At 45.3% G+C, this 137,507-nt stretch overlaps 13 protein-coding genes across 36 annotated transcripts in view; 7 read left to right on the forward strand and 6 right to left on the reverse strand.

Moving 5' to 3' along the window:
* Positions 1–4,690: 4,690 nt before the first annotated feature.
* Positions 4,691–6,489, reverse strand: fam221a (family with sequence similarity 221 member A). The gene is made up of 7 exons (XM_047019708.1): positions 6,425–6,489; positions 5,949–6,122; positions 5,569–5,759; positions 5,387–5,460; positions 5,145–5,277; positions 4,976–5,068; positions 4,691–4,803 (listed from the first exon to the last, which is right to left on the reverse strand). Exons 1-7 carry the CDS (start codon positions 6,487–6,489, stop codon positions 4,691–4,693), a joined length of 843 nt encoding a protein of 280 aa, XP_046875664.1.
* Positions 6,490–7,211: 722 nt separating this feature from the next.
* Positions 7,212–10,490, forward strand: ccdc126 (coiled-coil domain containing 126). Of its 2 annotated transcripts, XM_047019153.1 has the most exons (4): positions 7,212–7,570; positions 9,344–9,511; positions 9,663–9,924; positions 10,075–10,490. In XM_047019153.1, exons 3-4 carry the CDS (start codon positions 9,687–9,689, stop codon positions 10,317–10,319), a joined length of 483 nt encoding a protein of 160 aa, XP_046875109.1. In that variant the 5' UTR covers positions 7,212–7,570; positions 9,344–9,511; positions 9,663–9,686; the 3' UTR covers positions 10,320–10,490. The 2 variants fall into 2 exon arrangements, with proteins under 2 accessions (XP_046875109.1, XP_046875108.1); XM_047019152.1 differs by having other exon boundaries at positions 9,344–9,924.
* Positions 10,491–11,665: 1,175 nt separating this feature from the next.
* Positions 11,666–17,142, forward strand: tra2a (transformer 2 alpha homolog). Of its 3 annotated transcripts, none has more exons than XM_047019149.1 (9): positions 11,666–11,756; positions 13,727–13,860; positions 13,972–14,137; positions 14,829–14,888; positions 15,279–15,467; positions 15,767–15,882; positions 16,036–16,245; positions 16,354–16,424; positions 16,538–17,142. In XM_047019149.1, the coding sequence occupies exons 1-9, from the start codon at positions 11,721–11,723 to the stop codon at positions 16,546–16,548; spliced, it is 993 nt and encodes a 330-aa protein (XP_046875105.1). In that variant the 5' UTR covers positions 11,666–11,720; the 3' UTR covers positions 16,549–17,142. The 3 variants fall into 3 exon arrangements, with proteins under 3 accessions (XP_046875105.1, XP_046875106.1, XP_046875107.1); XM_047019150.1 differs by having other exon boundaries at positions 16,360–16,424; XM_047019151.1 differs by lacking the exon at positions 11,666–11,756 and adding an exon at positions 13,272–13,363.
* A 5,341-nt stretch (positions 17,143–22,483) lies between these two features.
* igf2bp3 (insulin-like growth factor 2 mRNA binding protein 3) lies at positions 22,484–39,287 on the forward strand. 7 transcript variants are annotated; one of them, XM_047019372.1, is made up of 16 exons: positions 22,484–23,278; positions 24,077–24,137; positions 29,228–29,276; positions 30,868–30,937; positions 31,775–31,838; positions 32,433–32,711; positions 32,932–33,066; positions 33,186–33,308; positions 33,418–33,553; positions 33,711–33,842; positions 34,099–34,170; positions 35,031–35,150; positions 35,386–35,460; positions 35,560–35,691; positions 35,800–35,913; positions 36,210–39,287. In XM_047019372.1, exons 1-16 carry the CDS (start codon positions 23,104–23,106, stop codon positions 36,309–36,311), a joined length of 1,839 nt encoding a protein of 612 aa, XP_046875328.1. In that variant the 5' UTR covers positions 22,484–23,103; the 3' UTR covers positions 36,312–39,287. The 7 variants fall into 7 exon arrangements, with proteins under 7 accessions (XP_046875328.1, XP_046875327.1, XP_046875329.1 ...); XM_047019371.1 differs by having other exon boundaries at positions 22,485–23,278; positions 35,028–35,150; XM_047019373.1 differs by having other exon boundaries at positions 22,485–23,278; positions 30,886–30,937; positions 35,028–35,150.
* Positions 39,288–39,631: 344 nt separating this feature from the next.
* gpnmb (glycoprotein (transmembrane) nmb) lies at positions 39,632–44,514 on the reverse strand. Of its 2 annotated transcripts, none has more exons than XM_047019364.1 (12): positions 44,286–44,514; positions 43,343–43,480; positions 43,073–43,216; positions 42,608–42,781; positions 42,331–42,492; positions 41,911–42,228; positions 41,759–41,818; positions 41,458–41,670; positions 41,204–41,309; positions 40,842–41,059; positions 40,552–40,642; positions 39,632–40,405 (listed from the first exon to the last, which is right to left on the reverse strand). In XM_047019364.1, exons 1-12 carry the CDS (start codon positions 44,353–44,355, stop codon positions 40,252–40,254), a joined length of 1,848 nt encoding a protein of 615 aa, XP_046875320.1. In that variant the 5' UTR covers positions 44,356–44,514; the 3' UTR covers positions 39,632–40,251. The 2 variants fall into 2 exon arrangements, with proteins under 2 accessions (XP_046875320.1, XP_046875319.1); XM_047019363.1 differs by having other exon boundaries at positions 43,058–43,216.
* Positions 44,515–45,780: 1,266 nt separating this feature from the next.
* On the forward strand, positions 45,781–51,495 carry LOC124467274 (polypeptide N-acetylgalactosaminyltransferase 15-like). Of its 4 annotated transcripts, none has more exons than XM_047019499.1 (12): positions 45,781–45,933; positions 46,244–46,945; positions 47,114–47,934; positions 48,043–48,209; positions 48,316–48,520; positions 48,636–48,815; positions 48,931–49,048; positions 49,420–49,614; positions 49,770–49,901; positions 50,233–50,334; positions 50,692–50,832; positions 51,052–51,495. In XM_047019499.1, exons 3-12 carry the CDS (start codon positions 47,402–47,404, stop codon positions 51,220–51,222), a joined length of 1,944 nt encoding a protein of 647 aa, XP_046875455.1. In that variant the 5' UTR covers positions 45,781–45,933; positions 46,244–46,945; positions 47,114–47,401; the 3' UTR covers positions 51,223–51,495. The 4 variants fall into 4 exon arrangements, with proteins under 4 accessions (XP_046875455.1, XP_046875457.1, XP_046875454.1 ...); XM_047019501.1 differs by having other exon boundaries at positions 46,244–46,867; XM_047019498.1 differs by having other exon boundaries at positions 46,244–46,385; positions 46,607–47,934.
* A 70-nt stretch (positions 51,496–51,565) lies between these two features.
* Positions 51,566–56,590, forward strand: oxnad1 (oxidoreductase NAD-binding domain containing 1). 2 transcript variants are annotated; one of them, XM_047019502.1, is made up of 7 exons: positions 51,566–52,041; positions 52,349–52,412; positions 52,546–52,649; positions 54,115–54,256; positions 55,181–55,426; positions 55,532–55,682; positions 55,802–56,587. In XM_047019502.1, exons 1-7 carry the CDS (start codon positions 51,935–51,937, stop codon positions 55,957–55,959), a joined length of 972 nt encoding a protein of 323 aa, XP_046875458.1. In that variant the 5' UTR covers positions 51,566–51,934; the 3' UTR covers positions 55,960–56,587. The 2 variants fall into 2 exon arrangements, with proteins under 2 accessions (XP_046875458.1, XP_046875459.1); XM_047019503.1 differs by lacking the exon at positions 51,566–52,041 and adding an exon at positions 52,057–52,221 and having other exon boundaries at positions 55,802–56,590.
* Positions 56,591–56,973: 383 nt separating this feature from the next.
* Positions 56,974–72,498, reverse strand: rftn1a (raftlin, lipid raft linker 1a). The gene is made up of 11 exons (XM_047019545.1): positions 72,388–72,498; positions 68,344–68,496; positions 63,042–63,225; positions 61,665–61,785; positions 59,691–60,540; positions 59,394–59,534; positions 59,093–59,296; positions 58,721–58,830; positions 58,542–58,645; positions 58,353–58,428; positions 56,974–58,009 (listed from the first exon to the last, which is right to left on the reverse strand). Exons 2-11 carry the CDS (start codon positions 68,486–68,488, stop codon positions 57,554–57,556), a joined length of 2,391 nt encoding a protein of 796 aa, XP_046875501.1. The 5' UTR covers positions 68,489–68,496; positions 72,388–72,498; the 3' UTR covers positions 56,974–57,553.
* An 893-nt stretch (positions 72,499–73,391) lies between these two features.
* On the reverse strand, positions 73,392–78,249 carry dazl (deleted in azoospermia-like). Of its 5 annotated transcripts, none has more exons than XM_047019911.1 (10): positions 78,103–78,249; positions 76,728–76,850; positions 76,531–76,622; positions 76,396–76,447; positions 76,254–76,320; positions 75,910–76,049; positions 75,597–75,689; positions 75,444–75,494; positions 74,970–75,081; positions 73,392–74,772 (listed from the first exon to the last, which is right to left on the reverse strand). In XM_047019911.1, the coding sequence occupies exons 2-9, from the start codon at positions 76,767–76,769 to the stop codon at positions 75,061–75,063; spliced, it is 558 nt and encodes a 185-aa protein (XP_046875867.1). In that variant the 5' UTR covers positions 76,770–76,850; positions 78,103–78,249; the 3' UTR covers positions 73,392–74,772; positions 74,970–75,060. The 5 variants fall into 5 exon arrangements, with proteins under 5 accessions (XP_046875867.1, XP_046875866.1, XP_046875865.1 ...); XM_047019910.1 differs by having other exon boundaries at positions 78,075–78,249; XM_047019909.1 differs by having other exon boundaries at positions 77,842–78,249.
* A 1,104-nt stretch (positions 78,250–79,353) lies between these two features.
* Positions 79,354–96,052, forward strand: LOC124467584 (inactive phospholipase C-like protein 2). The gene is made up of 12 exons (XM_047019900.1): positions 79,354–80,279; positions 85,977–86,078; positions 86,400–86,549; positions 86,690–86,850; positions 87,026–87,491; positions 87,592–88,812; positions 89,028–89,277; positions 89,418–89,704; positions 90,476–90,679; positions 92,558–92,633; positions 94,849–94,958; positions 95,047–96,052. Exons 1-12 carry the CDS (start codon positions 80,031–80,033, stop codon positions 95,212–95,214), a joined length of 3,444 nt encoding a protein of 1,147 aa, XP_046875856.1. The 5' UTR covers positions 79,354–80,030; the 3' UTR covers positions 95,215–96,052.
* A 127-nt stretch (positions 96,053–96,179) lies between these two features.
* tbc1d5 (TBC1 domain family, member 5) lies at positions 96,180–108,574 on the reverse strand. 6 transcript variants are annotated; one of them, XM_047019903.1, is made up of 24 exons: positions 105,013–105,436; positions 104,789–104,865; positions 104,468–104,504; positions 104,232–104,349; positions 103,531–103,582; positions 103,220–103,328; positions 103,038–103,127; positions 102,880–102,954; positions 102,669–102,736; positions 102,457–102,559; positions 102,060–102,148; positions 101,908–101,958; positions 101,706–101,775; positions 101,300–101,472; positions 101,020–101,162; positions 100,687–100,793; positions 100,158–100,243; positions 99,777–100,054; positions 99,397–99,459; positions 98,699–98,904; positions 98,398–98,497; positions 98,063–98,142; positions 97,708–97,983; positions 96,180–97,526 (listed from the first exon to the last, which is right to left on the reverse strand). In XM_047019903.1, the coding sequence occupies exons 4-24, from the start codon at positions 104,326–104,328 to the stop codon at positions 97,272–97,274; spliced, it is 2,571 nt and encodes an 856-aa protein (XP_046875859.1). In that variant the 5' UTR covers positions 104,329–104,349; positions 104,468–104,504; positions 104,789–104,865; positions 105,013–105,436; the 3' UTR covers positions 96,180–97,271. The 6 variants fall into 6 exon arrangements, with proteins under 6 accessions (XP_046875859.1, XP_046875857.1, XP_046875858.1 ...); XM_047019901.1 differs by lacking the exons at positions 104,789–104,865; positions 105,013–105,436 and adding an exon at positions 108,475–108,574; XM_047019902.1 differs by having other exon boundaries at positions 104,789–105,436.
* A 2,024-nt stretch (positions 108,575–110,598) lies between these two features.
* Positions 110,599–120,807, reverse strand: satb1a (SATB homeobox 1a). Its single transcript, XM_047019810.1, is given in 13 exon segments — positions 110,599–112,395; positions 112,581–112,778; positions 113,823–113,972; positions 114,173–114,244; positions 114,494–114,688; positions 115,700–115,829; positions 115,831–116,215; positions 116,422–116,533; positions 117,541–117,664; positions 117,985–118,111; positions 118,302–118,478; positions 118,657–118,910; positions 120,670–120,807. Coding segments are annotated over 12 exon segments (2,709 nt in total). The 5' UTR covers positions 118,874–118,910; positions 120,670–120,807; the 3' UTR covers positions 110,599–111,573.
* Positions 120,808–125,208: 4,401 nt separating this feature from the next.
* kcnh8 (potassium voltage-gated channel, subfamily H (eag-related), member 8) overlaps positions 125,209–137,507 on the forward strand; it is a 31,538-nt gene continuing 19,239 nt past the window's right edge. Inside the window, exons 1-3 of the mRNA XM_047019709.1 lie at positions 125,209–125,284; positions 134,453–134,686; positions 136,231–136,365. Of these exons, the coding sequence (XP_046875665.1) occupies positions 125,209–125,284; positions 134,453–134,686; positions 136,231–136,365 (445 nt within the window). The remainder of the gene's footprint in view (positions 125,285–134,452; positions 134,687–136,230; positions 136,366–137,507) is intronic.

Consider the following 137,507-nt stretch of genomic DNA (forward strand, 5'->3'; position numbering starts at 1 on the left):
CACATTATTTGTCTCCTGTTAATTAAGAGGCAGTTAGTCACTGCTGCTGCAAAGGGAAGTGAACCCATCAGTTCTTCTGCATGTTGTCAGTCTGTTGTTGACCGTCTCATCGTCACTCTGTCTGACTGCGTGTCATTCATACAACAAGCATCCTACTTTGACAGACTGATTTGAAGAATGACGGCAAAGTCGTGTCATGTGTCCAGTGCAGTTGTGACCTCAGGTCAGTATTCACTGCCTGCACTGTCATGAAAATTAATAACACCTCCAATAAAAGGTGTGGACCAATAAAAACACCCACAATCAATCACCGTTAAACCAATAAACTGTCAAAGTGCATATCACTATTCCAGTCACATGAACAGTGAATGATGATTGTGTGTGTGACAGTGAGGTAGTTCAACTTGTCTGGTCACCTTTCATACAGTCCCTCAGTCAGTTTGGATGGGTAACGTGCATGTGTGCATCCCAGACAGAAAACTATCAACAGTCTAGCCTAGACTATCATTTATGTTTGACTTTCTTTAAGTAATTTATTGAAGTTCCAACTACTTGGTTGAGCATTGCTGCCTGACATGGGATTGGGCACTTAATAAAGCATAATTTAAGCAACCCTTATTAAGATTTCATCGTAAGCATTAAAAAGCACTTTGCTATAGTTGTTTGTCAGTAGAATGAGCAGCTTTTTAAAGCCATTTCCTTCTACTTCAACATTAGGGTTTGATAGTTTTATCAGTAGAAGTGAGTGTCCTAGAGCTAATGTTCGTGTGATGTTACGTTGAGTTCCTGCACACCCCACACTGCTCAGACACAGGCATGCACAGAGAACAGCGTTCAGTTTTAATCATCTAGTACTTGGTATTATTCTACTTCGCTGCACACAAAACCCACTGACTCACTTCTTTATCAATTTCTCTCTCTCTCACCGTCTCTCTCTCTCTTCCTGTCTCTCTTTCTCTCTCTCTCTTCCTGTCTCTCTCTCTCTCTCTCTCTGACTTTAAAAGAAACTCGGTCAGTTCCTGTCCCTATCTGTCTCTTGCTTGTTCTATTTCCTTCACCATTCTTCTCACGATTCAAGGGGTCTTAAGAGGGTGTTATGGGGAGAGAAAGCTTAAAGGGCGATGAGGAAGAGAACGAACAGATAACAGCAAATCAACAGGGTCCTTATCAACAGGCTCAGACGCCTCCTTAAGAAAAGTAATGTCTTTCGACCTTTCTTCCTCTCTACTTCTGGCATCGCAGCCTTTCTTCACCTCTAAATGTTACTCCTCACTCACTCTCTCTTGCTCACCCTTACTTTTTTACCCTCTATGTAAGTCTTTGTCTATCCTCTTCAGTCAAATCGTTTGTTTTCTTTTCTGTTCTGCCAGCCTGCATCTTTCTGTCTCTCACTCACTTTTCCTCTTGTTATGTTTCGTCATGAAGTATCACATCCTTTGATTTTGCCTTGAGTGTCTCACCCAATCAGGGGTCCCTCGATGACTGCAAATAGTTCACTTTGAAAAGACAATCAGAGACCTGGAAAGAGTTCCGTTCTCAATTTTGGTTTCTGCTTTCCTTTGAATCCTCTTGATTGTCTGAGTAGGATGGAAAGTTTGTGTGCGTGTGTTCTAGCATGTGTGTGTGTGTTTGTGTGTGAAGAGTTTTAAATATAGGGATCGAAATCATCTTTGATAGCCAAGCTTTGTTATTGATTTTTTCACAACTGCACAACATTGCCTTCTATTTGCCATTTGAACGCTTGTAGAATAAAGAAAATGCTCCTTCCCTCATTCCTTCACTTGTCCCTTCCCCTCATCCTAACATCCTTCAAAGATCCTAGCAACATAGGAGGCCATCGAAGTGGAAAAACAAACGGGCTCCATGAAATCACAGCATTTTCGATTTCCAACAATTTAAAAAAAAAATACAAAGACAAAAGAAAAGCTTTGATGTTGTTTTGTTTAGGCTTTGATTCCAGTGGTTCTGATGTATTTTCTGCCTGTGGCATGAAAGTAAAACAAATTGAACGATGTTGTTGGGAAGAGGATACTGGCTGTTCTCTACTCCCCTCTTTTCTATCATACTGAGACTCAAGGAGAACAGCGGCCAAGATCCATTTAAGAAAAAAACCTCACAATCTTTTCAAACATATACAACCAAATCAAGTTTTTCATCTTAAATATTTTAAAGATGGTTCTGGCACCAATATCTTAAGATACTTACTTCCTGAGTCCTGTCTTTGATTCTTTGTCTCTTTCCTTTCTCCTATTTTAGTCAGATTAGAAAAAAATTGCTCTCCTTCAATTTAGCTGATCTGTCCTCACACTACAAGGTACTACAGTAATGAAGTGTTTGCGCACAACATAATTGCCCTCCTAATCTCTGTTCTTCTCTCATTCTCGGTGAAGCACCCTGTCAAAAAAATGGGTGTGGTTCCCATGGCAATGCTGCAATTGAGGTAGTAATTTTCTTGATCAGATTCCCAAAGTTAATTACATTTCAGGCCAAAACTGGGTTGCTATGGTGAAGCAATTATGCACAACAAGCTAATGGTGCCAGACTATTTTCTCTGGTTTTTTCTTACAGAACGACTTTTTCTCTTATCCCTGTCTCTGAGACTGATGTGCAAAGTTCTAGAACTTTACACAATATAAAATCAATAAGTAGACACATAGAGGTTACAAATGTCCTAATATCTGGATGCTTGGTTCTAGAAGAGTCTGGCGTCTCTCAGTGTGTAGTACTGTGTACATGCGAGTGTTGATGCCATAGTGGCAGATATTCCCGTCATCACACACACACTGAATGTGAAGTGTCAGCCTTCAGACAAGATCCATTCCACTGGCTTCCCTCTCCTACCCTCGGCTGGAGGGACGCAGCTGCACGGTTACCACCTCTGCAGCCCATCTCCTGTCTCTCTCCCTTTAGACCACCTGTTCAGCACACACTCACAAGATCAAAAACGGTTCCCCAGGTGTCCGCTGTGTGACGACACAGGTGATGGGACTACGGCATGTTCACTGATGCAGTCCCTACAGCAGCGTGAGGATGATCCACTGTGACCTGACATGTGGGGAACATTTGTGTGGGAGTTTATGTTTACATCCTGTCTACTATGATTCATTTAAGAAACTTAAAAGTGTACTTCCCAAGAAAGAACATTGCATGTTCTATTATTTTTCATCCCATTCCTGAGGATTAACACAGTTCTCATCAACACTGATCTGCCATGAAGAATTGGATTAATCAATCCAGACAGTACACTGATCTCCATATTGAAACCATCAGATTTTCTTTATCATCATGTAATCCGTTGTACCATATTTTGTAAACAACATACATTTGTTGAGACACACCGAGCATATAAGATACATGCTTTCATCTTTTATGTAGCTTTTCCCTTATGAGATCAAACAAACAGGCTATATACATTTCTTATATATATATATATATATATACACTTAACTTCTCATTATCTAGTTTAGTTTGGTTTCCAGAATCCAAGTCACTGACGCTGCTTTGAATATGGTACCAGGTTATTCTCCTCCATAGTGTGTCATACAGATTCATTAAATGTATTGGGTAATTCTAGAAGCAATTCGAAAGAAGTGCCAAAAATATCAAGGAGGTAAACAAGCTAGTTCCTGTACTAAATTGTTTTAGTTGGACAACCACTTGGACAAGAGCCCCACTGGGCATTCACATGAAAAAAAGGAATATGATGAATGATTTGTGATTAATGGTTGAGATTGTCAAATAATCTTCTATTGAAATAAAGGGAAGCTCACAATACCCCCTAGTGGACAATATAATGGCAGGTCACTATAAATGACTCTTCCTTCGATGTATGCTGTACCCCGACCCACTACAGTTCTCAAGTGCAGCCTGCAGTTATGCCTGCTGTGTGTTCATCTTTGGCTTTTCGCTGATTGGACTAAGTCACTGATTGGCTGGAGGTTGACTGGCCTCTTCAAGTATTCCTCAGTTGTTGATTACATTGAGGTCACATTGGTTGTAAACATAGGCAAGTCCCTGTTAGTATAGATACATTGCATGTTGTACTGGGCCAATGATTTGATGTCAAACACAATAACGTGCAGAAAAGTGTATATTGCTGTTCAATAACAGGCCCAATTTGATATTAAAGTAGATCGCAATTAAATAAAATCAAGAAGTTACAAAAAGGCTAACTTTTCAAAACGAGTGGGCATTATTCTATTCAATGACGGCATTTCATTTTTGGATTATATTACATTTGGACGCTTTGAGTGGGAAATGTTCCAAGTGTCTTTGACTTGTAGCTATTTAGATAGTTGCTTGCAGGGTTATTTGGGAAGGCGCTTGATGGGTGAAGTGGCAGGTGGTTTAGTGGACAATGATGATGTGCTACCTCTTGTTGACGAGATCTTCTCTCTGGCAGCCAGTCTCTCCACCTTCAGCTGAAACAATGGATAATTACACTATTTATCTATGAATGATACTGCAGCTTTAGAAATCACTCATGCCTTGTACATTTCAGATGCTATAAAAACACAATAGAACAGCAGTAAAATCTTTTCATGTAGAAACAGTTAAGAGTTTTGGCATGATTGTAAAGCCGTTGGCACACTATTCCTCTGCCGATTCCTGCATTTGACCAACCATAAGAGTACCGCCGTATGCCTATCTGAGCATAACTGAACAGCGGTCGATTGCTCTGCACTGCCCTCTAGTGCCACTGAACATTCCTCACCCTCTCCTGGTAGCGCCTCTCCAAGTACGCCATATCTTCCTCCTCCTTCATCCTCAAGTTCGACAACGCCTGGGTCATTGACGACTCAGCTGTAAATATCAGAAAACAATCAATGTGTTGTCTTGATGCTAACTTGAGTTCCTTAAAGATGTTTTGTACAATACCTCAAAGGGTATTGTTTATTCAGTTCACCATAGAGTGCCCCCAGCTAAATTGTAAGAAGAGAAGTGAAGGGCACCTTACAGCCCACTGTGTTCTGACCTGTAGGTCCAGAGGTTGGACCATAGGCCTTCTCAAACACATGCTGTAACGCCCCTGATGGCCCAGAGGTCAAGGTGTCGAGGGGAGGAGCACCTACACATACAAACGCACAGATATTTAGAACTTTTCATTGGAATCCACATGGAAAACATCTGTGGAGATGTCTCACCTATACCGCTGTCATCGAGTCTCAGGTACCCCTCAGCCAAAGAGCTGAACCCAGTGAGTCCTCCCATTGCAGCATAAGGAACACACAGACCAACAGGGTGTCCCCGGGCCTCCCGTTCCTCTCTTGTCTCAACCTGCAGGAGGAGAGTGATGCACTAGACAGTGATGCTCAATATCAGGTTTCTATCGGGTACTGCTGAATCCTTGGTCTAGTTCAGACTGAAACTTTGACCTGAATCTCACTTGAGTCTGGTGGTCTGAGCTGGGCTCACCACACCCACAGGTGAAGGGGCTCCGGAACCCAGTACAGGATGTACCTGAGGAACAGGAGACAAGAAGTTCCAAATGGAAGAAAAAAACACACATGGATGAGGGTTCTTCGGTACACCTCGCCACCTCTTATTGGGGATGTCAGCCAAACTCACATTTCCTACACAGGTGTTTGGAGGCTGCATTGTGATCGTGGGCAGAGTGTTTGCACCTGCAGCGGATAGGCTGCGACCCGTTCAGAGGAACGTACTCATAACTGGCACATGGACATCCTGGGACCAGACATTGGAGAGCTAGAGGCCGCTCAGAAGGAACAACCTCAAAGTCTGTCTGGTGCTGCTTGTACCTGGAGAATTAAACACAAAACAGCTGTGACTATACTCAGGTATATACGCCATATTGAACCGAGCCGAGCACTTAATGTACACCAAAGTTCTGTTTTCTTCCTCTACGGGTAACAGTTACAGCGTAGGCCTATTTTACAGAATAACTACTCAAAGTTTCCCATATTACAGCATAGTTGACTGTACTGTACCCATGTTTGCAGAAACATGCTGTCTCTGGGCCTATGAGCTTGCAGTCTTTACCCCATGGCACTCCAAAGCTCACATACAGCCTGTTCTTGAATCTCTGAGGGAGGACCTTCTTCTTGTATTCTTCATATTCTTCTGGGGAAAATAGCCTGCCTCCATCGTACTCACCAACAATTCTTGGGAGAGAAACATAGAAATGGGATACGGCTACAGTAGTGCTTAATGTGTAAAGAAACGTTACCTACTGTAATGGTTAACTGACATAAAATAATTCCATAATGTTAGCTACAACAACGGATTACATCCAGGTGCTTACAAACTCTGAACCTGTCTATTGAGTTAGCAGTCTGGGTCGTGTTATCAGCGAGCTTTGGCTAGGCTACACTCCCTAGCTCGACTATTAGTTAACGCTAGTTATTTCTTTTTTTGAAACGCTTAGGCTACTTTAACCCTGAAAACAGTCAACCCTTAGTCAAACCTTCTGTATTCCAGATAGTCATCTACTGCTGTTAAAGCAGTCTTATCGAGACACAGTCTTTCCATAATGAAACCCTCGTATTAAATAGAAACTAAACAACTACTAGCTACTAGTAGTATCGAGTTAAAGCTACTCCTGCGGACCAGTGTTCACGTTGCTAAGTGATGGGCCAGGAAACCTTGATGTGTATGCCTGATCTGTTGTAGGCTTCTATGTTCTCATCCCCCCACTCCTCTCTCCTCTTCACTGTGTATGTGGGGAAAAAGTTTCGATAGGTAACAAATTGTTAATAAATAAAAATGCACAAAAATAATTGCAAGGTGTGATGTTCTCACACTCTTCTCAAAGTTTCTTACTCATCCTTATAAGACTTGAGCGTTTCATATGTGTGTGAATGTGTTTCACATGCGAGCATTTCTTATGTAGACTGTAAATGTTCAGTTGTATATGCGTGTGTGAACATTTCACATGTGAATGAGTTTCATGTGTCGATGCAAGCATTTAACGTATGTGGATTACTTGTATGAATGCGTGCATGAACATTTTACATTCATGTGAATGGGTTTCGTGTCTATGCGAGGATTTTACATGTGGTGGATGTGAGTTTTCAGTAGTATGAATGTGTGTGAACGTTTCATATGTGAATGTGTATGTGTTTCATATGTGTTTGTGTAAGGACAGTCTGAATTATTTCCTAAATGGACCCTCTTAAGTATGCATTGCATTGCAAGGTCAGACTGGACAAAATACATTTCCCAGAAGCCGCGCAGTCCGAACGATGATGACGCAGTAGTATATACAGTAGACATCATTTACTATCGACTTCTGACAGTTCGCCACTGAGTTCTTGGGGAAGGCTGTTTTTCAAAAATATTCTGAGCAAAGAAAACGACAGACTGTGCTTTTTGTGAATGTCAACCTGACAAGTTATCATGCAATATAATTGCAGCTACTTGTAACGTGAACTTGTTTTATAAGCAACATCTGGCAGCGGGCTAGCACTAGCATGGTGGTGTGGTGATGGTGTTTATACACCACGACCCTCATCGGTTGAGCTTTCTAGTTTTTGCACGCTTACAGCTCCATCTTATTTGGAATGGGAAACCAGTCTGACATCTGAAACACCACGGACTCAAAGTAACAAAGGTACGTTTTATGGAGGGGTTTCCCTTTAATCCAAATATGTCAAACTTTTTCAGGTGAAAGACGCTTTTCAACGTTTGTATCACGAGAGCTATTAACAACCGTTAGCTGCTGTCTTGAAAACTTGTTAGCTAACGCTAGCTCGCTAGCTACGCTAGTTCCCGACTACCGCTGAGATAGATTCATGCTATGCTGCAAGCTAGGAACGTTAGCTAGTTGAGGTGTTCCAAGTTGTACATTTGTTATGACTATCGTTCACAAACAGGTCTCTTCTAGCTCTAGTGAGGTTGAATAGTTAACATGACCTCAAACGTCTTGTTTTATCATTCCTGTGTTGTAAATGAGGGGTCAGGGTTTCAACGCAATCTGTCCATCTGTGTTTTAGCCAAAGCAACACTGGCCAGATTACAGAGTTGGATAAAGGTTTGACTGTGGTGTTTTCAATTCGTGACTAACAACTGTGTTGTGGAGATATGCTGCAGGGATATCCATGGATATCGCATCAATCTGCTATATACACCCTCTTCTTTTTTTTATTACACCAATTTGAGTCATGCTCGCACCACATATGTTGAGCTCATGCAGGTTTGTTGACAGTGGTGTTTTAGTGTGTGAGTCATTTCAATTCATGCTGCTGATTATTTATAATGCCCCTGAGTTGAACATATTGTTGGCACTCCAAAAGTCTTTTAGACATGCATGTGCTTCTTACACTACCAGTTCAATTTGTAACATTGACATTGCTACTTTGGTTCTCAGACAACAAAATGACCCCCAAAAAAGCATTAAAAGAAAGCTGAACAACTGTTTGGAAGAAGAGACTATGTTGCAAGAGAGTGAGGCAACTGTTGAAAACTTTCAGGAAGCAACATTTGATCAACTGTTTTCACTCTTACACCACTCTTTTTCCCATCCAGTTGTTTGCCTGGTTTATTGTTCAGTAGGAGCAAAGTAGTGACAGGTCACAGTAAGTGTGTGTGTGCGTACAGAAGAGGTGGGGGTGCATCCGTCTGGATTTTGTTACTCTTCTTTACATAATTGATTTCCCTCAGTCATTGTCCCTTATTTGACCTCCATAAGATGTGCCCACACCCATAGGACTGCAGAGAAAGAACCCAATGACAGACTGACGAAAGCAATAATATATTCAGTGAGCCTCAGCATTGTACAGTTTTTATCTAGTCTAGATTGAATTGTATCATGTTATACGATTAAGGCCCAGGTTCATGCTGGTACATGAACAACCTAGCCTATATTGTTCTGTGCTATTTAAATTGGTAGCTAATAGGGGTGTAACAATATATTACAATACAACATTTTAACAATATGTATAGTAAAGTTATGGTAATATTTTTACAATATGACGTCCATTTGATCCTATTGGTTGAGCTACCACCGCGCGACCTACTTTGCACCTGCGTCATGCATGCATGCATTCATTGTATTCACAGAAATCGCTTAATCGCAGAGTTAACTAAATTGTATGTACAACAAATACATTTTTTGAAATTCTTTAATGTTTTGGAAATAAATCTGTGAATTGAATTTCAGTTTCATATTTTTCTTTATTTATATATTTTTAAAATATTGTGATAAATATTGTATCATACACCCTGTATCGTGAGATGTGTATTGTTACACCCCTGGTAGCTAATTGTGTGTCTGTGCTAAGCAGATAAAGCACTCTAAAAGTATTTGTTTCCTGAAGCCATATTTGATGATTCTTTGACTTCAACTCATCTGTTTATATTATACTGTGTTTGTGTTTGTCTCCAGGTCTTATCTGACATCCTGAATAAAGGATGTTAGATAAGGGATGTGTTCCTGTGGTTTGATGCCAGGCTTCCTGCTCCTTCAACTTCTCGTGCTCCAGCCCTTACCCCTTACCCCTTAACTCTGTGTGCCGTAAAGACGTTCCCAGTTCACAAGGCTTCTCAGAACAAGGTCCGAAGCCACCTCCAGGCCAATCCAACAGACTCCCAGCTTCCCGCCTCAGACCGACTCGCTGTCCACCTCTTTACATACAACCCTAGCAAGCTTGCTCACCTCCTGCCTGAAACTTGAGTCCTTCTCCCTTCTTTCCTCTCACTCCCAGACCTCCAGCCCCAGTCCCTGTACCATGCTGGGTGCACTGCTGCGGAGGAACATGTCCCAGAAGCTGAGCATGCTATTGCTGGTGTTTGGGCTGGTGTGGGGACTAATGTTGTTGCGCTACACAGTGCAGCAACCACAGCACCAGAGCAGTGCCGAGCTTAGGCAGCAGATTCTTGAGCTAAGCCGACGCTACGTCAAAGTGCTCACCGAAGAGAACCAGAATTCACCTGGTGGCCCACAGGGCACCTCTATGGCAGGATATGGTAAGGGTTCAATTTAGTTGCATTTACATTGTCACTTATTAGACACTCTTATCCAGAGCGACTTACAGTCGCTTTTCTATCTTAATTGTTTGTTCAGTCTTGGTAACTTCCCTCCCTACTTGTCTCTTTCTGTTTCTTGCTCACCTCTAGCTGATCTGAAGAGGACCATTGCTGTGTTGCTGGATGATATTATGACACGGCTGGTTAAATTGGAGGGGAAGGTCGATCTGGTAGCAAACTCCTCCGCCACTAACACCTCCCATCCTGCAGGGGGTGCCCTTTCCTCCGCTCCTGCTGCCTTACATAAAGCCACCAAACAGGGGACACCTGACAGTCACCTGGAAACACCACAGCTGCCTGCACATACACCTAATAGAGCCCACCAAGGGGTATAGTGCAAGAGACTACCTGCTCTTCCCTAGTAAAGTAGTTTAGGTCTATTTTTTTATGAGGACATTTCTGCACATTTTTATATTTTCCATCATTGACTCTTTAAGGCTTCTATTCTAGCTGAGTGCTTTGGAATCTATAACGTTTTGACAACAAATAAAATGGACAAACTGAAACTTCATCCAATGGGATTTACCTCTGACAAGACAGCCAACAACACAAGAGTGGGCCAATGAATTAGCAATACTGCTTTGCCATATAAAAATTCTGAACTAATTCATGCAGTCATGGTAGATTGGAAATTGTGTCATGTAGCCTTGGTTTTCTGCAGCTCCGGTGCTTACATAAGGGGACGCGCTTTCTTGATAATATATGTGAAGAGAGCAATTAAGCTGTAGACTTTAGATAGAGATAATCCAAAGAATGATATTTGCACTCTCTTTGAAAGCTTGACGAATCTTATTTTTACCAAAAGATTATTTTAAGAGGACTAAATAACGTGTGGGGGGTGCTGTATGTCATTGTTATGGCTCAATTCTAGATTGATCTCTCATGACCTTACCTTGGGTTGAACTCTGTTGATCATCCTTGCAGATTCTGAGTTTGAATATGTCTTGAGTTGAACCCAATTGGTCACTTTCACATTTTCTGTAATGGTTTACATCACAGATTGATTAGTAGGGTCCTAATATCCCTTGCCAAAATGTACATCATTATCACTTGAGTGTGGTAGTTAATCGTTTGTACTCGAGCCTACAGGTCAGCCATTACATCAAGAAACGTTGGTTGGTAGAAGGTTATTTCATATTTTAGACACACTGATTGATGCAATGTCAGGGAAGTGTATGAAAAGTCAGACTGATTATATATACAGTACGTGGATATACATTGGAGAGGAACTTAGAAAGGCAATTGAAATGTAGCTAGTGATTTGTGATGACTATTGTGTGTCTCATATGGTCATCCGACCCCACACCCACCAACAACAAAAAAATACAATCATTCTTATGACATACTGTGTCTCCTTTGGGCCCTGTACATCTAATACACTGGTCTATCGGAACTTGTATTGTGCCTTGTCTAATGCTTTATTAACTGCTATGTGATTGATTCGATGCGACTTTATTCATATTTTTGGTATTTACCTGTACCTCTAACATGTTTTGGTTTAAGAGACAGAGCGTGGAATAACGTATCCGGTCGCAAGCATTCGCATATGACGTCAACAGAAATTCTGCAGCGACAACCTCTGCCTTGCTTCATCCGCCATCTTGCCAGAACTACCGCACTTGTCTTGGCCAGCACAAAAGAAGGCAGAGAAACAGCTGCTGCCTGCCAGCAAATATCGTTACTTCAAAGAGCCGTTGCTATCGTGGTAGTCCTACGTACCAAAATCGTAATACAAAATGAGTGACATTGAGGATGGAAACTTTGACGGACCAGTAAGTATTGATGGTGTTAGCTAATTTAGCTATCTAGCTAGCTAGCTAAATCGTCTTTCCATTTCTATTCTCCCGAGTCCTTGCTAACAAGAATTGTTAGCTTGTAGAGCTAGCTCGATTAGCTAGCCTATGTGTTGGAAGGTACTAAGGTAGCCTAGCCAGCTAGCACTAAAACATTTAGCACTTTATTGTAGCTAGCTCTAGCTGTCTGAGATTGGCCTGTCCAGCGTCGGTAACGTGTCCATATAAATATAATGTTTCAGATGGGTACATGGGTAGCTAGCTTGTTATTCGTTGACATTAATCAATTGTTAACGGGCGACACAAACGTTTAAGTAGGCTACAATAGCACAGTACGTAGCTAGCCTACTACTACTACTACTAGGCTTCAGCTAACTACTAATGTAAATAAGGATAGCTGGTCATTCACAAGTGTTTGCCTATAAACGTTAGCTGGAGCTAATGAACTCAATTTGCAATTTGCTGAATCAAAACTACTTGGCGAAACCTAATCCATACGAGGGCCATTTTAAACGTTATTTATACCAGCCTGTTTGCCTGTACGTGGTACTATAATAGCGTTGCTCATGCGTCCACCTAGCTAAACAAAAGATTGATGGCTCCCTTTTAATTAACTTGAATTCCATAAAACGTATGCTACGTTTTATTCGATATCCTGTTATGTTATCTAAATGTTTCTTGAAACGTGGATCCAATTGGGATTCGAATTAGCCAGCTGGTAATGTACGTCGTCTAACGTACATTTAGGCTAAAACGACACTAACTACTATTACCACCAAATGTTACTGTGACCTACTATTAGCTACATAAAGTCACATCACATTGAATGAACGATTGTATTAGTTTGGATCTCCCCATTTTATACTGCAAGGCCATTCTGGTAAATAGTAGAGAGTAGACATAGATGGTATTGATAGGTCAAAAAGTCCACTATCTTCTAGTTCTAACATGGGTAACGCGAGCCAGTGTAGTAGGGAAGCTATGTTTAATTTTCTTTAAAACTGCTCCTCCTTTCCTGCTTCCAAAGCTCTGTCATGCTCTGAAACTATGTAACACACAGTGCAGCTTTATCCTGCTTTATACAAAGCCACAGTAGATAAATGTTTCTCATTTGAGTAATTATAACTTTAAATCAGTAAGTTAGCCCTTTGTCAGTCAACCATTGTAATTGTTCACCTGTAGAAATAGTTAATTTCACATTATATTTTTTTTAAACCCATGATCTTAATTATTTTGAATGTTCTTTTTTCATTAAGGTTATTGATCGTGAAGGATTTGAAGAGTTTTATCCAAGAATGTGGAAGAAACTATCCAAGATTAAAGAAGGCTAATGAAAACATTTACAGAGCAGAACATAGAAGTGGGAAGGGAGAAAAAGAACGGAAGATGGGTCAGATATAGAAGCACTTGCATTGTTATGGCTAAAAATCAGAACTGGTTTCAATTTGGGGAAGAGAGAAAAAAAAACCCGGAATCAGAAAATGAAAAACTGAAAAAAGAAGAACGAAGAACAGTAGAATTCCTGAGAGAAGGGAGTAGCGTTAACAGAATCTGGACGAATGAATGTATCCATAGGTTAAGTAAATGTACGGTTTATGTTCCAAACGTATCTTTATACTGCTATGCTCTCTGTCTCTGTATGTGCATGTTAACTGCAGCTTGTTTCCTTGGTGGCCCAGTTGGGGGACAGGAGAGACATGTTGAATAACACGGGGGTTCTGAATGTTAAGAACACCACCCTAGGCCATACATTAATATTATGTTCTCTATGTTTGCGCAATTTGAGCACTGACTCTTTCCTCCACAGTTTGAGCTGTTTTGATGAGGTGTTGTATGAGGATTTGTTTACATAAGTTGCGTTTGTGTTACCTGCAATATGTGTGTGTGTGTGCTTGTTATGAACTGTGTTGTGGTGTGAGAACCTCACTGACAAGCTTCTATGCTACTAGGATTCTCGCTCCCCATCCAAATCGGACCGTGGCAGTCCAGTTGGAGTCAAGTCTGAAAGCCCTTCCCACTCCCCCAGCCTATCCCGAGTTTCCAAACACTCAGAGTCTCGATCCCGTTCACGCTCAAAGTCCAGGTTCGCTGAACACATCAGTTGCCGTATCCAACCATACCCACCCACACACTAATTTATTGACATGTATCATTTTCTGCGTGCATTCATGGGCAACATCTCCACCGACTTCAGGTCTCCCTCTCGGAGGCACTCCAACCGCCGGTACAGCCGTTCCCCGTCTCGCTCCCCGTCGGACCAGAAGAAGTCCCACTCTCGCTCCTTCAGCCCGGAGTACCGTCGGAAAAAGAGCGAGAGCACCTCGCCCATGTCCAGCCGCCGCCGCAACACCGGCAGCAGAGTGAGTCTGGGTTTACATTTACATGACATTTATTCATTTAGCAGATGCTTTTATCCAAAGCGACTTCAAAGACAGAGCTTTACAAAAAGTGCATAGGTCAGTGATCATAAACAACGAGATGGCCCCAAACATTGCGGGTTTAGGAGTTCAAAAGCCACCCTGTAGAAAAACACTCACCATAGACGCTAATATAGATTATATGATAAGATTGCACGTTTTGAGAGACTCATGCACCACTTGTTTGTCATTGAATTCATGCATTGTAAACAATCACTCAATCACGGTCTGTAGGGCATGTCACATTCATGTATATAATGAGTTGGCACATTGGCACCAAATACTGCCTGTGACAGTTTGAAGAACATTTAACTTTTTGTATCAATATCTGTACATTTTGGTCAAAGTAAATCTTGTTGCATATAAACAATAGGAACATGCATATCTTTCAAACGATAAGACTAGGTGTTTCCATACTTTTGACTGGCACTGTATCATGTATAGATCATTGAATGTAAGTCGATATAGTTTAATTTACAATTAGACTGGGTAGCTTGTTTTTTTTACTGTGTAATTCCTTGTTCATACCAGCTCCCTCAAATGTAGGTAAGCCACTTGGTGGTGGTGATGATGATGACGTTTTTATTAACCCCTCTTATGACCCCTCCTCCCCTCCCTCTCATTACACCAACAGAGCCATGACTTCAAAAAAGAAACATTCAGTCATGATGCAAGTGATGGGGGTGAAGCCAGGGTATGTGGACCTTCTTACCTACAACAATCAAGAGAGTATCTAAGTGAAATAGGGCCAAACTAAGCCGGGTAATGTGTGTGAGGCCTTTAAGCTTATTGAATGGAAGGAGTAAGAGGTCCTTGAGAAGTTTAGTCTCAAAACTGTATGTGCAAACATTGTAGACCCTGTGACGTTCTTTGAAAATCTGCACAAGAAGGGGTTATTAAAAACTGTCATACAGTTACCCATAGAATACATTTGAAGAATTGTATTATGAAAGGATATTCAGGAAATACTTCATGAGTGGGGCGGTATGGATGAGTACGTTGTGGCCAGTGTGTTAATGACTCAGGGGATCTGAAACCTGTGCTTACACCACACGGTCGCTAACGGTGACCATAACTTCCCCAGGCTAACCCTGACCCCAACACATGCCTGGGGGTATTTGGCCTGAGCTTGTACACCACAGAGCGGGACATCAGGGAGGTGTTCTCACGCTACGGGCCGCTGGCGGGGGTCAACGTGGTGTACGATCAACGCACAGGCCGCTCCCGAGGCTTCGCTTTCGTCTACTTTGAGAGAATTGATGATTCCAAAGAGGTAAACAAAGAATTTAATTGGTTTGTGTTAGACTGTGCACATGAAAATTACATATTTGTCTTGACTAGCAAGGACAAATGAAAGTGAAACATTTTATGTATTTGTTTCGTGTGTTTACACTCTATCACCACTAGGTGTCAGTCTTTCCAAGCACTTAGAATCCCATGTCTCAACTACTTTTTAAGTAGTTGACAAGTAGAATGATGCTAAATGGAGCTAAATGGTTTTATATAGATAAGCTACAGATACCGGATCATTTTATGTAGTTATGACTGATTTTGAACTCTTGTGCCCTGAAGGCAATGGAGCGTGCCAATGGAATGGAACTGGATGGGAGGCGCATCAGAGTGGACTATTCCATTACCAAACGCGCCCATACCCCTACGCCAGGCATTTACATGGGACGACCGACATAGTAAGACAAGCAAGATTAACGCTGTAGATGTTGCATGTATCCAATCGGTTCAACAACCTTTTGATTGGGTAGAAGAATGCACTTTTGGCATGATTTATGTGCCCCTAGAAATACAGGTAGTTGTTCACCAACATTTTTATATCGTGTCTTCAGTAATGGAGGTGGTGGAGGTGGAGGTGGCGGGAGCGGGAGCGGCGGTAGCAGCAGTGGAGGCAGAAGGGGGGGTCGGGACTACGACCGCAGCTACGACCGCAGCTACGACCACGGCAATGATCGCGGCTACGACCGCGGCTACGACCGCGGCTACGACCGCGGCTACGACCGTGGCTATGACCGATATGATGACTACGATACCAAATACAGGTGAGTTGAACGTTTAGCCGGGACAACCAATCTCTGTTTATCATGGGCACGTCTGTGGATGAGGAAATCTAAACGGTGACCCTTGGGCCTCTTGCTCTCCTTTACCAGTCGCAGGCGCTCTCCTTCACCATACTACAGCCGATACAGGTCTCGTTCTAGGTCCCGGTCCTATAGCCCAAGTAAGTACACACACTTACACTGAGCTCTCATCCTTTCCACCCACTACAGTGTGATTCTTCGTGGCCATTTGAATAGACATGAAGCTTTACTGCAAATTCTTGTGTTCTTGTAGGACGATACTGAGAAGCTCATATCAACGTGTCGTCATTTCTTCATGGAGGTTGGATCGTAGGGGACCATCTCTCAAGGTGGGAAAGGGGACACATTGTCAAGCTAACACAAGTGTATATCAACAATAGCCTGAACTCTTCTATGACTTGTCTTCTTATAAATATGAGTTAAGAGGGAGTCATTTGTTTATGTGCTGTAGATGTCTTAATTTCTAAATATTTGGATGCATCCATGTGTGGATTGAACTGCCAGACTGTTCTGAAACATAAATGCTCCCTTCTGCTGATCTTTTGCTTTGGCTGACCCTACTGATTTTTATTTTATTTTTATCGATCTGTTATTTACTGGCCAGGTGAGGGTGTGTAGGTCACCTACCTCCAACCCAGTATAAGTGATTCTGTCGAGGATGCATCGCAGTGTGATTTTTTTGGATTTTTGTTTGGGGGAGGTTGGGGTTGCGATTAAAACAGTAGGCCTATAGTTGATATGAAATGGTATTTGGGTCTTTATTCAAACCCTTGAGTCTTGGGAGTATAATTTGAATACTTCCAGAGAATTTTTAATGTATTTTCTGTTTGTTTTTGACAATAAAAAGAAAATCTCCGATGTGTATTGTTTATTTGTTTTTAACAATGGATTGCGCTCTTGAGATACACTTGGATACATTTTGACTGAGCAGTGCCTTATAACACAAGACTGTCAACCTTTATCTGCAGCCGACCTTCCACTGTCTATTTAATCCCAGCATTCCTAGTTCCAGATAGCCCACTAACAATGCATTCACCGGAATGGGTGTGATGTGATTATATGCAAAGATTTACATTCCACTAACTATACTGATTAGCATGGCAGAGGTGAGATGCATGTAAAGTGGCTAGCACCTCAGGCTGCCTGGCTGACCAAAAGAATGACATCTATCAAGCAAAGAGATAATAGTCCTAAAAATAACACTTCAGGACCAAGGTAATGGGTGTGCTCAAAGTCCTGATGTTGGAAGACAGAAGAGTGGCACATTCACATGCCAGATGGTTCTACAGATTCCTTAGGAACCGTTAACGACAAGGGACAAGGGTTAACGCGTGGTCTATCAGCAGAGCATTTTATAGTCACATGCTTTCTGTTCATAGTCTACTTATCTGACTTTGTGATACAAATACCATCCTGGAAGAGGAATGAGCTGAACATTTTGAGAAGGGAACAGTGAGGCTGCACATGTAAGTCATGACAGTCTCCATGTCATCTTGTTTAAGTCTTCTAACCTGGGTAACATCTAGACATAGACGTCTTCTCCAAAATGGCCGCGTAGAAACATTTTGGAGATGTACTGTAGTTTTTTCATGAAAAGTTGACCAGTGGGAGCTTAAGAACAAAATCACATGATCAGACGATGAATAATTGTGTGTGTATTTTATCCCAGAAACAATCCAAGATGCAGGTGTTGAAATATATACATTTAAAACACAGAAAAAACCACTCCAGTCAAACTTTAGAGTTTGAGAAGAATCAACGAACACATGAGCCACTGTAACATCCAGTTAAAGTGCCTAATACAGCCTGACACAAAGTGACATAAATAATGAATATAAAGATGAGTATTGGAAATAGGAGGTGTTAGAAAAACATGGGACTACCAGTGATGCCATGGGTACCCTTTGATCTTAAAATGGTGAAGATAGTTCAGACATGTATGGCTACCACTGGCTCACTTCACTGAGGGTGTAACTAACTTCAAACTAAAAGATCAAACGTAAAGCCTCTAAAGTTTGGATTAAAGTGGTGAAGTCAAAGTCAAACGGCAGGGCATCACTAAGGAAGAACCCTAGCCTTTGGTAGCATCAACGCATGGCAGACCGCAGGCTGCTAAAAGTAAAGATCACAAATGTACTAAACATGGCTACCTCAAGGAATAAACTGTAAATGTGTCTAAATATTTAGCAGCTTCAAATGGAGCCGACTACAAAAAAAGATGTAAGGAGAAAAACAAAGATGCTTTAGATGACCCTCAGTCTTCGTCTGATAGTCGACATGGCAGATATTTTACTGTTTAAAATTCCAGGCTGAAAAAACACAGAGCCAAAACACAGATGTCATTGTTCATATAAACTTTAATACTGATAAAACCAGTATGGTTAAATGGACTTTGTTACAGAAAGTATTGGTAGTCTAGCGATTACAAAAAGGTTGGAATGACATTTTTGTACCTACACCGCTGGACAGTAAACTGTTAACTGAAGTGGTAAACTGCTATATAAAGAGATGCATCATGCTGCTCCATCATGAGTAACTATACGGCTGCACCCAACTGAAAATACTTCTGATGTGTGGCTAAACAATCAACCAGAACGAACACATGACTGCCACTAGGCATTAAAGTGCTTAATATGTGCACATTCCTGTTACTTCACAATAATATATTACAAGCAGAGCAATAACTTTATTTAGAATCATGGTGAATTACCTCTTTGATGCATTAAATTATTCATTGATTTCATGCTATTACCTATTCCCAATCCCTCTGCAGATATCAAAAACACATCAGACACATTCCATCTGAAAGAATTCCAAGAAATATATGACTAGAGCTATAGTAATGGTTTGACATAACATATTAAAGACATGTCATTCAACTTAAATGTATTCTTATGAATGAAAGCCAAGATTGGAAATTACATTGGAAAGATCCTTTTCTATTTTTACAACACTGAATCTTGATTTGACAACTTACTTAGGTGGAGCTATTTATTTTCATTAAATGCAGCCCAGATAATGTGATCAAAAGACACTCTGCTATTCGTGTCTGTCTGTGTGTGTGTGTGTGTGTGTGTGTGGGGGGGGGGGTTGTAAATTAGTAATAAGTGATCATACTGAATACTTTTTCATTCATTCATACTCCCTAAACTGTTTGCATCTGCTGTAAGTCGAAATGCTATAAATATTATTATCAAATACCTTTTCATCCAGTCAGCAAATTCTGCTCACATTAAACGTTCTCTCCTCGAAAAGAAACAAAACAAGAAACTTTCACATGAACATTAATGCAGTAATGTACCAAACATGACTCGTTTTACTAACTTTGTCATTGAGGAAACACATAACCAACTTCTACATCCATTTAAATCCAATCATTATAAAAAAAACGTTTTTTTTTGGGGGGGGGGGAGTTGCTTCAACAAGTATAATAAATATACATTCAAAAAAAAGTACATGTTATCTGGTCTGAAGTAAACTACCGCCATGTTCTGATATATGGAGACTGGAACGTCTATAGGAGAAATAAGTAGCAAGAATGTTTTTCAATTTGCCTACTTTTGAAAAAAAGTAAACCTAAATGTACACTGATATCTGTTTGACTCGATATGTAGCCTATGCTGTTAGATAGTTACACGGTAGTTATTAAATTCAATAGTTTCGTTTAATCTTTATCTTGTATATAGCTTACAAACAACATTTTCCTCAACATGGCGTGCACGACGAAATGTTCCATACATTCTAACTAGCTCGCAGCTCTAAGCCAATGAAATGTACACAAAACCTAGGAAGAATGAGACGAAGCGAAATGTTTGAATTTAGGCTAGTAGAAGGAAAGAAATAAGGGTATCTCACCCGAACATTATTGGATTTCTTGATTCGTTGAACGGCCCAAACTAATAATGTTAAGTTTCCTTCCAAAGATAACGACTGGACAAAGTTACATCAAATATAGCCTATGCATTAAAAGTTCTATATTTTACATCACAGATCACTTGGAAACAAACGAATCTCAACGATTTCAGGCTATCTATATTCTTTACATTAGACCCACAGATATAAAGACATCGTTTCGTTTTACTTTATTTAAGTCAGTTTACCCCCTATATGGAATGTGGCCAAACCAGTCTATTCGTCCTATAAGAATGGGGGCGGAGACAATTTCTGTACATTCCCCAGCGATTTCTCCCCACTCTCAAGGTATTTGGTCAATTTGTAAGCAACAAACTTGGAATGGGTGAAGAGGATTCGGATTGTAGGCTACACATAGCTGCTATACTTTATGCTTTGATTTTTTTATAATAACAAACAAGGCTAAATTTGGACGATACCTTTTCACGAACAGCAACTGTATGAATGGTGAATAACTTAAGAAATAAGAGCACTATTTGCCTGTACTATTTCGTTACTATGTATTTTATGATTAAGATATATCTAATAGACAACATTTTATTGGCTTGCTTATAGTGAGGTCATTTTTTTCAAACAACGAAAATGTATAAAGTGTAAAATACAAGACAGGGCACTGTTCTAATATTGACCATGTGTGGTCGCTTAGACAGAATTCATTCTGACCGCTAATTGTAAATAAACCTTTCACTAAATTATTTAAAATAGCCTATAGACACGTTTTATAGATATGCTATTCCCTTGAGATTTAGACCATTATTAGGCGATTCTAACATACAATTGACAACTTTTAACGTAATCCAAGACTGTACAACTTCTCAAAACGTGTTATTTCGAACATATTAATGGACCAGCTGCAATTTTATATTTTGATTGACTGCGGGGATTTATTTACCCATATAATATAGAAGGTTTCTTCGCGCGCTGTTTCATAAAGTATAGCGGCGTAAGAGAGCCAATGAATGAACACGCTGAAGCCGAGCCAGCAGAAACAGGACGTAGAAAGACGAAGCAATCTAATTGGATACTTTGCTAAACCAATGAGAGTATGCTTCTCTGTGTTTTCCCAGAAAAGTGGCAGTGCATGAGGTTTTGTATTTGGCTGTGACTAAATCATGTTGTATATTTTAATGCATGTGACAAATGTATAACTAAAGTCTTTTAACCACTTTGTGAAAATTGTGAACTTGTTATTAAGTTGTAATAAATTACTCAATAAAAACAGTGAAGCCATTGTAGGTGTGTAATGCCTAAATTTGAATTATTATAATACATATTTAAATGCTTGGTGGACATTTCTTGACATCACATGGACAGCTGTAAGCCTATTTTACTCAGACTTGACACGTTTTAAACAGAGTCTTGGGAATGTTTTAATCTTGGACTTAAGTTGACGTATCTTACACAGTAAATTTTCCCCAAAACACATAGCTATTGGGCAAGGCCTCCCACAAATCAACAGTGACCTGAACACAAAAGACAAACTACATACATTGTGTCCAAGCTGCGTGTCTAATATGCGCCCATTTAAGTTTTTTAAATCTAGATTTTAGAACGGCATCCGGGTAGTGCCTTTTGACTTTACAATATTGGCAGTATGATTATGTATTAGGCTATTGGTGCAAAAATAACATTTTAAACTTGCTAGTTACAATGCAAAGTATCTGCAGTGCCAGGCTCCCACCTTCTCTGCATTCATATGCATTGCCTCCCCACGGCGGAGACACAAGAGTGATTCATTCGCCATATCACTAGTCAGCATGCAACATGGCAGGCCCAATTTAAGGCCGAATTATTACAATATGTATGCCGTACTACGGAACAGGATCTATATCGCACCATGGCACTCTCTGCCCTTCTTAGCTGTTCCGCGTGTTCATGGACTTTGTAGTGTGTGAGGATCCGGGAGGGAGGAACTTCTATCTTGCTGGAGAAGATGGATGCCGCCATGTGGATGAATTTCGTGATATCACCATGTAGACCGTGGGCCTAAAACAGACGTATAACTCTCCCCCCTATATCCCAATTCTTCTAAATGAACATAAACATACAATTAGAATGATAAACTACAACAGTGTGATATAATTTATGAATGGCCCCACCCCCTGTTCTTTCTCTATACTGATCCATACACTCATCCGCCACAAATTCACGTGCGCGCAAGCCCCCGCTTGCTGTCCCCCTGCTGTGGATGTGCGTGAGCGCGCTTCCGTTTTACTATTTCTTCAGTGACCAATGAGAATCGACGCTTTGCAGAGAAAGACACACGAATGTGATTCTAGTAAAAGATACACTTGGTTCTCACGGCATCCCTTTACGCGCAAAGCTAGCCAGGTTTTTCCCTAACACCAATCCACTCTTCCGCTCCTTTTTTCTCGACTCTCCACCTCTGTCCCCACCCCAGATTCCCGTTCCATTTTCCCAATCACTTAATTGAGCAACTGGGATTCCTCACGTGCGGGGTTGATTTGTAGTTTGAACACGTGGCTCATTCAGAAAAGCCGGAATAGCAAAGGTTTTTTTTTTTTTTTTGCTTCCCCTTCTTCTTGGTTTTATTGAGGCGGGCGAGAGAGCCTTACCGTCTGTGACATTATCCTTCTCTTTGCTAAGGGGTTTGGTGTAAAACAAAAAGTACTTTGCCCCTTTTTTTTCACCCAGCCCGTCATCGTGTGGAGAGACGAATTAATAATTCAAATTTATATTTTTTTGCGCGATAAAAGGGGCGAGGGAGCGCAAACGCGACGAGGTTGCCCGTCAAGTATATCTGTGGCTTGAACGACAGGGGAACCACGCCACAGTCACTCCGTTTGATAGTAAAGCGATTTATGCAGGCAATTCCGAACCTTGTACACCCGAGAGAGCGAATAACGGTTTCCTCTTGCGTAAAGATTGTCCATTTCAGCGTAGAACATGAATAAGCTATACATTGGTAACGTGAGTGAAGAGGCGAGCGCGGAAGACTTGGAAACTATCTTTGAGCAGTGGAAGATTCCGCACAGTGGTCCATTTCTTATAAAAACTGGTTATGCGTTCGTGGATTGCCCAGACGAAAAGGTTGCAATGAAGGCCATTGATATTCTTTCAGGTGAGATCATGGGTAACAACCACTGCTTAAGCAATATGTAATTCTAGAGCTTGTTAGTGTTTTACCGTACCATTTTCGTAAATGCATATGGCCCTGTAGGGTGGGGGTGTATCCAGGCATTTCTTCTTTCACTCTCACAACCTTTACTTGGCCTCTGACACCGTGGTTGCACACGTCTCATCTAGGTGTACATGGTAATGTGCAATAGCTTTACATTTGTTAGAATATGCGACAGTATTCACCCATTAAGGATAAAGAGAGTTGGACTAGCCTACTTGTAACGCTACTCTTTAGTAATTGGGCGCAGTCTGTGGAACTCTAAAGCAGTGGCGTGTAACGAGCATCAAAATAACTTATGGTGCTAGGCTACTTTGTAACTACATGAACCTGCAACCGAGTTTGGAGTACAACACAGGTCCATCCTAGTGCCCCAACTTATCAGTAGCCTACGTGTGCCCATTCAGACACACCAGGTGGTTAATAGTGTAGCCTATGCCAACGACTTAAGACCTTGTATATGTTAGCATTGAGGTATTGTAACGTGTCAGTAACCATTTTCTTGTTTACTAAAACTTGTGGAAATATTGCAGTAACACACCCACATATTTCTCGTTTGCTACCCCGTTGATCTCATTTAATTTGTCCAATAAAGGCCTAGGGTAAGGTAGAGGTCTGTCTTACTTTGTTTGTTTTTTTACCAACAGTATCAACGGTCCATTTGCCTACTATTGGTTCTAAACTGTTGGGATACAATTAGTCGACTAGTGGGCCTAATATCGTATTTGTTCTTTCCAATAGGTAAAGTTGAACTTCATGGGAAACTTCTAGAGGTGGAGCATTCGGTCCCTAAACGCCAAAGGTAAATTATGACCAACCGTCTGCAATTGCGTAGCTATGGATATGGAAGGGGCCTCCTAGAATCTTCTTTAAAAAAATCTACAATAAAAATGGATGCTATGAGGTCGTTCCGTAGCCTGTATGCACAGGTCTGATTATGTTACCTCAGTAGCCATATTAGATACTTTTTGACCTAGCTGGGGATTTCTAAAACGTTGTGTTGCGTTAAGCAACTCAATATTAAGATCTTATGTGTTTTTATGTATTTAAATAAGGGTGTGTGGTAGGCTACCTTCCAAATCACGTCTATAGCGACACACACAAAAAAAAACATTCTCCACTCAGTTCATAGCTCCTTTATTTTTTTCACTGGTGTCATCTGTTGCCTAATGACTCGTATCACGCATAGGCCTACTAAATCTATATTATACATTTGCCATCATTCTCTCATTACTAGTGTTGAGTATGTGGGACAGTGAATGTAGGCATGTATGAAGGCTTAAATTTAGGCGTAGGCCTCAGAAGGCGTCCATTTGAGAAGGATCTGCCCGTCATTCTCCCTGCCTGCCCCACGCTTCCGCCCTCCTCACTCACATTGTGGTGGTGCACGAGATGGACTCCCAAACGCGATTGGAATGGGCGGTTTGGGGCCGGAAAAGCCTTGGTTTACACAAGACCCTGAAGCACCGTGTTGTCTCTGTACTAACTTAATGTAACGAGTTGTTTCAATAGATCTATTAGTTTATCGTCATTACGCCAAATGTTAATTTGGAGTAGTCTAAATGGGCTACGCAATATATCTGAAATAAGACGTTAGAATCTTTAATAATACAGTTTAGGAATTTTATTAAAACTCAATATAGTAGATTAATTGGCAGACATTAATAAAAGACGGATCAGGCTCTGGGAACTTCACGTTTTTATGTTTAGACAATTAACGATATAATGTGCTTAATACAGACTTAAAATAGTAGTTGGTTATCATATTATTTACACGTAATTAAAACGCGGATAAGTCATGAAATGTAGGCCTATTTCTGCGGTTGTAAATAGATTAAACTGAACGAGATGACACGTATCAGTCTCCTCCCTCGGAGCATATTTTGGTTAAATCAGTTATAGATTTAAGGAGCCTAATTTAATGTTTTCAAGTAATTTAAATCCATTCAAATAATGGGTAAAGTGATCTTTAAAAAGGTAGTCTACTGATGACGGTCTTAGTGCACAAATCAAAGACTAATCTACTATTTTAAAATAAGGAATAAATACCCATATTTTTGCAAATGATAGGGTTAAAGTGATTTGGAACAATTGAACCCATGGACACATGGACACACAGGGCCCCGAATGAGCACATTCTGGTTCCAGTCCATCAGCTGGAGGCTCAGCCAATCACCATGGCTTAACCTTTGAACCTTCAGAAAGGGGAACGGAAGTGTGAACAGGCCAAGGTAGTATTATGGGACAGAGGATGTGCTGCAAGGTAGTAAAGGAGACAAAAATTAATTATTCAATTCATTATTGTGAACTTGTAATTCTTTTTTTGATCTGTCTGCTTGCCATTACCTTACAGGTGTGGTACTAGCATCTCAGATTTCATTCATTTTAATGTTATCATGAAAGGGATTTTGCATTGCAAAAGGGGGTGGAGGAAATTGCTTTTTTGATATGTTTTGTAGGTCCACCTTAGCCATTAATTATTTGATCATTAAAAAAAAAAACATGAATTTCCTCCTGAAAATAGTATTCAACTATCATTGCCCATAAACTTATTTAGTGACTAAAGTGCACAGATAACTACAGGTCATAATTTGACCCATGAGTTTACTCTAAAACCCATGGTTTAGGTGGTTAATGGAGGGTTGTTTAGGAGTGTCCTTAAGATTCATTCTCCTGGATGGGGGAGAGAGAATATCTGGAAAAATTAAAATTATATCATTTGTGAAGCTGTCCTTAAGTGAGCCAGACTATAATTTAACAAGTGGCTGTGTTGCTTCAGAGAGGCCCGTGACCATTGGGATAATCTAGTGTGTGTGTGTATGTGTCTGAGCTGTGAAGGGCTTAAATAAGAGTTGCTAATGCTAGGTGTAAATCGGGCCTATGTTGGTTTTTGTGGTTGAGCTTGTTCCCTGTTTTAAAATCTAGATATACATGGCTATGATAAACATAAAAAAAAAAAGTGATTACAAGCTAACCTTTGTACAGATTTCACCTTGTGTCATCGTGGCTCATGTTTGTAAAGTAGCTCCTGGCTCTTAATAAAGAATTTGGGGTCAAAGGGTCTTGGTGGGGCCCCACCTGTAAATAAGCGAGGGAAGCACTGGGGTGTCTAAAATTCTGAATGTGTCTCCTTGTCATTCTACTAGTAGGGCAGAGGTGCTTCAGATCTCCCTCTGCACACTGATGACAAACTCGGTGGGTTTGTGTGGGTGCACCATTTTAAGAGTCACTGTCAATGTTTTTTAAAATCTGTGGAAAATAAGCATTTTTGTAACTTTGAAACACACCGTGGCGAGGGAGTGTAGTTAAAACTTCAAGAGGCCAGTGGAAACCAAACAGTGTGAAGCCATTCAGAACTTTGCATTCTGAATAGTCAATGAAGGCACAAGCAAGGAGCAGTGTGTGTGTGTTCTAACATGGCTGAGGTTTGCCGTGTGGATGTTCATTTGTGTTGAGTATGGACTGCAAGAGCTGTAGTATAGGCTATGCAGATAATGAATGGAGATACAATTGAAATGAATATGGATGTGGCGCAGTCCCATGTTGCTTTTCATAGGATTTCGTCTGTGGGTTTGCACACACACTCTATAGTGCAGAGGCCCCATAGATCCCAGCTGGGCTGTGGAGAGGGGGCGGCGGCTGTTGAATGTGTAGAATGTTCGTTGAATTTAAAAGTAAATAAGGAGCCCTGCCTCCATTGGTGTCGTCACATGACCAACCTCCAACCTACATGTTTCTGTCAGTGGACTTGTCTGTGTCCATGGCAACGGGGACCCACCCCCACAGGGCAGAGAAGGCCCTTGTTGCCCTTCCCTGAAACAGGGCTTCTCGTACCCCCACCCCCCTCCCTTTTCCAAATCAAAGGCTGGGGACTGGGGAATGCACCCCCGTCCTCCTCTGCACTCCCTCCCCCGCCTGACTTCCTCAGTGTGTGGAGCTATAGGTTAATCCGGCTGGAAAGTGCTTGGTGCATTTTCACATTTCGCACGGCATTCCCACCGCAATGCAGAGCACACGGTTGGGGGGGAAAAGGGGCCGCATAAGCCAGGAATGGCACAGAGGCCCGGAAAGGGCTGGAATTCCTCAGGAGCTGGTTGGGAATGTTTAAATTTGTTATTAATTTTTTTTAAACAATTTGGCCGTTTTGAAACACATTAATATTATTCACATTCTAATGATTGAATTGAAAATTAAGGCAAAGCCAGTAAATCATACTGAAGGGTCTCGTAGATTTGATGAGCGGAATTGTAAATTAACTTCCTTCCTAATGACCCTCCAATTGGGCCCTATGCTGCCCTGTAGAACGCACCTTAAGATCTGCAGATGTCATATTTTTGGAGTATTTGTGTGTACATGGCTAGAAATGGTATTGATGCTTTCAGTGTGGTCTTCCACGTGCCTAGTGAGAGTGAAGCCATGTCGTACTATGTAGGGGATTGGTCTGTAACTTGCCTGCTTAGCTTTGGGGGACACGATTGTTCATTGATTGGACAAGGTAAACTCAGTGATGTGTTGCTTATTAGGGCTGTGTCGGCCATTCAACAGTTTGAAGGCAGAACTTGCATGGGATATCAATTCAGTAAGTTCTGCTTTGTCTACATTGGGGGGGGGGGGGGGGGGGGGGGTGATATTGTGTTTATATGGTCTGTGTGCAAAATGTGTGTGTCAGGGTTGTAGCCTGTGCAGTGCTTTGAGGTGTGTTTGTCAGTGTGTACACAGGTCACATTTGGAGCTGGAACTCTCAGCCGTATGTACATTGTGTTCCTTTAGGTTGGTCTGTGTGTGTGTAAACAGGTTGTGGACTTTGGTGTTGCCTAGACACATTACCCACTTGACTGTAATCTCAGGGACACCTTTCTGAAACTGGAGGGTAGCGTGTAGAATGGGTATCATTCAGTCAGTTCTGCAACTATGTATTCACAAGGCAGGCACTGGCTCTTGCGGATACTTAATGGATCATAAACTGAATGAAAATGTGGAACGCGCGCTTGCAAATGTTGCTGTCAACAGTGCTAAATTGCTCTCTCTAATGGGGAAGTGGAGCCGCGCTTCAATTAGCCGCCCTCCACCCTGCGCTTACTGTACACGGTGCGGTTGGCCGAGTGCGTTTTCCAATGAGCTTGCTCTGTTCCCGAGCCTCGTCTGCTGTGACGCGGCCGGTGGAGGTTCCCTTCGTTTTACAACCCCTCGTCCTTTCTCTTCCGCTCCTCGCCATCCTTTAGCTCTCTCTGGATCCCCCTCCAGTAAAAGTGTGCTTCTTTATTGATTGAATGTGATTGCTGATGGAGTGGGGAGGGGGGGGGATCTAGTCGATATGCCCTGTGCTATCAGCTCGTCTATGCCGATCTAGTCCTCAGGAGTCCGTGGGGAGGGGCCGTGTGTGTGCCTCTCTCGTTCACCCCCGTCTCCCCCCCCCCTTTAGCTGTCTGTCCTTTAGTCTCCAAGGGTACGCTCTCCCCTCTTCTCCGCATCCTTCACTTCCCCATGTCTTTCTTCTCTCAGCTTCCGCCTCTCCTCCCTCTCCCTTCTGTCCTGCTGTCCTCCCTCTCACTCTCCTTCCCTGTGCCCCCGTCAGTCTCCCAACCCGTTTAGTGTGATCGGATGCAGACTTTGTTGTTTTTCCTGATGATTTCCTACCCTCTAAGTCAACGTTGCTCCATCCAGCCGGCAGTTCCATGGGTGGTGCCTGCCGCTCTGATTTGGGGGGGGGGGGGGGCTATATAATCGGTGAGCTATATCCAGTTTGTCCACCTCACCACTGAGGTTGAAGGGGGAAGGGGGGGGGTATGGGATTGAATGGGTCAGTTTGTCATCTTTCTGAACAGATCACTGGTGCTGACTGTCTTCCGTTTTGCCCTCTCTCACCCCCTCCCTCCCTTCCTCTCTCCCCAGGAGCTGTAAACTGCAGATCAGGAACATCCCGCCTCACATGCAGTGGGAGGTGAGTGTCGAGCGGCGCATGTGCAGGGTTCTGGGGTGGCCACAGGATAGAGGGCTCCTATATTAACACAGCATTGGCCGAAAAGATTCTCTTTAGTAGGTTTTCACTGTGGGCGTGATGCACAGCAGGTTAATGTATAGTTAAAGAAGAATCGAGATGTAACAGCCTCTTAAATGCTCTCATTTTGTAGACAGTCACTCCGCATTCAGGTCAGATGGCGTTTCTTGATTTTCAAACAAGTATCAATCTAGCAGTCATAGTGTGCCTTCCCTCTGTGGGTCCCAACCATCATTGTGTCATCTATTTGGCACTGTCTGCATGCCTACCTGCTGCGCTGCCCTTGGCAATGGAAGACATGTTAGCTAACGTGACAAACCTGCTGTTGGACCAGCTAGTAGCCTCTTTTGGAAATGTTAAGTTCCATCTAACAACGCTTCCTAAATACTGACCCTGTAACTCAGGAGGAAAGGCCTACGACTGGATCAACCTCAAAGCACAAGATTATGTTTTAGTGTCTACTCTGCCTGCTTGACTTTATTACAATGGTAAAATACAGTACCATTTCATCTAGGACATTTTCCTTTTCATTCCCTAAAAAATAAGCGTCGTTTCTATTGTGAATCAGGCCATCTTTGTTCTGATGGCTTTGGCTACGCTAGTTCAGGCATTGTAATGGTGGGTTTGTCTTGCTCAAACGTTTCAATGTGTTGCAGTTCTGCCCACCCAGCCATGTTAGTTGTATGTGAAGGGGGAGGGGGGAAGTAAAATGGATGGGTTCGTAGACGTAAAGGAGCCCTCGTGTGTTAAGGCGAACCATGCCATAGACTCGGGCTGGGAGCGGGGATATGCGTATGTTCGCTGGCAGAAAGTAGCTGGGTGGCCCTGGTCTTTCCTCGCTCCATGTGCTGCAGGATTCACAGAATGTGTAGCATTACTCCCGCCCCTCCCCCAACCAACGCTTCCTTCTGGAATGCACCCCACCCTTTCCTGAATGGCCTCGATTCCTATTGGTCAGCCTTGGAAGACGGGCAGGCCAGAGCAGCCTGTGAGACGCAGAAATGTTCTCGCTCTAGGGGCCTGTCCTATCGGTAGTGGAGCAGCCAATGGCAATGATTAGAGATGACAGTGGGCGGGAGGCAGTGTGATTGGCTGGCTTGATCGGAGTGGGAGGCTGACGGATGGTGCGGTTGGCTAGAAAGGGGGTTGAGCTGTTGGGGGCGTGCTGTTAGTTTGACTGCCTACAGGCCAAACACCTCAAACTGTGCACAAAGTACGAACGCCTAGCTCATTCACCAATGGACTGAGAGGCCAGAGCCAATCTGTTCATTCAAATCCTGTGGCTGACAGATATGGGCGGGTTGCCAGTTTTGGCTTTCACATTGAGTGGTTGTACTCGCATGAATCGATTTTGATTTCTTGTTTTGTCTATGAATAATTTGCACAATTAAATAAATGCTAAATATAAAATGTACATTTACCATTGCATTTGCACAGACAAATACTAGTCAAAACAATCATGTTGTCTAGCTAATTTGTCATCCAGTGGGTTGATCTTGTCTCTCTAACTCTCATCTGGTCTCTCTGTAATCAGACCCTCTCTTCCTCTCAGGTCCTGGACGGCCTGCTCGCTCAGTATGGTGCTGTGGAGAACTGTGAACAAGGTACACACACCTTTTGATATTCATACACTCCTTCCCTTCTTGCCCACCGGCTTGGTGTGTGTGTCAAACGTGTTGACACGCACATCGTGTGATGAGTGTCAGTTGGCTTTTTAGTCGTCACATGTCACTCCCAAACTCTCTTGTATGTGTTCTATAAGGACGTAGGGCCAGAGGCATATCTAGAGATTTTCATTCGGGGTGGCAATTGGGAGGCAGAAGGAAGTTGTTGGGTGGCCTCCTGGAGGCGAATCCAAACCCAAAGTAGGGGGGGTACAGTGATTAGGCTATAACATTATAGTTTAAATTAAACAGTAACATTAATATTATTTATTAAAATGTTCTGTAATGTACAACAACAAAAAATCCATGGGAAGATTGGGGTGGCAGTATTTCCACCACAGAGATCCACCACTGCGTAGGGCACATCCTCAAGGCAGCGTTAACAGTATGCCGTCAAAAAGGATGTCTTCTCTGAATAGGTGTCTCGTGACAGGAACTTAGAATAAACACTTTATTTAATTATACAGAAATGAAATATTTTCTGGGTGACTGGTTGCTACTCAACATGGAATCTAAGTCTTCATTGACCTGCATTAATGGAAAAAATATTATAAAAGATTTGCTAGTTCAGTGCTCTTCAATTGTTGTACAACATTGTAGGGCTGTGTTCTACAGAATTATTTCTGTTTCGTTACTGTGTGACAATCCTCTATTTGGCATGTTTTGAAGACAAAACCTAATCTGGGACACATGGTCCTAGTCTGAATACTGTGTGAGTTGACTTGTTACTTCTTTTTTTGTCCCCGCCCCCCCCCCCCCCCCCCCCCTCTCCCACAGTGAACACAGACACAGAGACTGCCGTTGTCAATGTCAGATATGCAGCTAAAGACCAGGCCAGGCTGTGAGTAACCAATGTTGTCTTTCTTTCTCTCCTCATGCATAAACGCACCCAATTTCATGGATGTAGAGTGCTCTTGTATTGGTTTCTCACTCGGCTTGACACCACTTTCAAAAGTGTGTTTGGAGAAAGGCCCATTCTCTTGTGTAGTGCACCTGATTTTTCTTTTCACACTGACCAGTCATGTTTTATTTCGACATGCAGTGACCTAGTGGGGGGAAATGGTCTCTTTGCTGCCCTCTGTTGTTGGTAACCTGCACTGCTATGGGGCATCTGCGCTAATGGGTTGTGGACACCCAAGCGCTAGAAGTTTGTTTGAATGCAGAAAGAAATCCTCAAGCCTAGGTTTAGAAAATAAACCTTCCTTGCGCACCCTGTAGCATGCCTTTGTTCTACCTTGGCCAAGATCATTAGAGCCTTGAGTAGAAGCAAACATTTAATTGGTGCTCTCACCTGTAAGCTCAACTCAACCTCCAATACTTGAAATCCTCTACTCCTCCACCTCTATACCTTGTGAATAGAATCTCTCCATTCACAGAACTGAAGTGTTTGCCTTGCCCCCCCCTTGTGTGACTAACGGGTGACTGTCGTTGCCAGGGCGATGGAGAAGCTGAACGGCTTCCTTATGGAGAACTACACCTTGAAGGTGTCATACATACCAGACGAAAACGCTGCCCCCGACGCTGCCCCCCTGGGGGGCAGGCGGGGCTTTGCCCCCAGAGGCTCTTCCCGGTCGGGCTCCCCAGGCCTGGGGGCGCGGCCCAAGCTACAGTCGGACGTTCCCCTCCGCATGCTGGTGCCCACCCAGTTCGTAGGGGCCATCATCGGCAAGGAGGGAGCCACCATCCGCAACATCACCAAACAGACCCACTCAAAGTAAGAACCACACGCGCGTATGTAAATGTACACATAATTTTAAAGTAGGCCGCTGACATATCTTGGACTATACTAAATGTGCACGCAAGCACATGCACTCAGTTCAAATGAATATACACGTTTAAGGGCGATTATCTGTCTTATTTATTTTTCGGTCTGAAATGTCCTGGTAACTTGACATGCAATTGACCAACCCTTCCGCTTCTCCCTTCCTCTCCAGGATTGACATCCACAGGAAAGAGAACGCAGGAGCCGCAGAGAAGCCCATCACGGTCCACTCCACCCCGGAGGGCTGCTCCAATGCCTGCAGGACCATCATGGAGATCATGCAGAAGGAGGCCTTGGACACCAAGTTGTGAGTTCAGCACCCAGTCAAGGGACACCAGGCCGGGGGGGGTCGGTTAACCCTACAACCGCTCGACGCATGCGACCGGCCAACGCTCACCCCGTGTTCTTCCCTGCCTCCTTTCACAGCACGGAGGAGATCCCGCTGAAGATCCTGGCGCACAATAACTTTGTGGGTCGACTAATCGGGAAGGAAGGACGAAACCTGAAAAAGATTGAGCAGGACACAGAGACGAAGATCACCATATCTCCGTAAGACCAGCTCTCACCAGTTTATTTTTTCCTCAATGTCAAACAGAGAATTGCTACCGCCGTAAGAACACTGACTATTGACACCGTGGTCCTTATCGTGCCCGTCCAGCCTGCAGGATCTGACCCTGTACAACCCCGAGAGGACCATCACAGTGAAAGGCTCCATCGAGGCTTGCTCCCGTGCCGAGGAGGAGGTGATGAAGAAGGTCAGGGAGTCGTACGAGAACGACTGCGCCGCCATGAACGTAGGTCCACCCCTTCGTCACCGAGGCTGTGGTGTGGAAAGAGGCTTTTGCATTTCCTTCCAAAATGGAACTCCCTCCACAGTACGTGCATGTGTCCTGTTTTCTGATTGCAGATGTGATTTATTTCAATAATTTCCCCTGCTCCTCCTCTCTCCAGCTGCAGTCTAACCTGATCCCTGGGTTGAATCTGAACGCTCTGGGTCTGTTTCCGGGCGGGGCTCCCGGTATGCCCCCTTCCATGGCCAACGCCCCCCCTCCTGGTGCCCAGGCAGGAGGTTACTCCTTTGGGGTAAGTTTGTGTCCCCGTCCCCCCCCCCTCCTCCATCATCACCATGCTCTTTCTCCCTGACAGTTACATAGACCGCTATGCTACAGTGGGTGTGACCGTCGCCATCAATACAGGCCTTCTAAACAGTCATGGAGACAGGGAGAAACCAGACGAGAGAGAGCACGGGCCTAAAATATGTTCCTGTCTTAACAAACAGCCACTCTGGGTTCAGTGGTGATTCAGTCATATTTACCCCCCCCCCCTCTATCTCCTATAGAGCAGTCCCTTCGGGGGCGAAGCGCCATTTTGGGCGTCTATGCTGTCAGCGAGCAGCCAGCCCCTCTCCATTGTAAGTGTCCCGTTCCTGCAGGGCTTTGCACGGCTTCTGGATGCCCGCTGAGGGTCTGGGGATGCTGGGGCAGAGCTTGGCAGTGTCTGGGCCCCCTCCCTCCCAGTAACCTGATTGGGCAGGGCGGGGGGGCCTGTATCTCCTAACTCGTACCGGTGTGCGTTCGCTAACCGGCCAGTGTGGGAGCTCGTAGGCCGGTCAAGGTCACAGTGTCAGTTTGCTGGATTAGTTGGCTTTGGGTTACTGGATTTTGTGCAAATGGTTATCGTCAAGGATGGCATTTGCCTTGGTTCAGAACCATCGGTCCTGTCCTTCCTCAAGGATGAAGATTGCCAGATACCATCTTTAATACCTTTTTAATGTGTTTCTAACATAGATGGATGGTGCTATGCTTGACAGCCAGGGCAAGACCTCTGCACGTTCAACTGATCTACACAATGCCTGCTTGGGGTTAACCAATAAGAGATTGTTTGGAAAGGTTCCCTGTTTTTGGTGATTTGTCATACATGATTGCAGTTGCTTTTAAAATGGAGCATAGTTTCCTGTCCTCAGTTCAGTTTTTCCCAGTGGATACTGTCGCGTTGTGACGTAAAAGGTAGTTTCAGTTGGGGATGGTGCTGGTTCTTATACTGCTTATTAACTTACTGATTGAAACCCAGTTTCTCCGGTGTGCTACATCCACTATTACCTGAAGGCTGCTGCTTGCCCTGAAGGCTGCTGCTTGCTCAGACTAGCTGGTTAGCATATTCACACTGAAGTCTCTCCTGTCGGGTCTTATTGGGGAGTTGATCCCACAGCGTGTGGGATGGAGGGACGTGTGTGTGTGTGTAACGGTGGTCTGGTGTGGTCGTTCCCAGCAGGGCCAGCAGGAGTCGGAGACGGTGCACCTATTCATCCCTGCACTGGCGGTGGGCGCCATCATCGGCAAACAGGGTCAACACATCAAGCAACTGTCGCGCTTCGCTGGAGCGTCAATCAAGGTGAGGTCTGGGGAGGAATGGACAGGGTGGAAGGGGGGTTTTAAGGGTGGCGTTTCAGAGGAGTAATCTGAAGGCTTGTTTTGATCTTGTTGGGTTGGCTGTATGGACCTGAATACGAAGGGAGACTGCTGAAGGAAAACAACTTGAATAATGGATGGATTGATTATTTAGGGATCGTGTGTGTGTAGTTTTGCATTGGTTTAATGCTGGTCTCGTTTAATGCCCTCTCCTTCAGATCGCACCAGCAGATGGGGCAGACGCCAAGCAGAGAATGGTCATCGTTGCGGGACCGCCAGAAGCCCAGTTCAAGGTATGTTCCCTCCCTCCCGCAACCTACTGTTTGCTCCTAAGTGGGCGCCCTGCAGAGTGGAGGCTCCGGGACATCCAGTCACTCGTGGTGTTTTTTCAGGCTCAGGGTCGTATCTTTGGGAAGTTGAAGGAGGAGAACTTCTTTGGGCCCAAGGAGGAGGTGCGGCTGGAGGCTCACATCAAGGTGCCATCCTTCGCCGCCGGACGAGTCATCGGCAAGGGAGGAAAAACGGTACACGTTCTAGTGTTCGATAACGTGGGGGCGCTTTCCAAAAGTGGGGTGTGGGTTAGTGCTTCATTTTTCAATGTCCTCTCTCGTTCGCCCCTTCCCCTCTGGCAGGTGAACGAGCTCCAGAACCTGACCAGTGCTGAGGTGGTGGTCCCCCGGGAACAGACCCCAGACGAGAATGACCAAGTGGTGGTCAAAATCACTGGACACTTCTATGCAAGCCAGGTGGGTGTCGGGTTACCTAGTCCACCACTGTGGTCCACCTGCCTGTTCTACTGAACCCATGTTGGTGTAAGACAGGGCTATCCCGAGCCATCAGTGGTTTTTAAGTGGTGTAGCTAAGTGGCATTTATGAATGGTCATTGCATGAGTCAGATGACTCAAGGCGCCTGTGACATCTGTATAGCTGGTGCCTGCGCTACCTAATCCAGTATTGAAGCTGTACTGGCATCACTAGCACAACTCTCGACCAGCTTGAGTTTGTACTGAACTTCTATCCTTTTGACCTTGTGTGATCTCAGCTGGCCCAGAGGAAGATCCAGGAAATCCTGTGCCAAGTACGGCGGCAGCAGCAGCCCAAACCCTCGCCTGGGGCCCAGCCCCCCCTCCCCCGCAGGAAGTAGACGAGCCCACTGCGGTGGCTGGTGACGGAACGCGGCCCGAAGATGGACACGGAACGGCATGTGGCTGAAATGGAGATCAGAGGGGGAACAGGATACGGGACACGCTCATCTCAGGGGTCAAGGGTTGCCGAAGCCCTTCTGTATAAACCCCGACCCCCCTCTCTCCTGGACTGACACCTGGGTGGATATGACCCCCTCCCCCCCCCATCCCGCCCTGCACCCCTCACCTCTCTGCATCTCTGTGAGAATGTACTTCTGAGGGTTAAGATCCATGTCACCCCCACCCCAAACACACACACACACACACAACACACCTCGCCCCATCTCTCCCTTGCTTTCCCATGGGTGTTTTCCGATTCTTGTTTTTATTTTATTTTTCGGGGGGGACGTTAGGAAACACGGGAAGAAACGAGCCCATCTAATCACCTCCCTGGTGTGGTACTCAACCTCACATGTCGACAGACATTTCATTTGACTTTTTATTTCCTTCTGGCCTGAATGGAGTGTTTGTGTAATTGGTTGAAGCTTTGATATTTTGTTTTCTTTTTTTGGAAATGCATTGCTTCGAGTCCTGGTAGGACTAGGAGAAGGGTTTGGGGGGAGGGGGTGATACTCTTGTGTTTGGGACAGGACCCGCCAGCGGGGATATGAATACGTGGAATCCTGTCCCTTTATCAATAGTGGCATTTTATAAATTCGGATGCATTTTATAGATATACCCATATATATATATATTTAGAGGGGCGAGGACAGCACCGTCGTTGATACTCAACGGATGTGTTGCAACGGTGTTGGACAGGAAACCAATTTAATATGCATTTTACCGAACTACCTCAGGATCTAGTACCTCAGAAAAAATGATTATATATATATATATATATATGAAAAAAAATATTCTTTTTTTTTGTGCTTTTTTTTTTTTTTTTTTTTTTTTGCTTTGTGGTATTTTGTATACTTTATAAAGCTAATAGTTCTTGAACATTTTTATTTTTTTAAGAAAATTTAAAATTTGGTCGGCTGCCAACTGACCTGCCTTCAACTCTATTCCTCTGGGCGTGGCGCGGTGTGGGCACAGCGGCGTGAAGACAACATATGTTTGTGCGCCAACGGTGATCAAGACGATCCTGTACATAACGTCTGTCCTGTACAAAGAGCCCAAAGTGGAGTTGTTGCCCCTCTGCAGGCGGCTGACAGGAGTTATCAAGCTAAAAAATTGCCTCATCTTTCCTGAGGAATCCACCATCTTTTGAAATCCATTACAACAACTATCTTTAGAGAACGTTGAATAATGCTAATCGTACGTACTGCAGCTGCAGCTGATTGGGACATACTAACTTGACGGTACATTTCATTTCTAATTTGTTTTCCCTCATTTAGCCTTCGTAGTAGGACGGAGAGTATGGTCCTAGCTTTGCTCTTTTGCGCCCTACTGCTGTAAAAACAGAAACACAAGGCAGTGACCTTGTGTCCATCTCGCCTGCTTAGAACTTGGAACCTGTCTCCATGTGGCATCAGTTTCAGACAGAGGTCAAAGTGCTCTGAAGCCAGACCTGTTTAAGTTTTCTTTTTCTTTCATAGAGCAAGCTTTGCCTGGTGTGGTGGTCTGCGTAGGTGTGTAGCCACCAGGTCAACGTTTGGTGTCATTCACTGCATGGTGAGGATCGAGGGAGTCACACTGATGGATGCTTTAGGTTGAGTTTTTTTGCAATGGGAAATGAGGATAATTTGCCGCATTTGCCTAACCATGAGCAGCAACAGCAGCTGTATACCTTGACGTGAATAATTTGTCATTCACACAAAGCCAAAAGGCTCTCAAAAAAAAAATACAGAATTAAATCTTGTTTGGAATAAAAGGACGAAAGAAATTCTAGAATTATACCAAGTTCTTAAAAAAAAAAAAAAAAGTGTTCATGCAGAATGTAAATATGTCGATTGTGGTCAGAGAGGAAGTGCTCGAGTGTATCCATGCTTCCACAGTAGAACGCTTCTACCTCAGCTGAGGGGGGTGTGGTAGGCTGCACGCGCCCACCATACCCCCGCCTGGCGCCTACCCGCGCCACCATACCTCAGTCCCCTGGATAACTTCTCTATGCATGGGCGCTGCGGCGAGCACTTGCTCATGTGATCCCCCCTCCCCCCCCCCCCCCCTCCTTTCTGACATTGCGCTTTATCTGAGGGGCACAAGTGACACATTATCCTCCCCTCATGCTCCGTTTTGTTGATCTACCTCTTTAGACACGTATTTGAATTAGAGGCATACTTCTATTTGTTAGATTAATAGGGTTCCTTCTTGCCTTCCAACCTCTTCACCCCAGCTTTCCCAGATATTAATACAAATTTAAAAAAAATCATGTACTCTTTAGAATTTGAAAGAATAATTGAGAAAATTGATCAGAAATTTCATTTTGCCTGCGTTTATATATAAATATACTTCTCTAGTTTGATAGAAAAACTCACATGTTGCTATTCTTTCTGCTTCCATTCTTTTTTTTTGGTGGTGTGGCTTCCTTGTATTAAACTTTTCTTGCTTGGTTTTTTTCTTAAAGGTCAAATCACCTGTTTGCTTTTGGATTCAATGGATAAAAAGTATAAAAAAAATATATATACTGTTTATAAAAAGGGCCTGCCTTTTGTTGTTTCTGGTTTCGAAGAAGAAAAAAGAGATACGCAAGTCCAGTCTTTCTTTCCTATTATGTCTTCACTGATGCTACATTCACCTGCTGATTTCGATTGCAATTTGTTGTGTTAGCATTCTTGGCTGTGTAATATGGAAAATCATGTTGGTGTGGGACGGATGAGGGACTTGGTTTGGGAGTATTTACAGAGAAGTGGTGTGGTTTCGGCTCTGTCTGCCGTCACCCACCTCCCCACCCCATAATTGCGACCATGCTTGTGCCCCCTCACCTCCTGGCCCCTTCTCACTCACACAGCTCCACTGGTCAAATTGCCTCTGAAATGAATAAAAAAACAGAAATTGGCTCCTATCTACTCTGGTTCCTTTTTTACTGATGTTTGTATTTGCCAAATTGGGACTCTTTTGGAATGTTTAAGTGTGTTCTTAAATCTGAAGATATATTTACAAGTTGCTTCTTTTTTTAATATTAGTACATGATTAAATATTCAATTTTATATTAGGGTTGTATTTTATACGGCATCTGATCACAAGTATGTGAGGCTGGTCTTCGTGTCAAGTTTTGTGCAGAGTTGGCAGAAGGTTTGCCCCTGAAAAGGGCATGCAGAGTATGGTAGCCTTGTGAATTTGACATGGTGGTTTGGATTAGAATATCCATATGTTGACCTGTCACGATAGAAACTAAGAATCACATTTGTCACAGAGGTTTAATGGTTAGTTCACAAGCTCAGAATTGTTGAGGTCTGTCAGATTCTAAGTTAATATATATATATACATATATATATGGCAGTTGCCAGTTTAATACATGGATGAAAGGGGTAAAAAAGATTAAGTCACTAGTGTACAGTTAATTTAATGGACAGATGTTGAATAACTTCTCCTCCACACTTAATCTCAGTTCTTAAATCAATTATATATATTTTTTAATATGGGTAAATCATCTTATAGCTCATAAAGCACAGCATGAAGACCTCTTAGTATCTAACTATATCGCAGCAACCTTGTCAAGTGGACAAAGTGAAGGTGTGCAGGAGATGAAATGGAATAAGATCTGTTTCACCCCTCCAAAAGCATCTGCAAACAACCTTTAACTCACACAGAACCCTCTTTCTTCCATTTGGAATATAATCAAACGTGCTTACTTTCAAGACACAAATTCAAAGGTATTAGTACTTTATATTTCTGTGTGGAAGTGAACTGAAGCAACTTTTTTCACTCTTACTCTAGACACAAGGTTCCTGGATTATTTACGTGTGCTTAACATGTAGACTTGTAGGGAAAACAAGCCCTAATTATTGTCAGCAGATCCTACACGGGGCCCCTCTCCGTCAACAGGTGACGGCTCTCCTCATTTGAAGGGAAAAGCGTGTCCCTCAGCTTGCTCATGCGACCTCCGACCCCAACGAAGCCACTGGCGTCCTCCACCAGAGACCTCCTTACGGGTCTGTATACCTTGTAGCGCCTGGGAGGGAGAGAGGGAGGCCATGTTTTATACGACAACACAGCAGGAGGAAGTTTAGTGAAAGGTCGTATTCATGGTGAGGGATGAGAAAGAACAGGACACACGTAGATGAGGTGCATTTTGACACGAAAAGAAAGTGAACTCACTTGTAGACCACGAAGGCGATGAAGGCAAAGATGGCCACCAGGAAGGCACTAGAGGAGAGGACCACCTCCGCTGCACGGGGACTCTTCGGCGCTGCAGGGAACCGTGACAACAATGGAGAATGAGGATTGAGAAGGTTCAAAGGGTGGTGGGGGGATCACAAAAAAAACAATATGAAGGATTGGAAAATTCCTGAAAAGTCACGTTATTAAGACTCCCATCCACTCATCCAACATTTTCTCCAATGCAGGAGGACAACATTTCCACATGTCTACCATATGACCTGACTGACCAGGGGTGTCGGGGCTGCCGATGGTGATGGTGGTGCTGGCGAGGGCCAGGCTGGTGGCGTCCTCCAGAGTAATGTTGACGCAGTAGGTGCCTGGCTCCATGAAGGTCCTCCTCAGGCGCACCTTGCAGCCTGACGACGGGGGCACGTCATCACACACGATGTTTCGCACCTGGCGACAGGTGGGGTCAGCCACGATGGTGCAGGCCGAGGTAGGGGTGCTGGGCAGGAAGAGTTCAATGTGAATGCTCAACTGGTCGGTAGCTGTACTTGAATGTATTGCATGCACGTTTGTAACCTAAACAACAGAAACCTACAACTCCCAGAAGCCCTGCTAGCACCCAGGGAAACCCCGCCTTTCTCACCTGCCCAAACACTTTACCAGGAAGCTGATGTCAGTGTTCGTCACCTTGGCGGCAGATACATCCACAATCCGATTGGCTGGCTGGTTGTGGACAGTTTGCTTGGGTTCTGTCAAGTACAAAGCATGTGTAGGTTAGTTTAGGTTGAGTTCTATGTGAAGCCCTATGTGGGAAGTAAAAGGGCTATACAAATTAAAATGTGGTTTGATTGGCTGTATGACAAGAATGAGTGTCTGTGTATTGTCCACTTCACCCACCAATGATGGTGATGTCACTCTGGAAGGTTCCATGGAGATAGCGGAAACACTCTCTGTCTGCCAGGTGTGTGTGTCTAAGCAGGGCCATGGGTGTCGGGTTGAACCCCGGGGTCACCTCGGCAACCGTAGGGGGGAGGGGCTCCGTGGTGGGGAATCCTGTTGTCACAGCACCGGACAGGGTCGTGGGGAGGGGCCTTGCTGTGGTGACTGGCACTGAGACAGGAAGTAGGAAAAACATAGATTAAAACATCACAGCAAACAAAGACTTGACCATGTGACCCATGGTTGGGATTTTCCTCACCATGAGTAGTCTCCATCCTGCTGGTGATGGCATGAGTGCCAGGGGGAGGAGTCTGAGCTGCTGATGAGGAGACAGAAAGAACGAGAGAGCAAATGAAGCATGGGTCTACAGTGTGTGCTGGTAGATGAGGGCTCCGGCGTGCATGTGCCCACCTGTAGTGTGGGGGGAAGTGACGCTCATGGGCGTGGGCAAGGCTTGAGGGCATTCGATGCGAAAGGCCGCCTCAACCGTGAGCTTCACGTTGACGTCGCCCAGCGTGCTGTAGGCGTGCGTGGCCACGTTGCTATGGGTCACCAGCTGGTTTCCGTCTTTGAAGTCCCAGATGTAGTCGACGGCGGCTGCGGTCTTGAGGTAAGCGCTGGGGTCGTGGACCTGGACGTTGAACACCACTTCCTCACCACGCACAAACACACTCTCGGAGAGGTTGGCTGCTGCCTTCTGGGATATGTTGACTGCCAGAGGGATCTTGTCTGTAGTGGCCAATCACAGGTAAACTCAGCGTGTGTGACGTGTGAGAGGATGTGTTTGAGTCTGTGTGGGTTGTGTGATGAAGAGGGACAGAGCGAGCTCACCTGTCACAAAAAAGACTGTGTTGTCGGTGGAGAGAGGACTGTACTTTCTACGCTCTCGTTTCCTGTATACCATCACCTCCATCATCCCAGCCCCCATAGTGATGTTGGTGGTGTTGAGGGTCAGGCTGGAGGAGGAGCCATCGCAAGTCTCTAAGTACTGGCCTGGGAGGGATGGAGGGGAGGAGGATTTCTGTGAGAAAGGTTTCTGTGCACGGTAGTGTGAGTGCGTGTGTGTGTGCTTGAAAGAAAGAGTGGGTGTGTGTGTGTCCTCCCTTACCCATAGTGTGCCACACGTAAACATAACCCTTGTGTCTCCAGTCGTTGCTCTGGGGGAAGGGTTTGCCATCAGGGAACACGTTACATTTCTTTAGGTCTGTGCACTTCCCAAAACCATAATCATCCAGCCAAGAGGTCCAGTTGTAGACAAAGCCAGAACGCACTTGACCATTAGCTAACAGAAGAGATGGGACAGGTAAAGTTATATAACCCACAGGTAAAATATTTAGCAATAATATCTAAGAGGTTGCCTAACCTCTCTATTATAAGTAGGTTATTGATTGCATCCCACACAACATTTTATTATTGGTCTAAATCTGAATTCAACCTTTAGTAAATGAATACAAATCCGCATTTCTGGCACAAGTTTTAATATGGGAGCAAGTGTTTTGTGTTTTGCCTAATCTGTGATGTAATTTCCGTGTTTAATGCTGTGGTCATTGGGAAGCACCTGAGGCCTCCATACCGTCTTCACAGTGTTCGTCCCACACGAGGTACCCGTTGGCATCCTCCTTCTGGCACTTGGGATACTCCAGCTTAGCGGTGAAGGAGATACACGAGCCGTTTATTGCTGGGCTGTCGCTGGTGAGACGGACTTTGACTGGTTTACCTGGAGAAAATGACAACCGTCGATCAGGTTTCTCATGCATTGTCATGAATTGTGAAGGAAAACACTATTGGTCATGCCAAGCCTACAATAGCCAATTTTTGCGTATGTGGACATTCAGTGTTTTACCCTTTCCGTGCGTTAATTCCTTGGGACCGAAAGGCGGGTACAGGTAATCATCCCAGGGGTTGGTGTCCGGGTCCCACCCCGGGATCGGAGGGAACTTGACTGACACTGAGTGCTTATGATCGAACATGTCCCTGTATGCTGACAAAGAAAGAAATTCAATTAGTAAGTCAAATTAAAAGGGGATAGCCTTTGTTTGGGGTTATATTAGTGACGGACAAATTCAGTTTAAATAAACATATGCTGTTTTGAATAGGGGTTGTGTGAAGTCGGTAAGCTATTTAATAATAGACTGTTTTATGAAAAAACAAAGCCATACATTTAGGATATATCTGTGTATCTAAGGATCCGTTTTGTAAAATGTATAATGAAACTACAATCGACTGTAATGTAATCTACTCGACTGAATTATGAGTTATTGAAGGCTAAAGGACAAGTGTAACGAAGTGGGCTGCTTAGACTGTCTTTCTTATGAATTTATGAGTTGTGAATTTACAAATACAGTGATTATTGGGTGTCCCGGGCACAAGACAGATTTGCCCCGTGAACGCGCGTTAATTAGGCTCATGAGACTATGACAGGCAGGACAAGCACGCGGACACTGAACACTAACAGCATTCGCTTTAAAACAAATCTTCTTAAATAAACAATGTCAGCAAATACCCCATAAGGTCCCTTGACTTCATACTCAAACACACTGTTTGTCGACATAAAAAATGTTAGCCAGTAAATGTTTAAACTGAGAAATATAAAACAACAACAAAAATAGTTTGTAGCTATTTATGTATTGTCTTTTTAAGGACTAAATTATTCTACAATTATAATTTCAACCCTCAATCGTTTTATTACCGTCGGCCTATGCGCCATCTTCATTTAGCATATCTTGTTCATCACATTGTAGATTAGTTAACTTCTAACCAAAAGTACAATACAAAAAATTACTTACTTTTGCGTCCATCGCCTTTTGAAACGAAAAACGTGCATACCAGCACAAAAATATAATGCATAGCTCCCATTTCCACCCCAAATAAATTTGTATATCGTTATTCGTATATCCACACCACAGCCCACCAAAAACAGTGTCCCTTTACGCAGACCCCACCAAGAACTGCTTCAATGCGCCCAGCACCTTTTCTCTCCAACTTCTTCTCCCGCGTGCCCCAAGATTCTTAATTCAATAGCGGGACTGCGCGCTCTAACATGTGATTTTTGTAACGAGCTGCATCTCATCCCTCATTAGGTTCCTCCTGGACAGAGCTTCTCAAGCTTCCTGTGGACATACGAAGTTCCCAATCTTTCTCCCCTTGTTCATCTTCAGGCAAAGATTTTACTTGACACCAAACGTTGTCCATATTTCGTGTTTATTCATCAGTTGCCAGAAACTGCAGGAAAGCTGAGATGGCAAAGGTTTTATGCATGCAATCTACACTTAAATCCCGATATTTGTCTATTATGACTGTATTTAATTGTTTAAATTGTTCCTAATTTTGTTTAATGTTCATTTTTGTAATATTAATTCTGACCCATTTTTCTCACCATTTAGCTTATAAAAACACATAGGTCTACGTATAAGTGTCACGCTTTATTTAGATTTCACTATAAATAAATGGGAATAAAATGTACAACTGAATTAAACAGCAGCAAAATCGCACAGTAAAATTAGTCGTAAAATAGGCATGCCTAAAGTCTTGAGTACAGCCCTCACGTGGTAGTGTAGTCTTAATTAGCATCCAATTAAGTCATTTTCCAAAACCCCTGCCCCATCCAATCTAATCAATATGCTTCCTACCCTCTAAGGGTGATCTTTAGACATTTCTTGCAGAACTTACATTTCAGTCTATATCTCACATTTTTTGACTGACTTATCTGAAATTCCAATGGGCAAAAGCATCCACATTCAAGACGAAACACTGATATGGAAACTAATAACATACAGCTGTTCGCTTGTCAGTACACTTGGTGAGAAGCGGCAATATGCAGTACAGCCAAGCGTCCAGCAGAGAGCAGCACCACTCCGAACACCCTCTTCGAGCTGCAGACGTCTCTGATCAGCAGTTGAGCCCAGTGTCCAGTACTTATAACAAGTCGTATAACTCAGAAACCCAGTACACATGTTCAAAATTCGCACACATGTTGAGGTATCCAACACTTCAATGAATATCTATAGAGGAGGTGATGTCATATGGGGTTGTCTGGCCATGTCAGGGTCTCTTGAGGTGGTCTCCCCATGAGGAAGCCATTGACCTGTGTTCCACCCTCACACGCCCATATTTTAATTGTGTTTATGCATGTCTGTTGAGAAATGGATGCATGCAAGCCAGTACTTGTGATCTCTTTTCACTTACAGTGCTGATTACGAAAAGGGAATGGAATGCTGGAACATTCCTTGGGATGCGTAGGAGTGTGTGTGTGTGTGTGTGTGCAGGTCTGTTGAAAGCTCCAAGGTCCATTTGAATGTGTGTTTGTAGGGCGGTTTGGACCTCTGGCAGTGGAACATTTCACTGTGTCTGTTTTGGCAGGAGAGTGGAACGTGTGAAAGTGTTCTCTCTGTGGACGGAAAGATTATGTTCTGTACGGCTGTCTCAGGATTTAAGGTTGGAGAACAGGTCTTTTTGCCTTCACCCCTCCCCTAACCATCTCATACGCCAAACTCTGTTTTGATATCTGTCTGGATGCACTTGTTCATCCCTGGCGTTTTCTGTCTCTCTTAGTTTCTGAATTTTTGTACATGTCTCCCCCCCCCTTTCTCTCTCTCTCTCTCTCTCTCTCTCTCTCTCTCTCTCTCTCTCTCTCTCTCTCTCTCTCTCTCTCTCTCTCTCTCTCTCTCTCTCTGTCTGTCTCTCTCGCTTTGCTTGTCCCTTTCTCTCTCTCTACTTGTCCCTGTTGTTCTCTCTCTTTCTCCAGGTGTCGCTTCCTCAGGTGGAACATCAAACCTCTGTGGACTCCCTCATTACAGAGGCTGCTTGGAGACTGATGGCTTTGCCCTGTCATCGTGAGGGGACCCTTTTGAGGGGGACACAAGGACCCTTCCATCCACTCACACAAGGTAATTACAGACACTGCAGCCGCCACAAACACAGGGGACCCGACCTGGTCTGTAAGCTCCGCCAATTGACTGGAGCTGGAAGCCAACTCTGTCATCACAGCCAGACAGAAGATCAATACAAGCCTACAATAGGTAACAAACAAGTCAAAACACACTGAGGCAGAGCCAAGTGAGCCAAGTATAACATAATTCTGACCACTGTGACCTATTTTATCCCAAAGTATCTCTCTGAAGGCAAGATAGCCTATATTTCGAGTGTCTTCGATAGAAATCAAGTGAGTGGAAGAGGAGGCCATGCCAGAAGTCGTGTGTGGAGCCAAGCGACCTGCTCTGAGAGCGAGAGAGAGCAAAAACAGCCGCGAAGGTTGCCAAAAACCAATGTGAAAACCGGAGAGCTCGTGTCTGTAGCCGACGCCCGGCGGGGCTGCATAGCGCAAACAGCCAGTCATGGGACCGCGAGGACCTTCGCCAGCTGGCTCAGGGTAAAACATCTTTGATGTTACCCACCGGGGAGATGTCCAGAGCTAATGAGGAGTAGCATACACACGTAAACTGGAAACGTAAATCAAACATGCTTTTTGATATGATACATTTCAAGCGTGGTCTTACTTTCTTTCCTTTAAACCATTTTGTTGTTGGCTATGTCACAACAAACAAAAAGTGTGTGGGCACTGGAAATTGAATAATAGTCAACAACAAAGTAAATGGGTCGTCTCACCGGTCTGCAGGTGTTAAAGTGTTAAACCGATAGCGTTAGGACCACGGGGACGCAAAAGGAGAAGTGTATAAAAGAGTACCTCTCTCCAAGAAGAGACAGAAGAAATGTAGAACTTTGACCTGCACGCAGTGAGCGGCGTCGATCTCCTGATGCTCAAAGGTGTAGCTATGCGAAAACCTGAGGTGCAGAATTCTGAATATTTCGACTGTCGACTGCGTATTTGAACACGCGAAGTGCAACATGGGCAAGAGAATCAACTAATAAATCACTGAAATCCTTATAGACAGTTGGACTCAGTATGACTATTTGGAGCAGACCCAGACCTAGCCGTCGGCAGATGTTATGTCTCTGGTTGCTGCTTCTTGCCCTTGCACTTGCTGCCCTGGGACTCACTGACCTCGTATTTCAAGAGGACATTCAAAAAACGTTAAAGTTGCCTCGCCGTCCCATGCAAAGTCTTTCGGTAGGTCCTCCGGATTTGGAGGTAATTGTGGACTCCCGGGACCGGGCAGGACACCAACATGATGTTGGTCTCTCCCCTCTCAACTCTCTACAAGAAGACCAGCTTCTTATGGTACTGTCAACCCAAAGAGAAAACCCGGCTTTATTGCCGAGGAAAGAAAGTTACAGGGTGGTTCTGCCGGGCTCAAAGAAAGATTCTCCGGGCACTGTATTACCATCGCATGAGGACATGGAGAAACCAGAGGAGATAAAGTTCGGGAGTCATGAGAAAGAAATGGAACGGTCCGCTCTGCAGAAATACGGCTTCAATGAGGTGGTTAGCGAGCGCATCCCACTGCACCGCCATCTGCCAGAGATGCGCAACCCTGCGTAAGTGCCCTGCGCAATGCCCTAGTTGTACATGTGAAAATGCCAAATATTTTTTATTTAAGGCTTGCATATAAGTTTTCCCTTCCTATATCCCAATTCAAATGACAGGTGTCTTACTGAGCGCCACAGTGATGCTCTGCCCACTGCGAGCGTGGTCATCTGTTTCCATGACGAGGCTTGGTCCACGCTCTTGCGCACTGTGCACAGCGTGCTTGACACTGCGTCGAAGAAACACCTGCGCGAGGTCCTGTTGGTGGATGACTTCAGTCAGCAAGGTAAGAATGGAAAAGGCCAGTCTCTTTACCATTACTCTTGCTTTATTTTCACAATTTTCTGTTTTATTTTTCCCCCTCTGTCTTTTGTCCTCTGTGTGGTTGCCAGGTTACCTGAAGAGCGTGCTCAGTGAGTATGTGTCCCACCTGGAGAGGGTGCGCCTAATTCGCAGCATGCGGCGCCTCGGTGTGGCGGGATGCCGAACTTTAGGTGCCGCTAGGGCTTTGGGGGAGATCCTTGTCTTCATGGACTCCCACTGTGAGTGTCACAGAGGTTGGCTGGAGCCACTGCTGGAAAGACTGGCAGAAGACAGGTATACATATGTCTCTTTTTACTCTCTGTCTCTTTCTCACTCTCTGTCTCTTTCTCTATCTCTCTCTGAAAACTCAAAATGAGTGAAGAAACATCATGGTTTTCCTTGAATATAGGACTCGAGTTGTATCCCCAATCATGGATGTAATAAACTGGCAGACCTTTGGATACAACGCCACCCAGTGGCCAGTGAGGGGAGTGTTTGACTGGAAACTGGACTTCCACTGGGAGCACAACAGAAAACCAGAACGAGGACAGCAGGACTCAACCGAAGAGTCACCTATCCAGCCTGTCAGGTAGTTCAACATTCCTACTGAGGAAAAATAACCACTTGGCTCTATCGAGATGCGGCCCCATTTCACCTAGACTACTGGCCTGTCTTTGTTTTCCCCTGTCTATTCTTCTTGATAGGAGTCCAGTGCTCGGGGGCGGAGTCCTGACCATTGACAGACACTTTTTCCAGAGTGTGGAAGGCTATGACCCGGGCATGCTGCTGTGGGGGGCAGAACAAATTGAACTGTCAATAAGGGTAAAAGAATGATGGCATTAGCTTCTGTTTGTACTATTCTTCGTTGCGTATGGATACTTTAGACTTCTCATAGAAATAATATACAGTTTTTATGTAATATTTTCCTTTCAAGTCCCCCTGTCCCCCAAGGCTGTTACCGGCCAACAGAATTACGTGTCTCTAAGTTGTTATTCTCTGTGATCATTTTCGGGGGACTTTTTACATGGAATTTTCCTCTGATATTTGAAGGAATATTGCTGTGGAAAGTTGATGAATAATGCCAAGTCTTGAAAAAATACTGGGGTGGAAGGATAACCTTTATTAACATGTGCAGAAGTATGCAGAATATAAGTGTGTGTGTGTGTGTGTGTGTGTGTTGACACTGCCTGCAGGTGTGGTCATGTGGGGGGTCCATGGAGGTAGTTCCATGTTCCCGTGTGGCCCACCTGGAGCGCCATCACCTGCCCTACCCCTTCCCTGATCAGGACATCCTCCAGAGGAACAAAGTCCGCATCGCTGACACTTGGCTGGACGCTTACAGGAAGATCTACTACAAGAGAGACACTCTGGCACACTTCATCAGGCAGGTGCGTGTGAGTTGACGGGTGTTGTGCAATTTTGTTCCTACTATTTCTGTGTGTGAGTGTGTGTGTGTGTGTAAGCATAAATGTGTATTTTTAGTGTGTGTGTGAATACTTTAAAATGTTGTGTTTCTGTGTAATCTTTTCTGTATTGTTTACAGTCTGAGAGCCCTAACATCACAGAGCGTGTGAGACTGAAGAAGAGACTGGGCTGTCAGAACTTCCACTGGTTCCTGAGTAACGTCTTCCCAGAGCTATATGTACCCCAGGATAGACCTGGACTCTCAGGAGAGGTGAGACTCAATGACAACATGGGGTCAGGTGGCTGAGCGGTGAGGGAATCAGGCTAGTAATGCGAAGGTTGCCAGTTCGATTCCCGGTCATGCCAACTGATGTTGTGTCCTTGGGCAAGGCACTTCACCCTACTTGCCTGGGGGGTAATGTCCCTGTACTTACTGTAAGTCGCTCTGGATAAGAGCGTCTACTAAATGTAAATGTAAACATACACACACTCACTCATATTCACAGCATGTTCATTATGCATCATGTCATCAACACACTTGAATTCTGTGTTGAGTGTGCGGCACATGTGGTTTCTCTAAACACATGTCCATGTGTTTTTAGCTGTACAATGTGGGTACTGGCTATTGTGCAGATTACTCTCGAAGGCAGGGTCCACAAGGTGGCGCTATGGGCATAGCACCTTGCAGTGGCAATGGCAACCAGGTAATCAAGACAACAATCAGCAATTGAACAATTAAGCACCAGACATCTTGAACACAAAGCATAGAGCAGCTTTTTCTTCTGTAAAAATTCTAAATAAAAGCAACTCAGTTTGTAGCTTGAAACAAGGTAACAGTATGTTCTCCATAGTAACACTGAATAATTACCATTACCAGGTTTTTCATAACATGTCACGTGTACTGTAAATATTATAACTGACTGTAAATAGTAATAGAAATTCAGATTTCTTGACATAAAGTTGAAACTAAACATGAATTTCCTTAACATTCATTGACATTCATCAACATGAACACAAATGGAAAACAGAGGATGAATGTGTGGAGTTTTTGCCTCCAACAGCACTGCGAGCTCAACCCTGTGGGCGAGGTGCGTTGGGGAGCTGCAGGCGCTCTGTGTTTCAACACCCTGAGACAGTGGGTGATCCTCACCCCATGCCCCGCCCACAAGCTGTCTATCAAACCACAGTGGAAGATGATCAAGGTCAGTAGAAGGCCAGAAGTCATGTTTTGATTTCAATGTACAATATATACCTATCAACAATGGTATACCTGTCTTCACCGGTCAAGATTTTTGTTACTTGTAGAGATCCAAAATGTATGATCATATCTAGGCAGTTTAATAAGGATGTACAGGTAATTTGTATCAGATATTAAAGTATTCAAGGCTTGTGCTAATGTTGGATGTTTTTCTGTTACCCAGCTGAGTGGGCAGGTGGTTCACCTGCCCACACAGCTCTGTCTGGAGGCAGTGAAGGAGGGAGGGGTTTCACATGGTACCCTTGCCGAGAAGGGCCTGTTTCTTCGCCCATGTGCCCATCACCCACGACAACAATGGCACTTTGATCAACTGGTAGCCCCAAAAGCTGCCTGAGCCTCGGATAGGGATTCTAGTGGCATTAGAAAACTGTTGGATACATTTCTAGTCCAACCTAGAAGTTAATAGGACCAATTATGAAATGTAGTCAAGCTAAATGTGATAAATAAATGGTGTGGCTCTTGTGACATGCAGTAATATAAGTTGTTTTTGTTATAATTTCTCATCCCCTGTAGTTTATATGGGCTATTCTAAAACATTTGTATCCTGTTTTAAGGGTTACTCATTCAAAAGTATTCACTCAGAATAAAACGCAATATAATTTTCAAAGTATCCATTTTACTTTCTGTATCAAATAGCACAACGTAACGCACAAATTGCGCAACAGCACAATGTGTGCATTCTCGCATTCTGCGCAACTGGGAAGATTTGCATGCAGTTTTGATGTCAGTGTCAACCACTTCCGGGTCAGATTTTAGGAAGGTTGTCAGGTTAACTTGCAGTGAAGAAATAAATCGCATGAATTTTACGATCTTCTAAACGTAAGAACGTATTTGATATGAGTATTGTTTGACAATAATATCCTAGAAGATACATACATTATTAATAAGTCAATCCGGTACCACCTATCTCGTTAGAATTAGCTGTCGCTAATAAATCAGCCAGTGTGGCTATTCTGGCTAATCTTCTCAGTAACTCTCAGTTCAAGTGAAGCTGTTTTGACGCCGGTTTCTCCCTGAAGTGACAACTTGTCGGTTTAGCCTCTGAGATGAGCGTCCCTTGTATATTAAAAACAGCTACTCGAAACTTCATATTGCCAGCAGCGTCAGGTAGCGTGCACCGGACTCGGGTATTGTGCCCCTGCTTAATCACAAGGTGAGTACGATCTAGAAAATGCCTCGCGGTACGCGACTGCCAAGAGAATAACGACTATCCATTTGACACGTCTCCTAATCATTTGTAAGTCATAGACAGTAGTTAGCTGTACCGAAACTACTTGCCTGATATAGGAGAGGTGTATGATTTACCTAAAGTTTGGACCTAACTGACCAAAAGGTAAAAGTCCAGTTGCTGTGTGCATTGTTTACTTCACAGAAGGGTAGTCTCTTATCATATTTAAAATAGAAAAGTGTGTTTGAGTTGTGTGTGATTTAATTTCCTAAATTTTGTTTGTTTTTCTCAGAAAAATGGCTTCCAGAAGGCAAACAGATCATATAGAGAGAACAGCCAGCAATTTCAGACAGAATGTGAGTGGTTAAAGCTTAAGATTGTACGCCAAATCTCCTGTCTATTAAAAACACATTCTTGGGCAGTGTTGCTTGTCTTGTATATCCCCCTGATAATAGACTGTCAGCCTTGTGTGTGTGTGTCTTTCTCCAGACACTGTATACTGCTCAAGTGTGTGGCATCGTGAACGAGTCGGACACGGTTAAACGACTGAGACTAGCGGTCCCCCCAGACTTTAGCTTCAAAGCAGGACAATGGTGAGTAAGCCAGAGTGTTTTATGGAACATTGGAATGGACGTTACCGGAACATTGGAGGTTACAGAGCCAGAATGACATGCTCAACCTCTTACACAATTCTTTCATAAACAATGTAATGCCTGGAGCCCACAGAAGAGGGCAGTGTAGTCCTGAAGTTGTTTCAGTGGTTTCCTCATTTCTCCTCTCTCTACACAACACCTAGGTTGTTGTTGTTCTTATAAGAGACTTGAGTTCTCAATCAACTTACCGGATAGCATACATGTAAATAAATGACAGATTACAGATATTGATTCACAGTAAGCGTTCAAACACAATCAATGAATTCAATATCAGATTTTAGGTCGAGTGACACTCAGATTCAGGTGAGAACAATATGATCTGGGACACCACCTGAGGGGTGCTTGATTTGACTTTCAGGGACACAGGTATGAAACACCAGCCTATGGAGTCAACCTGGTTCGAGCTGTTGAAATCTGTTGAAATCAAATGCACCCCAGGTATTTCCTATTCGTTTCGGGCTCAGGTTTACATCTGGGGCGGAAAACACAAATCTGTGAATGCATCAGTGCTTAATTCGTGGGATGTATAGTGCAGTGAGTGCTCCTTTCAGCACTGTACCAACGCCATACTGTAGGTGGGCGTTTGAGTTTTATAGAAACAGTGAGTGGCCCCTCGGCATCTAATTATGAATGTAAATAGATGGAAATGTATGAGTTCATACACCTCCGGACTATGCTAGCGATATGGCTGTTGGTACGGACAGGGAGATGAAGATGGGAGGTTACTCTGGTAGGTGGGAGGGGAGGAAGATAAGGTGTTTGTGTGTGTGAGAGAGAGAGAGAGAGAGCGCGAGAGAGAGCGTGCGGGAGAGAGCGTGCGAGAGAGAGAGATGCACACACTGTCTGTATTCAGGTGTCTGCCACTGCTAAATATAAGCCATTATGCCTCAGAGGGCTGTACGCTGTACTTGTGTATCAAGCATAACAATGAAGTATTCTCCCTCAAACATTATGCATGTCAAATGATGCAGCTCACAGAAAAGCTCCCTGTCTCTGTTGTGTGCTAGCTTAACAGCAGCTATTTAGGTATGAAATCAAAATCATTTCCATGAACTGAGGAATCTTGACCTCACACTCAACACGCTATAACTGTAGGGAGTCAGGTGGCTGAGCGGTTAGGGAATCTGGCTATTAATCAGAAGGTTGACAGTTCGATTCCCGGCTCTGTAAATGACGTTGTGTCCTTGGGCAAGGCACTTCACCCTACTTGCCTCTGGGTAATGTCCCTGTACTTACTGTAAGTCGCTCTGGATAAGAGCGTCTGCTAAATGTCTAAATGTAAATGTAATGTAACTGACTAGCCTGACTTTATAGAGTGGCGTGTGCTGATACGCAGCTGGTTTGCTGTTGTATGGAATGTTCCTGTGTATCTGGCCTGGTTCTGATGGACTGTGGTCTTGTGCAGGGTGGACTTCTTTATCCCCGGGATGGAGAAGGTGGGGGGGTTCTCCATTTGTTCCAGTCCAGGCTTGCTACGTAGGGAGGGGGTCATTGAGCTCGCTGTCAAGTACGCCAAACACCCTCCAGCACACTGGATCCACACACAGGTGAGTGGGTTTGTCGGCGTGTCCGCGCTGTCTTAATGTTGGTGTGAGAGAGAGAAATGGTAGGGGTTTACCAGCCTCTCCTTGTGTAGTCTGGGGGGTCAGATGGCTTAGCGGTTAGGGAATCGGGCTATTAATCAGAAGGCTGCCGGTTTGATTCCTGGCCGTGCAAAAATGTAAATTAAATGACTAAATGTAAAATGATGACGTGTCCTTGGGCAAGGCACTTCACCCTACTAGCCTCGGAGAGAATGTCCCTGTACTTACTGTAAGTCGCTCTGGATAAGAGTGTCTGCTAAATGACTAAAATGTAATGTAGTCTGTATGCTAGTCTGTCTGTCTCATTGTGTCTGTTTCTTGGTCTGTGCTTGGTGCGTGTGTCAGATGACCTCGCCTCGAGCCTTATGAAAAGCTGTTGTGGATGTGGAGAAGTCATCTTTGTGTGACTGTGGACACTGTTATCTAATATGTGAGAGGAGACATTTAAGTGGTTAGAGTCTCTGAGCTCTGGGATCGTTTCATGAGCATTTGTTTGATAACTCTCCTTCTCAGCGCTAACGCCTTGTAAGAGTGTGGGGACTGCGATAACAGTGCGCAGGCTTGCATATGTGTTGTAAAAGATTTTGCTTTGGTTGTCTTCAAAAGAACCCCCTACCAGTTCTGCAATGTCTTTCTCCCGTCAAACAGTGTGTGAGTGTGTGGATTTGAACGTGTGTGTGTGTGCGTGTAACTTTCTCACTTCTTTGTTATCTCTCTTGGGGTTAGTTTATTCAGAAGCTAAACAGTGTAGAGTGGAGATATGCTATCTGAGTTATTCAGTACAATATTTTCTCTTATTATTTTGGGGTCTTTTTTTCAACCCTTTCCCATCTACCACTCTTCTTTTCTCTCCTCCCTTCTCTCTCCCTCTCTTCTTCTCTCTGTCAGTGTACGGTGGACTCCCGCGTGGCCATGAGGGTGGGTGGTGACTTCTACTTTGACCCCTTGCCCTCTGACCCCTGCGTTGACTTACTGCTGGTGGCAGGCGGCGTGGGTATTAACCCTTTATACTCCATCCTGCTGCATGCCGCTGACCTGCTGCGACTCAACCACCCACATCCTGGTAGGGGATACCAGATAGGCTCCACCCACCTCTGCTACAGCGCCAAGAATACACAAGAGCTGCTCTTCAAGGTGTGTGTGTGTTTGTCTGTGTATTTTGGAGAGAATCCACTTTGGGCATTTGCGTATGAGATGAACAGTATATCTCATGCCTCCCCCTTTCTGCACTGTTTTCAGAACACCATCGTGGACGTGTGTCAGGAGTTTCCTGAGAAGGTCTCCTGTAACTTCCACATCACCCAGCAGACAGGCCAGGTCGACCAGCAGACAGGCCAGGTCGACCAGCAGACAGGCCAGGTCGACCAGAAACTGCAGGCCTACATGCAACGTTAGTACCACAACACCAAACTACAACCAATAACTCGGTAACATGTCATTTATTTTGTTTATATTATATATGTTATATTTGTTTTATTGCCCCCCCCCCCCCCCCCCCCCCCCCCTCAGGTGGGCGTATCTCAGAGGAGGAGCTGCGTCAACATGTGGACCCCCAGAGCACACTGTGTTTCCTGTGTGGGCCCCCCCCCATGATTGAGAGCATCTCTCAGACCCTGCTGGAGCTGGGCCTGCCCAGCAACAGGATTCTGTTTGAAAAGTGGTGGTAGAACCAGAACCTGGCTGTGTCTAATCCCCCTCAACCTCAACACATTACTGCCCTGGGTTACAATGAAGGGGGGGCTGGAGGACGTTCTCAACACAAGCCTCTCTCTAACTTACTGGAAGTATCTGGTCCTGGTATGATCAAGCGGTGGAGCAATAATAATAACAATTTATAATCATGTAAACTAGGCAGTATTCTGTGCTGTATGCAATGAAAACCTCATCCACCTTTCTAGCTCAGTGCCTGGGGGGGGGGTCTGTTACTTTTGACCACAGTTTGACCTCTGAACTAAACGGGTAACTGACCTGGCTGGACCATAACAAACCCAAGTGCTTCAAACATACACCTGGTTCAGGTGGTATATTTTACTTGACTTTGCCTTGTTGAGGACAACATGATATTACAAACATGGTGTAATAACATTTTTACTCTCCTCTGCAATGGGTAATTTAGTGAATACAGTATAAAATGGTAATTAAATTAAATATTGTACATTCATGTATAGTAATTTGAGTATTATAAGATATGTATTTGCTGTTGGTAAACATTTTAAGGAAATGTTTGTTGGGTGAGTTCTTTTCAAATGTTCCTCCCGTTTGTTTGAAAACATCCCACCCGTGAATGAGAATCTCACATCTCTCTTCATCTCTCTTCCCCTCATTTACACACACTAATACCCACTCTTACATGGGTGTCCTAACACCCACATCCTCCTGAAATCATACACACTCACACAGGTGTGCACACGCACACACACACTCACACACACACTCACACGTTGAAATGGGATGTCAAACTGGGGCAAAGGGGGTTTCCCATGGTGCACTGTAATGGAACCACTAGGTGGTCTCTGATTGGATGGAATCGTGCATCTTATGAGGTTGTCACAACCGTCCCTGTTCCGTTGCTCAGTAGGGGTTGTCACGGAGACATTTAACATTGGGTTGTTTTGATGTGCCTCCACCAGTATTATGAACACAAAAAGTAATATATGACTTCATATTCTAAGTCATTTCGTTTTTATTTCTTCTGCTTGTCTACGTATCTTAACCACATCACTCACGCAGTTCACACATTATCCAGGTACATTTAAACAACTGATTCCAGTTCACACATACAATGAGCACCACCACCTCAAGCATATTCCTTGGGTTCAATGTAAGTACAAAATACATTTCCTATGTTATGTTGGTTTTCCCGTGGGAGGTAAGCCCAAGCCCCTTTACAGACAGCTGGACAATAGATACTGCTTATGTGTTCCAGAATGATCCAGATAACATAGCCATAAAAACCTTTTCTGGCTCAAAATGGAAAACCTGAATACACACACCGGTGACCCCATTCACAAGGTCTATAAGCTAAAGCACATGGCAGCAACGCAGTTCAAGAAGTGATGAGTTTACAGTCTCATGTACGTTGATTAAAGCAAGCTATTATACGTTTGCAAGGCGATTCAAAAGTCTGTCTTTTGTAAGAGTTTATATCCGCATGTCTACTCAAAGAAAACAAAGGCTTTTCGATACACATAGCATTCTACGGAATGTTTGCTGTATTCACACATCGGTTTGGTTCATGTTCACCGTTTTGAGTTCAGTAAGTCAACACACTCCAGAGAACAGCGCTCTCTCACTTAGCTGCTGGCTCATTGTCACCTCTGCTCTCATGCCCTCTTTATCTCCAAATGCTTCTCTTTTATGTCCATCTGTCCATCTCACCGACTTCTGCTTGGCCAATGGGATTCTGACAACCTCTATCTTCTCTTCCTTGTATGTGTCAGTCACCCCGCTCTCAATTTTGAGTGACATGTCCTTCTTAGAGTAGACCTCTTTCTCCTTACCATCGCCATCTCTCTGAGGGCACTCTCCTTTCTCTTCCTTTCTGTTTTTGCGGTTCTTCTGTGTCTTCCATTCTTCCTCCTCCTCTTTCCTGTTCTCCCCTACTCTATCGATTCCTCTCTCCATCTCCGGGGAAGCATTCTCCCTCTCCTCTTTCTTCTCATGCGTTTCTCTGGCTCTACTTTTCTTCGCCTTGTTCCGACCCCTGAGGTTCAGTTTCTAGGATATAAGAAACAAATTTAAGCCGGGTTTCTTTCTTTTCCCCTTCCTTTCTCTTGTTCTCTACACATCTCTCTTTCTCTCCAGGCACCTGCCACAACACTACAAAGTCTATCATGCTGACGTCTTTCCTGGACAGTTGGAAGTAGGACAAAAACAAGAAAAAGAACGTTTAGATCATAATTAGAACTCGCCTCCTGTTTTTACCTACATTTGCTGCATCTCCTATATTTAGAAGCATGGCTTTTTCCTGACACCACCTGTGACACAGCACCATGTAGCCTGAAGACTAAAGCGGTGTAATGAGTGACAGAAATGCGGAGGAAAGAGAACAAAAAAGCACCTTGAAGTCTTTTCTTTTGCGTTGCAGAGTGGGTCTCTGTAGAAATAGGATTTGTTTGGTGGACAAACTCCCGTCACTGAGGAGAAACAACATAGTGGCTGACACGATGACAGGTTTGATAGGTCTCATGTATTCTAGATATCGACTTTTGGCGTTGTGTGAAGGCTTAACAGCGCTTCAGAAGTCTACCTGTTAGTCCTGATGATGGGAGTGGGCAGGACACACATCAGCCTCCACCCAAAGGGAGCCAGGGACTGGAGCAAGGGGATGTAGTCTGTCCTAACTACCACGCCCTGGACAAGACAGAGACATGGCATCACACACATGATCACACGTGTGTACACAAACACATGCAGACGCCGACTCACGTCAACGATAGTCCACTGCTCGACCACGATGGCGTCATAGGAGATGGGGGAGGTCTCTTCTGAGGAGGTCTGGAAGATGAACACACTGTCCACGGATGAGACCCCATTTTCTGGAGGAGGGATGGAGGGGGGGGGAGAGAGAGAGAGAGAGAGAGAGAGAGAGAGAGAGAGAGAGAGAGAGAGAGAGAGAGAGAGAGAGAGAGAGAGAGAGAGAGAGAGAGAGAGAGAGAGCATTTCTCTCACAATTTATCCTTTTCCTTCTTGACTCTGCATATTACCTTAAATTTTCCATGGATGACAAAACATTTATTAGCCTCAGTTTTGCGGAAGCCATCTTGAACACCTTTTCCAACTCTGTGAAGTCACACATACCATTGCCGTCTCCGAGGTTAAAAAAGCCATCGATAAGGCGAGCTCCGCTGATGAAATGCTGAGTCATGTGATCCAGCCAGTGGGCGTCGACTGCCGTCACTAGCCCCGCCTCTCTCTGGACTCGCAGGGGAACTCGAAGCGAGTAGAACCTCAGTGAACTGCACAGCTCGCCCACATGGTTGTAAAGAGCAAACAGCTGCATTCCTTCCACAAGAACAAACATATGGATAAGGGCAGATGCACACACCCCCACAAAAACACATGTAGAATATCATAAGACTGCGTAAGACTGGAAGCTTACTCGTCTGTGCAGGCGGTGACGTCTTCTTCTCTCTCTCCGAACTCCTGACCCGGATGTGGTTGTTGTTGCGGGTCATCACCCTGCTGCTCCTCTGCAGTTCCTCCAGGTGGCTGGCGACCAGGATGAGTCCTGCATTACAGTCTAAACATTTACATCCGGGTCAAATGCAAGAGTATTTCAATAGAGAACCAAGAATGATACAACCAAGATGAAAAATTTGTTCAAGAAGTTCAGTCAAATCTTTGTCCTAAATAAGTATTAAAAACGATATCTCAAAATGATGGGATTCATCAATACCTCCATCTCCGTGGCGAGTGCTTCCCTCAGAGCCTTCCTGATGGGGTGGTGTTTCAGACCGAGGTTCTGTTTTCTGGTCCTGGTCTGGTTCTGGGGACCCGGCCCTGTCATCTTCCTTGAGGCCTTGAGACGTTCTCCCTGCTTTTCTGTTCTGCAAGTCTGGCCTTGGACTCTGGCTATCTGAGCCCTGGCTCTGCATGTCTGGGTCCTGATCTGGTCCCACAAGCCTGTCTGTCGACTCTGCCACTACTGGGTGGTAGTCTGGTCCTGTCCCAGCCATACATTCTGTTTTCCTGTCGTAGTTTGTTTTTTCCAGGTATGGGATTTCTGTTGTATGGTCGCCCTGTAGATTTTCAGAGGGTTCTCTTGTCTTGGAGTTGTCTGTACTATGGGCTGGTCTGTGATTCTGGACCTGTGGTTCCAGCTCTGCGTGACTGTGTTCTTGAGAAATGTCTGTTGATTCATCTAATTCCTTTAGGCAATAGTTTGAAAGGTTCTTTAATGCCTTGACGGAACCGTGCTTCGATTCTCTGCCCGTCAGTTCTTCTGGGTTGTGTTCTAATGGAACCCAAGCAAAGGAACCGGGGTTGGAGTCTAAGGTGTCGTGGTCGGGGGATTTCTGTTCAACGTGGTTGTGGTCCAGAGAGCGGGGCTCTGAGAGGTTCTGTTGTGGTTGTTTGTGTTCTGTGGGGCTGGTGCCTGTACTGGTGGGGTGTCTGTGGATGGGGGAGGGGCTGGAGTGGAGGGAAGACAGCTCCCCAGAGTCCCAGTGCCCCTGGAAACACGGCCCTCCTCCAGGCTGCTGGAGGAACCCCACAAACAGCACACCCTGCTCCGACACATCCTGGACCTGAACATCAAACACACATGCACCCACATATGCACACACACACTGTTATTGTCCACCACTGAATACAATCTCACATTTGTGCAAATAATAATATAAAACCTCTCAAGATTAGCTCAAAACACATACACACACATCACTGGCAGTCAATGAAAACTAGCTTACACACAGAGCCACAGAGACACACACAGCCACATAGACACACACACACAGCCTCATTTACACACAAACAAAAGCCGGAGAACACTGGCTCGATACCCCGCAAAATAACAGCCAAACTAATCATTGGAAGATCAAATATTCAAATAACAAAAGGACCTCATTATTCAGTGTGAGAGTGTGTTTGTGTGTATGTGTGTGTTTGTGTCTCTATGTGTGTGTGTGTGTGTGTGTGCATGCCTGAGTCTACCTCCCCCCCACTGCGCTTTCCTGGTTAATTGTCAGTTGATATTTAAGCTGACAGTTTTAGATGGGCTTGTCACACCCAAATCAGAATGCTAACTACCACAGAACAATAATGAGACACATCTTTCCCTATTAACGTCTGCCAATGACACTCCAGCAACCACACACAACACGCACGCACAAAAACAATCTTTTCCTTTTCAATGGGGTTTTCACCCCCATGTGGAGGATGAAACGGTTGGGGGGGTTTGACACGTTCAGGGAAGACAGACATGGGCAGACGCTGGCCACCTCTCTAGTCAGATAGTGCCCCTTCACTCTCTCCTTTCACACAGCTACACTGGGCTCTTATCACAGGCTCTTTGGCAGCTATCTGATTGGCTATTCATGTCACACTGCCGGGCCATTTCACATTATACTCAGCCCTGTGCATTTCCATCCAATCATGTTCCTCTTTTGTCTGCTGGCTTCACACTGGCTAGCTGGGATTAGGGGGGAATTCATAGAAGAGAGAGGTGAGAGCTAGGTCTGAAGTTGATTGGATGATGACGTAAAGGATGACCTGTATCATTGTAGAGGAAACTAAATTGTGTTGTATTCTCTTTAGAATCTCTCTAGTTCTATGTATGCAGGTAGCTAGAGCTGAAATGTTTATTGAGTTTGAGTGTTTGTGTGTATGTGTGTGTGTGTGTGTTTGTGTGTGGACGCTGTGAGGAAGTGACCTTCTTCACGTAGTTCTGGATCACTTCCGGGTCGGGGTCTTGGAGACCCGCCACACACACCTCCGTTTCCAAGCGACGCTCGGACCAGGTCAGCTGACTCCTCTCCTGGCTGGGTGAGAGACTGACCAATGAGAGAAGAACGCAAGAAGTCAAACAAGGCCACAATCACAAACACAATCGTTTAAACTTCACATCTCCTCATATACGCTTGTGTGAGATAAAGGAGCAGTGTATAAACTAAACGGTCATCATATCTGGATTCACATTAAACCATTGTAGTAGGCCATGCCTTAGTGGATGCTCAAATGGAAACCTCTGCCAGTTACTGACAAGGGATCAGTCAAACTCGACATGGTTGGATGTTTTTGATGAAAGAGGGGGCTGGTGATGATGGAGAGATAAAAGGTTGAGAGGGAGAACAGGAGGATGGACAGGACAATGGCTACGACAGAGAGATGAAAGTTGAGAGGGAGTGAAGGAGATCTGAGGCCGAGAGGGGAGGGTGATGACAGAGATAAAAGGAGGGAGGGGGAAAGAGAAGAGGGACAAAAGAAAGAGGGATGGCGTGAGGAAGGGATGGAGGGATTGCTTCCTTTACTCAACGTACTCTTCCCCCTCCGGCGAGTGCTGATGATGCAATCAGCCGTCGCTACGGTGACAGGTGCCAGGAAACAGCAGGACCACTTGGCAAGATGGGCATCAAAGGAGCAGCCCACAGTGCATGTGCAAGTACGTGTGTGTGAGAATATGTGTGTGTGATGCTGTGCGTCACGTGAGTGTAAATCTGTACTATTTTTTGTCGATGTGTGAACATGTGTTTTTATGTGTGCCTTTTACAGTAACGAGATACTAAAGAAGAGTCTCTCTGAACCAACCATGGTGGAAAAGAGATGCGCTCTTCTACAGCTTGGTGGATAACAATACAATTCCCCTCAAGAATAGACCAGCAGAGCCCCAAATATTAGTTTTTCTACTCAGTCAAAATGCAACCATAACCAGTACACTGACCAATTCAAGAGTAGCAAAGCATGGTAGAGTAAGAATAATAAGCTCCAGGATTTAGGTAAACAGGACATCATTGAGAAGTGTTTGTGTAGTGTTGTGTGTCACATGTGTGTGTAATGTTGTGTAATGTGTGTGTATGTGTAGTAGAAGTGGTAGTGGTACTGTACATTACAGAAAATTGTATTCATTTAGCAGATGCTTTTATGCAAAGTGACATACAAATAGTGCATATTGAAAGTACTGCAGAATATCAGAAGTGCATAGTATTTCACAGGTCAGAGTCAAGGAACAGTCTGTATTTACAATCTACATCGGAAAGTAACCACATATCAGCTAACTCACTACTGTAGAAGTGTTGTTTCTGTCTCCTACCTGTGTGTCTCCCTGATGAGCACAGCTCTGTGGAGCTGTCGTTGGATTCGAGAGTGGCGCGGGCCACAGGGGTGGACAAAGGGGTGGAGTGCCACCAGGATAAAGCCCTGAGCGTACAGCTCACGAACCTGCACCGGTAGCTCTCGAACAGACGACAGACACAGGACCGAGGACACAGGCACCTCTGGGGGGGAAGGGGGTACAAAACAGTGTTCAAGTAGTGACATCACCAAAAGGCTTCTTGTGGAGAAAGGTGCACAGGAATCCATATGTTGGTGGCTAATAAACATATAGACTGAAGATGTACATGAGTGTGTTTGAAACGCTGTTTGAGAAGCATGGCGTCAACTGAATCGAGAGAAGATGGGTTGGCTAAACCAAAGACATGGCATGTTTACATATTATCATTCAAATTGAATAATATCACATGGCGTCTTTGCACAAAATTTGCTGCTGATTAAACCGTAACTCATATAGCCCCAAACCACAGCCAAACACTCAGTCTGGCTTTTGTTTAGCACATACACACACACACACATAACCACCCCAACCACACTCCACGGATACACAAACAGGCATACTGCACGCACACACACAAAAGTACACATCTTCTCTCCCAGAGGCAGTGCGGTATACAAAAGAATGGTGCATGTGTGAGATTGTGTGTCTGTGCATCACACAGGGAGACAGGGAAAGACATAAAGAGCCCCTCCCTCCATAATGGGTAAGCACGGCAAGATTGTCATGTTCATTCTATTAACCCTCTAACAGTGACAGCTACTGTAGCTAATACTAGCAAGGAGCCCTTTTCTCATTTGAGATCTAATGGAGAAAAGCCCATTTAATAAAAGGGGTGAAAGCTCATATCACACGATAGCTAATTGTGATGGTAATTTCTCAGGGAATATGCGGGTTTTGTGTGTCATACAGTACCCAAATGGAAACAGCATTAAGGTAATAGTGTGTTTTTTCCCCTGGATGTGGGCGAGTGAGCATGCAAACACTTGTGTGTTGCGTAGGGGTCGGGACAGTGTGTGTGTGTGTGTGTGTGATATAGACGAGATAGGGAGAGAGAAAGAAAGAGAAAGAGAGAGAGCATGCTTGTCTCTGTCAGTCTTTGCTATTTCCCATTTCATTTCATTTGCATTGGTGTGGAGAAGAGAAAATAACCTGAATAAATTAACCGAGACGCAGAGAAAGAGAGAGAGAGAGAGAGCAAGAGAGAGAAAGAAAGATGCGTTCCCCATCTCATTCTCAATCTGCTTCCCAGATCATCATCTGGCCTGTTCGCACCCTTACTAACACTCACACACACACACACCTACACACACACACCTACACACACAAATTTACATTCTCAAATACACTAAACACCCCATTTAACACCTACACTATCTCCGTTCACACAGCAAGATGAAGCTCTCAGATGAAGATGAACTTGTCATGGACTCTTCTGAACCTCAAGAGCTCTTCAAGATGTTGCACACACTTCTTGATCCTAGACCATGATCTACAGGCACTTAATACAGCAGCTGGAAGTGGAAGATACAGTGCTACCATGTCATTGTAAACAGTCATTAGGAGTCATTAGCCTAGCACTCGTAGTGCATTCACCAACAAGACATGTTCAACATATTAGGCTAATTCACCCCTGTAGGGGAGGTTGGGAGGGAAGAGGGGGGTAGTCAGTTTATTTATATGTTTACAGCGGCGGGTTTAAGAGGTCCATCATTCTGGTCTAGCATGGGAACAGCCCCGGGCAGAGATCGCTCTGGAATTTTACCACATGCCGTTATTGTCTGTTACTGGGCATTAATAGAGGGATGGAAGAATGGGGGGATGGAGGGATGGATAGATAGAGGGATGGAAGGATGGAGAGATGATGACTGTTCAGCTGTTCATCACAGCTTAGCCATTTCCTTTTGGTCCAAATGCTTTAGCTGGATGAAGACTGGGCTGTATGCCAGCAGTTTAGAACTTTCCGGAGGTCTTGAATCACATCCATAAACTCCTTATGCTCCTGAACCCTGACCGCTGACAGTCTGTCAGACAGAGTGGGCTGGATAGTGTGTATGTCTGTAAGTACATTGTGCCTGTGTGCATCCATGGCTGAGTGTATGTGTGTGTATGTGTATAATAAAAAAGCTAGGTGATGAGGATTATTACTGACTCATTCCCACCCCGAGGCTTATCCCCTGCTTGCTGGAAGTTCACATTTATTCAAATAGGCTTTTAATGACTAGTGGAGTTTAGTAGGAATGTGTGCCAAAAAGAGACTATGAAATAATAAACTTGTTAGGTTTCAGAGTTCCCCACTGCCAAAGAATGAGGCCTGTGGGTAAAACAGAATTTTGACTGTGTTGGGAGCTGTGAAGGTTTTTGGAGATGTGTGTATGTGTCCTACTTCCACACATAAGTCCACCTTGACTTGAGACGGTGAGATCACATGGAAGCAAACATACCTCCACCTGAACACCAATCAGGCTCTTCATCAACCTTCATCTAATCGGCCTGGCTAAGGGTGTAGCGTGTCTGAAAGAACCGACATAACCTGGACCCTATAAACCTCACTAAGTCCAAGGACACCAAGACACACATTTAGCAGATGTTTAGTTTCATTGAAGTGTGAGCACAGTCTGAAAACCTTTCAGACAGCGAAAAGCTTACTCTTGGTACTGCATATCAATCAATCAGAGAAGACGGCCAGTCCATCGAACCTTTCACTAAGATATATTCTACCAGCGGCTAAACATCACACACTCTGATGGATGGATACACCACACACTCTCCTAGCGGACTACATCATGTGTTCGGATGGCTAGGTAAATTCATTGCGTATGCTGAACGATAAATACATCATGTTTGTGTCAGCTGAATAGATCATATGCCTTGGCAGAAACACACACGCACGCTTACACACAGAAGATAGAGCGGCATGTGTGAAAATGAACACATGCATACAATCATATGGCTGCTCAAATACAGTGGTGCACACACACACACACACACACACCACCATCTGAGTTTGAGGTGTGTAACCTGTAATGAGATGAGTGCATCTCTCTCTCCAGGATGTCGAAAGTCATCAGATAACTCCAGGGCCAGGATGTGACACTTCAGGAGAGGAGCTTTAGTCACAGTGTTCACACCTGACTTTTTTTCACCCATCCCCTCTCCTCCCCTCTCCTCTCCTCCCCTCTCCTCCCCTCTCCTCCCCTCTCCTCCACAGGTCCTCTTCTCTTTCTCTCTTTTTCTCACACCTCCTAACCACGGCCTTTGTCTTTCTCACCTACCTCCCATTGGTTCCTCTTTCTCTCTCTCTCTTTCGATATACTGTGTCTGTTTATATATCGTTTTATTTGTTGGTTCCTTTCTACGGACATTTGTCTTCTCACTCCATCTTTATCTACCTCACACAGGGAGGACGATGTTATCATAATAACTTCCCACCTTCTCTCACATACATTTGATTTTTCCAGGAGGATTTCTGAAATGTCAGGGCAATATAACACCACTCCAAAAGGGGGATTCATTTCAAGGCAACCTGGCTCTGTTTCAACAGATAGGGAGATTATGTGTCAAGGCAACCATGCCCTGCTAACACAGAAGTATTGCTGCTGACAACTCTCCCAAGGTGAAAGGTGGATATTTCAAACCGCTTGCATGTACACATCAATATACCTCTGCATCTGTTCGTATTAGTTTGTCGCACAGATAGAGAAGAGAAGATGAACTTCTTTAGAGACAACTCGTAGCTACTCCATGACATTATTAGCATTATAGATTGCGACAAACTCCAGTCAACTCAAACCGTCTATTCCTAGTTATTTTTTGATGTCTTCATCAGTTTGTGTCTGTCTGCATCTCCACTCTATCAATTAATATTAATGAACCCCAGAACCTGTGTCTCTGCATGCACAAAGTTTGAATCATAAACAACGATAATACAATCCGGTTGTATACTGTTTTTATATACAGGAGCCAGAAAGGGAACATATTTGTCATTAGTGTGTGAGTCATCTAATCACATAAGGATATTAAATTAAATATTTTTAATGGAAACCAAATTAAATTAAACCATGAATTTGACCATGGGTTCTCCTGAATGTCACCAGTGAAGTCAGTGATTCCTCTCCACATTACTGACACTGTCTCTGACTGTCGTTCTCTTGATCTCTCTCTGGGCAACTCATCTCACACATACACACATATAGAAGAACATCGATAGGCAAACAGTGTATGTGCTAAATCAATCCTATTGCTAAGCCTACAGCTCTCTCAATCTGCACAAACAGATAATCCCTCAGGAACACGCACACAATCAGACACACACACACAGAGACATTACCATGAACACATACCACACACTGATATACTAACTTAAACATACCCATGTATGAACACCAGCTTCCTCCTCCCTTTTCTAGGTTTAGGGAGCTCAGCTGGCACAAGTGACTTTACCACATATACAACCTTCCTTCCTCCCTGTCTGTCTGTCTGTCTGTAAGGAAGACAACATTACAGAACGAAAAAGTGTGCGCATGCATGTGAGTGTCACAGTACATCACGTTGGCGCGAGCAACCCCGTGTGCGTGTGAGAAGCTCCACGGAGGTTCTTATCTATCCCATAATACGATTATCTGCTAATCCAGTGCCATTGTCCAGTTGGTCACCATCGCCTCTTCTGCTGTGTTTGGTTGCCAGATCTGTCTCGGATTCATCCAGCTCTGTGGTCCACAGCATGCCAAACATAACAATACCACCAGACTTGGCGGAAGCAGAGGTAGAATGGCAACCACCCTGGCTGTTATGGTGAGGGGGTCCATCTGCTGCACGGCCATATTGGAAATTCAAGTCAACTATCTGTAAATTGAGTTCCTGCACCTGCCTCAATGCAGTAGGATAAGGAGACTTTGCAGTCCTCTCTCTCGTCCCCCTCTTTATGTCTCTGTCTTTCTCATGCGCTCTCACTCTTATTTCACAAGCCGCCCTGTCACAATAGAGGAATTAGTATATTTAGAAACAACGTGACTCAAGAGGATTCTCATCAAACATTCCCAAAAAACGGTGCACAAAAAACACACATACCCTACAAACACACACACACACACACATTCCCTAAACACATTTGGAAACCTCAGCTACAGTACTCTCTCTGCCTCATTATGAGAAGGAAGAGGGAGTAGAAAGAACTCCCTGCAGAGCGGAAAACGGAAACCCTGGACATTTTACAACGCTTCCACAAACGCAACCATGCAGAAGCTAACGGTTGTTGGAGACTTTGCCCGTTAGTCTCTCCTACCTTCTTTCCCCAACAGGAAGTCTAGGAAGTGATAGGTGTAGGCCACGCCCACTTTGGTCTCCACCTGGGGCCGTCGGAGAGTGGAGTATATCTTGCCAGGACTCCTCTCCTCCGCCCTCCGCAGCTTAGGCAGTCTGCAGCCCATCACCCCAACTGAGACAGAGTCAGAGTGGCACAGGGAGGGAGAAGGTGAGAGAGAGAAAAGCAGAAAAAGTCAGAGAGTGAGTGAGTGAGAGAAAGAGTGACAGATGGAGTGAGGGAAAAGAAAGAGAGACAAAGAGAAAGACTGAGGGAGAGAGAGAGAGAGAGAGGGAGAGAGAGAGAGAGAGAGAGAGAGAGAGAGAGAGAGAGAGAGAGAGAGAGAGAGACAGAGGGAGAATTAGGGGGGATAAAAAGGCAAGGAATATTTAGAGGAAGGGGATTAGGAAAAATGCAAGAGATGGAAAGAAATATGGAAAAGTTGCAAAGAAATGAGGAGATAAAAATGAGAAAAGAGAACAAAACAAAGAGTTAAAATTATGCATTTCAGTTTCTAAATGTACACAACAATATGTGTCATAGCATTGCACGGGTTAAAACACTAACATGTATCCCAGTGTTGCACAGGTTACAACACTAAACCCAACCCTTGAAATAGGATCTCATGAACAATAGGGAAGAATGTGTCGCACACACACACAGCAATATGAATCTGTCAAGCATTACCCGCAAAGTCGGTTTCGATACGGGCATTCAGTGATCAAATAGGGGTGATTGGGAGAGACATGTTTGATCAGAATGAATTAAAGCATGAATGAGACTCCGATTTCCAGCCCTGTCAACCATAACGGCATTCAATTTGACAGAGGGGAAGAACAGAGGGGAGTAGAGGAGAGGGAGGAGAGGAGAAAGGAGGGGAGGGGAGGAGAAGGAGGAGAGGAGAAATAAGGAGAGGAGAGGGAGGAGAGGAGAAAGGAGGAGAGGGAAGAGACAGAAAGGAGAACAGTGGACAGGGGAAGAGATGAAGGGAGAGGAGAAAGGGGAGAGGAAAGGAAGAACAAAAGGTGACCAGAAAGGAGAGAAGAGAAACAGAGGGTGGCCAGAGAGAGGAGGATAGGTACAGAGGGTGGCCAGAGAGAGGTGGAGGATGGGAGGAAAGCCAGTCGCTCTTGATTAGCTGGGCGGGGCGGAGCGTCGTCAGGCTAATCAGATGTGACAGCATGGCTACCCTCATACCGTCTCTGTGGTTACGGTTAATATCTCAGTCAACCACGGCTGGTTAGAGACACACGGAGCCAACATGGCGAAGTGTGTGTTTGTGTGTGTGCATCTGTGTGTGTGTACCAGCAAAAAAGTCTATATCTGTATCTGTTAAGGGAGCATGGAGAATGACACTAACTCTCGTTAGGCCAAGAGCAAGGACATTAACTTGACCAACGAACCTAATAGACTGCCCTACTACCATAAACTGTGTGTGTGTGTGTGTCTGTCTGTCTGTGTGTGTGTGTGTGTGTGTGTGTGACTGTGTGCACGGCTTTGAGTCTCTGCATGCTTGTCAACGGAAACTTGGACAGCCTAAGAAATGCGTCCTAAGTGGCCTCGGATAACTCTGTCAGTTCTGAATAATCCACTCAAAAGAAGACATCACTGTTTTCATTGTTTAGTGTTCCTCTGTAATGAAAGCCAATTGAGACAGGCTGACAGAGACAGAATGGAGGAGAGGAGAGACAGAAAACGATTATACAGGAGATATGAGTAGAAGACAGAAAAGGATAAGGGGGGAAAAAGTGTGTGTGGGTGAGGGAAGTGGGGGTGGAGTTGAACTACAAACCAAACCACCACCACCCATCCATCCCAGTATTACCATGGGAACTTGCTCATCCTTGAGGGAACATATTTGATATCCTCGGCTCCTCTTTCTTCCTCTACCTGGCTTACCTCCTCTTCCCTTGGTCATTCGACCACCCCTCCATCCTCATTGGTCTTATCACTCAATCTTTCCCTCTTCCCCTATCTGTTCATATTGTTGGCCCTCTAGCTATTCTTTCCACATCCACTCTCCCTGATTCCTTTGAATTTACCTCTTGTACTTTCTACCTCGAACATCCACTTTCTATCCTCATCTATCCTTCTCTCTCTCTCCTTCTCTCTGTCTTTCTCTCCCTTTCTCTCCCTCTCTCTCATCCCCCCCTTTCTCTCTCTATCTCTCTCTCTCTCTCTTTCTCTCCCTCTCTCACCCCCCTCTTTCTCTCCCTCTCTCACCCCCCCCCCCTCTCTCTCTCTCTCTCTCTCTCTCTCTCTCTCTCTCTCTCTCTCACCCCCCCTCTCTCTGTCCTTCTCTTTCTCTCTCTCTCTCCCTCTCTCACCCCCCTCTCTCTCACCCTCTCTCTCTCCCTCTCTAACCCCCCCCTCTCTCTCTCTCTCTCTCTCCCTCTCTCACCCCCCCCCTCTCTCTCTCTCTCTCTCTCTCACCCCCCCCCCCCCCCCCCCCCCCCTCTCTCTCTCTCTCTCTCTCTCTCTCTCTCAGACAGTAGCCCAGTCATGCCTTCTGTTCGTGAAGCTCTGACAGCAGCAGCAGAAGCGCTCCCCTGCTGAGAATGCTATTCCCATAAAGTATTACCACATTCTCCACTAAGCCTGTAAAAGTTGCCTTCCGTTGGCACAGTGCTCAGATAAACTACAACTATTCGACCCCAGAGGCATGCACTTAATACTTTGTCCTTCCTGGGAGGAAGAACATGAAGTTTATAGCAGTTTATTATTATGAGTCAGGACATGGTTACCTGTGTGTGGGTTATGGGTTTCTGAAACACAAGCATACAGTATCCACACAATTCTGATTCAACTGTACAGCCTTGTAAAGGCAAACGCAGATGCTGACAAGACCTGTCAGACAGCATACAACCTTCCAAAATGAACCAAGGGTGGATGGATAAAGCGTGCACGAGAGAGATGGAAAGGGGGTATCTCATTAGAGAAGCTCTTGTAAAAGAGCGTTTTGAAATGACAGCGCAACCAAGCGCGGATTACACGCGAGGATAATCCGTCTGCTATGGCACTGTTCCGCTTCTCCCGCACTCTTCAGGGGGACGACTGCGTGCGGAGAAGCTGCATTCATCCGCCGCACTGGGAGAGCGCGAGATGGGCACGCGGATGAGAATTCGTAGGATACTAAATATAGAAGGATAAGAGAAAGGGAAAGAACAAGTGGGGGTGAGAGACAACCCGTGCTGGGAGGGTGTCAAGATGTTGAGATAGGTGTGATCCCCAAAGAAATAAAGTAACGTATGTGGTTGCTCTGGGAACAGAAGAAACTGTTTGACATTGATGAATGGCCTACATAGCCATCTATACTTTTAGCCTACTTTCATTGAAAATAACAGGACAGGTCAATATAACCACCAATGGCCAATTATCAATCAAATTGTTGGAAAATTGTGTATAGCCTAGCCTAAATCTGAGAGTATTTATAAATATCCCTCAATTAAATGCAAACTAAAGATACATTTGGTTGTCGAACACCGTTTTACTTGATATAGGGTTAGGGTTAGTTCTGTTGGGAAGCAGATTCGCCCGTGGAGATGCCCGTGTTAACAGTTTAGTGAACGGGAAATGATGGGCTACATGACAGGTCTCTTACGCATCAAATCACTCTCTTGCACATCCTTTCTCCATCGCCCCCCGCTTTTCCCATCTCTTGCACATTTACTCTGTCACGCATATCTGGGCTTCAACCGCTATCAACAAGCAATAGGCAAGCTCAATTTTTGGAACCAACCACAACGCAAGGCTGTTAGTCTACAAGATAGTGCTGGTAGATCTCCGGACTTTTTGTTGAGCTTAAAACACCCGAAAACTAATGCTAAGACCTAAAGACAACCACGTACACAAGCTGTCTAACACGCCAAAAGTTTCTTTTTCTTAGCCCCTTGAAGATAACAGGATATTCTAAAATCGGGCTAATATTTCCATATTAGCCTACTTATAGAAGAAACATCCACAATTCTCATCAGCTGTCAAACGATAGTCTACAATTGGTAAAATAGGATGGAGCATGTGACTTACCGAGCGAATAGTTTTAGATTTCACGCGCTGATAGGTCTATCGGTTCAGAAGGACCATTGAGAATGAGAAGTCAAGACGCACGGACACACGAGCTCATGTGATGTACAAATAAGCAAGATTCACACCCGGTACAATGGACCTTCTCGCACAAACACTGTTTTAAAACGTCTTCAGATTTGCCAGCCAGCACCTTGTCCTCAGCAATTTCACACCGGTTGATGGGTCTTGGTAGCGTTGTTGTACATCTGTCATGCTGGACTGGTAATGAACAAGACGGACCCTCCCTTTCTCACGACTCTATACCGTATCTCCGCCAGCCCGGTGCGCGTGATAAACACTCTCTCGTTTTCACTTTTACTCTACCTCCCTTTCTCCCTCCCTCCCGGTGTAAATATAATAATGCTTAGCTCCTTTCTACCAAACCTGTATGTTAAACTGTTTTTTATACATAAAGGTAAAAAACACATGCAACCACAAACAATTTTAAGTTAAAATAAAATCATACACATTACATTATATTGTTTGAAAACACATGTGGATGTGACGTGCTGCTTCCAGGTAGGTGTTTGAGGGTGATTTAGGGTTACATGGGTTCAGTGTGCTACTGTGTCACTGGTGTGTGTAAAAAACATGTGGTGGCAGAGGTTGCCTGGATACTAGACTACGTTCAGGTTTGCTGTTGTAAAATGTATATTTCATAAGGAACGATCCAGACCTATCCATAATTAAATGCCGTCTGTCTGAGTTGTGTGTGGGTTTAGGGGCACTGGACACCCCTCAGAGCTCAGTCTCACCATCCGCCTGTTACAAAAACAAAACAGTCTGTGACCAAGAGATGATGCTTCTGTTACCATGGCAAAATATTCATCTACTGCAAACCAAAGCGCCGCAGGTTCCATGACAGACATATCCCAACTTGAAGCAAACTGGATGCGTGGTATTCTATGGCTGACATGATTTGCTTACAGACACTGCTTTAACACAGAAAGGTCAACAGCTTAATATAATGCATAAACTTGTGCAACTCAAACTTTATTTATTTTTCCAAAAAACAACAAATGAAACCATACATTGGTCAACACAAACACCAAACAAAACCAAGTGATATGCCAAGGCAATCAAGGGACCAGATTTACAATAGACGAACAGGACAATAATGAAGGACTAATTGTAAAAGTTCCCGCAATCCCTTTAAAGGCAGGAAAGTGTTGCACGATTTAATGAAAAGATCAGTGCAATTACTTTTACAATAAATAAATCCCATTTGCAAATCGCTTTTTTGCACACACAAACCAAAACAGTGCAGAAAGTGCATTAAATGAAAGGTTAACAAGGTTCAAGTAAACTTCTTTAACTTCAAACGATGAACAGTTGTGATGGAACAAATTGTGGTTATGGTTATGTCCTTCATTTTCAGAGTAAATTAAAACAGTTCCCAGAACCCTGTTGGTTGGACTGCAAATTTAAGTTTATCAACACCTACAGGGGAAATTGATGCAATGATTTTCCTCCAGCATACTGCTCGAGTCTGAACTGTTTATAAAACGTCACAGTAAAACAGGGCTACAGAACGTCAGAACAGTGCACCCAGTTTTACATGAAATATAAAACTAACAACCCAAACTGAAAAGGCATGTGTCTTTAGAAAGAAAGTCAGTGATGTTAGTGCAAATTTTAAAATAAAGTTAGTGACAAAAGTAACTTATTCAGGCAGTTACAGTAATAAATGTGACACGCGTGAACACCCAGTGAATTAAATAAAGAATCAAAATAAACACGTAAGCACTCTGTCACAACGTGCCATATTCCCATTTTGGATGCACTCGTTTTATCTTAATCAGAAGAGCATGGATGGGATTTTTACTCGAGTTAATCACAAAGCAGACTCAGCTGTATTCCAATCTATGTACAGAAAACCATTGCAAAAAGGATCCCAAAAAGAAAAACCAAACAAACCAACATTAAAATAATTAAACATAAAATATAAATAGTGAGCTTTAAAAAAAGTCTATTTTCTTTGTTTAGTTTGGGACAATCAAAAGGCATGGAGAACAAAATCACCAAAGTGGCATCACCACACATTTTCCCTGTTGTATACAAGTTAAGGCTCCACCTTTCACTTCCCCCATCCCCATGTGGTAGGGGTGGTTTAAAAAGCAGTTCAAACACAGGGTCGGGGTCCCGGACAATCACAGGTCCGAGCAGGTGCGCTTGTTGAGTGCATGTGAAAGTGGCCAGGCGGTCTGCATACTAAAATGTTTCTCAAAGTGAGGGATGGACAGCCGGAGGAAAGAGAGAGGACATCCAGGAAACGTGTACTTAAAGTCCAGAGTTGCTTCTAGCTCTGCGAATATCAGGATGCCTTGGTGTCCTCTGGGCAGACTTCTGACCTCGGGGTGAGAAGAGAGGACACGCGCTGAATCAAACCTTCGGTTAAGTATCCTGGTTTCACTCTCGCATCTACATTAGCCTCTTTCCACTTTGTCTACTACACTCTGCCATCACTCAACACTACTTCAAATAATAAGTGGGTGAGAAAATATGCAAAAGGAGGATGTGGATGAAGTGAGGGAAGTGCTCACCTGGCAAAGTTGGCAGGGAGAGTGGGCTGTGGACTACAGCAGAGTCAGCAGTCTGGACTCCACAGTCCACAAAAGGTTTGGACACGGGGCATCATATCACATAATGAGCCGGCTGAAACAACCACAGTCAGTTTTCAAGATGTGCAGAAACATGACATGCAGAAAACACCTTACAAAATATCACAGCAAGACATTCATTGTAGAATGTTGTGTGATTATTTCTAGAGTAGCCTAAATTTGACACTGCTCCATTCTTGTTTTGGGCAGGATGGCATTTTCAAATTCTTCGAAAGGAGTCCTACAAATGTTGATTTATTCATAGTAACGTTTCTACACTCAGCCCTGCCATCTAGTGGCTATAGGTCAAACATGTCCACCGAAGGAAACTAATCCACAACCTAAAATGAATCAATGTGCAGCGGTGCAGCTAGGACATTTCCACTCTTGGAGACAAACTCTTGTCAAAACACACACCTGGTTGACAAGTGGTGTCCTCTGCTCTCCAGCCCAATGAGGTGCAGCGTACTGAGGGCAGGGAAAGGAAGGTAGAAGTCAAAGGTCAGACAGCACAACCTCATGCTCATTAGGATTATGGGAGTCTGTGTGTGTGTGTGTATGTGTGTGTACCTGGCATGCATAGGCTGTTGCATAGGCAGCCTGTGAGTAGTTCATGGGGATCTGTGGGATGACGAATCCTGGAAGGTTGGGATACGAGTAACCCTGAGGACAGAGAGAGGGAGAAGCATCAATACCAAAATGATGCACCCTGTGCAACATGAGCAGATGGTCAATCCCTCATTGACTCCCTGTCTGTATGAGCAGGTATGAGAGAAAAAAAAAAAAAAAACTACGAAAAAAACTAACAGCCAAAGCTTAAAATTACAAAAACAACAATTGTTATCATAAAACTAAATGTAACTTTCCACAGTAAGGACGTTACCTGTATGTATGGACTGTTGCTGTTAAGAACAGGTGAGAGTGGAGCCATACCCCCTCCCATTGGAGGGCAGCAGGTGCAGTAGATGTACTGGGAAGGGTTCATCCAGGGAGCGGGGCCAATCAGGTGAGGAGGTATGGAACCTTGCAAGATAACAATAACACAGTAGACCATCTAGATTTTCTCAATGGGACTGGTCCCAGCCACTGCTCCTGCCTAATTACACCCTCAGAACACACAACATGAAAGGCACCTATACTTTGGTTCAACCTTTCCTAAATAATTAAGCTCCCTTAAAATGAATTTTAAACTTGGTTCATCACAGCCTAGATAATCAGGGAACTTACGAGGGCTCCGCTCCTTCATTATGGCTGGGCCCAGCTTCAGTTTCCTCCCTTTAAAGCTGACTTGTTGCTATGGAAAACGCATAGGAGGTATTAGGTGAAATCCTATGTGATCTAACAGAGGACAATGTGTTTAAGCTCTTACATCGACAATGGTCTGGATGTCCACATCTTCATTGAAGTAAACAAATCCATACCTTGACAGAGATGAAGATTTAAATTATTGCACCAAAGCATCTTGGCTAATGTATGAGTGTTAATAAAATAATTAGTAATTCACCCCTTGCAAATGCCGCCACGGTAAGTGATGATTTTCACTTCCTTGACGGCACCAAATCTGGCAAAAAAATCACGGATTTCTGTCTCATCCACCTAAAATAAACATAATTGGGGATTCCAGCAATGGTTAGGGTCAGATGTTTTCGTGACAATAAGAACCCAAACAGACGAAGGGACCACCTTTACTTGTTCACTCACCTTCATGTCAATTCCTCCCACAAAAAGCGTGTTTGGTGTCATTTTACCCTCAGGTAAAATGTAACCATTTGACAGCTTCAAGGATGGGGATGTCGGACATCCGTTACGTTGTTTCTGGACCTCCTTGAAAACAAAGTTTGATTAATGTTGCGTAAAAAACCTGTTGCATTTCAACAAAGTCTGCAAAATAGGCCTACCCAGTCAGTGAAAAAAACTAGCAACGTTTCCGACTGACAAAATGGATTCTGGAAGCTAGCTAACAACTGGTTCTAGGATCGACGAATTATTTAAGAAAACAGTTTCATTACTTTACATTGATTTTTGCACTTTTGTTACTTTCTTTGGCTACAAAACAAAACGGATGAATTATTAAAAATCAGTCATTGTACTTCTGTACCAGTTACGGTACAAGTAGAACTTAACTAGCCCATACAAAGCAGGCAGCTGTGGCGCGCTCGAGCCAAAGCCATAGCTAACTTGTACAAGATATCTACAGCTACGCAGAAGCTAGCCGGCTAATTCAAAGCATGGTTGTCGAGCGGGCGAATTTGCTTGGTAGCAACCACTGAATTGACCTAGATTGGACTTCAATTACATGGTACTACTACTACAAAAGTAAAAGAATGGCTAACATACTACTAGTAACGCATTTACAGTGAAAAACTTTGTCAAGTTTGGGAGAAAAGTATTCGATTTGAGGCTAGTTAGCTACCTAATTAGCTATAAATAAACTACTAGCGAGCTAACCTGGCCTTTTGATTTTTGATAAATCTGCCAAACAAACACACCATTAGATAGTTTGATCATTCGCCACATGCATTCATGACTGTACTCACCATTTCTAAAATTGTTAAAACAGAATAAATTAAATACACTGCCGCGCAAACTATGCTCTCAAAGGGCGCTTGTTTCTAAAGGGTCACACACAGCAAGTTGCAAACGAGCATGTCAAATTGAGCGCCACGCCCAGATGCGTCCGCTTGGGCATAGCCAACCTAATTGGCATAGGCTTAGGCCTACTGACTGAATGACCTGAGTTGTTATGGACTTCTGTAAAATGTAAAACATTTGATACACATTTTAAATGGGTTTTTCTGTTAACAGTTATACGTACGATTATATTTTATATTGTCTCCATCATATCATTCGTTTTTCATGCCTTTCTGAATTCGAATATAAATGACCTACGATGGAATTAGAGTCGTGCTCTTGGATCATAATGTAGTCTATATAATGGGCACTTTGTTTAATGTTTAGGATGTAAACGTTTCATTTTGTATGATGTGAATGAAGTTACAATAGGCTTTCAGCAAAAACAACATGAGGGTGTGTTTATCGCCACATTACCCATGAGGTTGTGCAGTGGATAGCCTACGTCAATGAGAAAAGTCTTCAAACTCCCAACAATTCAGTGTGGCCCTGGAGAACAATCGATGCCATCCAATAGTTAAGCCTACTTATTTGAAACTGAACTTTTGATGGAAAATATCCGGAACGTTTTCTTCCAGTGGATGGACGTCTCAGATACGAGGTGAGTGAACATCCCGGATGTTGCAATCGGATTTTTTTCAATTTTACTTTTCGAATTTTAACAACCTGAATTTTTGAACCTTGACTATTTAGATAAGATTTTTTTTTATTTTTTACTTTGAAATAAATTAATATTTCAATTTTAAAGAGGCAAATTCAAAACCAACGAATTCGGTGGTGTTTAAATTTCAATATTAAGTATTTAATGTATTTCAAAACTGTCACTGATTTGCTTCCATACTAATCGAACTGTGAAAGGTTTTACCAAATCGTCAATAGGCTATATAACGCCTGTCAAACAGTCAGGTAACGAGGTCAGAACTGTTTAACAGCCTATCAAGGGCGTGACTGAAGGTCAAAAACATGACCAACATTTTATTTTTATGATTTGGTCTGCATCCGTTGTTTCGTTAGTGTTTAAGTTATTACTGGGATGAATATTTTTTGTAAGTAAAATACTCAACTCGGATTACTCACACAGCCTGGCAGTTTTGGATTTGCCACCTATTGACATTTAATTTATTGTTTCATTTAGGAATATAAACAGTCAGAAGCCAAACACACTTATTTGAGAATAATATAGATGATTTAAGTTCAGTAGATATATGTAGAAATAGATTAATGAAGATTAATGTAAATTTGTATGGACATCCAGCAGTTCCACAAACAACCACAAGATGGGAGAAAAGAATACGAAAAATATAGTAAAGGATCAATTTGGCCTCCATTACCGCTTCTCCGCTGTAAGTTTCATGTTCTCTACTGCTGATTATTGTATAACAGGATCAACAGTTATATCTAAATGTCAAACTCGTAATTATTTCCAAAATGCACCTTATTAAGATGTTGGTTTTCTGCAATGTAAGCATGTTCTCCTATCTGCATTGGCAACTCAAGGAAAGCAATATTGTCTGACATTTATGCACATTGTATCCCTATGCAATTTACTTAGTTGCTCTTTCCCCATCTTTCATCTCAATGTCTTTCTAAGGACAGCTTAGACCTTAGCTATAACCTTCTTAAGAATCCGGTGGAACTGATGGGTCCATGTGAACGTAGCTTGATGTTCAGCATCTCTACAAAAGGGGATTTTGGACACGGCAGTGGGCAACGTACCCATAGGCACATCAGCATGGGAAGGACAAGAGCGTGCATCGTTGGGGAGGCCAGCCAATGATGTGAATCTATCGTATTATACATGGGCGTTGTGGCTTTTGTTGATCGACTGTTTTTACTATAATGTCCCGGAAAAGCATATGGATTTGTTGCGCACACATACGAAGCTAACCTACAACCTTACTGTCGCCTCCAAAACTAAACCGAGGCTCCACATTAGAAATCGAAGCCAATCTGCACATGGAAAAAGTAGCCAGGCGTGGAAGAGATCCGCCTCAAGTAGGTTAGACCAAAGCAGATGGTTGAAGGCGCGCGCGATGTGTGTATCAAAATGTGTGGCTAGATCACAAGCTTTTGGCACTTCCTATTTCAGGAAATGTTAGTCACTACGCATTTGAAGTGTCGTTGACTGAGTCGCAATGTTCATCTCTTTCAACTTTCTTTTTTAGAACCATCAAGCACAAAGCAGCAGGTGAGAAACAAGTTGTTCACGCTCGATGTCGATGGATTAAGCACAGTTTGTAGGCATTTTGTGCATTTCCTGGAGCATTGTCCTCGATATTAATAAGCAAATGGTTCGGACGGGAGCAGGCAGTCAGAACAATTAGGATGTTTACCGGTAACGGAGCGAATCTTGGCTAAATAAGAAGTCTTCACATGGCTCAATTCGGAGATGAGAACGGCACGGTGAATCCACCGGTTGCTGAAAAGAAACCCACGCCAGGCAATGGTGCCGTGAATCTCGAGACGCACCTAGAAGAATCAGTCTCCAACGGAAACTGCATGATGACAGACAGCGTGAAGAGGGGCCATAACGACATAGGGCACGGGCCACCTGTGTCTGACAACATGGGTGTAGGGGAAGCAGATACCAAACCTATCCCTCGACGGAGCAGTATTATAAAGGTGTAGTTTTGTTTCCTTGTTCTAACCTTTACAATTTAACCATTGTTTTGATTCGTTTCCTGCAAGTGTAAGTCACTTAAATGTAGTTTGTCGGAAAATGAATTTCCATCCTGTATTCCTAAACAGTGGATTGCAAAAAAAGGTGTTAACACATTTGTATTGGTTTGCCACCATATTGCTTTTATTCCCTTTTCACAAATCAGTTGTATTAAGAGAGGGAGCAGAGGAGATACGGTATACAACCTAGGCCCAGCCCCAAAAGGGCAGCAGTCAGCTCCAAGCAAGCCTAAACTCAAAAGTGTGACATATTGAAAATAGAGCATTCGTCCACACATCCAGTGATGTTGTTAGAAAGGGAGCTCTTCCCATCCTTTCAATGCCTATAGACATAACACCTCTGATCATTGCTCTTTTTTCCTTTTAGACCTGTGATTTGTGAATCCTCCTGCACTTTTATTAGCAACATTGAAAGATATTTAGTTGTGGCATGTTTCTTCTTCCCATGGGGGACATAAATTGGATGTGTTGTTGCCACTGGCTGGGCCACTCTGATTTGTTCAAATTACTCAGTTTCAAAGGAAGTTGGTCAATTGGCCAATTTCCATACTATTATGTTGCAAGATCACAATCTGTTATAACACACACATCTGCCTCTTATTTTTCTTTCTTTTTATCCTTTCTTTCTCTTTTTTATTGTTCTCCATTTTATTGTATTTTTTTCCAGTATTCTTTGTGCTGCTCTTTTTCTTCTCCCACCTTGTCGAATTCTGCCTTTTGCCTCATCTCTAATTTCTCAGCACCTCTCTCTGCATCTCATGCATTCTCTTTCCGCCTTCACACAGTCCACATCCAACCTCTCTCACTCAGTTCGTTTCCAGGCAACCAGGTGACGATCAAAACCAGTCTTGCACAGGTTTCCTCTTATGCTTAACAGAAAGTTCAGTGTTGTTTTAAAAATAAGCAAGACAGCCTCATGCTAGGATGTCAAGAGGTGCTGAGTGAATTCCGTGTCAGGGCTGCATGGGTGAGGGTGTTCCCGACATCTGCTTCAGTGTTTGATGTGGTTTCTACTTAGCGGTTTTGCTGCTCCATCTTGAACAACACAGTACCTTCAAAGACCCACATAGCAGCTTTGTGCAACAGTGCAAATACACGTGAGTGACTTTTGCCTCTAACCTGCATAAACTGACCAATTGTCCATGGCAGGGACGTCATTGACAAGCTTTGATGTTGTGGGTGTGTCCTTGGACCTGTGGAGTTCCACACCAGAAGGCTAACCTGCATGGAAATCTCCTCATAAGGGATCATTCTGTTTGGTATGCAGTCAAACTGGTGCTATGACATGCCAAGCATCTTTACCATGATCCAGATGATGTGGAGTGTATGTTAATGGTTTCACAATTTATCTGTGAAAGAAGGATCAGCATAATAGCATATATAATCATTATAATCGTGTATTCTCTCACTTATCTAATTCCTTCTTTTCTATTTCCACAATCTCTTATTTTCTGATCTTACTCCTCTTGTGCTGTCCCCCCCCCTCCTATAATGTGTGTGTGTACACTGGTACCCTTAGCAGCACCTTGTGTCAGAAGTTCACTTGAATGTAGATAAGGATATAATTCTGCATCAACTAAGAATGGAACATCCATGAAAACACATTAAAAACATGTTTTGGTTTCACTTTGCAGATTGAGAATGAACAGAGAATATACTGTATACTGGATGGTTTCCTCCAACCTTGGTACAGGATACCTGATATGGGTGCTGCTTGTATGAGTGTTTCTTCAGTGGGTGGGTTTGGTTTATTTGTGTGTGTTTTCGGAAAGGATTGTATTAGCCAGGGGGACTTAGCAGGCAGCTGGATGCAGGTTATGAAATGAGAGTTGGGGCTGCTGTGAGAGCGTTGGCTGGGCTGAAACATCTAGCCTGCCCTAGACCCCTTCAGGCCCTTCTGGCCTACATAAGCTACTTGAGACAGCTAGAGGATGCCGGGAGACACTTAGCAAAACCACACATCATGTTATCATAGATTTTATTGTGAATGTGGAACTGTATTCACATACTGCATACACGTATATAGACACGAGTGACCCTCCATTCTGGAGACCACAGGAGTGAGCTTGCTAATGTTTGTTGCTGTGGGGAATGGAAGTTCATTTAGGTAGATGTGCCAAGGTGAATTTTAACAAATACATTTGAGTTACTAAGGCAACAACATTGATTTTAAACCCTTAACATAAGCAGAAATCCTTTTAACTGATCATTGACACATGTCCTTCAGTGTACTCCATTGTCTTGGCATGGATTAATTTTGTGGCATGCCTCCTTTTGCAAGAGGAGAGACACTTAATGTTTTTCAGTTGAAATGGCGGTAAGCTAAGATGACAAGGTGACCTTTTTCATTCCCTCCTTACGAGAACTCATCGGTGTAACACACGTGAAAAGCAGTATTGAGAAGCACATAATGGAACGTCCATGGTCAGTGGTTTGTGCTGTGTTGGTTCATCAGTGGTTTGAAAAGACTGTTCTGTCAGTGCTTTTGATAGTATTGTGTCTGATGGATAATATGACCACATACTGTTTCCCGTTTGTCTTTACGGTTGTAACAGCCATTTCCTGTTCACTCACTCACTCACTTACTCATTCAATTACTCTCACATACACTGCATTTCCACTCTCTCATTTCTGCCTTGCTTTCTCTTCTCCTATTTCTATATCTTTGGCTTTCTTCTGTCTCTTCCTCCCCCTTCCGTTCTTCCATTTAATCAGCACTTCAAAGCGGACACCCTCTTACGACCTACATCCTTGTTCTGCTGACATGACTGTTCTGTAATTAGTCATACTGGGTGGGGCACAGAAGACATCATGCCTCTTACCAACTCATATGTTCATCCATCCTAGAACGGAGAGCGTGTTAACTGGAACTCACGTGCCAGGTCTCCCGTTGTTACCATCCTCCTGGTGTGCACATCACATAACACTTCCCCCCCCCCCCCCCCCACCTCTGTCTGCCTCTGTCATTTCAGCATTGATGTCCTGTGATCTGCCTCTCTTCCATCCTTACTTCCTGCCTCTTGTCTCTCTCCATCTGTCCACAGCCTGTCTCTCCATCTGTCCTCTCCCATGCTGTGTGTCCCCTTCTGCACCTCCCTCTCCCTCCCCCAGCACATCTGGCAGTCCACCTGCATAATCCTCAGTCTAGTCTCTGCTGGCCTCTCTTCAGCTCAGTGTTACATCATACAGACTCGAACATTCCCTGATTATTGAAGCAAAGTAAGCAGCTTTTGATATTGTTTTTGGGAGGAAAATGTCCCATAGGCAAATCTTTCAGGGAAATCTAGGACTTTAAGAAACCAATAAAGGACTATCGTTTTCTTCCGTGTTGTTGACTGTTCAGGAACAAAATTATTTTTCCTGTGATGCCTGCCATAGGAAGTATGTTTCTCACTTATTAGCAGACAGGCTGCTTCCTGTTTTGAAGGCTTCGCAGTGTAGAGGGGAGGTCTCCACTATGGTTGTTATCTATGAGAGAAGCACACTTGGTCTGGCTGTGTAACATGCTGTCAAATACATTTGAGTAATTGTGAGAATATCCAAATGTTTTTCTGTGTGTTTTTATCTCCAGTATGTTTGTTGGTCTGTGTGTGTGTGTGTGTTCAGGTATTAGCCTGGCAGGGTAATTCGTTCAGGGCCTCTATTGACGTCAGACATGGACGCCTGTGTGTTTTGAACCTTTGTCTACCTTCTCTGCCCCTCCATTAGCCATGGCTTGTATAATTGAGTTTGTCTATACAGGCGGGCATATGAAGATCCCTAAAACACACACTTTAATTGAATCCCTTTTATTGAAAAGGTCACATGCTGTGCTGTTCCAGTTGAGACAAGCCTTGTCTGTTAGACATTCGCATGAACCTCTTATATACTTTCAATCCAGTTTCATCCCTGGAAGGAAACAAAGTTAATCTGTATCATGAATCCATTCAGTACACAGGGCTGTGTCATACTTGAATCACATGATAGTGTTGGTATATGGAGACTGATGTATGTGAGTGCTTTAGTGATTAATGACAGCTATTGTGTGAAGCACTTCCATGTGGGATTTGCAGTAGTGATTTTCACTGAGCTGAATGACCATGAAGGGATCATTACTCCTAATGCGGCGTACGGGGAATTGGGGCATCATTGATTTCCCTTGCCGTTAGTTTGCTATGTGTGTGTGCATGTTTGTGTGTGTATCCATCATTGTTCTCCAGAGAGTAACAACAGTTAGTTCGGTGTGAGGTGATGCATAAAAGAGGCAGCTAGTAGGGTCACATGTTCATAACTAATCCCCTTACATGGAGTAGCACCGAGGCAGCAGGGATGGATGGATGGGGGAAGGGGGGTGTTCAATAGGAAGCACCCCCACTACATCTGTGCTTAATCTTTCCTGTTCTCCTATCTCTCTCTCTCCCTCCTCTCTCTTTCCCCTGCTGTAGGCAAGTGTCATGAAAGGGGAACGGATAGATTTCCGAGACCCCACCCTTGCTCGCCCCTGCCCTCCTGTGTTCCCGTCTCTGTGGCAACACTTCCGCATACTAATGAGATGTTTGAAGGAACAACAGTGATTCGGGGTCTCTCCTCCTTCTGCTGTGAGGGAAACCCTTTCATCTCTCCTTTCAAAGATGTTCTCTCTTTTCCGTTGTTCATTCATATTCTCCAGAAAAGAAGAAGCCGTGTGCCGAATGGCCTCATGTGACTTGCTTTCTCTCTACAAACGAGTTCTATACCATTCTAAACCGACATGTGTATTCCTGTTGACCTCACGCAATATTGGCATGGTCTCTGTTTAAATGTCATAGGTTGAGATGTTACAAGCTTTTTCAAAGCACATTGTGATGTTGCAACTCGCACGCTCAAACACGCTTTGCCACGGACAGGCACAATCAATTCATGAAGCGCGGATTTTGCTTACCACTCTGTTGTGACAAGGTCACCGCCTATCCGAAATAACTTTTGCCATCTTAACGATTCAGTGTATACTAGGCTGTAACCCAGACTGGAAAAATAAATGTTATTGTGTGTGTGTGTGTTTGCGCGCACGCGCCATTTTCACAGTATGTAAAATGATGAACCTGGGATTACATTATCCACAATTAAGTTAAGCGCTCCCCGTGTTTTTACAACCTTGTCTTTCACATTGGCTGTGGGATCAGGGCGTCAGTCCTCACTGGCTGTGCCGGTGGACCGTTTAATGTGTGCTAACGCGATTGGATTACGTAACGTTGTAACAGTGTGTCTTCCCAGTTCTGTGTCCTCCGCTTCTTCCTGTCGGGCACCGTTAGCAAATCCGTCCACCCCAGGACGTTTTTATCAGTCTCATACAGCCGTAATTAAATAACCCCGCCTCCACACCCAATGTTCCCCATCCACTTTCATATTGACTTTCCTCGCTAACAGCCCGTCTGATGGGCCGATCAACCTTTCCGGGGGACGGTGTCATTGTGGAGGTTAATTAGCATTCTCTGAGGCGTCTTTGTCCTGGTTTGATTTATAGTTCTGTGGGTAAGGCCAAGGATACAAGCCTATTTACATGATATCAGAAAAACAACTGTCGTAGATAAATGTGTGGGTTTTATGGCAAGAATATAAATCTGTCTCCCTGCTCTCTCTCTCTCTTCCTCCCCTCCCCCATTCCTGTCGTCCCTCCATCAGGATGGCTCTCGCTCTGGCAAAGAGAGGAAGAAGACCGTATCCTTCAGCCATAGCCTATCAGAGAAGAAGATTAGCAGTGCTGCCGACTGCATCAGCACCATGGTGGGTAGTCTGATCAGTCACTCAGGCCCTGGGCATAGCTTGTCCTGACCTCCTTTCCAGCCCGGAAAAACACAGTTTTCAATCAATGGATCAATATGTTGATTCAGCTACTGTTGGTCCAGAATGGAGTCCAGTTACACAGCCTAGCTCCAGAAATGGAAGTACCTTGGTTAGCTATTCAAATGACTGTAACATCATGAGCTCCACTTGAATAAAACCTGACTTGTGATTCACCAAATTCTGCTCGACATCCAGCTGGCTTGTAGGTGCATGCAGTGCTGTGTTGTTTAGAAAACGATGACACCTCTCTCGTCTGTGAAGGTGGAAGGCAGTGAGCTGCGGAAGGTGCGCTCCAACTCCAGGGTTTACCAGCGCTACTTCCTGCTGGAGGCGGGGCTGCAGGCGCTCCGGTGGGAACCGTCCAAGAAGGAGTCGGACAAGGCCTGCATCCCTGTCCCGTCCATCCGTGAGGTCAGTGTCACTGGGGTCATCGCAGAGAACCTAGGAGTCTTTGAGCATGTGTCATAGGTTATGGTGACTCAATGGAACCAATGTCATCCAGCTCGGGGTTACACAGAATTCTCAACAGGTGGGTGCCTGTCTCTTTTCAGTTGCGTACGGGTCGGAACACGGAGACCTTTCGCACCAGCGGTGTGTACGACCAGATCTCTGAGGACTGTGCCTTTTCAATCATCTACGGCGAGGGCTACGAGTCACTGGACCTGGTGGCCAACTCTGCTGAAGTGGCCAATGTCTGGGTCACCGGTCTCAGGTAGGCAGCGGTCCCCCTCGGCTCGATGATGTCACAACACACTTGGCGAAGTATTATGACGTAATGGAAGCGAACAACCAACCTTCAGTGACATGAAAGAATCGGGTCAGATGTCTGATGGCGTTAGGGTGCCGTGCTCCTTGGCGCGTCCTAATGCATCTGTCCACGTGTGCAGGTATATGATCCAGTACGGGAAGCACGCCCTGGACATGATCGCCAGCAGCCAGGACAGCCTTCGGCTCACCTGGCTAGGACAGATGTTCATGTCTGCCATGGTGGTGGAGGGGCGGACCGAGGAGGACGAGGGGATTAGCGTTCGTTCAGCGGTGGGGCTCATCCGGAGGGGTAACCCAGGTGTGAGGAGCAGTAAGGTGGAACACCGCTTCAGAGAGCTCCAGAGAGTCAGGGCCGGCAGGGACGGCGCTGGAGAGGAGGGGTCTGACGGGAGAGAGGTGAAAGACTGCAGAAGAGGCGGGGGGAAGGAGCAGAGGGTGACCAAGCAGGAGTTCATCGAGGTCTTTCATGACTTGTGCACCCGGCCGGAGATCTACTTTTTGTTGGTGCAGTTCTCGAGCAACAAGGAGTACCTGGATACCAAAGACCTGATGACGTTCCTGGAGGCCGAGCAAGGGGTGGCTCAAGTGAGTGTCTCTCTGTCTCTCGCTCTCTTTCGCACGCGCGCAAACACATTTCATTTTTGTAGACGTTTCCCAAAATGTTATCCTCTCTCTCGTCATTCAGGTTAGTGAGGATGCCAGTTTGGAGCTCATTCAATCCCATGAGCAGTCGGAAGAGGGCCGCCAGCAGGGCTGCCTCTCATTGGACGGCTTCACCAGCTACCTTACGTCCCCGGAGTGCCACCTGTTTGACTGGGAGCACAGGGGGGTGTGTCAGGACATGAGCCAGCCCCTCTCTCACTACTACGTCAACTCCTCCCACAACACCTACCTCATCGAGGACCAGTTCCGTGGCCCTGCCGACGTGACGGGCTACATCCGCGCCCTGAAGATGGGCTGCCGCTCTGTGGAAGTGGACGTGTGGGACGGTCCCGAGGACGAGCCCGTCGTCTACACCGGCCACACCCAGACCTCGCCCGTGGCCTTCCGCTGTGTCGTGGATGTGATCGGCCGCTTTGCGTTTGTGGCTTCGGAGTACCCGTTGATAGTGTGCGTGGAGAACCACTGCTCCTTGGCCCAGCAGAGGGTGATGTTCCAGCATCTGGATAAGGCCCTGGGAGAGATGCTGTACACCGACCCCCCCACAGAGGGCTACCTGCCCTCTCCCGACGCTCTGAAGGGGAGGATCCTGCTCAAAGGCCAGAAGCTGGAGGGGGCGGAGCCAGAGGAGGGGGAGGTGAGCGACGAGGACGAAGGGGCGGAGATGTGCCTGAAAGTGAAGGGGGCCAACAGCAGTTGGGGAGGAGGTGAGGGGCGGCCGAAGGGCGGTAGCGTGAGTAGCAGTGGCAGTGGCGGGGTGTCTCCAACACCCCCTCCTGCTCCTCCTCCTCCACCCAAAAAGTTCCAGCTGATGAGGGAGCTGTCGGACCTAGTCGCACTCTGCCGGTCTGTCCGCTTCCAGGACTTCCAGAGCTCCTTCCAGCGGCAGAAACCCTGGGAGATCTGCTCCCTGAACGAGAACCTCGCCCTCCGCCTGGCGTCCGAGCGCCCCGGAGACTTTGTCAACTACAACAAGCGCTTTCTTTCACGCGTGTACCCCAGCCCCATGCGCATCGACTCCAGCAACCTCAACCCCCAGGACCTGTGGAAGTGTGGCTGCCAGATCGTGGGGGTGAACTACCAGACTCCCGGCCTGATGATGGACCTGAACACGGGCTGGTTCCACCAGAACGGAAACTGCGGCTACGTGCTGCGGCCGGCCATCATGCGCCAGGAGGTGTCGTACTTCAGCGGCGACACCCGGGACACGGTACCGGGTGTCGCCCCTCAGCTGCTTCATGTGAAGGTCAGTGTGCTTTGATGGAAGGATGAATCTCCACTGACCAAAAACAAGTGTTGTTTTAGATGGTTTTTTTTTGTTTGTTTTTTGACATATTTCAAATGTCTTCTATGTTTGTTTTTTTTCTTCCAAGGAACCCATATGTGTATTTTTATAGACTGAATTGACTCCCTCGAAAGGTCAACAGGTCGGTTAACGCACCAAACAATCACTCCCTCCAGGTAATTAGCGGTCAGAATTTGCCCCGGCCGCGGGGGTCCGGGGTCAAAGGTGACGTCGTTGACCCCTACGTCTATGTGGAGATCCACGGTATCCCAGCAGACTGCGCCGAGCGTCGCACCAGGACCGTCACTCAGAACGGAGACAACCCCATCTTCGACGAGAGCTTTGAGTTTCAGATCAACCTGCCCGAGCTCACCATGGTCCGCTTCGTGGTTCTGGATGACGATTTCATCGGAGACGAGTTCATAGGTGAGTAACCAGGAGATGGGAGAATGCAAACACATTCCCTTCCCCTCAAAGCATCCATGGTCACAATACACCAACTATTTTTTTTTATCTCTTTACAGCCATGTTTTTGCGCATTGTTTACATAAGTCATTTCTCTACAGGTCAGTACACCATTCCTCTAGAGTGTATACAGCCGGGATACCGGCATGTTCCGCTGCAGTCTCTCACGGGGGAGGACCTCCCGCACGCACGACTCTTCGTCCACGTGGCCCTCACCAACCGGAGGGGGGGGGGAAAGCCCCACAAGCGTGGCATGTCGGTGCGGAAGACCCGGCGGGCGAGGGACTACACGGCGCTCAGGGACCTGGGGCTACGGCAGGTTGACGATGTTTTCAAGATGGCCACTGCTCCACTGAGGGAGGCTACAGACTTGAAGGAGAACATGCAGGTAAGAGGGGGGATGGAATGTGTTTCATTGTCACATTCATACATGTTATGTAGGGAGACATGTTATGTTTGTATTGATGAACAGATATCACAGTGCTTTTAACATAAGGCTTGAACCAAGGCGAGATATGACTAGTGACACCATGACTAGTGACACCATCACTAGGTTATCTTGTGAAATGATGTGGCATTCCTTAGAGAGTGGGTTAGTAGTCTGGTTATGTGTGCAAACACACACACAGAGAGAGAGAGAGCGTTAAATGCAATACTGCATTTAACATCATATTTCAGGAAGACATACAAAGCATGAATACGTACCAAGATCCTCACATGAGCCTTAAAATACTGTTAGCTGAATGAACCTACCCACCATTCATTTGACAGGCATGTTGGAACTGATTGAGTTTATGGTTGTCTCTACTGCTGTCGTTCAATAAAGCTTATGTAATTCAATCAGATGTTCTTTTCCCGGACTCCCAGGATTCTAGGAAACAGAAGTTCCATTTGGCTGCAGAACTAAACTAAACACTGCTGTGTGTGTGTGTGTGTGTGTGTGTGCGCGTGCGTGCGTTGGGAAGTATGCACAGTACATGTGTTAACTGTATGATTATTATTGTTGATCAAAAATGTTTATTTGACCAATTTTGTTTCTCATTAAATGTGTTTATTGTATCCTCTCTCTCGCCCTCTCTCTCGCCCTCTCTCTTGCCCCCTCTCTCTTGCCCTCTCTCTCGCCATCTCTCTCGCCCTCTCTCTCGCCCTCCCTGTGCAGAACTCGGTGGCTGTGTTCAGGGAGCTGTGTGGCGTGTCTGCGGTGGCTAACCTCATGCAGTGCGTCTTGGCCCTGGGCCCTCGAATGAAGGGGACAGACGGGGCCCCCGTGCTCCTGTTTAACCTGAGGGAGCAGTACCCCTCCATGGAGCCCCAGGGCCCCCTGCCGGAGGTCCTCCGCAGGGTGGTCTCCACCTTCGATACGGTGGGTAGGCTCAGTCAACTAACCATGGGATTAATAAAAGGGGTTTTGTTGGCTGGTTCTGGTTTTCTTTTTCTTTGCTCACACTCTTTCTCCTTCTCTGTCCCTGCCTGTCTCTCTCTCTTTCTCCTTCTCTGTCCCTGCCTGTCTCTCTCTCTTTCTCCTTATCTGTCCCTGCTTGTCTCTCTCTCTTTCTCCTTCCCTGTCCCTGCCTGTCTCTCTTTCTCCTTCCCTGTCCCTGCTTGTCTCTCTCTCTTTCTCCTTCCCTGTCCCTGCCTGTCTCTCTTTCTCCTTCCCTGTCCCTGCCTGTCTCTCTTTCTCCTTCCCTGTCCCTGCCTGTCTCTCTCTCTTTCTCCTTCCCTGTCCCTGCCTGTCTCTCTTTCTCCTTCCCTGTCCCTGCTTGTCTCTCTCTCTTTCTCCTTCCCTGTCCCTGCCTGTCTCTCTTTCTCCTTCCCTGTCCCTGCCTGTCTCTCTCTCTTTCTCCTTCCCTGTCCCTGCCTGTCTCTCTCTCTTTCTCCTTCCCTGTCCCTGCCTGTCTCTCTCTCTTTCTCCTTCCCTGTCCCTGCCTGTCTCTCTCTCTTTCTCCTTCCCTGTCCCTGCCTCTGTCTCTCTCTCTTTTTCCCTCTCTGTCTCCTATGTCGCTCTCTCTTTCTCCCTCTCTGTCCCTGCCTGTCTCTCTCTCTTTCTCCTTCCCTGTCCCTGCCTCTGTCTCTCTCTCTTTCTCCCTCTCTGTCTCCTATGTCGCTCTCTCTTTATCTTCCTGTCCTCATCTGTGCTCCCGAGGACAGGCAGTGAGAAGAGCTCATAGAAATGTGCTCTGAGTAGATCAGTACATGAGGCTTACCAAGAAACTGTCTGTCTCTTTATGTAATCAGCTTTTGTGAGCCATAGATGACAGTTCTTTCTGCTTTGAGATCCCCTCTCCCCATGTGAAGTCAAGCTCTTACAAAGTCATACTCATTCCACATGCAAAAGTAGATACGGGATACAGTAGAGCTAAAATATGACGTACTCGCATTATAATTTAGACATACTTCCTGTAATATTGTAAGGTTTGAATGAACAAATAAAAAAGGAAAGAACGCCATGACACACGATGACTGTGATCGTTATTTTAGAAATGTATTTATACATCATTTCTGGAGAAAATGTCTTTTATAAATGTGTGCATGCATAGATAGGGTGTGAAAGAGAGGAAAAAGATTTTTGCCGATGGCAAACAATCACTTACATTTGCTTAACTGGACCTGTCAGAGAAATGTTTTGTGGTAGAGTGGAGTAGGTCTTGGTGTTTGGTATAGTATAGTGATGAAGAACACAATTTAGAAATTGTATCACTTTGATTTCTATAGCATTTATCCGTTGCCAGATGAAGAATAGATGGTGTACATGTGATCGTCGGTTATGTAAATTCCTCGCCTTGTGTAGTTACATAAAATGTACATGCATTGTATGTGTCGGGGTGCGTTTTGAACATGCTGAGAAATCTTGAGCACATTTCCAAAGTTAAGGGAGCTCTTTCCTGTCCTGAATACCATTAGCATACATTTACATCTTATTTGGTTAAAAGGATTTGATGTCTCATTTGGCTGTGAAAGGCAAAATCGGGAGACCAGACAGATCAGACGTGTGTGTGTGTGTGTGTGGTGGATTTGTCCTCAGTGCCGCTGCTTGTGTCCTCGTTTTGTAAGGCCCCGTTCCTACTAAGAGGGGTCGTGTCCCTGAAGGCTTTTTAGCGACAGCTGGGTTAATCAGGTATATGGAGTTAATCACTGATTGTTGTTAATGTGTTGTCAATTCAGGTGTTGACATTGAAAGGGTGTATACCAGCAAGAGTGCACCAATATAACGCGATGCATTTTTGTTTATATCTGTCCTTAGATGATTCAGGCGAGCAGAGCCGTCATCGAGCTTTCAGATAAAGTCCACCACAGGATCCTGCAGATCCAGACGACAGGTGTGTTTGTGTGTGGGGGATAGTATTCATGGGGTGCGTATCAGGGAGAGCGAAAGAGAGGAGAGAACTGTTGGTACGGTGTACAGACAGATGAAGATGCGCTCCGTCTGTTACTGAGAGCTGTCAAACAACCCTTTCAGCTGGTTACTCGACAGCAGCCAGTAGCCTGCTGACACGCACACACAGACACACACACACACACAGACACACACACAGTGCCAAATATCTACACCATGAGTAGAGTTATTCTACCCTGGCTCTCAGGCTGATCAGTCGATAAGAGAATATTAGATTAATTTGTTTACTGACTTCTTCCTGATTTCGATGGGAGTCCAGGCTTTGCGTTGGCATCAATCTGCCTCAGTACTATCCTATCTTATCAATCTACAGTCTACACTGCGGCTCCTTGATCACTGCCGTGAGGCTGGCTGATTGTTTTCCTTGGCTGGAAACACACCCTAGCTGCGCTTGTTTACCTCGTGGTTTGGGTTGCCGGGCACCCTGGGTTCGCTGACAGAATTTGTCTGGGCCTTTGTCGCCGTAGTGATAAACCATGTATTTTCCCCCACTAGTGTGTTTAGTGGTTTCCAGGACACAAAGATTGGAAAATTGGAGAGCACATTCTGTAAAGAAATAGCTTCTGGTTTGGGATCAGTAGGAGATTTGAATCTATGAATCGGAAGTGGAATGATGTCTTTTTGGCATGAATAGAGAATGGAGAGATTGTGGAGAGACTGAAAAATAGAGGCATTGTGGAGACGTGGATAGAGAAGGGAACAGGCTATGAAGACCGGACAACCAATATATGGAGACAATATATTTATAACTTTAATATTCAAGAACCCTGTAGAGCTCATCAAGGTTCTAATATAACCCCAAAGTCTTCCAGCCTTGCCAATAGTTCCATATGGAAGCCTAAAGACCTTCTAGAACTGTTCTCCAGACAGTTTCTACATTGTATAGTTCTGTAAAGGCTACAAAGCCTTTCCAGAACCTTTTCATTCTTTCGGCAGCAACCTTGGCGGCGTTAGACGTTCTTGAGAGCAGATGAAGCCCCCTCTGTTACTTTCCGTGACTTCTCTACTTGTGTGTATGTGTGTCCACTTGCATACGTATGTGTGTCAAAAAAAGGGTACATTTTTACAGTGAGCCCTGGGACACTGCCTCAAGCATGTTCCCCTGCACAAAGCCTCCCCTATCAACCAGTTAATCAGGTGCTATCTCACTTGGGGTTAGCTTCCGTCTGCAGGGGCGCACACAGGGCAGAACAGGGTCGTCTGGGGGTGGGGAGGGGGGGGTGAGGGGAACATTCTAGGGTCAGGGCCAAGGACTCTGGCAGAGCGAGGCCAGGGACCTTGAGAAAGACAGAGATGGAGAGATCTCAGGCCTTGTCTAACGGGCCAGCAATGCTTTATGAACGTGGCTGCTGCTAGTGGTGCCAGAGGGTCTGTGGGAGTCAGGGGGTGGGGGGGGGGGGGATGTCTGGCACTCAGGTCTGTCTGTGATGCTCCACAGCCTCTGGCTGGTGAAAGCGTTCAGTTCTCGAAATTCTTACCAAGGTAAACAATGGGTCTCAAAAATGTCTTAATGGGGTGTCCCTGGCTTGTGTGTCTGAACTAGCAGAGGTGAGGAGAACTTGCAGAACGTGAGGAGAACTTGCAGAACGTGGACCAGTGTTTACGTTTTCTCTCTCAGTTGGTTCCGCTCGGATAAACTGGGAAATAATCGTTTCCCACATGCACACTCACAACACTGGCACGCAAGCCCACTGTCTCCTAGCAACTGCACCAACGGCCAGGCCTCCTGTGTGTGTGTGTTTGTGGGTTTTTCATTCTCTCTTTCAATGAGAAAGTCGCCGAGTGACGTTTAGGTTTAAGTCGTGTGAAACGGCTTTGTGTTCGGGCGGCTGTGTTGAAGACTGTCTCTAACGGTGGTGTGCGCCCTATTCTAACCCACTTCCTGGTCTCCATGGAGACAGTGACAGTAGCTTGAGGCAAATGGAGGAAGCCAGATGAGCGCACACGCTCAGTCAGACCGACAGGGCTTGCATTTGTCACTGGGCTTGGTTCCTATGGTGGAAGCATTATGACAGCCTTTCAGCACCATGATGAGTCACGATTACCTCAGTAGGTAATCATCATGGACTTTGTCAATCCAGGCTGATGTGGAGAAGTCGAAGAAAATACACTTTTTTTTGTGTGCGTGTCTCTTTAAGCCATGGAGTTCCATGAAAAACTGCAGTCTATAGCGGGGAAGGAGGGGATGAAAGGTCGCAAGCTTAGCCAGGCCGTGGAAAGTTTCAGCTGGAACATCACCATCCTAAAGGTAAGCCACACACACACACACAGCCTAACGCTTAGTCCGTCAATAGAGCCTTGACCATGTCCTGATTGGTCCGTCCCCTCGTATCCAGGGCCAGGCAGACCTGTTGAAGCACGCCAAGACGGAGGTGCAGGAGAACCTGAAGCAGATGCACTACGCTGCCCTGTCCAGCAGCCTGGCCCAGGGAGGGGCTTCCCTAGCTGAGAGGCCCAGCTCCAGACGCAGCCTGGAGGAGACCAGGGCCACGCAAGGGCCTTAGGACACTAAGCCTCTGGGCCCTCTCTCTGTCAGTGGGACCCCCGCCCGGACAGACCACCCTGGTCTAAAAGTAGGAAGCCGTTACAATGGGACATGTCCTTTGGCATATTGACGAGAGCAATAATGCCTACTGTCAAGCATTTGGTTTCATGAAAAAGGAAGAGCAAAAGAAGGGTCCCTCCCTCTCCCCCCTAATCCATCTATCCAAAGCACAAGGCACTGCCACAGAACTGCAACGTCATGAATGTAGTACAGACTAGTCTTGGAGACTATTGGAGCAGATTGAGGACCTGTCTGGATATATTAATATAAGGAAATATAAATTATATATTTTGTATCTTATCCTTTCCCCAAGTCTGCGATTGACTTGCATTAGACCCACAATGTGATATTACATAGAAATGCACTTTCTGGGTTATTGAACAAAAATGGAAATACAGGAATCAGAAGTGAAGTGTCAAAGTATTTGATTCCTGTGCTATATTGACTTAGTGTGTTTCCTTTGTCCTAAGCCCCATACTGCAGATCGTTATGTTGTATGTGCACATGGGAGTTTGGGCTTCAGTTGGTTCATCGTCTTGTCTACAGTTATCTGCCTTTCAAATATGTTGAGTATTTGATGTAGCAGGATGTTCATGGCAAAACATCATCACAGTAAACAGTGCCGTAACAGTATTATAACTAATACTCTCAGTATGTCACTCTTGTGGAAAGTAACCAGATGTTACATAACTTATTTGCTGTTCTTGTCCTCTTTTTAGATCATCTTTCAACATTTTGTTGGAAGTTTTTTCCAAAATATGATCAAAGTGTATACATCTGCCTCACCCTCAAACGATGTTAAAGCAAATAAACCACTTTATTTTTTACAATTGTTCCACAATAATTCAAGCACTATTCTTTCAATCAATCAGGTTGTCCTTTTAAGTAAGGAGTTTTCTACCTACAAAAGCAGAAACCACAAACTCATAGTTATACTACAGCAAGAGCTTTCTGTTTATTGGTCTATATAGTTAATCATACAGTCATCAAGAGGGACATCCCTTGGTGCCATGGTTGCCATGGCTACCACAGGAAGCAAAAGAACTAAAACAGAACAGACACCTGGAGAGTAATTGGTTGTTGCATAAAAACAATCGCAAGGAATCAATAATAAAAAAGAAAAGAAATAATAAACAACAAATATTCCATAATTTAATCGTTTTAACCTCATAACTATGGGTTAAAGTTTGCATAAAAGAAAACAAAATGAACAAAGCTTAAGAGAGACGGAAAGTTTCAGGTGCATCGGCCTGGATGAACATGTTTGTAGGCACTGGTTAGTGAGGAGTGGGAGAAGGCCGAGATGGACCCGATGTTCCATCCACCGGACAAGGATTGGCAAGTCTATGGGGTTGGAATCAGACCCTGGATCTGTGGCTAGGGGTGACCTCTAACTGTAAGCAGAAAGACAATCGACGATGAGATGAATGGTGGCAAGATAATCTGTTTAGGCTGACCTACAGGCATTAGAGACATGGAGAGATCTCCACCTTCTGGACAAGCAGGATACTACACTCCCATTGGAGAAAGGGGCTCCCCCTATTGATAATGCAGAAATAATTCAGCAAGAACATCTGTGGGGATCTTTGTGGTGTTCTAGTCCAATGGCGCCCTCTCCTGGTAGACACAGGCAACGCCATTTAAAGTCACAGCGTAGAAAGTAAGGTTTGGGCCACTGAAGACCATGCATAACATGGATACAGGCTATAGGGAGAGGACAAAGCATACAGTATTGAGCATACACAGAGCAAGTTAGGCAGGTTAAGAGGTGAGGGATGACAGAGGTTAGGAGATATTGGCGACTTGACTGTCCAAAGGTAGACAGCTCCAAGTCTTCAGTCCATGTGTGCAAGTCGTTTTTTCTTCTTCTTCCTATCCAGCTGTAGCGCTCAGACGGGATGACGAAGATAGCCCCTGGAAGCAGACCCGAGGTCAGTTCCACACATCCTCTTCTCCTGGTAATGACGCAGCTGGAGAGAAGGCTGGTCTGACCCCCGTCCAGCAGGGGGCCCCGGCTCACAGGTCTGCGGGGTTGACGATGGTGAAGTCCGAGTCTTTGCTGTGGGTGCTGCCCTCGTCCGGGCTGGAGGAGCCCGACGTGGCGCTCAGCAGGGGGTCCTGGAACGCCCCGGCCCCTTCCGGCTCCGGCCGGACCAGGTCCCGTCTGATGGGCGGGGTGCGCTCCGCCCCTCCCTCGGAGGTCTGGAGGTCCTGGGAGACCAGGATGTAGTCGTCCCAGTTCTTCCCCTCCGAGCCCACGGACGACGCCACCTGGGACAGGACACACCTGGTCGTCAATCAGAGGGCTAGCTAGGTCATCAGAGGAAAAAGCAGTCAGTTAGCCGGTAAATAGACACCAGAAAAGGCAAGTCTGAAACAAGCAGTTTGGCTTGTTGTAAGAAGCGGTCAGTCTGCAGGTGTGCAGTCTGTCAGGTGAGTGGCAGACGTGTACCTGTGTGTCTGGTGGAGTGGAGGAAGTCTCCTCCTCTTCCTCCTCCTCCCTCTCGTCCGTGCTCACTCTCCCCTCGCCGTCCAAGTCCTGGCCTTTGCAGTGTTCGGCGTGTCTTGCGGCGGCGGCGTCGTCGTGGCGGCGCCCGGCGGCGTGCTGGGCGGCGGCGGCAGCAGCGGCGGCGGTGTAGTGGTCGTCAGCGATGCTGATCTCCTCGTTCTCCTCCGCCTCCAGCTGGCTCTGGTTGAACCGCAGCGCCCCCTTCAGGATGTCTTTGATCTGACACACAGGAAGAAACAGAGATGGTTATACAAACGCGGACACGCGCACACACACACACGCACCCACGCTGCTGTACCTGTTTGAGGCCAGCCAGTGCCACCAACACCTCGTCCTCCTTCTCCAGGTGCTCCTGCAGGATGACCTCCTGGATCTTTCCTGTGGAGAGACGCACCGTCACAGAGTCAGGCACACAACCAGCTAGCCAGCCAGGCAGACAACCAGCTAGCCAGCCAGAGAGACAACCAGCTAGCCAGCCAGACAGACAACCAGCTAGCCAGCCAGACAGACAACCAGCTAGCCAGTCAGTCAGGTAACCAAATAGTGATCCCATGCGCAAACAGTTATAAAACCCAAGTGTGCGCCTACTGATTGTGTGTGTTGGTGTCTGGGTGTGTGTGGGTGTAAACTGACCGATGTGTGTGTTCATGGTCTTGGCACAGTACTTGCTCATGGCCTCCAGGTCGTTGATCTGGCCCTGTAGGAAGGAGACCTGCCCCTCCAGCTCCTCCTCCTGAGAAGCACACAGCCACAGGGTGAAACGGGGAGGGGGGAGAGGGGGGCGAGAGACATAGCGAGAGAGAGCAGAGGCAGGGTGAGACGGGAAGGGAGGGAGAGGGGCGAGAGACATAGCGAGAGAGGGGAAAGGCAGGGTGACATAGGGAAGGAGAGGGGGGCGAGAGACTTAGCGAGAGAGAAGAGAGGTGTTCTGTACCTCCTTCCTGCCCATCGTCCTGCTGTGAGAGCGCGAGCGGGTGATGTTAAAGAAGGAGTCCTTCTTGGTGGCCGAGAGGGGCGGGGACGAGGTACTGACGTCACTTCCCCTGGAGGGAGGAAGGGGCGGGGACGCTGTGGCATGACCACGCCCCCCGGAGAGGCTCTCGATACTGGGGGAGGAGCTAACCGTTCTGGAGGCGTGGCCTGGGATGGAGAGGGAGATTGAGACACAAATTTTTCAGGTCAGAGGCAGTCTAAGGAGGACGTGGTGCTCAGGGAAGTAGAATGACAGCATTGTTTACATCTTGAACATAACAGGGGCTATATAGAAGTTGGATTGTTGTGTTACAGTTGACAAACAAATCCACTCGCTTCTCAGGTCAGGTCTTCAATTTAGAACTGATTCACTTGTTGTAACTTAAGTCATTCATTTATACCATAAAGATTGTAAAACCAAAACACACATGGCACAGAAACACAAGACAATCCGAACAGTTTGACAAACACAAGAACAGAAGCAATTATTTTCAGTCTGAATTTCAGTTCAGTTGTTAAAACCACTTACTGTTTTGGCAAACTGAACTGCAAGTCATTCTAACTGACTCTGCTGGTTTGCAATATAAGTGATACAATCATGCAACAACACAAAAAACATTCACAAACACACAGACACACAAGCAGTGTGGCAGAAGTTACCTTGTGAGTCAGAGCATATCTGGGCAGGGAGAGAGACCTGAGAGAGTCCGTCTGAAACTATATCTAACAGACAGGAGAGTAAGGCGAGCAATGATCTAGCTGCTCATGGCCACACACACACAGATGCTCACACACACACACACACGCTCACAACCTTACTCAGTCAAAACACATCCCCGTCACACACACGTGCAAACATCCAGTGGTTAAAAGTGGTTTACATGTGGATGCTCGCAAGCGCATGCACTCAAATGTTAACACATACCCAGAATGCTGCTAATAACTATGATAGTCATTTTGGTTTCTACTAATGTTGCAGGCAGTGTGTGTGTGTGCGGTGTGTGTGTGTGTGTGTGTACTGCATCTGCTTCCATGCTCACCTTTGCTCAGGTGTACAGGCATGCTCTCTGACTTCAGGAGGCGGTAGTGCTGAGACTGGGGGTGAGGGGGGGCCTGTAGGGGGGGCTCGGCCGAGGGGCGGGCCGGCGCCATGGAAACGGGGCTGGGGGCAGAGAGCACCTCGCTGTTGATTGGAGAGATGCCGCTGGAAGCGCCAGACATGGCGGGAGCGATGAGCTTCCTGCCGAAGCTCAGCAGACTGCTGGAGACCTTGTTAGAAACCTTGTTGATGTTCAGAGGCGCCGGCTTAGCTGTGGAACTGCAGGAGGAGAGAGGAGGTCAGGTCAATGAGGCCAATGGGAAATCTTCAGGAGTGGTTGGTATGAAATTTCCTATTATACTGTGTGTGTGTGTGTGTTTACCAGGATTTGTTCACTAGATCGGCTCCTCTGGTCTTATAGTAGTCCAGGTTCTGCTGGAACTGGTAGTTGACAGGTCTTGGGTTGTTCTACAGGCGAAGACCAGCACATGCTGGTGAATAATAATGTGTGTGTGTGTGTCATCTGATGCGTGAGTAAACCCCCTCCCCCACACACACACACACAAACACACACCCCCCCAGGTGTGGTGGTGATGGGGACGAGTCCTGACAAGGTGGCCCCTGCCAGGGGCAGTGATGTCACTCCAGATCAGCCCCGCCCATCTCCCCCCCCCCCACCCGACTGAGACAGGAGCATCCCTGAACCATTCACATGGGTCACATCCCACATAGGGTCACATCCCACACGGGGCTACGGGGAGGAACGCGCCCACACACACACACACTCTTCAGAGATGACAGCTCACTTCCAACATAAACAACACTGTTGGGTCAGATCACATACGATGTCATCAATCACATGCTCTCTCTTCCTCAAAGGTTAACCCCAGAACAGTGTGCGTGTGCAGTACCTTGGGGTCTCTGAGGAACAGAGCCTTGTGCAACAGGGAGTGGATGTCTCCTATGGGCGGGTAGTGCATGAGCAGACCCAGACAGGTCTGGAAGTTACTGGCAATCACTGAGAGAGAGAGACACAGAGAGAGAGAGAGAGAGACACAGAGAGACACAGAGAGAGAGACAGAGACACAGAGAGAGAGATACAGAGAGAGAGAGAGAGAGAGAGAGACAGAGACAGGAAAACACTATAAGCAGGTGTGCTGCCATTGGCTGGCCGGCCGTGACGGCTAGGTAGATGGGTCAGTAAGGCGGGTGGAGAGTCCCGTGACAGAGCAGAGGGGTCTTACACGCGTCCCGGATGTACAGGAGCATGGCCACAAACACGTAGTCCACCAGGTCCAGGGTGATGCTGTCTGCAAACAGGGCGTCCCACACCACCAGCAGGTCCTGCAGGGAGAACTCCCGGCCAAACAGCAGACGCACCCACCGGCTGGTACACACACACACACACAAGTTACACACCAAGTTAAGTACATGCGTATCCCTGGACTCAACATTTTATGAACACACACACCTCACATGCCACTGTGCACCCTGTCCCACACCCTGTCCCACAGCCCCACTCACATGCCGTAGATCTGTGGTGCTATCTCCAGACGGTTCAGGTGCATGTGCAGCTCCACGTCGTGCTTCTTCACCAGCTGGTCCTGGATGCGGTTCACTTTGGTCACTATGGCGACGGAGGGGCCTGCGTCCTGCGGCCGGGCGAAGGGCATGCTGGTCAGCATCTCCTCCTTCCCCTGCGGACGCAACCACAGGAACACGCAGACTTAAAAAAAAGGCCCCGTTTGGGTGGAGGGTTTGGGTTGGTTTAGGCGCAGTTCTATGGGTGTGTCTGAAATGAGGGGCAATTGTGGAGCCTGGGGAACTAATTTACTGAGAAAAGAGCTGTCGAAATATAGTTTGATTGGGAGGCAGTTTGAAAGGTTCTGTGAGGTGGATAACAAAAACACCCATCAGGGAGAGGACAGACCTTTCGGACCTCCCTCTCAAAGCTGGAGAACCAGGGTTCTGCAGTCTCCATGAGTTGGGAGAACATGGCGCTGTGGGGGCGAGACACACACACACCACACGCACAAAAACACCACACACACACACACACACACACACACACAGTGAGTCATGGAAGGGCACACTCTGACTGGTGTTCAGCGTTGCTGGTGGCGCTCACTCACTAGGCGTCGTGTTCGTGGTACACAGGATCCAGCAGAGGCTTCATCTCCTCACTGTAAAACCAAGACAGACGGTTGGAAAACACCGTTACATGTATTATGTTAGGGGACAAGGGCTCAGAGTAGGAAGTGAGAGTCCACAAGCAGGAAGTGACCTAGGGTGAGCCGTCTCGCTGGCGTGCTGAAATGCCTGGTGGTCGCAGTGCAGGACGAACACAATGGGAGCCAGCAACTCGTGCATTCCCTGGAGGGAGAGAAGAGAGGGATGGAGGGACAGACCATGAGGAAGAAAGAGGAGTCCGAGAGAGAAGCATAAAGACAGAGAGAGAGACATAGGAGACGAGTGAAATATGTTTCAGAGTGGTCTGGCGTTTTAACCGTGATGTACGAGGTCTGGGATGAACATTGGCGGGGTATAATTTGACTTCATTACCCATCATTACCTACTGCCTGGCCACGTGTCACTTCCTGTTAAGAGCACTGTTCATTGGCTCCTATTGTTTCAGTAATGGATCTAATGCTCCACGTGCAGCTGTGCAGAGCTTGCAGTACCTGCTTATACAGCAACTGTTCGTTCTCTCTGGCATAACAGAACAAGATGTCTGTCAGCTTGGTCCTCACATCCTCCCCATGGAAGTAGTTAATCTCTGGGAACCTGAAGGCAAAGGAGGGATGGATGGATGGACAGGAGGAGAAAGAGAGAGGGAGTCGTAAAGAGTCAAGACTGCGATGCGTTATGAGACTCATCCACTGAGGAGACTCACGTTCTCATCACATCCTGGGTGATCATCCCCCTCAGCTCCTTGTCCTGGAAAAACTTGTTCCACAAACTCTGAGAAAGCGGGGAGAAGGTGAAGGATGAGAAACATCCGGCAGACCACATCAGTTAGCCATTTGCGGGGATATACCGCAGATTTTAGAAAGTGTGGGGGGGGGCTCACTTGAATACCCCACCTCCATCCTTGGACCACTTACCCCCTCGTCCTGGGACAGAGGGTTGTTGACCACCAGGTCTTGCTGACCAGCAGCCTTGCGGGGGTTGGTTATGTGCTGAGGAGGGGGACAGATACAGCAGTCAGTGACTGGGATACACACTCTCACACACACACACACACACGTGCACACACACACACCGTTTCTTTGATCTTCTCATACTGGGCCCGGAGCTCCTTGGTCTTATTGATCCACTGTCTCTTGTCTTCTGGAAGAACGTCCAGGTACAACTGTCAAGACACAACCGCAGCCCGTTCAGAAACGGGGGCGATCCCAAGGCCTGTTTAATCTAAACTCATACGCTGATCAACACACGTGTTACCTTCCAGCACACGCTACGAAATCTGCTGCTCCGCAATTTGCCGTTGATGCTTGCCTGTCGAATCCTTGCAAGGTAATTACTATTGAGAAACAAGTCATCCCACTCTTTCCTTCAGAGAGAAAGAGAGAAAGGGAGAAAGGGACAGAGAGAGACAGATAGAACCAGAGATTAGGGGTTTTCAAAGTATTTCTAATTACCAATCATGTACAGTATAATCTAATGTAGGCTTGTTGGTCAGTAGTTAGATGTTTGTGACTCTGGTTGTGATGAACTTGTTCATGTCCAAACTACGTCCTCCTATCAGCTCGTACCTGTAGGAGAGGAATGTCGACTCCGACTCCGAGAACGAGCTGTCTGAACTTCCTGCCAAACACACAAAGTCAAGAAGGTTTGACTGAGCCACGAGGAGGCAATATCAACAGTGCCATTGTTCTCATTTCACATTTTGTCAACAACATCGGGAATGAGGGAAAGTCTCCTCTATCTGTTTCTGTGGGCTCCCCTCTTCCCGCTCCGGGAGAGGCAGGATGGAGGGAAAGCCACGACAGCAAAACATCTTCATCGGTAATAACTCTCATTTGGCCCACGGTAAAAAAAAAAAAAATAGAAAAACAAAGCCCCACTGAAACCTGTCAATCAAAATTTGTTCCAGAAGTGTATTACTCCTCTGAGACACTCAGGATGAATATTCATCAGCTCAACAACACGCACAGCCAACACCGCCCCCCATCCCCTTTCTGCAAGTACATGCAATCCCCCATCTGCCTATAGGCATCATCAGGCACGTTCATGACTCACAATTATACAATCTGCTCCAATTCCCTCCTCTAACTTCCCTCCTTCAGTTCTCCTCTCCCTCCTTCCTGCTCACGGTCTTTGCCCTAGGGGGAAGCTACCTTTCTACTGGGTGTTGTTCACATGGGGGGCGGATGATTCCAGTTTAACCTGGTCATCCAGCTTGTCGGGCAACTAGGAAGTGTTTCAGAAGCCTTAGTGCCAAATGGGGACTCACGGCTGCGGTTCCTGTTGAAGTTGTTCAGCGGGTCGAAGCCCGTCTCCTGGTCCTCTGTCTGTAGGGGGTGACGGGTTTCGAAGTTAGGGTGCTGCATGACCGCCGGTGAGACCTAGTCCTGGAGGGAGGCAACAGAGGGAGGTCTGGCTGTCAAGGGAAGCCCTCAGCCTAAACAGAGACAGATTGTGGGTGTTGCAGCTTCTATAATGTGTAGAGTGTTTGCGGTGAGGATTTACCAGTCACGATGTTGCGTTTTCGTAGAAAGCTTGGTATCTGAAAGAGGATAGGAGAAAAAGTTTTAACCTTGCGAGGAAGTAACATTACATGACGAAAGGTGTTGTCATTTTTCTTCGGAGTTCTGAATTGTGACCACGACACAAAACAACATCAAAAAGGGGAACTCAACGCCTACAGTACACACGCACGACTGAACCTACCCTGAACACCGTCACACGAAAACAAAGTTAGCTCATTTGTTCAGTAAACCCAGTTTTTCCCCCCAATCTAGGTTAATCGACTCCTGCCTTTCTCGCGCTTAATCTGACTGGATTACTTACGTGTTTGGGGATGCAGGGTGGATGCAGAGGCGCATGCCTGCGTCCTAGCACGCGTTCCCTGCGAATTATGTTTCTTCCTTTTATTAATTATGGAAATAACACAACAAAGGCAACTCTTAAACCTATTAACTAGACGCACAGAATGGCACGTGATAAATCAGCTAGGCAAGCTATCAAAATAGAAATAATTTTATATGCATAATATATTCGCCCGTTTGGCTCACCAACATCTGTTTCTCACAAAGACTAATGCATCCTTCTGTGTTTCCTCCCCTTGTCTTTCTCCTTTTTCCTTTTAGAAGGAATTATCCCATTAAATAATCATAACTAATCTGCAACCGTAGCGAGTTAGAGATGCGTTGAAGAGGTAAATAATGTGACGTGTTCCCTAATCTTTTCTGGTAAAGGAAAGACTGACAAGATTTTCATCTGAATAATAAAACCTGCTCGCCAATCTCCCTTTGTGCATATTTCAATTCAATCTCTGGAGAGACAAGCTGGAAAGACAACCTCAGAGGTGGCACCATTTCAAACTCCCCTAAAGTATAGCCCATGACATGATGGACAGCGGACAAACTAAGATCCTGAGTGTTGTCCCACCGGCTCCTCTCAGGCTGGACTTCCTCATTTCACAAGGTACATAATGAACTTCCTTCTGCATCATCAACAACTCTCTCTCTCTCTCTCTCTCTCTCTCTCTCTCTCTCTCTCTCTCTCTCTCTCTCTAGAGAGAGAGAGAGAGAGAGAGAGAGAGAGAGAGAGAGAGAGAGAGAGAGAGAGAGAGAGAGAGAGAGAGAACAAGGCGGTTACTTCCCCATATCACTCACTCACTCCCCGTTAAGACTACGCAGAGGAATGTTGTGTGTGTGTGTGTGTGTGTGTGTGTGTGTGTGTGTGCCGCTCCAGGCTGTAGACTGCACCCAGGCTGCCTGAAGGGAGCCTTCTCTTCCGCAGTGTTCATTACTTCTGTCCCAGAGAGTAGCCTCCCGCTTCATAACACTAAACTTCACAACACAATAATCAAGGCAAATTAACTACTGCATAATTTACCACAAATCACCTTCAATAATTCAAGGTATACATTTTTCATGAAATAATCAAATCAATACATCATGAAAGGCATAAATAAATCAATAGGTAAATAGTGCTGCCTGTCTTGCTACCATATGCTCAGGTGGCAGACTTTATCCTGGGATTTACAGTGATAAACCCATAACTGGCACAGGGCGTATTATGACGTTAGACTTAGTGCATCGATGTGTATTTACACTGGCATATCTGGGACCTGACACGAACAGGACCCAAGCAAACCCAGAGACTGTATGTCAAGTCAACATTAAATACAGCTCACTAAGGACTACCCAAACAACTCACTTCCTCTTAGCATATTCAGCCTAGTCCCTATGCCACCAGTTTGCATTTGCATGAAGTTAAGAGTGCATGACAGTTTCTTATCTCAAAGTAATGTTTCAGTTGGGCACAGGTGACAAATCTGACCAGGACCCTTGTAGGGGTCTAAATATGGACACTGGATTATAACACATTGTTAGACTGCATGTTCTTCTAGGAAGGCTCAGAATCTGTTGAGATTCTTTGAGGGTGTGAGAATGTTCTAGAACGGTGGATCAGCTGAGAAGCAAGAGGGCACTCAGAGTTCCATCATTACTGCTGTGAAAAACCATCCAGGAGACAGTGAATCTACAGACAGGATGCACTGCATAGATAGAAATAGGCCTGTTCTTGCATGCTGTATGAAAAAAAGAAAGAAAAAAAAACACAACACAGGCTTCAGGGTTACAACCATGTGACTGCAGGTTCTTGGGGTGGAAAGTGAATAGCTTTTTCATTGGATTAAGCCGTTTAACCTATTAAACTGTTTTCATGTGCCTTTGGACTTTCTTTCAGAAGGAAAGACTGTGTAGGGTAAACTACCCTCCATTCTAAACAGCAGCCTTTACTTGCCTGAAAATGGTCTCAAATAAAAGACAAAAAGAGAATGATTTGCTCTCATTGGTCCTCGAAAAGATCAGGAAGAACTGATGAAGCCTTGTCTACATGCTGCCATTCAGTTAGGAGCATTTTAGACCAGGCATTGGAGTAGCCAGGTATGAGGAAACTGTGAGGCTGATAAGGGAAGCTAGGTGACAGAGATTAGTCAGCAAAATGTTGTTGGGGGGGGGGGGGGGGGGGGAGAACCCCCATCCCACGTTAAACAAACTCACATGCCTCGACTTCAGCACGAAATGACTGCCCTACAGCCTTAAGAGTCACATGATCTGAGCGACCAGACCAAACGGCTTCTGTTCAGACAGATCCTGGGTGATGAGCGACTGATTAAAAGTTGAACACGTGCAAGTACGGAATGAGAAATGACCACTAGAAGTACTGCTTGAAATGTAGCCTACCTCGTACAACTACAGAATGAGAAGATTACTAGTAACTGACTGTCAGTGACATAAAGAGTGGCCAATGCACAGCCACATGTTCACATGGCCTACTAAGCATAATGTGTGCATCTGAATGAGTGTGAATAGCCTACGAAAGGTTAAGTATATTCAGGTGCACAAACAGGCTGACAAAAACACACACAAAGTGTCTACTCTGTTCATATGCGTGATAGTAGACAGTCTTCTGGTGCATGTTTATAAACAGTTAACCCCCAGTCTATGTCAAGTATAGGGCTATGAACACAACATATGGCAGGTTATGACGTGTGTTAATGGGCAACTAAAGGATACTTACTCAGATACCCAGACTATGCTGTCAGCTAGATTTACTAGAAGTGTGTCTAAGGAAAGGAAAGTATTGCATTGTGCTTGCATTGTTTGTGTCAAGTACCTAGACCATTTGATCAAAGGGTTAACTATGCAGCCAGTTCACTCACTGTACACGATTCTTATGTTGGGTTCGGATCATTAAGAATCAATGCAAACAGTATAATGCAACAGACAACTGACAGCCATCTTAAACCGCCTGACGTAGCAATTAAGTGTTGAGTTAATCAACTAGGCCTAGATAGTATGCGTGTATTATGTATTTGAGTGTGTGCTAGCTAGGTATGTTATGTATAGGTAAGTTAGCGAGTTACGAGAGGTCCTGACAACTACTAATTTCATACTGCAGCACCGATGCCTTTAACCGTTCAACTTTCTCAAGGGGTTTAATGCACATTATGTCAACTAAGAGAAACCTACTTCAACCTCATGTCATGAGAACATTTTACAAACAAGTTGACTGTTGGTGGGGATACTTTTTATGTGAATGTTCGAGCCGCCAAACAATGGAATCGGAATAGACAAAGTAGCTAGCCATAGTAACATATCTTTGCTCTGTCCCAAGCAAGTCTGCGGATATGCTGCGGTTGGATGATATCCCATTTCAACCCACGATATTTTACACGTCGACAATATTGAGCTAAAATGACACTGTCAAAAACCAATCTTTTTAACTAACGTTAGCCAAATACTAAAAAACTCCTAGCTGGTTAGCTAACGCTAGCTGAGTTGTACCCGAACAATAATGCTTGGCTAACAACTGTAGCTCTAGCTAGGATATAAAGGCCTTGTCCGTTTTAGACTTCTGACAACCATTAGCGGCAAATGTCCGTAATTAAAATATCATGCAAATCACAGGGGATATTAAAGAACAAGGAGTTTGACCATTCTGGCGTTTAGTAGTCTATCTACCTGATCATGCGGAACTCCCCATTCTTCTCGGTCAGTCCGTCTATCTACAGATTGTAAACACTCAAGTCAGGCGGAGGTACTAAGCCTGAGGCACAGCAGAAATGACATGTGACCAATGAGGTAAATTGATGTGACGTCAGCAAACAAATACATCTTATCAATCAAGACTCGACATATTTTATATCGTTCATTTAATATCGGTCAAATGTGAGGCACGTCTGTGTATATATCTCGTCGTTGAGTTATGCATGTAAGTATTGAACTAACGAACAGTACACTGATCAAATGTCATGATAATTTCCCATTGTCTGATTTCCAGCCTATTGTCACAGTTAGGCTACTTGTTTTGGTTTCACGAGATTACTACATTTTATGACTAGACTTTCTCCTGACCATCCAATGTTCTGAAGGGTCATCTGTGTGGGAATTACACTGGAGCAAATCTGTTGATATTGCCTATGCTAGTTTGGGACGAGGGTCATCACGGTAAAACTTAAATGAGTCCCTTTATAGAAGACCTAAATGCGTGTGAAGGAGGGTGGGGTCATTAACTGGTATTAATGAATTGTACTGAGGTACGGTGATGAGGGAGGGGGGACAAGAGTGAGGGGGGCAGTTTTGTGAAATAACAATAATAATCATCATCATTACCATTACCATTATCATCATGGGTACTGCATTTTCAGGAACACCATTATCATTATTATCGCTAATATTACTGATGATGAGGAATCTGAGGACTCTGATTGGCCCAGACAAAGGCATCGTCATGGTAACAGATGACAGAAAGCACTAAGCTTTATTGAATTACTCTGAAAGCCATTCTGAGGAAATGGGCCTTGAACATTTTACCATCTGAGGAAGAACAGTCATGTGCAACATCAGAAGATGTATAGAGAGAGAGAGAGACAGGGATGGTGACCGAGAGAGGAAAAAAAGAGATGGAGAGACTGAGATAGGTATGGAATATTTTTGAGAAAGTACGGGAGATATGACAGTGACAGAAAAAGAGGAGAAAATACCCCAAAAAACCCGGCCGGACAAAGTAGAAACCGTTACACGAGAGATGTACAGGTCTGTATTGAGAGAGACATGAGGGTGAGACAGAGCTCCACTGGTACATGGGCCAGGCCATCAACACAGATGGTCAGTGTCTCACAGCCAGGAACAGGGATCTATTCACAAACTGATAAAACACACAGTGGTCCAATGGAATGGCACCCGCTATAAGTACATGCCAACTGACACAGACATGACCCTGTCAGGGCAAACAGCTGACTGAAAGACAAAACAATATCATGCCAAAGAAAGACCTATCAGTGTGACATAAAGTAGTTTCAGTGCATCTATCATATAATATATTCCCACTCACTCAAAGCATATTGACACCGGTGCATGTTAACATCTGATCATGTTGACATTTCAGTACCAGCCAAGAAACCCCACTGGCACTCTCAGCTCTCCCTGTCTCTTATCCAGAACACTGTATTTAGTTTTATATTAGCTGTGTATTAATATGGGTGCGTGATCAGTTGGTCCTGGAGCTGTATTATGAGATGTGTGCGTGAATCATCTACAGTAGTGTCCTCCTTTTGAAGACTTTGAATAATAACAAAAGAGAAGATCAGACATATATGAAGTAAACTGTATTAATGGGCGACTAATGGAAGTAATTTGATCACTGACCCATCAGACTTCGTCTCAAGAGCAGGGTTTAAATGAAAGAATTGAAATCAGTTTGTATCCCTTATTATTCTTTCCAATCAAAATGTATGAATATGTAAGAAATTGCCTTTGAAAATTATGATTTATTCCAAGGAGAGGGTCTTTATTAGAAATATGCTAGAATAATTGAAGAGAGAAAATGTATAGTTGATTAAAGTATCCTCAGTTGAGCAACATTAAAGAATAACGATCATGATTTCACCTCATATCCATTTGTGGTTATTGGGTGAAAGTATCTCACAAAGGAAATTAATTTTTGGGAAAAGCTTTATCTGTGAATAATACACGTGAATTGAGCTGTAGATAAGGATCAGTTTTTTGGTTTGATTTACTGTAAATAAGACAAATGAGAAGCACAGCAGGTGAATTGAACAGAATAAGTTAATTTAATGAGTGAACAAAAATATGCGTGCAACACACAACATGCATGCAAGTCCTGCTTTTAAAAACAATATTCCCTCAAATCAGCATCATCGACTAAAAGACACAACATTATATGTAAATAATAATAATAATGCTAGTGGAATGTATCTTCTTGGAAAAAAATAAGAAGTACAATTTTAGACAGAATAGAATACTGTAGATGAATGCTATGCAACAGAAAATGTGTTGCATGTTTTGTGAAACAAAACAAAGAGTCAATTTGCTGAGCTGGATACAGCGGAAGTGGTTTGACACCATCAATGTGGACACAATGAACATTACAAAACTGAAGTGGCAGTAACATACACTGTAATTCAAGGCATTTGCTGGCATAATGATGTCTCGAGCATCTCAAGTGCTTTCTCAAGTTCATGTCTATAACTTGTTGATTTGTGTGATACTATACTTGTAAATGATTCACAACAAACTGGGAAAACCTACACAGTGTAAACACGCGTCACAGTTTTGAAGTTGTTTATCTCATTAGGTTCCAACAGGTTAAAATAAATGTGAAGCAAGTACATTTCTTATCAAACTCACAATCAGAATCAGAATGCCTAAGGGCTTGTTCATACCAAGAACGATAACTATAAATGGTTTTATAGTTATATATAGACAGTTTAAAATGGTTCTATATTTAAAAGAATAGAAGAGTCCACACCACAAAAATAACGACAACTATATGCGGAACTATATTGTTGGATCACTCAAAACGATTTATTTCACAACTTATGAACGATAAACACTGACAACCAATCAGAATCCATCTGAATTTAAAGCGCCGGCGTATTTGAAATGGAAGACAACGTTGCAAGAAGCTAATCGTCGAGTGGTGTGGACGCAAATACAGTTATTGTTATAGTTATTGTTATCGTCCTTGGTATGAACGGGCCTTAAGAGTGTACAGTAATTGTTGAAGCCATTTTACTTCTGCTGTGTCAGGTGATTTAGTTAGACCATTTGCCCCTCCTGTTTTAGGGTGACAGTGGTTTGAGTACCAATGTTCAACTCCTTCAAGTTGACAGTATCTGTCCCTAATCCCCTTTCATTTTCTCCATCCATTTTCTCCATCTTTTCACTCTCTTCATCTTTCTCAATCTTTCCAGTAAGCTCTGCTATCCTTCTCTCATCCTCCTCCTCCTTCTCTTGATCCTTGTCTCCTGTTGTCTTGTCAGGTTGAGTCAGGGATGTTTTTGAACAGTGGCGTTGCTTGTCTTTGTGGTTGTGGTTATAGGTGGAGAGAGAGCTCTCGTTTTGGACCTGAACCTGGTCCTTGTTGTGGTTCTGGCTGTGGAAGAAGCGAAGGATGGTGTGTTTGGGTAGGCCCAGCTGGGCAGACAGTGTGTGTACCGCCTCCTCATCTGGGTCCACGCCTACATCCTGGATGAAACTCTGAAGGATCCCCAAAGCCTCCTGGGATACCCTCCAAACCTCGCCCTCGCCTTCAGCAGTATCCCTAATGCCTCTACCCTCGCTCTTATAACCCCTTTCCTCGGCCCTTACCTTCTCCATAGTACTCCTTCCCTCACTTCTCTCCCTCGCCCCAATGCTACTACCCCAGTCCTTGCCCTTACCACCCTTATCTCTTCTGCCTCCCTCACTCCGGGTGTATCCACCCCCTTCTTCACCATTGCGTCCCCACCATGCCCGCAGTTGCACCTTGTCCCCCTCTGACTCGGCCGGAGAGGCAGTGGACGGTTGCCGTGGTGGCAGACGAGGCCCCGTCTGGGGCTGCAAGGGATGATGGGACAGTGGGGTGGGAGGACGCTGGAGCTGAGAGAGAGAGAAAGAAAAAGAGATGAGAGTGAGTGAAAGAGAGAGAGAAACAGATGAGCGTGAAAGAGCAAAGGGAAAGAGAGAGGGATCATGAAACATTTACCATGCAATAGCTTGTGTGGCTGTGTGTATGTGTGTGTGTGTGTGTGTGTGTACGCTGGCGTGATGTAGAGCGTACACACCAGTGTGTTGTCGCTCGTCAGGTGTGAGAGTCTCTCTAGGCAGGGCTGCGGCAGCGTGCTGCTCTCCTGCTCGTAGATGGCGTCGCGTTCTGCCTGCGCCAGGCTGAGGAACCGACGGATCATACACAGGTTCTCCCACAACGTCCGGTTCTCCGGGGACGGATCCTCCTTCCAGCGTAGCAGCTCACACAACCAGCCCTGCAGAACACACACACACATTCCTGTTATCCAGCACAAACACATTCACATACACACGACACATGCTACCACCACTGGCTGGAGCCCAACACTGGCACACACAAGCATATACATATGCACCAACACACACACACACTCATACACACACCTGGCTGAAGCCCAGCACTAGCACACAATACTATCCAGATGCACTGAGCAGATACAACAGAGCGCTTCAGCACGGCATTGGCTGCCAAGCCGTCTCACAAAGAGAGAGAGGAGAGAGAGAGAGGAGAGAAAGAGAGGAAGAGAGAGAGGAAGAGAGAGAGAGAGAGATAGGCAGAGTAGAGGTAGAGGTAAATTAAGATAGAGGTTGAGGGAGGAGGGGTATCTAAACCTCAGGGTATCTAGAACACCTGTCAGCACTGACACGACCTCTGTATGACCTGTTATATTAAGCTTGTGGTGAACACGAGAGAAGGAGAAAGGGGAGGGGGGTGAAAGACAGAAAAAGAGAGATCAAAAGGGCAAGGGAAGGAGGGAGGAAGGAAGGAAGGGAGGAAAGCAGAAAGGAAGAAAAAAGGGGGAGGAATGGGGTGGATAGAGAGAGAAAAAGACACAAGCAGAATGAAGGAAATGACATGAATGTGACAAGAACAGAGAAAGATACTGAATAAAAACAGAAAAATGCAATGCTTCCATTCCACAGAGGGAAATTATCCTCAAAACAAAAGGCAATAACAGGCTTATGTATCTGCCTTGAAAATGAGAACAATAAGATCAGCTGTGTGTGTGTATGTGTTTGTTGGGGAGTGTGTGCCAAAGCGGTGATTTAGGACACAATGGCAGTCTGGTGCAGTGATGACAGCTCTCTGTAGACTGCAGCTGCTGCTAGAATATCTGGCCTTGCCTTCAAATAAGTGTTTCTAAACTTCTCTGTGTATGTGTACGTGTGTGTACAGTGCATGTACATTGATGCCTGTGTTTGTGCACCTGTATGTATGTCTACATGAGTGTTTATATATATATATATATGTGTGTGTGTGTGTGGGGATGTGGGTGTACCTGGCTTTTGGAGGCAGCCACTTTGGCAAACATGGCTTGGGAAACCTTGGCTCTCCTCATCTCCTGCTGGACCTCCTCATAGATGGAGCTGCTGACATGGAGCACAGAGCTTGGACCCTTCAGCTCCGCCCCCACAGGAGACATCCTGGACTACAGGGAGAGAGGGGGGCGGTTAAAATGTGTACATGGTTTGATGCAGAGCGAGACAGAGATATATATATATATATATGAGAGAGAGACACACAGAGAGAGACAGAGAGAAAGAGAGAGACACAGAGAGAGACAGAGAGACAGAGAGAGAGAGACAGAGAGAGAGAGAGAGAGAGAGGGAGCTAAAGGGGGAAACTCACTGGAGGAATGCCTAAGGAAGGCTGGGAGTGCCAATCTTCTGCCTTGGCACAGTTTCCCTCCTCCTTCCTAGACTGAAACATCAGAGGGATGTGATCCTTACATCAACAAACACTGTTGTACAATACCAACAACACTGCCACTCTCTCTCACTCACTCTCTCTCTCTCACTCCCTCACTCTCTCTCTCTCTCTCTCTCTCTCTCTCTCTTTCTTTCACCCTCTTTCTCTCTCTCTCTCTCTCTCTCTCTCTCTCTCTCTCTCTCTCTCTCTCTCTCTCTCTCTCTCTCTCTCTCTCTCTCTCACCCTCTTCCCCTGACTAACCAGTGTGGTGTTGCTGGCTGTATGGCTGACTGTTGTGGATGCGGTCAGACTCCTCTCTCTCTCCTCCTGGTAGATGTGGTCTCGCTCCACCTCAGGCAGCTGAAGGAAGCCCTGCATGGCCCTCAGGTTGACCAATAGGGACTGGGACGCATGTTTAGGGTCCTCCTCTTTACGAAGGATCTCAGAGAGCAGGCCCTGACATGCAAACACACACACCCAGAGACACACAATACCATTTAAACGTAATAGACACATTAAAAACCCTAACAATGACCACATATATTCTATATTCATACCAGTAGTTGTTCTGAATGCAGAAAATCCCACTCAGACATACACCTCGACAAGTCCAGACTGGGTGGGTAAGTGCTCTAGCTATCATAATGAAGGAAAGTCTCTTGGATCAACACCTTCAGACAGACTGGAAAGCTCCCTTATTATGACCCTATTACCGTATTATCTCTGATGGGAATACGGAGGTCTGTCTGCACACTTGCCCATGCGCACGCAGACCCGTACACACACACACACACACTGGCAGATACACCACACCCAAATGATGCATTCCACACTGGTGAGGGTGGGGTGTTCTAATGGCTAGGTTGGATGATTATAATGACAACTGTGATGATAATGATAATGATAGGGATGAGGATAGGACAAGGCCGGGTCTACCTAACACCCCCCCCCCCCCCCACCCCACCCGTCTTTGAAAGCTTGGCTGGGTTATGATCAACAGCTCAAATCTGCTTTCTCTCCTCATTGAGAGGGGTTTGAGAAGGCGGGGTTGGTTGAAGACAAAAGGGAAGACATATTTGGCGAGGAGATGGGCAGCAGCAACCTTGGACGTCCCAAAATGCTGGTGAAGAGTCGTATAAGGCAGAGCTGAGAGGAAGAGAGAGACAGAGAGAGAGAGAGATGGCCCGAGGAGTAGCAGAGAGAGAAATGGAGAGAGAAGGAGAGGGGGGCTCGGAGGGAGTGTGATTAGCTTGCCCAGCAGCTGTTATACCACTGGCACCGGTCTCTGCTGCAGAGTTGGCACACGCGCACACACACACACACACACCTAGAAAGCACACAACACACACACACACACACTCATAAACACACAAACCCCCATGCACACAAAGAGAGAACACTGCAGCACAGCCGATGCCAACCAGCACACACACATCACATATAAGCCCTTTCCATCTCTATCCATACCTGGGTTCTGTTGAAGGCCACACGGGCAAACACAGCCTGTGAGATCCCTGCTCTCTTCAGCTCATCCCTCACCCACTGGTAGATTTCACTGGAGATATCTGAGGGCCCAGTGGCCTGGTTCGGGGGGGCCCAATCCGAGGCCAGGCTGGGGCTGGGGCTCCAGGGACTTGGCCAGGAGGGTGGAAGACCTCCCCATTGGGGGGTGGTTGAGGTATTGCTGGGGGGAGACAGACAGCCCCTGGTGGGATAGCATGCGGCTGACTGCATACTGCTGGTTCAGAAACTGAGCCATCACCAGCTGCTGGCTGACCAACTGAGGGCTGAGGGGGGCGTTCACCAGGCCAGAGGGGTGGAGATTGAGGGAGCCACGCCCAGAGATGGTAGTGGCCATGCCCGCATGAGGAAAGGGGAGGGGCGAGGAGCTGGCTTGCTCGGCTGTGCTGCCTGGGATTGGCTGCTGGCTAAAGGTGTGGTGGGTGGAGCCTAGATGGGTTGGTTCAGAGAAGCCGTCAATCTCTAAAGTTGATGATACAGGCACAGAAAACAGAGGAGGGAAGGAAGAAGGAATATTGTGTTTACAACGTGCCAAACAGTAAACAACATTTTCCTTCCATCACAAAGCCACAATAGAACTGTTTGTCCAGCCGCACCAACTTGGTTTTAGTACTAGTATGTCATATTTATATACCATATACCATTGAAGGGAACAAAATGATACCTACCCATGATGCCTTTCGGATTTCTGAAGTGCTTGTACCATCGTCCAAATTCATGACACTTGGCCGCAGAGACGTTTGCATAGTAGGTGCTGTTCACAATCGAGGAGATCATGCTCTGAGAGAGAGAAAGAAAGACAGAGTGTAAAATTCTAAGAATTATTTTTATTTTACCTCTGTTTGCCTATGCTACAAACAGGCTTTCTGATATTTATGGATCTGTGTTATTAAAAAAAGGCCCTCAGGTAACAAGATAATAAAGACAGATGACTGTATATGTGTGTGTGCGTGCGCGCACAAGTGTTTGTTTGTGTGCACACTGTGTATATCCTCAACTGAGCAATCTGTTGTTTAAGATACTTAGCGGAGGCTGGGGGTAGTAAATGATTGAATACACACACAAACACGCACAGTCTTCCAAGACACACACATTGTTTTCCCCCAAGACAAGCCTGCACAATCTTTACATCTGATTACACCTTTCATATTCTCATATTTATTTTAATCTGCCTCTAACAAACATACAGAAAGGGGGGGAGCAAGAGAGGGGGGGGGGAGGGGGGAGGAGGGTGGCAAATGAATGGAACCACCTATGAACATGAGAGAGAGAGGGGATACGGAGGGAGAGAAAGTGAAATATTTCTCTTTATTAAAGTGACGATACATGCAGTCTGCCCTACGGCCAGATAACTCACACTGTTTGGATTGTCAAAAATATTCAGAAAACACATCAATCTCTGCTGTCTGCTGTGGTTACCTTTGTGTGTATATGTTTGCTTGGCAAACAGACAAACTGCAGACATTATAACAGTTGTACATGGAGGATTTTTTTCCCCTTTTTTTGACTGCAAAGGGCAGGGAGGAGGGATGACTCTTGAAAGGATAGGCATCTCTATCTTATCTAGTTGATCGCTCTCTATCCTCGACCTTATCTGTGTAGGAAATCTGGACTTCTTATCTCGAGGCTCCTGCAGCCACACACACACACACAGACACACACACACACAGGACTAACAAGGGCAAACCATAGGACACTTGCTTCTCTATACAGTGGGTGTTGATGTGTTTATGTGGACGAATAATCATGTCTGTATGCATACAAGTGTGTGTCTGTGTGTGTTGTACCTGAGACAAGGGGCACTCCTTGGCCAGTGAACTCTGGTTCATGTCCTTTAGCAGTTCCCTCAGGGCGTTCCTGACTGTGGAGTGACTCCACTGCTCTGGGGGCAAGTCCTCAAGACGGGGGCAGCTCGAGAGAGGGAGGGGGAAGAGAGCACGAGAAAGAGAGGGGGAGGGGGAGGGGGAGGGGGAGGGGGAGGGGGAGGGGGAGGGGGAGGAGAGGGAGAGGGAGAGGGAGAGGGAGAGGGAGAGGGAGAGGGAGAGGGAGAGGGAGAGGGAGAGGGAGAGGGAGAGGGAGAGGGAGAGGGAGAGATGGTTGATTGTTGTAGTTTAGAAATGGAACTAGACAGAGACAAGATCAATCGAGAGAGTCCTTCCAAGACTAGGTGTGCCCCTGCTCCTCATTCTGTACTCAGCCGGCCTCTCTGGTGGGCCTGGGCTGGGAGGTACCTGTGTAGCTGGATCTTGAGGGTGATGACATGGTAGACATCCTGCAGCATGTCGGCCACGGTGGCATCTGGAGCATCTGTCACACAGCACAGAGGGACAGGGTTCCACCTGCCTACCTGGATCAGACCTGCAGCACACACACACACACATGTTCAATACCCATACCAACACTAGTAAGGATCTGATCTGGGTCTGATCCTACCGGTGGAGGAATCATGAGGATGAGCCCTGCAGTGCAACTATCACACACACACAAACACACACACACGCACTGGTGGAAGATCCAATTCTGTATGTTTGTGCACACACCAAGCTACCTTTAGCCTGCGCTGCTGAGCTGTGGGAGTAACCCAGTGACAGTAGAGCCATTTCGATGAGCTGGTTGAACAGCAGCTCTCTCCTGACCAGCACAAACTCAGCATGCTCCTCTTTCCTCCCTCCCTCGGGCGGGCTCTCCTTGTGCTCCACCACACAGAACACAGGCAGCAGGCTCCCTGGGATGAATGACACACAGCACAGCCAATCACATAACACAAACACTTGTAGGGAGAGAAAAGTTGGCAAAGGCAGACTTGGATGTGTCTCTTTGCCTATTTTCATATTGTGGGGGAAAATACAGTTAAAATGGAAATGATGTAAAGTCACTATTGGTTTTTCTCCAACTTTTTTCACCTTCCTTGTGCCAGCTCCTGGATTGCAATCCTGGGGTGTTGATGTTGGTGGTCAGGCTGGGGGCTTTGGCCCCTGGGCTGCCAAGCCGTGTCCTCCCCTGTGGTGTGGTCCCTCCTCCATTCAGATCCAGACGGGACAGTTTAGCAGGAGGGGGCCGGGGGTCTCCATAGGGGTTACAACCCTCTGGCAGCTGAGCTTTATCAGTCTGGGGGTTCATCTGGAATCCCCTCTAACACCTCAGCTCACTCACACACCTGGAAGAAGACCGAAACCTACACCTCAACCACAATAGGAAGAAAATCGTATTCCAATGAAAATTTCAGTTTATATTTTGATGCTTTAGTTCTCACTTTAAAAAAAGAAAAGTAACGTCGACATAACGCAAGCAGAAAAATAATGAAAGCAAACACGAAAAATAAAACGCCATCCGCAATGACGCGCGGTTGTCTTAGGTGATAGGCTAATCAAGTTTTCTGAGATCAATTTAACGCAAGCAAAATAGACTATCGCATTATGAACTAGAGTTGAGAAATCTGATGTGCATAAACAAACGTAGAAGAAGACGTAGTGGCGTAGCATTGGAACTGAAAACGACAACAATGCTTAGCGTACCCTCCGAACAATCCTCAGCCGCAACCGGTGCATCCACAGTCGAAGAGTCGGACTCTCAACGTATAAAGTATGTGAAACTTGTGACACAAAAACTGTGGTTACTCCGAGAAGTAGACTCGCTGGAAAACGCTTATCGTATGAACGCCCGTCCAGATGTATAAATGGGTAAGCCTCACTTCATCTCCCCTCTTAAATCTCTCGCGAACTGTGCCTTGTAACCTTCTGTTTCACGGGCTGCTATCAGCTGCGTACTATCTTGTCCCGCTTTTGCTGGTGCCACCGGCTGCGCGCTTTATACTCCGTCCTCAGTCCAAGCCAGACGGGTCCACTGGGACTTAAATGCAGCTACTGTGACATTCACACTTCAGTAGCTTCTTTCCTGCCTGTGTGTGGTAGCAGATGATAGACGATACACAGTGAAACTGGTGAGCAAGAACTGGTGTACCAGTCATCGGCGAAAAGGCAATGGGTTGCAATATGCATCGCGCATGAAAGAAAGAGCAAGAGAGCGAGAGCGAGAGAGAGAGAGAGAGAGAGAGAGAGAGAGAGAGAGAGAGCAAGAGAGAGAGAGCAAGAGCGAAAGCGAGAGATAGAGAGAGAGAGATAGAGAAAGAGACGCGGGGCGGTTGTAAAATGGATTTTATATGAACGGATATCATGATTTCCTGCGTAAGAAATGGTCAATGATTGCCATGTTTGCAGCCTTTGTCTATTATGCTGTTACAGGCTATTCTCTGGCAATAAATTTACTTTGTAAAAGTAGCCTACCCCTATATGCCGTTGTCAATCAACACCTTATGGATAGCCTAGGTTACTCAACCTTATCTTGCGCACTTTCATACTTGATTAAAACACTCCTGCGCCCTCGCGCGCATACACACGCGCGCATAACCCATAAACACAAACCCAGCTGCATTAGCATATGGTGTAGTAATGAATTCACCAGTGTGCTCTGATAAGTGTATTAAATGTGACAATCGCGCATAAATGTATTTTTTATTTGCTGCTACATGCTGTGCGTGCAAGCTTTTGACATCATGATCTTACAGTAGGCTAGCTATCTTTATGGAAATGTTTTCTGAAAGTAATTTCCATACATCGAACTATATTTAGCGTTAATCAAAATCATCTCAAATGTAGAACATTTTCACTAGGCCTATAGGTATGTTTAGTCCGCCATGGTGTAAAGTAGATAAAGCAATTCCCAAATACAATGTAAAACTATTTTCTAAGATCAGTAGGAGTGACATTTCAAACAGACAAAAATTTATGGAATGCAATAGCAGCTCCAAAACTTTAAACTTAGGCGACGTCATTCTCATCTTCAAATACAGTAACTTAGAGGTACAAAGGGGTAGGCTTTAACAGCTTGAAATTACATTTAAAATAGTTCAAACTTACCTTGGACTAGTTGGGACTCTGAAGAATTGTCTAGTCCACTGAGAAAATAAATGTTCTCCATCAGTCTAACATTTGATAAAAACGGTGTTCCCTCCAGAATTATAATTTAGTGATTTTCAGAGTGGTGAGTGTGGTCCAAATGAAGGATAGGCTCTGCCTAGGTGGGAGTAAGATGATTATACCTTCAATACAAAGGGGTGGAGTGTGTGTTGATGTTTGTGTGTATGTTTATGTGTGTGTGTGTGTGTGTGTGTGTGTGTGTGTGTGAGAGAGAGAGATATAGAGAGAGAGAGACAGAGAGAGAGACAGAGAGAGAGAGAGAGAGAGGAAAGATAGAGCTAGATAGATAGAAGGGAGAGGGGGGGGGGGAGAGAGTGAGAGTGATATAGAAAGGAGAGGTAGAGAGAGAGGGAAAGGGGGGGAGGAAGAGATCCTCTACCCTTGCCTAATTAGACAAATCGAATTAGCTATCTCCCCAGCCAGAGCGTGTCATGCCTGGTTAAACATCATTCATGATGACTAAGTAAAAGAAAGAGTTGTCACTCAGTGTGTGTGTGTGTGTGTTGTGTTTTGTTCATCTGCCTTTTGTATACCTATCTCTCCCAGTTTTTCTCGATCTTTCTAACTCGCTGCAGTTTGCTATACGGTATCTCATCTATGAAGCTTGTAAATGATAGTTAAGACTGTTACATGCTCACAGAGCATGCTAAGCGGTTAACACAGCTCTCTCAATCTCAGGCTCATCCCTGGGGAATCCCCGGCTGTCACAGAGTGCTGTATCTCCTCAAATCAGGTTAGCGTTCACTTCACATCCTTTGCCACGCATATGAAATCATAATTACATGGTTGTTATATGGTTTTACCCCACCCATTCTTTTCGGCGGGTTGCATGTTGGATGGTTTAGATGAACTGGTCACTTTACATTGTTACATTGATACATTTCTCTCTAGTCACTTTACACACTGTCACTTTCAGCTCAATATTGCACTATTGTACTAACTGTACCCCACTTGTCTTAGGTTAGTATAGGTCTTGACTTAGGTTAGTATAGGTCTATAAGGTTAGTATAGGTCATTATAATGTTTTAGAGGTCTAGTATATTGTATATTGCATACTATTATGTTTATTAGGACGTTTATTATTATTATTTAAATTTAATTTTAGCTTATCATAGATGTAATCTATGTTCTTAGTACTTATATGTTATGCCAGGTTGCTTGCGTTGTCTTGTCCCAAGATTTTTAGTGCCCAGTCTGACCCTGTGTTGTTCTGTGCACCTGACAATAAAAACTTGAAACTTGATACAAACTGTGAACACACAGGACCCTATTCCACTCCTCCCCCTGTCACAAAGACACACATGCACATATGCCAACACACACACACACAAACACTAAAGGATGCACAGACACGCCATCATTAGTGTCACCCGCTCCATACACACACATAATATACTCACAACTCTTCACAACAAACGCGCACACAGAAATGCACGCACACACACACACACATACACACACACACACACACAAACACACACACACACACACACACAGGCATACACAAACAAAGCAGAAGGCTATAATGTGTCTTGTCAAGACTCCAATCTTAATCATCTTCACCCAGAAACCTTGAAGCAATACGGGACAGGATTGGATGTCTATACAATAACCTTATCACTTACATTGTGCCTGGGATACACTGAAGACTGCAGCCCATGCTCGGGTTACTGCTGATAGGGGTGTGGACGAGTTCCTTGGGCTGATTGTGGTTGATCTTCCAGGTATCAGGTACTGGATAAGCTGGAACACGCCTCCAGGTGGAGTTGGATGGCCTACTAAACAATGACTCCTCAATAGATTTGATTCATAAGGGCCCAAGCTTCTGACCTCTTAGATAGAGGTTCAAATTGTAGACTCAAGGTTCTCCAGATTTCAAGGAAGATTCGCCTGATTGTTCGCTGTGTTGACTCACAGGGATGGGTTCAGGATGAGTGGCACACAATGCAACATGTCCTTGAAGTGCTTGGGAATGACACTTCTTTCTTGAACATGTTTTTATTTGTGGGGGAGAGTTCTAACATAGAGAGATATTGTGTAGCAATGTTTTTGTGTGAATTCTCTGAAAATGTCGAGGTTTTTATTGGTGTAAGAAGTTGGCCTTGGTGAGTGTGTGTGTGTATCTGTGCTAGTTCCATGGCTGTTGGCAGGCTTGGCTGCAGTATGTGGGTAGAGTGCCCATCAGTGCCCCCGGAGGACCATGCCCACATACTACATGGCACTATAGGGGGTGATAGAAGTGCTTTGTTACCATGGCTATGGAGCCCTGGCACATTTCACTGTCGTTAACATGGCATGGTTATTTAGACCTAATCTCTGCCGGGCTAGGTCTGAGGCCTGCCCAGGATTTGTAATCCAGGTAAGGTTTTGATGAGCTTCACAGCATATTCAAGACTGTGTCTTTGTGTACACGCTATACCTTACTGCTTTTGGTTTTGTGCAAATTGATTAAATATTGATAAAGGACAAGGAGTCATTCTAAGGTTGGCTCTGTAGTTGAAACTGATAATCACAGTTGCATGTGCACTCTCTCTCTCTCTCTCTCTCTCTCTCTCTCTCTCTCTCTCTCTCTCTCTCTCTCTCTCTCTCTCTCTCTCTCTCTCTCTCTCTCTCTCTCTCTCTCTCTCTCTCTCTGTCTCTTTCTCTCTCTCACACACACACACACACACCCTTGTGTTCAGAGCAGTGGTTTGGCTTACAGTAAATCATGCGTTAAAAGTCGAATTACCCAGGTGAAGCATCACTGTGTGTTTGTTGTCTGGTTTTTATTGAGTTATCTGGCACTTTATTTAAAGTGCCTCTCTGTCGGTATCACAGTGACACTCCGGAGGCTGGGATGATCCAGGTGTGTGTGTGTGTGTCTGCGTTTGTGTGTCTAAAACCATTGAGGCAAGACATTAGTCAAGATTCATGATTGTTGTTAACCTTAAAGCCACGTGACGTTTTTCATGACATTACTGCATTCTCAAACAAGTAGTTTGTATCCACTGCATATTCAGGTTTTTTATTCATGGTTTTATTTTGTAACGAGCTTGTGGCCAAAATTCTTTGTTCACACAATAGCCCTGTTCTCGTCTCATTGATGAAACCCATTTTTTTTTTGCAAAACTGTATTTCACTTGAGGGCGCTGTTGTGCTGTACAAAACTGTGGTAGTTCACTGCCCGTGATACCTGTACACTGTACACCATTAGAACGCCCCATAACTGCTTGTCTTTATGTCCTCATCCAGCTGGTGGCGGCAAAGTGTTGTGAAACCCCTGTCCCGTTGCCTAGAGACAGCTGGCTGTGCGCCAGACAGGTGTCTGCAGAAAGAGGGCAGCTCTGACGAGATGTATAGCAGCTTTTGAGGGATTTCCAAAGAAAAACTATGATCACCCCACATCTCTACGAAATCGAACTAAAGTACACCAAAATCATGCGTATGAGTGTGTGTGTGTGTATGTGTGCATGTGTGAGTGTGTGTGTGTGTGTGTGTGTGTGTGTGTGTGAAAGAGAAAGTGTGCCTTGCTGTCTGTCAACGACGCATAGCCTATCATCTATCAAGAAGGGGTAGGCCTAGATGATCCATCTAATCCTGCTTCTTGTACCCGAGAAAGACGTCGATATATTGAGTGATAGCGACTCTGCTTTTGTGTTATTGTTAGAGGCTTTGCGGCGTCCTCGCACAGGCCAGGATTTTGATTAAAAAAGATCAGGTCTGGTTCAAATGGCCATTCCTTGTTGATTTGGAACAAGGTCAAAAGTTCACAGTCTGAATCTCAGCCACAGAGAAAACTAAGGGAATTGCACCAGTGAAGGAAACGATTTTTAAACTCCGTTCTATATAGAACTATTTGTATCAACTGGAGAGCCTTCTAAACGAAGGCTCCAGGTCCATAAGATTCAATTTTAAGTAAAAAAATTAAAACATATACGTATCCAAAACGTAAAGTTTATATCTGTAAACTTTTTTTAATTTTTATTCATAATTGTTTGATGCATAGATAAATAAATCATTAAAAAAACTTATTGCATCATTACAATTCAATAAGTATTCACATTTGTTCTAATTAATCGTGCATCTTCTCGTCTGCCTGGAAGTAGGCTACATGAACGATGAGCATCGTTTTTTTTATCAAAACGATTGATGCCTTTGGGAAATGATGATCATTGAATCCAACGACCTAATAATAACAATGTTGACAGAATGGCCATTTCAGCGTCTTGGTCTCTCGCGGGCGTCTCTGGCTATTACCTGAATTGCACCTGCAAGCGTCATCACTACTTGTCATACACACACACACTAGCCTACACACACAGCGCCGGGTGCGCGCATCGGTAACATTCTCTGCTTGATAGGAATCGGATTGCACTGAACAACCGGACAGCACCCTGATCTTAAGTCTGATCGGCGTTAACGGGCGCTTCTCACAGGTTAGGTCGACCCATACCTTTTCTTCCGTAACTTTGATGGGGACTTCGACAACAGGGAGGGAAAATGCCTGTGATGAAGGGATTATTAGCTCCACAGAACACCTTTCTGGACACTATAGCCACAAGGTTTGACGGCACACGTAAGTTTATTTTGTATTTTGTTGGTGTACTCTTTCCACCGTTTTATGTAATTGCACATACTTACAAATATTTGTCGTTTCATGAACAACCAAAGATGGATTTTCCCACATGTGAAGGCTTAATTTAAAGTAATTTATCCCAGGATTTTAATGTTTTCTTTTGGTTTGCAAGGCTAGCGTGTGTTAACCATCAGATTTAATATTGTTTCTAATTAGTTGTATAATTAAACGAGAGCAACAGAGCAACTTAATTTCCAGACAAAGATAAAGTTTGTCGTAAGTAAATAAGTATTATTTTGCTTGCCGCAAGTGAGCGCGCCTTTACTACAGCTGGATGATCAGCACCATGGACAGCAACCTGTCACCGCGCGAGATTAGGGGTTTCCCTCCACGCGCGCTCAATCAAGATAAAAACAAGATTCAAGGTGACTCTTGAAATCCTTTGAAAACCAATTCTTTTTGTCGAATCACTGCAGTTCTCTCAAACATATGTTCATCGAACAGCCAAGTTCATGTTCTATTAAATACACATGTTTATATGTGCCTTATTGGAAATAATAAAACACTTGTTGGTCTACAAGGGCCTACAATTTGCTTGGCCAGCTCATAGCCTATAACTATAAGCCTTGGCCTATTATTTATACAATTATTTTATAACTTTGTCTTACATAAGAGCCTTCTATCCCCACTATCGCACATCGAGGGCTGTACTTCGACACAGAATATAACAGAATATCCTCAATAGTAAATGAACACTCACAATACTCGCTCCCAGGCCGCCAGGACCCGTGGTGATTGTGATGTTCCTCCCGCGGCTTTCAGTAGCAGTCACATCTATCAAAATTAATTGGTCGGCGGCAACAATACAGCAGGTATTTTTCCCGTGGCGGAGGCACACACAGGATTCCTTAGGAATGGCCCTTTTCTCTTCCCACCTCTTCTTGCCTTAGCCACGAGTTGTTGTTTTGTATATACATCGATAATATGAATCATAGTTGTAAGGAAACTCTGAAACTCTAAAATACCATGAAATTACATTTTATTCATTTAGCCGATTTTTTTCCGCAAAGCGAAAAGAATGTTCCTTACAGAAAAATACAGAGCATGATGGATGAAATCTTTCAACAAGGATCACATCTTACAATAGCAAACAATTTCGTGGGATCACTTTCTTGACTGTGGTACCGATCTTGTCCATGAACCAAGTTATCCTGTTACGATGAGCTATGCATAAAAAAACTAATCTAAACTTTTTGACCTAGGTCGAGACCTGGCACCACTGTATGGTATAGACTTGTAGGTCAATCCCACTCCCTTAGCCCAGTTTGGTCAGACGGGTAGCCTCTGCTTCCTCTGGAACATTCTGCATTTCCCTGCTCTAATTCTGCTGTGTGATAAATGACTCTCGTCGGAGTAGCGTCAACACTGACTAACAATAGATCTTGTCTTCATTTGAGTTTTACAAACATTAAGCCCCTACGTTGAGTGCTAAGGCTGTATGCTACATGTTGAGGTGAGCGATAGCTGCACACAAGAGTAAAGGGCCTGATAATAATGGTTCCACCAGGGCAGTTAGCTCTCCCTGCACGACCAGACCCCAGTGAATGAAAGCCTGTCCTTGAGGTGCAGGAAGCTGAAATGAACAGCGGTTTAAACGTAAGATGGAGTTAAATGGAACCAGTGATGCCTGACGACACAAATTGGGTTTGGTGACCTGGTCAGATGGAAATATAAACAGGGTCTGGATCAGAACGGGTGAGGCCTTTTATGTCACAATGGTGTTTAGTCCAACTCACGGTTAGCCTCTTAGCCCAAACAGGTGAGAAACACGGTTGAAATAATTTCTTCCACATACAAATCAAAACACCTTTATTTCCATTTAGCGCTGGCTTGATGTTGACGCGGCATCGCAAGACAGATGGTCCCCAGTCACATTCCCTGATGTTCCTAAATGGTTGGTCACAGGTAATTCACAACTCCTGGGACGTGACTGGGCTGGCTGGAATAAGCAGCCAGTGCATCCCTGAAGGGGGCATTAAGGTGTCAGTGTGGTTGACATCCCAGTCATTAGGTTAGACTCCGCCCGTCTCTGCTGCCAAGTCATTAATGTGCACATAATGGCTGTTCAGATGAGGACTGGCAGGTCTGGCTAGGAGGAGGATCGTGGCTGTTGGCCTGCTACTGGGGCTGCAGATCTCCTTGTTATCTACATGACAGACCCAGGTGCTGCTGGTTCTAAAACAGCTCAAGTCGAGAGTGAAATCCCTGTCTGACCTCAACTATCTCTGCTCTGCGACCTTGCTTTGTAAGGATGAATGGGACATTTGTAGTTGGTCACTGGCCTCCGCAAGCATCAAGGAGGATGTGCGATTCTCTGGCAGCTCGTCGTCGGCATGGAGAGAGCATGCACGAGGTGTGGGCGGCAAGCTTCACCAATGTACAGTGATGCACATGAGCATAAACCAAGGCTTTTCACCCCTGTTCCTGGCGATCGACTGTCCCGTGAGTTTCAATTCCGATCCAAGTTGACAAGCTTGATCATGTTGATTCCAACAGGGGTTAAGAGTGGAAACCTGCATGAGTGTAAAACTCCAGGAACAGGTTTGGACAGCCCTGGCATGAATGGTTGGTTTTGAATTCAGACTGTGTAGCGGAAGCCCCTTCAGAACACTGTGAAACTTGTTCCGTTGAACAAGCCCTCTGTGTTGCTGTGTCACCATCATTGCAAGATATTGCGAGAGACTATTTTCTCTGCTCTCTGCACACAAAAGTACCACCACCACCAGGCAGGTAATTACTGTGACATGCACACGCTGCTTCTCAGAAAAGGTGTGTGTGCATTGGCAACAGCACAGTGGAAGGAGTTGTCTGTGTGTGTGTGTGTGTGTGTGTGCGAGGAGAAAAGTGTATAAACAAAAATGTGTATATACTGTTTGGATGCAGCCTTTGAGTGAGTGTGTGTGTGTGGTGTGTATGTATGTGTGTGGAGAAAGATGTATGAACAAATATTTGTGTGTACGGTTTGGCAGCAGCAAAAGTGTGCAAAGAGTTTGCAAAGTGTCAGTGTGAGTTTGTGTGCACAAGTGTGTGTGCTTAAATTTGCATTATATCAGCATAAATTTGTGTGTGTGGGTACAGTATGTGTGGTGAAGAGCGTAGCATTTGACTGCCATCCGGTGATTAACGTTTCTTAAAAGAAGCCTCTCTAATTAAGTTGTTGAAGATTTGCCTGGGGATCCGAACAATGATTAAGAGCAAATAAGTGCCTCAACTTCTAAACCTCTATTCAGCCCACTGTCACAGAGTTACCCCAGAGTCAAGGCCCTCTTCTTGAGGGGAGTGTGCAGACAGACCTGCGTTGATGTTATGACCCATCCTAGAGACAAAGGTAATTAGGAAGTTTGAGAAAAGAATCGAAAGATGTCTCGCCCCTTCAGAAACTGTCTCACCCTCCAGAAGTGGTCTCACCCTGTGGAAGTTGGCTTACCCTTTCAAAACGATCTCTCTTTCAGAAACCGCCTCACCCTTCAGTAGCAATCTCACTCCTGGTATGCTTATACCAGGAATGTCTGGTTTCCTCGTGCTTTGCTCATCAGAAGTTGTTTGCCTTGAAAGACAATGCCAGAAAGATGATCTCTATGATTTGTAGTTTGTATTGAGAGGTGTCCTCAGGTCACCATTATCCTAGTGTAGCTCACAACAGTAAGATCCATTCTCCACTGACACAGTTGCTGGAGGAGGAGAATGTGTGTGAGATGTTGTTTTCCTCAGCATGGAACTGACTCCACAACACCTCAGTCTGAGGACAAAGCAGGGAGAAGGGGGCAGAGAGGGAGGGGACAGGGAGAAGGGGGCAGAGAGGGAGGGGACAGGGAGGGAGGGGGCAGAGAGGAGGGGGGGGCAGTTCATTTGGGCGGCTCCCCTGTCCTAGAATCTTCGGGGAGTTCCGTACAAGTGTGTCTAGAGCTACCGAATCGTGTCGCCTCGGTTACAGGCCTAATTAATAATTTCATCCCCAAATCATTATCTCTAATGAACTGTCCAAAACTAGCAGCAAACAGTGTTTCATGAATGGAAGTCTGGGCCAAGACCCACTAAGCCATTTTTAGATTTAATTGTTTGAGAGAGAAATATATAGAAGAGAGAAAGACAGAGAAGGGGGAAATTGACGTGTGAAGTAAATGTGGAGACTAGAAGCAAGAGAGCTGTGAGGCTGAGTGGCAGAAAGAGACAGAGAGGAGCATGTGCAAGTGAAAAAGATGGGAAGACGAGATACAAATTGCAGGAAGTGAGCAAATGAAACAAGTTCAGTTATATTCATGTAACTATGAGCCAGTAGGTTTCAATATTAGAAAGAGAGAGATACAGCTACCTTATATATGTGATAGTTTGTCTGATTTGCAGTCTTGCTACAAGAAGAGCATTTGTCAGTACTGAATGTGTGTATGTCTCTGCGTGTGTTTGTGTCACAGAAGTTAATTGTGTAGTACCGTAGTAAACTAGGTTATCTCGGTGTGAGTGTGGTTGTAACTATGGTTACCTTGGACTGACTTTGGCGGACGTCGCCTTAGGGTGGGGCCTCATGCACCTGGCATGTGACCGCTCTCTTCTGCACATGCTCAGATGGATGTGAGGGACTGCAGGGATGAGGAGGGAGGGAAGTCTGGGGGAAACTCCACTCACTCTTTTCTCGTCATCTCTTCATCTCCGTTGTTTCACAGCTTGGTCTCGCCCTCTTTCTCCTATTACCTTCAAGTGTAGCTCGTTCCACAGGTCTCTCCCGCCCCCTCACCTCTAGGCTCTGTTTTGATATCTACTTTTCTCACCTGCCTCTCCGTCCATCTCTCTCTCCCCATGTGTCTGCCTGCCGCTGTGTCCTTCTCGTTCCCCTTCACTCCCTCTCTCCCCGTCGTGGTTAACCCACACCGAGCACTCGTGTTCCCTAAATAGCCCAGGTGTTGCTGCTCGTGATGGGATGGGGGTGCCAGGAATGTGGAGATGAAAGTGGATGGGGGGTGGGGGGGGGGGGGGTTGGTGGTTTGTGTTATAAAACACAAATCTAGGGCAGGGTGTAGACTTATACGCACACACTGATACACACAAGTCAGTTACTGTACCTGATGTTGCAATTTGTGTTGTCACATAGTCCCTGTGACCAACCTAGTGGTGCTGAGAAATGACAGATGGGTCCTGCAGACTTCTGAGCGTGCATCAGACTGCCTGTGGCCCAATAACAGGGTGTATGTGGGCTGGAATTTGGAACTAATGTTAATAAGCACTAGTTAATTAGTAATAAAGCCTCAGTAAGTTAGTAAGTCTTAACACATATTCATGTTAATAAGTCTTTTATAAGGGTTAAGACACTTATAAGATGAAACGTTTCTTTCTTTTTTTCTCCAACTTTATTTTAAAACTTTTTCAGCTTTATTGAGATAGTGTCAAAGGTGGGAGTACAGCAGATCAATGTAGGGGAGAGGAATGGGAGGACATTAAGGAAATCCCTGTGTTAGGGCCTAAGTCTACGTGCCATCCACTCTACTAGGTGAGCCACCAAGGCTTCTTCGTTAGTTCCCCCTCTGTTAGTTCCACACGAAAGTTTACCTCCATGTTTGCTCTGGGATTACTGCTGCCTTACCAGCGAGCATTCATCCTTTCAAACTGAACCTGCCCTGAGCGAAGCAAAGAATGTTTAGCGCAAAAGTGTGACACATTTGGGTGCCTCTGTCTTTACTTGTCCCTCTCTTCTCTTTTCTCTCTCCATCTCTTCTCTCAATCATTGTCTGACATTTTGATCCCCATGTCTTCCCCTTTATCCTGCTCTTCCATTTCACCTCTGCTCTGCCCCTTTCACCTTCATTCTCTCTAACTATCTTAGCCGTTCTACCTTACCTTTCGCCCTCCTTTTTTTCCCCTCTTTCCTTTTTCCCATCCATACCTCGCTCCATTCCTCTCCCCTTCCCTCACTTCTATCCTTCTCTCTCACGATTCCCTTCTCTTTCGCTCTCTATTCCTGACATCCGTCTCTCTCTCTCTCTCTCTCTCTCTCTCTCTCTCTCTCTCTCTCTCTCTCTCCCTCTCCTCCTATCCCTGTGGGGCAGCTGTCAGGCAGTAGTGTGAGCACAGGGGGAGATGATCTATGGGCTCCCACACCGGAGCAATTAGGCATAAAGATTCAAAAGAGAGAGAGAGAGGTAGGGGGGAGAGAGAGATATAGAGAGAAAGAGTGAGAGAGGACCAATAGGACAGAGGGATGAGAAAATAGATGAAAGAAAAGGCTGAGGGAAATAAAGCTGTGGTCTTGGTTGGTGGTTGAGAAAATAACAAACGAGAAGAGGTTGAGAGTGAGAGGGGAGACGTCGGGAAGCTGCGAGGTTTTGAAAACCGTGTAGGAAGAGGATTTACGGCTAGCGTGGCTTGGAGACGGAAAGAGATGGAAGGCCATGTCGGAGAGAGCGATGTTGAGAGAGAGAAGAGAAGTGAAGGGTGGAGCGCTTCAGAGGAGGGGAAGGAGGAAGAGTAATTAGGCAGCAGCATCCTAAACAGTAGGAGGGAGACACAGAACAGCTGGGAGGTGATGGAGGGAAGAAGGGAGCAGCGCGGAAGACTTGCTCTGCACTTTCTCAGCCCAAAGAGCGTGCAGGGTTGGGGGTCAGATGGGGTTGAGGTCAGGGCATAGATAGGGTTGGGTATGGGTGGGTGGGTGTTGGAAGGGATGAGATAAGGATCCTGTAGGAGTTGGTGGGGGGGAGGACAATGAGGAAGCAGCGATGAGATGATAGGAAGGTGTGGTTTGAAGGGAATGAGAGAACTATTCCTAACTTCCTCGCTCGGTTTCCCTGGGATCACGCCGAACGGTCTGAAGCCTCCTCTGCCTCAAATCAGTCTAGTGCTGGAATACAATCTGTCCCATTACTGAGCAAATCACATCCAGATGGTGCTTTACTGTGTGTTTGAGTGTGTTTGAGTGTGTTTGTGTGTGTGTGTGTGTGTGTGTGTGTGCGGGCATATTGAACCCACGTGCACGAGTGTGCATGCCTGTGTGTACAGGTGTGCCTGTGTGTTGAGAGTGAGATAGAGAAAGGGTGAAAGAGACAGCTGTGTATTTGGCAAAAATGAGCAAGCAGTACTAACTGATAGCCCAAAACCCACACAAAGCACTCGAACACACAAGCACAGAGACTGCTGATACTAGAATGTCAGTTACCCCTAAATATCCCCATAGTCTATGAAGGCTAACTCTGAAGGCAGTTATACAGTGATCCTCCAAGGGCAGTGGGAATGAGGGGTGGGGGGGGGCAACGGGGAGGGGTCTGTTAGCCCCTCTGAGACACCCGCTACTGTTTGTCTGCTGGTAGTCAGCGTCTACAGACTAAAGAGTTTCACAGACAGAATGCTGCTCTGACAGCTCTTCCCCAGACTCAGACCCCATCTGAGAGAAAAGATTGTCCGGAACTTTCTGCTGATGCAAAAACCAAAACAGTCTCAATGTTTTGCTCGCCTGACAGGAATTTTGAATTGTGGAGTTAGGGGGTGTGGAGATTCTACCACCGTATAAAAAGGTGATTTTTTTTTGTACATTTCCGTTGAGGGACATGAACATGTTTTCAACCTAAGAATTACCACAGTTTCCTTCTGGAAAAGGTTGACAGGCGACATAAAACAATTAAACATTGTTTGATGGTGAAATCGAAATTATTGAGCCATAAAATTGTTTTTTTTTGTTACACGGTTCAATAGAAACAAGAACAGGTAAAAGAATGAAACACACTTTTTCCTTTCCTCAATTTGGGTCTTACATCAACATATTACAATGTGTCACGATAATGAATGGGTTTCGGTTGAAACAGCTGGTCTAGATCAACTGGGCTACTCATTTGGAGGTTGACACAAGTAGGCCATTTACCGTTTCAGCTCAAAGTCCTTTATTCATGTTCCTAACCTCAACCAGTAGCCAGTAGCTCACGGCGTGGAAGTTATACGATATACCGTTTCAAACACGGAAAATCATCCTGAATTCCATCATGTCGATGATTCTCCCTCTTCCCCTCCATGGCCTTCCATGAGTCCTTTAGTCCCTCCTCCTCCTGACTCCTAGTCCCTCATCCTCCTGACTCCTAGTCCCCTCATCTTCCTGACTCATAGTCCCCTCATCCTCCTGACTCCTAGTCCCTCATCTTCCTGACTCCTAGTCCCCTCATCCCCCTGACTCCTAGTCCCTCATCCTCCTGACTCCTAGTCCCTCATCCTCCTGACTCCTAGTCCCTCATCCCCCTGACTCCTAGTCCCTCATCCTCCAGACTCCTAGTCCCTCATCCTCCAGACTCCTAGTCCCTCATCCTCCTGACTCCTAGTCCCTCATCTTCCTGACTCCTAGTCCCCTCATCCTCCTGACTCCTAGTCCCTCATCTTCCTGACTCCTAGTCCCCTCATCCCCCTGACTCCTAGTCCCTCATCCTCCTGACTCCTAGTCCCTCATCCTCCTGACTCCTAGTCCCTCATCCCCCTGACTCCTAGTCCCTCATCCTCCAGACTCCTAGTCCCTCATCCTCCTGACTCCTAGTCCCTCATCTTCCTGACTCCTAGTCCCCTCATCCCCCTGACTCCTAGTCCCTCATCCTCCTGACTCCTAGTCCCTCATCCCCCTGACTCCTAGTCCCTCATCCTCCTGACTCCTAGTCCCTCATCCCCCTGACTCCTAGTCCCTCATCCTCCAGACTCCTAGTCCCTCATCCTCCTGACTCCTAGTCCCTCATCCTCCTGACTCCTAGTCCCCTCATCCCCCTGACTCCTAGTCCCTCATCCCCCTGACTCCTAGTCCCTCATCCTCCAGACTCCTAGTCCCTCATCCTCCAGACTCCTAGTCCCTCATCCTCCTGACTCCTAGTCCCTCATCCCCCTGACTCCTAGTCCCTCATCCTCCTGACTCCTAGTCCCTCATCCTCCTGACTCCTAGTCCTTCATCCCCCTGACTCCTAGTCCCTCATCCTCCTGACTCCTAGTCCCTCATCCTCCTGACTCCTAGTCCCTCATCCTCCAGACTCCTAGTCCCTCATCCTCCAGACTCCTAGTCCCTCTGGATAAGTCGCTCTGGATAAGAGCGTCTGCTAAATGACTAAATGTAGTCCCCTCCTCCTCCTGACTCCTAGTCATCTCGTCTCCTCGCTCCAGACAGCAACTTCATCCTGGCCAATGCCCAGGTGTCGCAAGGGTTCCCTATCGTCTACTGCTCCGATGGCTTCTGTGAGCTCACGAGCTTCTCCCGTGCCGAGGTCATGCAGAAGAGCTGCGCCTGCAAGTTCCTGTACGGCCCCGAGAGCAGCGAGGGCGTCATCCTCAGCATCGACGACGCGCTGGAGGAACGGAAGGAGTTCAAGGACGAGATCATGTTTTACTCCAAGACAGGTGAGAGGACGGGAGGAGGGTGTGTGGAAAGGTCAGTGGTGTCTTCTCTCTCTCCGTATAGCAGACCGCTGACACAATCCAGCTGGACAGGTCTAAACTAAATGTCTGATGCTTGAGAAGTAGGTTTACACCCGGTTTTCCTGTTTTTTTAAATACCATTCAATCTGCAACAACGCTGATATTTCTTAGCCAAATCCAGCCCACTAGTGGTAATAGCATCACTTAGCCAACCTTATAGCCTCTGGTTATTCAGTCATCTAACAACTGTGGTTTGATAATAAGTCTGGCTCCATTTGCATGTGGATTTCAGACACATCACAGCTAGAGTGCTCCATGAAATGGAGGGCGTTTTCCTCGGGCTATTTCAGAGGTTTCCATATTTAAACACAGCCTGCTTGGTTGAAGGAATGGATTTAGGAAATGGATGGATGGATGGGTCCATTCAGTGGCCAGTTCTCATTAAAACTCAATTTACCATAAGCTATCAGTCAGAAACGGCCAGCCATCATTACTTAACACTGAGACACATTAAACTTTAATATCGCTCAGCTCAGTGTAGGGCCCACTCGCGTTTCCTCCTTTTCATTCTTTCATTTTCACCTTTTGCCTTTTTCCTCTCTGTCTCTCTCCCACACACACACTCACACACACTCACACACACTCACACACACTTAATTTTCTCTTCTCCTTTTTTGGTGAGTTTCGGTACAATTACAAAAGGGTTAGTTGGTTTCTTTGTCTGTGAGGGAGATCTGCCAAAGATGTATCCTCAGAATCAATTCCAGAATGTGTGTTTGTGTGTATTTGTGTGTGTACATGAGTTTATTTGTGTGTCTTTTTTTGTGTGTGTGTCTTTGTGTATTGTGTGTGTGAGAGAATGTGTTAATTTGTGTATGACTTGGTGTTTGTGTACGCGTGTGTGTGGGCACAAGTGTGTGTGTGTGTGTATGTGTGGGCACAAGTGTGTGTGTTCTCCCTGTTCCTCATACAGCAGCAGCAGGGATTAAGTCATTACAAGCAGAGAAGGTTTAGTGAGCAGGAGGAGTGATCTCTTTAGGAAATCCCTCCTGCGCTCTAATCACACTAGTCCTGTCTGTCAGAGCCAGGTCACGTGTTCACAGGTCTGAACTCACACACACACACACACACACACAAAATACACACATCCCACACTTGTTACACTCTCTCACATGACCTGCAAAATCCTTTTTTGCACCAATGAAGAGATGAAGACAGGACTTTTCTGTGCCTTCTGAGCCTTCTGTGAAATGTGCCCTCAGAGAGAGAGAGGTTCATCAGAGCTGGTGAATCCACAGGGAACTGGGCTGTTCCAGGCTCCTTCCTCCATCCACAGAATTCCCGGATCAGAATAATGCGTCTTCTGGGATTACAATGAACTTTAAACACTCGCACTTACACACACTTACACGGATGCTTTCACAAAGACACGCAAACAGTACACTCGCCCTTCCAACACCTCCACCACTTACCTGTCTTAAGTTCTGGCTGCATTAATGTAACATGTGTGTGTGTTCTCTACAAAGGGGTGCTGTTCTGGTGTCTGCTGGACATCGTTCCAATTAAGAACGAGAAAGGAGACGTGGTTCTCTTCCTGGCCTCCTTTAAGGATATCACAGACACCAAAGGCAGAAGATCCATCCCAGAGGAGAAGAAAGAAGGTCAGTTTAACATGTGTGTCATTGTGTGAGTGTGCTCTCGTAGTTCTATTTAGTTGCTTTCATTACTGGAAATAACACAAAACAACGACTCATGACTATTTCCCTCCGTCATAATTAAGTACTTGTTCCCACAGAAGAAATGGCTGAGGCTGCATGCTTTAGCATGAGACGAAAGCCTGAACATAATGACTGTGGGGTTCTTAATGAATTTGGTGTTGTTTTCCCTCCAAGACATTTGCATTTTTATGCTGGGATCTCGATAGAGAAAACTGCAAGGGAGGAATTCGCCAGACCACACTCAGGTCACCTTAGTCCAGGGGAAACCCACACACACACACACACTCACGCCAACATGCACACACACACACACACGTGCACAAGCACACCTCAGTGATAACCCAGTTAACTCACAGTCTGTCTGTCCCCGAGGCAGATTGGACAGTGTGTGATAAACAGGGGAACCCACACCTCTGTCCCCCCCCCCCCCCCCGCTCTTTGTCCCTTCCCTTTCCTCCACATCACCTTCTCTCCCTCACTGTTCCCTCTATCCTTAGACTAGGAGTCAGTCCTTACTTTGTTCTCTGTTCCCTCTATCCTTAGACTAGGAGTCAGTCCTTACCTTGTTCTCTGTTCCCTCTATCCTTAGACTAGGAGTCAGTCCTTACCTTGTTCTCTGTTCCCTCTATCCTTAGACTAGGAGTCAGTCCTTACTTTGTTCTCTGTTCCCTCTATCCTTAGACTAGGAGTCAGTCCTTACTTTGTTCTCTGTTCCCTCTATCCTTAGACTAGGAGTCAGTCCTTACTTTGTTCTCTGTTCCCTCTATCCTTAGACTAGGAGTCAGTCCTTACTTTGTTCTCTGTTCCCTCTATCCTTAGACTAGGAGTCAGTCCTTACTTTGTTCTCTGTTCCCTCTATCCTTAGACTAGGAGTCAGTCCTTACTTTGTTCTCTGTACCCTCTATCCTTAGACTAGGAGTCAGTCCTTACTTTGTTCTCTGTTCCCTCTATCCTTAGACTAGGAGTCAGTCCTTACTTTGTTCTCTGTTCCCTCTATCCTTAGACTAGGAGTCAGTCCTTACTTTGTTCTCTGTTCCCTCTATCCTTAGACTAGGAGTCAGTCCTTACTTTGTTCTCTGTTCCTT

The sequence above is a fragment of the Hypomesus transpacificus genome, chromosome 4 (genome assembly GCF_021917145.1).
Source record: "Hypomesus transpacificus isolate Combined female chromosome 4, fHypTra1, whole genome shotgun sequence".
Classification (NCBI taxonomy): Eukaryota; Metazoa; Chordata; class Actinopteri; order Osmeriformes; family Osmeridae; genus Hypomesus; species Hypomesus transpacificus.

Bases quoted from the DNA above. Each gene is read 5' to 3' on its own strand.
- rftn1a (XM_047019545.1), bottom strand. From the start codon at position 68,488: ATGGGCTGCAGACTGCCTAAGCTGCGGAGGGCGGAGGAGAGGAGTCCT. The intron at 61,786-63,041 runs GTAGGAGACAGA...CTCATTGGTCAG, and splicing joins CTCATCAGGGAGACACACAG to TCTCTCACCCAGCCAGGAGA. The intron at 58,010-58,352 runs GTGCTTTTTTGT...CTTATATCCTAG, and splicing joins GCAAAAGAAAAGACTTCAAG to AAACTGAACCTCAGGGGTCG.
- tbc1d5 (XM_047019901.1), bottom strand. From the start codon at position 104,328: ATGCAGCACCCTAACTTCGAAACCCGTCACCCCCTACAGACAGAGGAC. The intron at 98,143-98,397 runs GTCAGTTTACAC...GTCTCTCCACAG, and splicing joins GACCATGAACACACACATCG to GAAAGATCCAGGAGGTCATC. The intron at 97,527-97,707 runs GTACACGTCTGC...GTCCTGTCCCAG, and splicing joins CCACTCCACCAGACACACAG to GTGGCGTCGTCCGTGGGCTC.
- igf2bp3 (XM_047019371.1), top strand. From the start codon at position 23,104: ATGAATAAGCTATACATTGGTAACGTGAGTGAAGAGGCGAGCGCGGAA. The intron at 23,279-24,076 runs GTGAGATCATGG...TCTTTCCAATAG, and splicing joins GGCCATTGATATTCTTTCAG to GTAAAGTTGAACTTCATGGG. The intron at 32,712-32,931 runs GTAAGAACCACA...CTTCCTCTCCAG, and splicing joins ACCAAACAGACCCACTCAAA to GATTGACATCCACAGGAAAG.
- LOC124467584 (XM_047019900.1), top strand. From the start codon at position 80,031: ATGGCTCAATTCGGAGATGAGAACGGCACGGTGAATCCACCGGTTGCT. The intron at 80,280-85,976 runs GTGTAGTTTTGT...TCCCTCCATCAG, and splicing joins GACGGAGCAGTATTATAAAG to GATGGCTCTCGCTCTGGCAA. The intron at 86,550-86,689 runs GTCAGTGTCACT...GTCTCTTTTCAG, and splicing joins CTGTCCCGTCCATCCGTGAG to TTGCGTACGGGTCGGAACAC.
- LOC124467274 (XM_047019499.1), top strand. From the start codon at position 47,402: ATGACTATTTGGAGCAGACCCAGACCTAGCCGTCGGCAGATGTTATGT. The intron at 49,615-49,769 runs GTGCGTGTGAGT...TATTGTTTACAG, and splicing joins TGGCACACTTCATCAGGCAG to TCTGAGAGCCCTAACATCAC. The intron at 50,335-50,691 runs GTAATCAAGACA...TGCCTCCAACAG, and splicing joins GCAGTGGCAATGGCAACCAG to CACTGCGAGCTCAACCCTGT.
- dazl (XM_047019907.1), bottom strand. The intron at 76,448-76,530 runs GTGAATTACTAA...ATCTCTGTCAAG, and splicing joins CGTGGCGGCATTTGCAAGGG to GTATGGATTTGTTTACTTCA. The intron at 75,082-75,443 runs GTGTGTGTTTTG...TGGTTGTTTCAG, and splicing joins GGACACCACTTGTCAACCAG to CCGGCTCATTATGTGATATG.
- ccdc126 (XM_047019152.1), top strand. From the start codon at position 9,687: ATGCTGGGTGCACTGCTGCGGAGGAACATGTCCCAGAAGCTGAGCATG. The intron at 9,925-10,074 runs GTAAGGGTTCAA...GCTCACCTCTAG, and splicing joins CACCTCTATGGCAGGATATG to CTGATCTGAAGAGGACCATT.
- fam221a (XM_047019708.1), bottom strand. From the start codon at position 6,489: ATGGAAAGACTGTGTCTCGATAAGACTGCTTTAACAGCAGTAGATGAC. The intron at 5,461-5,568 runs GTGAGTTTGGCT...CCTGTTCCTCAG, and splicing joins CAAACACCTGTGTAGGAAAT to GTACATCCTGTACTGGGTTC. The intron at 5,278-5,386 runs GTGAGATTCAGG...CTCCTCCTGCAG, and splicing joins GCTCAGACCACCAGACTCAA to GTTGAGACAAGAGAGGAACG.
- oxnad1 (XM_047019502.1), top strand. From the start codon at position 51,935: ATGAGCGTCCCTTGTATATTAAAAACAGCTACTCGAAACTTCATATTG. The intron at 52,042-52,348 runs GTGAGTACGATC...TGTTTTTCTCAG, and splicing joins TGCCCCTGCTTAATCACAAG to AAAAATGGCTTCCAGAAGGC. The intron at 52,650-54,114 runs GTGAGTAAGCCA...GGTCTTGTGCAG, and splicing joins AGCTTCAAAGCAGGACAATG to GGTGGACTTCTTTATCCCCG.
- gpnmb (XM_047019363.1), bottom strand. From the start codon at position 44,355: ATGGGAGCTATGCATTATATTTTTGTGCTGGTATGCACGTTTTTCGTT. The intron at 42,782-43,057 runs GTGCTTCCCAAT...CTCTTCTGTTAG, and splicing joins AGACGGTATGGAGGCCTCAG to CTAATGGTCAAGTGCGTTCT. The intron at 41,310-41,457 runs GTGGGTGAAGTG...TGTACTTGACAG, and splicing joins GAGTGACATCACCATCATTG to AACCCAAGCAAACTGTCCAC.
- tra2a (XM_047019149.1), top strand. From the start codon at position 11,721: ATGAGTGACATTGAGGATGGAAACTTTGACGGACCA. The intron at 11,757-13,726 runs GTAAGTATTGAT...CTATGCTACTAG, and splicing joins ATGGAAACTTTGACGGACCA to GATTCTCGCTCCCCATCCAA. The intron at 14,889-15,278 runs GTATGTGGACCT...TAACTTCCCCAG, and splicing joins GTGATGGGGGTGAAGCCAGG to GCTAACCCTGACCCCAACAC.